Raw genomic sequence first — 112,675 nt, forward strand, 5'->3', positions numbered from 1 at the left:
AAGAAACGTCTTCAGTCTGTGTGTCCAACTGCAGTAGCCACTAGCCACATATAGCTATGGAGCCCTTGAAATATGGCTAGTGTGAGAAACTAAACTTTTATCTAATGTTGATCAATTTAAATTTGAATAACCACATGTGGCTAGTAGCTACCATATTGGACAGCACACCTCTGTTTGTTTGTTTTTATATTTTACTTACTTAACTTACTTACTTATGTCCTTCCTTATTTATTATGCCTACAGCACCTGGTCTTCCTAGGTGGTCTCCCATCCAAGTACTAACCAGGCCCAACCCTGCTTAGCTTCCGAGATCAGACAGGATCGGGCTTGTTCGAGGTGGCATGGCCGTAAACCACACCTCTCTTTGGACTTCCTCTTCAACCAGGTAAAACTGATCACTAATGGAAAAAGCACTCTCAGTTTTTCCTAGATGGGACCCCAGCTCTAAAGAAATGCTATAATTTATTTTTATTTTTTTTTTAAATGAGAGAATCTCTGTGGCTCTTTCCCTTCCGGCTAAGCATCGGGTCGTGCACACTCACAAAGCCTCCTGCAGAGAAAAGTCTGAAAGGACGTTTTCCTAGAAAAGCTTGCCCAAGAGCCCCGGCGACCGATGAGGTAGGTGTCTGTCGCTCTGTCCACCGCTCACCCAGATATAGACATTTGTCCATACTTTCTCTAGGGAGAAAATGTGTAAGTGTGAAGGACAAAGAGGAACTGAAAAGCATGTGGTCAGCAGTCTTCCCTGCCCATCCCGAGTCTGGGAGCAGAGGGTCGGGCCCCAGAAAACCACTCTGAGAAAAAGGGGACGACTTCCTCTCGCCAGCCCCTCGTTGAGCCGTTCTGGTGCTTATGGTTGTAAGTCATTCTGGCATTCAGAGTTGTAGTTCGGGTTTTCTTCTCATGATGAGAGGGTCCCACGTCAGCACAGCTTTTTATTCGATTTAGGTCGAGAAAAAACTTCCAGAAAAACACAAATGAAAAGCGAGACGCATCAGCTTCTAAAGAACGTCCATATTTATTTGACATAGCTTTACCATACACATCTCATGCCAACACACAGGAGGCATCCACAGACAAACGCACCAGCTTCTGTGTTCCGAAGTCACATGGCAATAAATAAGGATGGGCGGGTCTTTTTTTCCTCCCTCCCCCCCCACTCTCCAGGAAATGAGACGTCACTTCTTTTTAACTGTACAAAATTTACACTGCGAAGGGTGAGGGCGACAATCCAGAGCGTAGGGGATCCGGGGCTTCGAGGTCTGCACGCGAGTCGAGGGCAGGATCTGAGGCCCTGCAGCCCCGAACCTGCCTGCCTGGCTGGACGCAGTCCTCGAGGGGGTGAGTACACAGGAGTCTTGTCTCGAGGTGGGCAGCCGATGAGGGCGGGAGTGTCCTTCTCTGTCCACCTGTGCTCCGCCTCCCTAAGCAAAGGAACCCTTGGCGCGCCTCCCAGACCTGCGGCCGCGCCCCCTCACCAGAGCTAGCAGCGTGAAACTGTGCTTTCAGTGTGGGCCTACCAAGCGGAGTGTGGGTGGGATGATTTCGCTGCGCTCTCTCTTTTTGGCCCCAGTCACTGTCAGAGCAGTTGGAGCAACTGCTGCAAAAAGGGCCAGTGGACCAATCCAGGAGAGAGAGAGCCAGTGATGTGCTTTTCATCTAGCGTTCAGCGTGCCCAGAGCCCTTCGGCGGCAGGCAATAAAACAAAACTCATTTCCGCTTAATTGGATTTTTCTTCATCTCACCGTTTCCAATTTTTAAAGTGCAATGTTTAAAAATGAGCCTCCTCAGTCCTTCCAGACCCTGCTGGCTGAGGCGGCGCAGGCGTTACGCCCGTGGTTCTAACCAGGTGGTCAGCAGTGGCGTGTGGCAGCGTGAGTGAGCACGGCCCTTGCTCAGCGGAAGCCCCCGACCCACTCCGGTAAGCAGGCGGTTACCTCTACATAACCAGGTTGAGCTTCAGGGATGGCCGTGTCTTATGCTACAGGTGACTTATACTTCCTGCAAAGCGAACCTAATTATGAAGATCTAATGGCCCCCAGTTATCTTATTAGATCTCATGTTTAACGTTGGCCAAAAAAAAAAAAAAAAAAGACAGTGCCAAATGTTCATCTTATGTCTTAATTTTGTCCTCTTTCCCTGACATTAGTTTCCCTGTATTAGTCTGCAGGAATCATGTTATCAGTGTTAGTTGATTCTCACTTTACATTATATTCATAATTATCAGATGGGGCAAGAAAGAGAAAAGCACGGAGACACAAAGGAGTTTGCCTCAGGCTGCACAGCAAGTCCTCGAAAGCACCAGGACCAAGCATCCCAACAATGTGACTTACCCCGTGGGCCAGCTTAGCTCCTGCATTTGGTACTTCCTCTGTGGTTTTATTGCTTTTCGGGAAATAGAGATTCTTCCATAGCTCTGCGGGTCCCATTTTCGCTTACACCAGTTATCACTGGAAACTTGGGTGGTGTTGGTATTTTAATGATTAATTTGCTCCTGGATTCAGAAGCCTGCTACCCTCGGGTCTCTCAGCCAGGCACTGCAGAGAACACACTGCTAGTTAATTACTCTCTTAGAGCCAAAGCCAGGTTCGAATAATGTAAATGGCCCTAGAAGGTCTCGTTTCATTTGCGAAGTTCGTCCATGTCATTTTAGCAAGAGGGGTAACAGCTCCCACGTAGCACCTCACACCTCAGCGACAGACTACTGAGCAATAGAGCTGTGCCTGGAGGAGGATCGCGAGACACTGTTCTGGCTTCCCTACCTCTGAGCCACAAAAGAGCCAGGGAACAGTCTTGGCACATGGTGGCTCACTGGTGGTACACGGTGGCTCGCTGCCAACCCCACTTGCAAGGAGATCCACTTACGGTCTGAGACCTACTGTGGCTGTGCTTCTAAATGGGGCACCAGTGTTTGCTGCTGTCTGAGGTGGCGGCCCTGGGGACCTTAACTCGAAGCTTGCCTGGCCCTGTGGCCAGTGCTCTCACAAGTTTGTCCAGCTAGCCAACCCCACCAAAACCGAAGAAGCGTCCACCAACATCGACTGCACTGCTCACCGAGTTCTTCACGAGACCTGCGTCCTGTGAGTATGATGGAGGCGGGCCTCCCACCCTCCACCACTGCACAGGGAGTGAGCATGAGTAACTCGTAGACAAAAACAAAACCTGGCCAGCTGATCTTCAAAAGCAGTGCCGGACAGAGGGGGCGTGCCCCTCTAGAGCATCTGCTCTCCCCATGTTGCACTCACCAAAAATAGGAAGTGCCTCTGAGACCCCGTGAGATACGAGGCCAAGTACTCGGGCTGTGGCAGTGGTTGGGTGGGCGGGCTTTAACGGGTTCAATGGCCGGCGTCCTGTGAGCAGCCGGCTAAGAACAGTGTGTGTGAGACTCGGTTCTCCCAGAAGACTGCGGTGCTCGCCTCTCCTCCCCCTGGCTTCCTGCGCCGTGCCTCCACCCCCCACCACCACTGCTCACGTGGCTGGGAATGCCCACTAGCACAGACCTGTCTCGGCTCCACTCTCCATCATCCCTACTCCTGCCCGGAACCTCGAGAAGAGAGCCTGTGAGTGCAGACTCCCCACGCAAACGTCACGACCATTGCAGCACGTCCAAAAGTGAAGGTACACTACAACATCGATCAGAAAAAAAAGTTGCCTGAAGGCTCATCCCAGGAATTTACGAACTATATATTCTAAAGAAGCTTAACTGACCTTAGTTTAGTCCTGGGAAGGTGTTTATAGAAGATGCGGCAGCAGCCAAAGAGGAAGTGTTTATTTCTTCCTTGAGTCTGCCTACCGCACACCTAAATCTTTGTGGTCCTCAAAAGGTGACAAACACAGAAGAAAGGGTCCTCGGGGTCCTGGGCCTCAACACTTCACGTGAAAGAAAGGAAATGCCTTCTTACCCTTGCCTACTCTGATTTTGTTTAAGAAAATGGGAGGCCAGGAGAAGCAGGCCATCGTTTCCCAAAGGGGCTGGATAACTCCCACCTGGCCAAGTGCCGCTGTGCACATGGAGACCTTCAGGACGGACAGGTGAGTGGTGAGAAAGTCGGAGTTGCGGCACCATTCGTGATGGTATTTCCCACAGAAGGGCAGCCTGTCACGGGGTGGCAGCTCACACAGCAGGGGCTGGCCTTGCTGGGCAGTGTGGGCCGCCGCAAACCCGCAGGCAGAGAGTCTGCACCGCCACTGGCCGGAGCGCTTCTCCTCGCCGCGCAAGCCCAGGGCCGGAGCACACCACCAGCGGCCCAGAAACCCCGAGAGAAGCAGCCCAAGGACCACTGGAACCCTCTGCACAACTTTAGGGCTGCCCCCTAATGACTCCTCCCGACAAGATGCAGCCAGAGAGCATTGCTAGTACCTGGAAGAGAGAAGCCTCCTCCAGGCAAGGACGGCTAGCACGGCAGAGTCCGCTCTCGTTTCTAAAGGGCTGGCGAGGGTTGGCGGCAGGTGGGGGTGGACTCACGCACTCATCTAAGTGAAGTCGCTCGGAACAAACTCACGAGGTCACTTCACCCGTCGGGAGGGGGAGCTCTGGGAGCCTGGCATCTGCTGGTTTGGCTGAACGGACTGCACGTTTGGAATCCAAAGGGGTCGGCAAATGTTTTCGCTGATTGTCATTCTGTCCTCTCCATATCTGAGCTCTGATCATTTTGTAACCCACAGCCTGTCTAGCGGAATAAACGACACAAGCAAATTAAAAAGGCACATCATGCTCCAAGGGACCTCGTCGGGCTCTCGCTGTGATGGTCCAAGGCTACTCGGCTCCAGCCTCAGAGTCACCTGCAATGAAAACCACTGCTTGCCATCAGGGGCAGATTCGGTGATGTGGATGGGGCATCTCACAAACCCGGACTGACAGATATTCTCTGGCTTGTATTTCCGGGGAGGGAAGAAGTCATATTTTTCACAGCAGAAGCAAAAGGGGGCATACTTCAATGTCAAACTGTGGCCACCAAAGTTCCCACAGACCTTTAATACGTGACTTTTTTTTTTTTTATTTTTAAAATTAGGGTTCATTAAAGGTGGTCCAGAAATCACTTTTATTATGCTTAAGGGCTGTGGTACCTCGGCCTCAGGCATCTCAGTTTCTGGCGAGAGCACTGGTTCGGGAGGCATCTCACGAGACACACCAGCTGCGGCGGAGTTCCTAAAGGCCAAGGTGGCCTCACACAGTCGCCTCGTGCTCCCAAGCACCGAGCAGCCAAAGCCTGTAAGCAGGGCAGGGGGAAGCCAACAAGCCAGCACCCGAGCACTCCCTGGGAGAACAGCGCCCTAGCACGGTGACCTCCTAGGGACCAGCAGAGGACTTCCATTGAAAAATAACGGAAATTCACATTGGCGCACTTTTGATCCTAAAAAGGCAAGTCTCTTTTGATCCTTGAAGATATTCTCTCAAGCCAGAAGGGCAGGTAGGGTGGGGGAGGAGAGCTGTTTAAAAAGGAGGATGATCCATTTCGTCGAGCCAAGAGGCTGGGCTAGTCGGAAAGTCGGGGTAGCCTACACTGCTTCCTGTGGAGATGTCAGAGGTGGGCCCCCCGGCCATGGCTCTCAGCGTCTGGCTTACCCCCTGTGCTGCATGCGCAGCGATGCCCACGTTACTGTCCACCGTGTAATCCAGCCCACCGAGCAAAGGCGCGTGGGACGGCAGGGACGATATGGAAGATGGAGACTGGGGGAGTCCATAGGGGCTCCCGTCCCTCAAGTCCTGATAGGATTGTCCTGTCCCATCCATGGAGAAGCTCCCATTCATTAACTGTCCGCCTGTAACGTCCCCCACGTTGCCATAAATCCTATTGGTGTGGCCAAGTTCTGAGAGAATTTGATCCTCTGTGGACAAAAGAACGGAGATTTATTGTCAGCTGCCGGGATTCCCATGGTCCCCTGTTTTTCACGACCTAGGAACACACACAAGCCAGGGAAGACTCGCTGCCAAGTCAGCCTGCTACCCAGAGACGACCCATGTCAAGAGGGAAACACAGAAGAAACACCGCAGGACCCGGAAGGCTGGGCAGTGTTGGGCGAGCTTGTTGCTCCCCTGACCCTCATGCTAAGACACCCTGGTGACACTGAGGACCATGAATGCCTCCCTTCACAAATGGAAACTATGCGCTAACAAGATCGAATCAGAAAGCTTTGAAGCTGAGTAAAGTGCTTGAGCCAGTTGGTTGGGGAACTGGCAGACCCATATGGTAAGGGCAGCAGAGGACCACTCTTAACACACATACAAAATCCTTCTGGTCCACCTGGAAAAGAGATGCAACATCACGGGACTTGGTTTCTCCATCTAACAAGCTCTTCGCTGGGGACAGCGTTGACTTGATTAAGGCAAACGGACCTTCTCGTTTCTTAGAGAATTTCATTAAGGGGATGTAATGGAAGCTTTGCCACTTGGAAAAAGTCATCTCAAACAGAGGTAGGCAGTCCTAGTCTTAAGAAATAAAGGATTATATATTTACCCAAGAGACCAATGCTATGTCACCTGGGGACCCACCTGCACCCAACAGAAAGGAGCTACAAAACAAGACCTGGCAATCCAGTCATTCCAGATGTTGATTTCGGCAGCTCGAGTGAGATGGAGTGGCGTTCCCAACCCACCGAGAGGCCCAGAGCGTACGGCCCTTCCGAGCCTGCCCAGGGCCCCAGGACGGGGCTCAAGGCTGAGCTGCAGCCCTCTCAGGCGTCAGGGGCCCGGCAGCGGCTTGTTCCATCCTCTGCCCCACGAACTTTTTCTATTCCCACCTGGGCCTGTGCACCAGCCCCTGTCCAGCCACCGGCCCCCAGACTAGACGTCAACACCCACCCCTCCTGACAGCCTGCCCTTGGCCCGCCTTCATTCCACCCATGAAAGTGAAGTGGGGAGGGGAGCTCATGCCCTTTGAGACGAAGGCTCGGCTCCATTGTAAAAAATGGCCATAATTCGGCCTTCTGCCAGTGTCCATGACCCCGCAGGACCAGGGCCCTCTGTAGGAGCCACAGGCTCCCCATGGTTTGGAAAACTGTATCTTCCAAGTGTGAAAATATGCTGAGCTGTTCCCAAACACATCCAGAGTCGGTTGTGTTCATTGATCCCCGCAACACCGTGAGACGGGCAAGAACCTGGTTGCCCCCCATTTATAGATGGGGAAACTGAGGCTCAATCTGGCAGAGAGGCCACCAGAAACCTGATTTCTGAGCTGGGCTCAGCACCCTTCTCTGGCCCCCCACAGGAGGTCTTCCCCGTTTGAGGACTCAGCATAGAACAGTCGTGGCTGTCTGCAAACAAGCTAAGGGCCCAAAGCATGCAGGCATTTGCAGCTTTGCTGATGCACCAATTTGAATGTAGCGCATGCGGCAAAGGGACGGGATGAAGTGCGGTGGGGGATGGGATTCGGAAGTGAGGCCAGGCCCTGGCTCACATGCACTCACAGTATTGATTTCGCGGGGCAAAGGGCCTGTTGACATGTCCTGCCCACCACCCGGAGAGGAGAACGGATCGCTCTGGGGGGTCAGAGGAGGGAGGCCAGGGCCCCTCACAGGGGGAGAAAGGCCGAAGGGGGCGGGGCACGGGCTGAGACCCAGCTCCGTTCCCAGCTGTTCCCAGGTGCTCTGGCCGGGAGGGAGCCCCAGTCGGCAGGAAAGGAGGGCCCGGGGCGCCAGGGAACCCAGCCTCCGCCCCAGCAGCAGAGCGCTCTTGTTTTCTGCTCCTTGCCCCATCCTAAGGGCCACTACCGTGTGCCCCCAGCAAGCCTGTGCTCAGGAGGGGGTTGATCCCCCGGGGCGGCGAGGGATGCCGCTTCCCGGGGGCCCTCGGCAAGGCCGGCGCGCGCGCCCGCAGCCCCGCTCACCTCGGAAGCTGAGCTCGCTGTCGCTCACGCCGCAGTCCTCCGCCGAGCTCTCCTTCTCCTGCTTGCCGCCGCCGCGGCTCCTCTTCACGCTCTTGTAGAACTGCCCCCAGCGGTGCCGCCCCGCGTCCTTCTTCAGCCGCTTCTCCTTGGCGCGCCTGTTCTGAAACCAAACCTGCCGCACGAGCAGAAAGGACACATTGGGGGGTGGGGTGGGGTGCCCACCCCACCGTGAATCCGCAGCCCCCAGGATCCCCAGGACAGGTCGCTGGAGACCGGGATTGACGCCTCGGCGACCAGAGTGCGATGCACCTGTGCCTCAGAAACCGCTGTCCCCGGGGTCATGGCCCTGAGCCCGCGCCCCCGGGGGATCAATGACGCAGGGGATGAGGTGGCGATGTGTTCCCCACTCCCTCAGGCCCCTCATATAGATGGACACCCTCCATTCCTGCCCCTTGCCCTGGGCCCAGAAGGGGTGGCACTGTGCCCAGGATCCCAGATGGCAAAGGGGTCCCGGGGGTCAGGGTGGCCGGTGCCCCACCTGTACGACCCTCATGTCCAGGCCCGTCTCCGAGGAAAGCTGCTCCCTCACGTGCCGGGCGGGCTTGGGGGAGTTCTTGTAGGCGTTCTTTAACGTCTCCAGCTGCTTGGCGGTGATGGTGGTCCGGGGCCGCTTGGCTCCGGCCTCTGAGTCATCTGCAAAGAAAAACCCTTCTCACTGGGTTCGGCCCATCTGAAGCCGCCGGGGCTCATGCCCCTGCCTCCTTTCCTCGTGTGGTCTTACCCGCCATGGGCAGAGCCGTGGGGAGGAACGATGAACGTCAGAGTGGCCCGGTCCCAGGCCCCAGGGGGCCCGCTCCCACACCGCAAGGCTTCCCCGGTCACTGGAAAGTGAGGACGCCACCCTCCTTCCCTCGACCTTCTGCCTCTCCTGCCCCCTGGCAGCCCAGCCAACACAGGGGCTCTCCACAGACTGAAGTCACGTTTCCCCGAGTGACTAATGCTCTGGTTGGCGTCCTGGTGAGGCCTCCCCAGGGCTGCCGTGTGAAGGTGAATCAGCCAGACTGAAGCCTGGGTCTTGTCTGCCCCTCCCCCCAGGCAGGAGCCGCCATGTCCCAGGGTCCCACCCAGAGCCGCCTCCCCTTTGCCACCTGCTCCCCGGCCTTATAGCAGGGGTGGCCTGCGCATTCACCAGTCATCTACAAAATGTTCGTAAATTATGGGTCAGAACCCACTACCAGCTTGTGAAGTCCATTTAGTGGATCAGAAACTTTTGACGAAACAATATGAATGGGGTGGGGTGGGGTGGGGTGGGGTGGGGTAGGGTAGAATGGGATCGATGAGGACAACTACTGTTTCATGAAACTCGTTTCGCGTTCGCCGGATGAATATGCGTGTAAGTCGAAACACTGAATGACTTTCTTACTGTGGATCCTAGTCAAAATTTTTTGAAAAATTCCGGTCTGCAAAGGGTAAAGTCAGCATCTCTGTTTCTGGCTCTCTGGGCTCTTTGGGTTCCCTCCAGAGTGTGTCCTTGAAAATGTCTCTGCTATGTCCCCAACTTCCTCTCTTTTTTTTAAACTTCCTTTCCATTCAAGGAAACTCTCTCTTAGGAACAATAGCCAAAATTTATTAAGTGCCTACTATGTGCCTGCTGTTGACCTAAGCTCACAATCCTCAACAACAATTCTAAAAGGTTTTCCTTGGAGTCAGCCTGGGTTCTTGCTGAGTGAGTAAACGGCACATTAGGTCAACCCTCCGAAGCCCGGGGCAATGCACACGGCAGATAAGGAAGAGGCCCCAAGTCCTCTCATTTCCTTGGGCTGTTTTTTTTTTCTCTAGCAGAACTATGTCATCCTCAAACCCCTGTCCCCCATCCCCTCCCTGGAATCCAGAATCCAAGGAGGAAGGGGTCCAGAGCCGCTGTGGCAGACACGGCGGAAAACCTCCCAAGTTCTTTAAATTCTGTCTTCAGGAATCAGTCCTTCTGCCCGTATTTGTAGCAGTAACAGCATGACAGCATTAGGTGCAAATATGAAATAGTACACTTAAAAAATGCCTAGATAGTCTTTATATATAAAATTTGAGACAATGAAACCGCCCCCCCCCAAAAAAAATTTCTTTTTAATTCACCAAGAATCGCTTAACTACAAAATAGGTTGGCCTAGTGAATTAGAAATAGTTGTCACCAAAGCCAGGTGGCAGTGCCACTAGGATAGACCCCTGTCATCCTGGGCCGGTGGCCCATTGCTTCTGCACTGCTGTCCAACACCTGCACAGGACTTTCTGCTTGTCATTACGGGGACTATTATGCTGTTATTTTAACATTCACCGTTATCATAATTTAAATTTTTCTTTATATCCTATAACAATGTCATCCAAGTATTCATTAAGTAGCAGTGTCTGTGCTCGTGCTGAAAAATGTACCCCAAAAATCAATAACTTTGGTACGGAAGTTAAATGTGATAAAACGCTCTGAGGAAGGCCAAGCAAGACACGCTACCCTAGGCTGTTAATTTAGGAGAGAGCATTCTGCGAGGCAGCGGAGACAGTGCTGCGAAAATAAAAAGTCGCATTAAGGCGAAGATACGCGTCGCCACTTATGGATTTATGTGCTCCCCGGCTACATCCCCCTCCTACTTTTTACATTAACTCCCACGGGGAAATTCTTCTTAAAATATGTTCGGTTTTTGAGTTATGCTGGGTCTCCTAGCACTTGTCCCCAGCATAAAATGTAACCTCATAATATTGGAAATGCAAATATCCAGGGAGACGTAACAAATGAACAGAATCACTCACACTAAGGTACAAGTAGAGGCTGTTAGATCCTTTGTGTGGCACAAGGGAGGGAACCATAAGCCTGAAAGAGGGTTTAGATTAGCAAGGAAGAATTAAAAAGAGAGAACCAAATGTCCCACAGCAGACAAAGGTCCCCTGCGCTAATAAGCATCACCCAGGTTCCACAGGGTGGAGTGGCCCCTGCCTTGCTGACCACAGGAAACAGGAGCATCGGGAATACTGTGTACCCATCAGCTACTTGAAAGCCTAAAGCAGATGCCACCTCCCTGTTTGCATTTCTCTTCCGCGATGGTCTCACCCTCATTTAAGGTCCCATTCCTCGAGCATCATTTTATTTAAGCCTCGGAAACAGCCCTGAGTGGCAGGTGCTATTATTCCCCATAGAGAGCCGAGAAGCCAAGGCTCCACCAGTTACACAGCTTGCCAAGGGACCCCCGACTTAGCAAGTGACCGAGCAGAGTCGCCCACCAGGCCTGATGCTAAATCTTGTCATCGTCCTACGAGGTCTGCAAAGGTGCAAATAATCCTAGATAAAAGTGTTAGCTCCACTGCGTAACTCCTGCCTCCCGGCTCGTCTCGCCTTCTCCCGAACCTTCCACAGCAGCAGTGGACAACAGGCTTTGGGTGCTTGTGGGCTCTGACGATAAGCAGCAGCCACCAGCCCAGGGGGAGGTTGCGCATTCTTAGCATCTCCCGTGAAGGGCATCACAGTTCCAAAGGCAGCTTGGGATCTCGAAGTCCCTCCGCTTTGATGGCTTATCCCTGACAAGACTCCCTAATCTTTTGTGACATCATAATTGTCTCCAAAGCAAAGGCATCAAGTGAGTTTTAAGGAACCAGAGCAGATAAACACATTACGGCAAAGAGCCTGGAAATGGGCCTATGAAGGCCCCGGAAAGAGGAGGAGACCCAAGGCCTGTCCATGCTGGGGGTGGTGGCAAAACGGAGAGGCGCCCCTTCGAAGCCATTCTGGGCTCCTGCTGGCTCACCCAAAGGGCCCCTATGAATCACCTCTGCCTCCTCATCACCACGAACCCTTTATCTTAAACTGCATTCGTTAAGCAAAAAACTGATTTCTGCATGTATCTATGTATCGTATGGGTGTGAGTCCAGGAAAGAGCCAGAAGGAGATGCATGAAATTGTTGGATTGTTGCTTTTTCTTTTTCTTTCAAGCCTAGTGACGCCCTGCATTTATAAAAATTCTAGTCAAGGCCAAACAACCCTGATGTTTTGTGGGCTGTGCATCTGAGAGCCCCGGGTTGGGTTTGACCAAATGCCAGACTTGGAGCAGTGGCGGGCACCACCCCCCCCCCCCGCCGTGGACACAGCTGTGAGGGAATCACATGTGGCGTTCCTGAGGGGAGCATGGGGGTCTGAGCCCAGAAGGGCCCCGGGAGACTCAGGGCTGCCAGTGAACTTGGCACGAGAGGGCAGGAGCAGCCGCCGCCCTAGCTGCCCGCTGAAGGCAGGTTTCCCAGGTACGGCTGTGAAACGCTGGGGTCCGACCGACCTCAGGCTCAGCCTGGGCTTCTGCTGCAGACCTTGGCCCTCAGGTGGCTGGGGAAGGGCGGGGGTGGGTGGGAGTCATGGTTGCACTGGAGTCACCCTGCATGCGGACACTGGCTGAGCACTTGCTCCCACATCAGGGGCTTTGGGGACACCAGGAGTCATCACCCCTAAGCCCCCACACTCTAGAAGCCCAAGGGCTGAGAGGGGACAGAGAACACAACTGAAATCCGAGCTGACCTTTCCAAGAGTAAATAGGCCAGGGCTAGGGCTCTTGCCCACGATGCCTTCGAGGTGGGGAGCGGGCGCTAGGTAAACATGCACCGCCATACGCCATATGCAAGACTAAGGAGCAACCCCAAGTGTCCACTGGAGAGGGAGCGGCCTCCCAGCCCCGCCCCACGCAAGGAGCCACCAAGGAGCCAGGACAAGGCCTCTGGCCGCTCCCGAGCCCACCAACTGGTGTGGAAGATGGTGAGCTCTCCGTAGCCACACGAGACTAAAGCTTCAGGGATGCCAGCAAGTGCTGAAAGATGGGGGGGGGGGGCCATTGAGCTATTAACTCTCCCTGTGGCCATCTGGGGACGAACCTCAGGCAGGCGTGAACAGGGCTCTGAGAGACTCGGGCAGAAGGACAGCCCAGGCCGTGGGCACAGCCTGCAGGAGGGACACTGGGGTTACCGTTCTGCTTGGCCGTCTCGTAGTCCTCCTTGCACACCAGCCGCCCGTCCTCCATGAGGTAGAACTCGTCGCCCGTGGCCAGCTGCCGGCTGCAGATGACGCAGGCGAAGCAGTGCAGGTGGTAGACGAAGTCCTGCGCCTTGCGGACCACCTGGGTCGGGGGGATGCCCTGCTGGCAGGCCGTGCATTTCGTGCCGAAGCGCCTGCCGGGGCAGCAGGGAAGGGTTAGGGCGCGGGGGGCAGGTGCGGCTCCCCGCCACGTCCCATCGGCCCTGCCACCCCAGGGCCCCCCAGTTCCTACCATCTCGTCCCTCTGCCTCTAACTGGCCTCAATGCTTTGTGTCCGGGTTCTTTAACCACAAAACGAAGGGGCCGGATCGAAACTAGTTTCCAGTGCCTTTTCTGAGACTGACATGACACCCCAGGCTCCAAACTTCCCAGTGAACACCCATCGGTTCACCCGGGGCCTGAGGAGCATCCGAGTCCCCCGTGAACACGCAGTTGCACCCTCTGCCTCCTGGCTTCTCCAACGCTATGGCAAAGCCTAGGGGACCAGCCCACAGGGTGACCGCTTGAGCCCGTGAGCTGCTGTGCATAGAGCAGCCAGCAAAACCCCTCTCACGCACTCCCCACCGGAGGCGCCTGCGTGGCCGGGAGGCGGCACACGCCAGTGGCCACCCTGCGGCCCCGGACAAAGCACGCTTGGGCAGCAGGCTGGCACTCTCCTGAGGGCTCCTCCTGTGCCCCTCCTCCACCTGGCACGCACCGAGGCCCCCACGCCAGCCTCCATCCCCTTCCCGCACCCAGCCCCTGAGATGTGCCAGTCCGGCGGGCCTAGGAATCTGAATTTCCATGCCCCTGCACCGTTCACAGTGGCGAGTCTGCAGACCTGTTTGGAAAATGCCGCCTCAGCCCCCTCCCTGGCCTATACCCCCCTCGACCAGCGCGGAGGCAAGAGGAAGGCGCCCACGACCACCCTGGGCCAAGGTTACAGAGGAGGAGAAGGAGACACCTTGAAAGCATAGTCCGTGGGGCCATTTAAGCTCCTTTCCCCATCCCGGCCCTAGACACAGAGCCACACCGGCAGCCATGGAGGCCAGTGGGGGAATCTGGGGCCAGTGTAGACATGGGCGAGGAAGGGGGGAGCTCCGCCGCAGGTAAGCCTTCCCCACTTCGGGAGGGAGGCGGGAGGGGCCAGGGAGACAGGGGCAGAGTTTAAAACAGCAATCAACCTAATTATTCATGACATTTCACACAGCACAACTTTATCTTCCTCAGGATGAAAGACTTCGCCTAATGGATCTGGGGAAGGTTTGATTTTAATGGTCCTTTTAACTAATGCTTATAGGCAGCCTGATTTCCCCTGAAAGGACAGTACATATTTCATCCACATTAATACCAAATAAATTAATTATGGTCATGCTATCATGATGAATCCCAGATTAATGCAGAATGATGGGTCTCTTATGCACTAACGATACCTGCTGGGGGCTGCAGGGGCCTGGAACAGGCGTGGCCGGCTGTGGCTTCAGACGCTCTCTCCCCCAGGGACGTGGTGTCACAGAGAGAAGTGGGGGGTCTCTCAGTCTAGATGGGTAACCCCAAAAGAGCCAGGAGGATGGCCCTGATCTGAGCCGAGATCTGAGAAGGGTGTGGGGGTGTGAGGGGTTGAGGGGTTTGGCTTGGAAGGACCCCGGACTCCTGAACTCCTGCGGTGGCTCCTGGTTTTGTGGGGTGCAGGGAGCAGGCCTCTTTACAACAAGTGTTCTCAGCCTGAGGCACAGGACAGGCTTCGTAAACCACCCCCAAGGGGTTCAAAATTGTGTATCAGGATGGGGGCCTGGGCTTTCACTAGATTCTCAAAGGGATCCGGGACCCAGAAAAGTAGAGTTCACGTTTGTCGAATCAATAAATCAGTGAATAAAGAACCACGCTCTTGGAGGATGCGCACGGAGGATGCTGGAGAACGTGTGGGGATGGAGAACAAAGTATACCGTCAGTTCTGGAAGAGTCTGCACCTTCCGGAACACAGGTGGGAGCCGTGCTTCTTCGACAACTGCTGTCGAGCCACGTTGATGAATTTATCCTGTGTGAGTGTGTGTGAGTGTGTGTGTGCGCGACAAAGAGAAAGGAAGCTCGTATATGTGCTACGAGAGTGTGTTTTCAAAGTGTCTGTAGTTTTTGTATCTGGTCCAGACCAATTTCTAAAGCAGGTGTTCAAAACGAAACAATGCCTTCGTCACTCTTGCTGCAATGCCCACCCACCCCACCCCAATAACCTACCCCAAATCCAGGGTACCCAAACCCTTTGCTGCAAACGCTGGAGCAGAAGCAGCTCCCGAGAGGAACGGGAGTTTCCCAGAAAAGCAAGCCCTATCTTGTGACCAGCACTGGAGGCTGCAGTGGGAGGGGCTCAGGGGAGACCCCAGGAGCGTGCGGAGACCCCCGAGCAGCCTCTCCCGCAGAGAGGGCCACAGCCCTCACCACCACAGAACAGACCGTGGCTTTCAGTGCCCAGAAGCCCAGCTGACACCAGGGCCCCAGAGACATGAAAGATAACGGGGTATAAATTTAATCTACATACCGACAGTGATTCATGCACGAGGGTGGCAAGTGCACGAGAAAAATGAAAAATAAATGGACTTTTCCACCAGCGATTTTTAGCAATTGAAGCAATTTTCCTGATTGTGGGATTTATACCGATGGTAAGTGGGAGTTGTTCCTTATTCTCTCCCCTGGAGCACCGCCAGTGGGAAGCTCGCTGAGGGGACCGTGTGCTCCCCCTCGGCCCACAGGGCTCCCCCAGCGCCAGGGGCACCCCGCCTCCACTTCTCGTCAGAGCCCTTGGGCGCAGGACCAGGTGCTGTCCTGTAGAGGGGGTGGGGAGTTTATGTGATGAGGACACTTGGTTTCCAGATCTAGGACCAGCCAGAGCCACAGCCACAGCCTGGACAGGCTGTGCGACGTGGTCTGTGACGGGCACATGGCTGAAGTTCCCTCATGCACAGCGAGGTCTGGGAACTGGGCTGCTACGCAGAGAAGCAACACTGTAACCAACCCGGGCCAATCTGAAGGATGCCGGCGGTGGGGCCAGAGCTGGACGCCGACCGACCGAAGGAGAGGCTTCCTGGGGATCTGCCGGGTGGTGCCACTTCATCCTATCACTGCGTACCTACTGTGTGCAGGGCCCTGCCCAGTCGGGTGCAAATGGCCTAGCCTCGCTCAGCAGCAGGACGACCGCTCGGTCAGCCCTGCCCCCCCTCCGTAGACCAGCATCGCCGGCAGCTCTCCCACCCCTACCCAGCACCACCGAGCGGGTGAGGGCGGGGACGAATGCCCGCCTGCCCCTGAAAACGCAAGTCTGGAGCGGTCAGGGGAGGATCGACGCTCGACAGAACTGGAGCCCCTCCTGAAAGCTTCTCTAAGAAGAGCACTGAACCCCAGGTAGAAACGAGGCCCAGGGCTCCTGAAACACGCACTTTCCACCCCACTTTGCTGTCCTCGTCACACGTATTCCACAGATGTCTCCCGGGTGCCCAGCCTGTAAGGGGTTTACCTTCTAACAGATGAGGAACCGAGGCTCAGGCTGGGGCGGCGTTGGGCGCGGCTCACACGGACAGCGGGGGAGAGAACCAGGGTTTGCGTTTGCTGCTTCTGATAACACAGCAGGCGCACAGCGGGCGGCTGGCCAAGGTGCCTCGACCCTAGACTGCGACTTGGGCAGAGGGGCCCTGTCTCCCCCAAGTGTCCCCAGTTTCTCTGAGCCACTGAGCATCAGGCCCCAGCCTCGCCATGCTGGGATTGCCCTGGGCACCCCCACCCCCAGGGGGCTCCGCTCCTGGACTGACGCTGCCCGCCTGGACTTGCTGGCTGGGGAAATGCACCGGACATCCGGGGGCCGCCCTGGACCCGGGAACCGGGTGAGGCCTGTGTCCTTGGTCCTGCAGAAATGGGGCAACGAGCAGGCCCTGCGGGCACCGCACTTCTGGAAACAGGTGCACACAAGTCCCACAGCATGGACCTTCTGGTATATTCCTGGTTTAAGTGCCACCCTATAATCAAGCCAGGTTCCATATTCTGGTCACCGACACTAATAAAACCAGGTCCCACTTACCAAGCACCTACTGTGTGTCCCTGGATGCACATACTCTCACTTGATCCTCATGTCCGCCCTCAGGACACGCCCCCTACTTCCTTGTGGCAGCCACTGCCACCCCCACCACTCCCCCCTCTTCCTTGTAGCTCCCGACTGGCCACCGCTGTCACCATCATTCCCGGTGACATCCATATCCACCCGACAGTCCTTCCCGGCCTTGCTCTCTCAATTTTTCCACCTCTTCTCCTGAAGGTCATGACCTCCGCCGCGTCAGAGGCTCACTCCCATGGTCCACCCCAGACCGCGCTCTTCCCGCGAACTGCAGCACCTCTAGGAATGAGTTCCGAGCACCCCGAGGTCCGACCGCCACCTCCTGACCTCCCAGCCCACGCTCTGCGGCACCCTGACACCCACGATGCCGCCACCCGCCAGGACTAGACACCTTCTCACTGCCCCTCGCGCCCCTGGCGGCCCCGCTTCCCTCCTTCCCCAGGAAGGGTGCTGTGGTCCACCTCGCCAATCCCTCCCTCGCACAAACCCTCAACCCCCTGTCGCAGTCTCCGCCCTCTGCCTTGTCCACCCGGCACTGGAGCGGAGCTGGGGGACACACACGGCCTCGCCGACGGGGCTCACTTTAAATCCATGCTCTGGACCTTAAGAGGAGCCGGAAAACCACAGGACACTCCCCAGTCCGTTCACCCTCCCACCCTCCCAGATACCACCTCTCTCGAGACCCTCGTCCTCCGTCTCAGCTGGCGACCAGGCTGCCTATCTCCCCAGAAAAAGAGAACTCTCAGAAGAGACACGCCAAGCCCTCCCGCCGAGCACCGGCCCACGCCCGACTGCCCTCCGCGTCCTGCAGCTGGGCCATCTGCGCTCTCGTGCAGGGCCGGCCGCCCACCTGGGCTCAGAGTCTGTTCCTTCTTGCCTGATAGGATCGTTTTTCCAGCAACCGTCCCCTTTGCCTCCCACGCCATTAATTTTTCTCTCTACCAGATCCTGCCCGGCAGCGTGCAAGCGTGCTGTTTTTTCTGCCACTTCTAAAAAGCTCTCTTTTGACCCCACATCTCCCTCCCTCTACCACCCATTTCTCTCCTCCCTTCTGAGCAACAATCCTCAAAGGAGGGGCCTGTACGCAAGGTCTCCAATGCCCCTGCTCCCGCTCTTCTCTGGAATCCACTCCGATGGATAATTTCATGTGTTAACTTGACTCGGCCGTGGGACGCCCCGACATTTGGTTAAACGTTATCCCGAGCATGTCTGTGAGTGTGTTTCTGGATGAGATTAACATCTGAATCAGCAGTAAAGTGGACAGCCCGCCCCTAAGTGGGTGGGCCTTATCCAATCAGTTGAAGGCCTGAATAGAACAAAGAGGAGGGACCCCTCAAGAGTAAGAGGACGCTGCTCCCGCCCGACTGCCTTGAGCTGGCACAGTGGTCCTTCCCCACCTCTGTCCTCAAACTGAGACATTAGCTCTTCTTGGGTCTCAAGCCCAATGGCTTTTGGACTAGAACTTACTCTCAGCTGTCCTGCTTCTCCAGCTTGCTGACTGCAGTCCTTGAGGCGTCTCGGCCTCAAGGATCACACAAGCCAATTCTTACAATAAATCTCTACACACACACACACGTGCACACACACACACGCGCACACGCACGTCTCTCCCCACCTTGCAACAACACTGGCTGCTCCCCCCTCCCCGGAACACTGCGCTTGCTGGGCCTCAGGACCCAGTTCTCCTGTCTGCCCCCCCACACCCCCCGCTGGTCACTGCTCTGCCAACTCCCACGCCCCTTCCCAGTCTACTCCGCTCCCCTGGGGGCGTCCCCTCCATCTCCAGCCCAGGCCTCTCCCCTAACTCCCACCAGTGTCTGTCACTGCCTGCTCAGCATCTTCGCGTGAATGTCCAAAACCAAACTCCCGATCGTCCCCGGAGTCTGCTCCTCCCATGGCCTTCGCCACCTCAGAGAACGGTGATTCATTCTTCCGATGCTCAGGCCAAATCACCCCTCGCCCGCCCCGCCTCCTAACGGGTCTCCTGGCCTCAGCCCTCGCCCACACCTATTCTCCACGGGGACCCTGCGTCAGACCATCCCACTCCCCTGCTCAGAACCTTCCAGTGGCTCCCCCCCACCCCCGCAATCAGAATAAAGGTCAAAGGCTCTTTCTGCGCCATCCAGCCCCCCCCCCCCCCACCTTTCCAGCCTCCACTCGGCCCCTCTGCCTGCTCGCTCGCTCCAGCCCCGCTGGCTCCTCGGGCCCCCCTGAGCTGCTTCCTCCCTCGGGGCATCCTTCCTCGGATCCCTGGGTGGCTCACGTCCCCGGGGGGGTGTTCCTTGACCACCTCGCCCTCTCCCCCTCCGGAAGCACCCATCTCCAGAGGACATTCTGAGCATGACCTGCTCGTTTATCATTTTTCTCCCTCTCTAGAAGTCCAGCTCCACAGCAGCGGGGGCTGAATCCAGTGCCTAGAGCCGTGCCTGGCACAGGCTCTGTGTTCGAGGAAACATTTGGTGAATAAAAAACGAGGGGCCCACACCTGTGGCACGGGGCATCACAGGTTCCTCTACCTGTAGATGAGGAAACAAGTTCAGAGGGGGCTTCGCACATGCCAGAGGCCTCGCAGACGAAAATGGTGGAGCTCAGATTTGAACCCGATGTTCCCCCGTGATTCTTGGCCATTGGAAGGCAGGCAGCGGGGGCCGGGCCAGGCCCACGCCTGCGTCTGTGTTGGGGACCGCCACAGCACGCGGCACCGTCCCAAGGAAAACAAAATACTGCATAACTTAATTTTATGCTTTAATTGCTTGGCGGTGATTTACGGCAGGCCGTATATATTTCTCCCAGCTGACACTCTTCTACATGTATTTCTTTTATCTATCAGCACACTTGACAGGCACGTTGCCGATATTTACTGTTACTGTATGTACCAATATTTTTAGCATATATCAGTCCCACGGGCATGTCACGGGCACGTAAAGTTCTGCCCAAGATTGGTGAGCCTTCCGCAGACATGGGCTGGGCTCATATCTGGAAACGGCCGGACGCCAGAGAATGTTAGCGCCTTGGGGAGTGGGCACGAGGCACCCCCGTGCTCACACTCACACACACGTGCTCCCCAGCCCTGCCAGAACCGCCGCACGGTGCTCGGCATTCTATTGGGAGTTTTAATATAACGTTTTGGTTTTTAATTTTTCACGAGTGTTTGATATTATTTTGAGACAAACGCTCCAGGAAAAGCTTTAGAACCAGTGACCTAGTCCAACCCCGTCCTTTAACACAGGCGGAATCTGGGGCCCAGAGGGGAGTGGCGACTTGCCCAAGATCACACAGCCCAGTCCCTGGCGGAAAAGCAGCCCGAGTCCGGGCCTCCCTTCCCCTCAAACGCGCTCCCTCTCCTGCCCTGCCGCAGGTAGATCGGCTTCTCCGGAGGCGATGGGGCTGCAGAACTCGACCCTCTTCTACGGAGTCCAGCCCCCTCCCTCAGTTTTTGTAAGCACGCGTTAAGCATGTAGTACGCACGAGGCAATGTCAGGTGAGCAGTCTCACTTAAACCACACAAGCGCCCTTAGAGGGAGGCGTCGCTATTTCCTTAGCACCGATGGGGGCAGCCGGGAGCAGCAGGCGACCGGCCCAAGGCTCCTCTCTCTCCGCCCCACTCTGTCCTCCAGGCTCCTAATCTGCCCTCTTTATTCCAGACTGATTCTTCTCTGCCAAGATGTTAGCCCGGCTGTTACAAAATCGCCCTGAGCAGAACACCCCGCCCCCAGCCCCAGGGAGGTTTGCTTAATGCAGAAAAGCCTTCCCTGACTCCGGATTCTGGGCCCAGAATCCACAGTTTTAACCAGCTTTCCACGGATGCCACCAGTGTGGCTGCTCCATGGACGTCTCTTTGACAGACCCTGTGTGACGGATGCTCTTGGCCTTCCTGTGGCATCTGAAGATTCCTCGTGGTTTCCTGAGTTCCTCGAGACCGAAGGACTCATTCTCAGCAGCGGTGTGGCAGGCCCTGTGACCGGCAGCGGCCCCATCCGGCCGCCTCACGCCACAGGCCGCCGACCTGCCGTGCTGACCTATCATGCCCGCTACAGAGCCCAGCTCTGGTCTGTGGTTTCTCCTCAAGCGGGGCTTCCAGGGGCACAGACAGGTCCCCAGTAACCAGAGTGACGAGCCAGAGACTGGCCCTCACAGGACCCCTGCGGGACCTCAGCCAGAGAATCAGCAGGAAATGGGTTTGAGCCAGCTCGCCGGCCCTTGAGTGCTGAGCTTGGCGGTCTCAGGAGGCCATGGGGCGACGTGGCCAGAGACGGGCCTGGCAGGAAGGGCAGCCAGTTGGGACAGCTTCCAGTGGTGCAGCGGCACGGCGGGGTACAGAAGCTTCCCCCACAACTCCCGCCCCCACGTCAGCTAGATCCGTCTTGGCTCGGGGACCCCATTTCCACAACCCAGGTGCCAACTGACTGCCTGGCTGATTTGCAAATCCAGGTTCCACAGATGACAAGAGGCCTTTGCCCACGGCTCAGCGCTGGGAGGGCGGGCGGGCACGGCTGGACTGAGTGCTTGGGGCTGGCAGACAGATAATCCGTGGGCTCATCACCCCTGATATACAGCCTCAGGTCCCAGGGGGAGCCGCCCGGCTAAGTAATTGCTTCTGCCTTGATTACAGACCTTCGCAAATGACTGTGGGCCTGGTCCCACCAGTGCGTTTGAATCTTACAAATGTCCACACGCACGGCCGCTATCTGATCGTTACCTTAAAAGGTTTCATTTGCTTAGCGAGGGAATTAGACTATAAACTATTCAGAAATTATGGAAAGTCACACGTCAAAGAGACCCTCCCCCTGTGACTTCCTTAAGCCAGTGTGCGTGCATGTGTGTGTGTTTGTGTGTGTGTGTGTGAATTTGCATGTGTGCGTGGCCTCACAGGTGTGTAGTTATCAGAACTAACAAGTGGCTGAGCAGGAGCCCAGCTCCAGATTGGACCTACAACCAGCCCTGGACCTAAGGGGGCCTCTTCTGGGAACAGAGGGTGCCAGCGAGCTGGAGGCGGCCACACAGACACAGGCTCGTCCCCCCGGCCAGAGCGGGAAACCTGCTCTGGGAGGTGAGGGTGAGGGCCGCAGTCACTGCCACGGAGCTCTGGACCAGCCGGGGAGGGATGGCATCTCACCACCCTCACGCCACCCCCACACCGAGAGGTGGGCAGTGGTTCCAGTCACCTGACCTGCCACTGCCGCTGAACACGGCCCCGCCTGCCGCCCTGGACCGGCTGGCCTGGGACCCGTCTGGCACAAGGCCGTTTGCAGCCTCTGCCCCGGGTCCCTCCTCCTCTGCTTTTTCCCCTCCTGCTTAGATACACCCTCACGACCCATCAGCTACTCAAGATGGTAACTAAGCACTTCCTTCCTTCCTTCATCGTACTGAATCCTCATAGTAACTCAGAAAAGGAGATATTTTTAGTCTCGTCCCTTTTTAGAGATGGGAGAGTGAGGCTCAGCGAGGTCTCACGTCCCAAATCCACGCCGAGCCTGGATTCGCACACCCCGCCTCTGCCTCTATGAAGTCCACCCGCAGAGAGGTCGAGCCAGCATTTCCCCATGTTAGCCCATGGGCATGTGCCCAGCTGAGAGATGGAGGCCCAGGCCACCAGAGTGATAAGGCCACGGTCGCTAGCGAAGGCCTGACAGGAGACAGCGAAACCAGCCTGTGGCCGGGCCAAACGCACAGTGTGTGGGAGCTGAAACAGGCCGTGCTCAACGGTGGGGATAAATCGGCAGCTCCGGGCTCCCAAGGACGCCGTTCACCTGCCCTTGGCTGACAGCCCTGCTGACTGCTGACGGCTGGAGACTGACTGGCCGGGGGAGGGGTGGTTCCGCCTGGCTGGGCCAGCAGCCCACACAGCCGCCCACTGACAAGCGACACAGCGGCCCTCCATGCCGCCAGGTCCAGCAGTGCCCGTCTCTGCGCACCAGGCAGGGCGAGGGCCTCGGGGGCAGGAAGGTCGCCCCAGAGGAGCACGAAGTTTTAGACAGGAATGCCCTGGAGTGACAGTCACCCTCAGAATGCCTCCGACTCCTCTCCCGGACCCCTCTGGCAGGCGGGTGCAAGCACATACCCCTGGTGGCCAGGGGTGCAGTCTGAAGCCCCCCATAAGCCCGGACTGTTCTTTAAATACTATAGTTGTATGACTGTTGCCCTCTCTTTGATTCTACAGCTATGTTTGTTTTCAGATTTCATACTCATCAAGTAAATCCACATGGCGTCTTTACCCTGCGGTTTCTGCCCAGCAAACTGTGTGTGCCCTCCCCACTCTGCCAGGCTACCCCCACCTCCATCTGAGGGAGTCTAGGCCATTAAAAGTCATCTCGACAGGAAGGTCTCAAACATGGTAAGGGTGGGGAGGCCCAGCATTGAGGGAGGACTCTGAGAGCCTGGCCCTCCGGGGCTGTGGGTCAAGTGGCCGGAAACCCAGAGATGCTGATAAAGCACCTAGCATTGTGCTGGATGCGGCTTACAGACTATCCCCTTCCCACTTCACAGCAACTGTGTGGCTTAGAACAAATGCCTCTTAACAGATAAGGGAATAGGTTCAGAGAGGCCTAGTCATTTATTTGCTAACAAACAGCTAGTAGAAAGCAGGTCTGGAATTTAACAGAGCGCTGTTTGGGTTCCCCAAACCACTCTACTCATAAAATAACTCCCTTTTATAAAATGTTCCTGTGTGTCAGGTCTTTCAAAGCCGCCAGCACTAACATTCCTCTTTCCTAAAGAAGATCCTGGAGCTCAGAGATGTCAAGGGACTTGCCTAAGGGTGCCCAGCTGGTGCCGACAGAGCCGGCACTAGAACCAGTCCCTGCCGCTAAGAACTTGTCCTGTCTTCACAGTGCTGCAGGGTAAGGAAGCTGCTGGCCTCTCTCAGGACCCCATCAGGGACTAGGAGAAGACCCGGAAGCCCTACCCCAAGACCCCTGCCCTCTCCAGATCCCGGTCCTTTTGCAAGGAAATAGGGGACCCCTAACATGCTGGACAATCCAGAAAGGACTTGCTTAGCGAATGCAGTGCAAGGAGTCGGCTCCTCAGCTCACGATTCAAAGTGAGTAGCCACACGGCATCGGTCAACTCAGGGCCTCTCCTCTCGGGCCTCGGAGAAAAAAGTGCCTCTTATTTCCTTTGGAGAAAGGGAAGCCAAGAACTCGAGGAGCAGCAACAATAAACGACAGCAAAAATCAGCCAATGTTACTGAGCAAGACAGAGTTCAACAGTCCGGGAAGAAAAATGCAACAACCACAGGGTACAACCTCCCACAATACTTCTTTCTTCGTCTGTGCATACACCAACAACGCCCTCTGCTGCCAGTCACCAGTACTGCCGCGTCTCCCGGAGCTGAAGGCCGACCTCCGGCTTACCGCCTCCACCTTCCCTGACTTCTGACGTACCATACACCACCCGCTCCCCCCGGGGAGGGGCACTCTTCACATGACGGTCCTGATTCAAAAACCTTTACACAGAACACAGGATGTCCCCTGGAGTCGTGCGAAGCAGTGTCTCTGCCGTCATGATGGGCAAAGAGATTTAAAATGCTGACCCTGAAACTCTGAACCACGGTGATGATCTGTGAGGCCAACGAGCCCCGCCCTCTGCCTCAGAACAGGGCTGTGGGGCAGGTATCAGAAAAGGATAGTGCTTTTTCTTATTCTTTTTTCTCTTTAAGGAGCATAAAGAAGGGATTTCCCCTGGTCCTGACCAGACATCTCCCAAATCCCACAGCTGAATGCATTCTGAGGTCTAACAGTCGAATTCAAGTGCAAGGTGCCTGCCTTCACTCTCACGAGGTGGCCAGAGGTGACTCCTGCAGCCCAGTGAGAGACGAGAGAGGGGCCCGGGGTTCCAGGGACTGCCCCGCCCCCTCCCACCTGAACTGTGTGTGTGCCCCAATGTGCCATCTGAAAGAGGGTGCCTAGGGACGTATACTGAGCTGTCATAAGGAGCGGAGCACCCGGCTCTGTGAGCCCCAGGTGGGCAGCAGGTCCCAAGACCCCTGGGGGGTGGGAGGTGAAGCCACCTGATCCTGAATAACTTTCTCCCTCCCCGCCTTTACCTAGAACTGTGACTTGCTATACCAAACTATACCTGCAGCTGTACCTCCCTGTTGCAAACAGCCACAGTCCCAAGGAGCTGGGTCAGGCGGCTGACTGCCTATAAATCCCCATGCCCTCCCTGGGGCGGGGGCGTGGCTCAGAGCGGACCAATCTCATGCCTGATTGACCCTCCCCTCGCAGTGGGGAGAACCCCTTCAGCTTTAAATTTCTCGCCACAGGGCCCTCACATCCCCCAGTCAACGACCGGGTTTCAGCACTGGACCTGTGGTCAGCTCCCGTGCTTGACAAAAGACCCTGCCTCTGAGAATGGGTCATTTTATGCAGCAGGTCAGTCTCGAGAAACAAGAATAACTGTGGCTAGATAAGAGGCCTGGGAAAGGGACTCCGTGAAAGGGACAGCAGAAATCGGTCACCAAAGCACGTTGTCAATTCACTGTGTAACCTACTCTTGGTGGCATCAAACCCAACAATGGCCTGCGGACAAGGCTGCAGGGGACAGGAAAATGAATGACTAATTGGCTTTTCCTCAAGCTAACAGGAAGATCAAACAGGTGCATGAGGAATGAACAAAACCAGGCAGCTCCTGCTGAGTCATCAGGAGGGAGAAAGGACAGGGTGGCCATGCCACGGGGGGTGGGGGGCGGCGCTCCTACCCACTGAGGAGCTGGACTCATGGCCATAGGAAGATGAGGAGACTTTGAGAGAGTGGACATCATCCCCAGATGATGAAATCACCTGGGCCAGGGAGGTGGGGCAATGCAGAGGGTGTCTGGCCGAGGGGGCGTTCTGCTTGGGGTGGGGAGGGGGGGTCTGGGTGTGAGGAGGGCAGCAAGCGAGGACTGGGAAGGAGGCCGGGCACAGGGCAGAGGCTCCGATGGCTCAGTGCACCTGGAACATGGCGCAGGCAGAGGGCCCCTGCTGAAGGCCCTGAGCTGGGAGGTGGGATGCTGGCACCCGGGCTGGAGAGGGCGGGGGTCAGTCAGGAGGTTATTGCTGAGCAAGGCCCTGGAAGGTTCCAAATCAGGGCCGCGTCATGGGGCGGGCCTGGAGGCAGGGGATCAGGGCGCCAGCCTGGTCGGATTGACCACTGTTATCTCTGGGCAGGGACTGTGGCTCACAGACCAGCGCTAATCCCTCCCCAGCCCGCACTCTGAGCCCCTTCGGGTCTAGGGGGGGCCTTCTTTCCTTATCACTACTTCTCCCAAACCCAAACCTACCCCTGAGCTCCTGCTTCCTCCATTTCCCAAACCCAGAGCCAGCCGGTCAAGGTCCAAATGCCAGATGGGGCCCTAGAATGATTCTGAGGCTCAGAGGAGCTTTTCTGGTTCTGCAGCCCTGACCGGATCTGCCTGCACCCCACAGGCTGCCCCGACCTGCCAGGCTGGACCAGCCAGAGGTCTCACCCAGGGACGTCTCAGCACCTACCCCATCCTCAGATGAGCAAGACGGTGACGGAGCCTCCTGCCTCCCCGCTGGAGCTTACTGGGCCTTTCCGGATGTACAAGGACAAACTGGAGGATGCCGCCCTGACTGCAGAAGCAGAAACGGCTCACCCAACCTCTGCAGCCAGGCCCGGCCGCCCGTTTCCCCTGCCTTCCACGCGTGCATCCACACGCGCACACGCACACGGCCACAGAAGCACACGGGCACACGTACACACACACACACACACGCACACACAGAGGTGACAGCCCTGCGGATTTGCCCAAAGCGCGATGGTGACAGTGAATGCTGCCTTGTGAACACAAGCCATGGAGCAGCTCCAGTAGCTACCAAAACAATGTGCTTTAATGTGTTTTTTTGCACTAAAAAAAAAAAAATTAAGAATCCTCAGACATTCCAATGACTTATTTTTTGCAGTTAAACCTTTGGCAGGGCTTAGGCGAAACCGTGTTCTGTTTCCGGGATCGGCATTTCCCCCCGTTTCTCCTCCCTGTCTCCAGAATGCACGGCGGCTGAAGCAGGCACACTGCCTCCCCGGGGCTCGCTCACACGTGCAGGATGCGTCCAGGCCTCGGCCAGCCTCCCCGTGGTCCCAGCCTCCCCTACGCATACCCACGGGCCACCCGCACTGGCCTCCGTGTCGCCAACAGACAGCCTTCACCTCCTGTTCTTGGTCTGGCTGCGGTCAGCTAGTCCACGTCAGCTGAGACACCAGCCTAAAGTACCTCAGGTAATAGATTCTGGGAGAGAAGCCCCATACTAACCAACTACCGCAGAAAATAAATCATAGGCGGTCTCCTCACCCTGACTCAAGGCTCCAACAGGAGTTTTTTCTGATGGACCCGACATCAGAATGAAAAATTGAGGGCAGCCTCAAGAGCTAACACTCAGGTATCAGACACCGTCCTAAGTACTTCACACACACCAACTCATCCAGAGCCAGTAACGACTCCATTTTACAGGTAAGCAAACTGAGGCACAGAGAAAGTAAGTAACTTGCCCAAGAGCACACAGCTAATAAGTGGGTTTCAACCCAGGCAAGGTCTGGGCTCTTAACCATCCCATGAGACTGCCTCTCTGCCGTGTTTCCACTGAAAGCAATGACAGTAACGGAGCCTAGCTGGACCACTACCACCAGCAGCGACTCTTCCAAGCCCTGAGGCCCGTGAAGCAGCCACAGAGAATCGCCTAAAATCGAGACAGGCCCCTCCCTGCACCTGCTCTCACAGCTGTAAGAATGATACATGCAAGACAGAAGAGTGACTCCTTGTAGGAATTCAAGGGCACTCTGTCAGCCACCCTGGAGGACTCTGGCTCTTGCTCCCTGCTGGCCCCCCTTCCAGAGTTCACGATCCTGGTCCTCTGGCAACGATAGCGCTGGTGACCAAAAGGGGGACCCTCAGAGGAGCAGCCTCTCAGCTGGAGCATGCATCCAACCTCCCAGGATGGACCCACTGCCCTTCCCCACCCCGCCACACTGCAGGATGCCCCCCACCCCCACCCTGCACTCCACACGGAGAGGCAGAGACGCACCAGGGCAAAGAGAGGGAGTCTGCGCCCCAGTTCTGACTTACTTGAAGAAGTCCTCCTTGCAGTAGACGCTCCCGGCCCTGGAGAAGCACCTGTCAGCCAGCTGCATCTGGCAGTCTGCACACTTGAGGCAGGAGCTGTGCCAGTGTCTGTCCAGGACCTTCAGGATGAACTTGTCCAGGATGTGCTGGTTGCAGCCAGCGCACTGAGGGATCTCTGTGGGGAGAGCGGAGAGGGGCAGTGTGAGCCTTCCGCACAGCACTGCTCACCAGACCAGGCCCTGCGTGGCCGCGCTCCCATTCGGCCAGGCTGGCAGAATACGGGGCTGCCGCATACAGTCGTGCAGCCTGCACACTGCACAAAGGTGCCTGGTCAAGGCGGCAGATCGGGGCTGAGATCCAAGCTGCACTTCGCTGGCCTGGCTTTGGGTGGCTTTGGCCCAGAGGAGTCACCTGTTTCGCAGAGCATCAGCTAACCTCATCCGTGCCAGCTGCAAGTCCACAGCCAACAGGCCAGGAAGACCCAACGACATCCTCCTCTTTTCCATGACACTTTCGCTCCTGGGTGGAATCTGAGCTAAAACATCGGCCTCCAAGTGAGCCCTGCCTAGACACAGACTGAGAGGCCATCTGGCCTAATAAGCAAATGAGCCACGCGGGGGGCAGGTGACCGAGGCCCAGGTCTGAGGGTGGTCCTGGAGGGAGAAGCTCAGTGTTCTGAGAGAATCTCCTGAGAGTATTTTGATGAACGGCAGTAGAGGCCATGGATTGGCTCCGTCGGCTTCCCCTCCTAACGCGCCTGCCCCGGCTGCCGACAGACAAACCGGAAACTGCTTTTCAGACTCCCTTGCAGCTCGAGTTCCAAATGGGATTTGGAACCTGCCAATCAGATGTACCTCACAGAGACCTGAATTCAGAATTGAGTTAAATAAAGGGACAACCAAGCGTCAGGGTTCCCTTGTGCAGTGTGGAGCATGCAGAGCCCTGAGGGTCCGTGGTTGCAATGTCCTGAGGCAGTGAAATTCTGGGAGCTGGGTCTTTCTCCCAGGAGACTGGCTCTGAGCTGGCTGCACTGAGTTGAAAGCCACCTAATACCTGGTAACTGACCACTCTCCGTTTAAATAGTGAAAGTGGATTCTGTTGTCTACAGCTGAACCCTAACCACCGCCCCACCCTGTTCTTCCTGCCTTGGCGACTTCCTACCCAAGGTCTGTTCTACTGCCATCCTGTCTTTACCAAGGGCTTGCTTGGGGGCTGATAGTATTTTGAGTCACTGAAGTAGCTTTGAACTCTACAAAATGGTCAGGCTTCCGTGGTTGGATAAGCAAATAGTGCTAACGTCCCTACCCATTTCCCCTGCATTCCCCTTCCCCCAAAAAAGGGACGGTAACAAATTGAGAACAAAAACATAAAAGTGCAAGCATTTGGCCTCCGGCGATACTCCCCTGATGTAGCTCGGCATGCAGCATTACAACCCCGGGATTTCTCCCCTCTATTATAAATAGAAGTTTTGCTAATTGTTTGTTCACACGCCGTCTTTCTCATTAGAAGGTGGAGTCCTCAAGAAGCAAGACCAGAGTTTCTTTCTCAGCTTTGTATCCTCACTGCCTAGCACAGTGCCTGGCATGCGAGATTACACCACGGATGTTCATCACAGAATAAATAATCGATCAAATCCTAAGAAGCTCACCTTGAAACAGTTCTTCACCAGTTTCTCCTGCTCACTCTAAAATGCCCACAAAAATAGTAAAACCAAATCTCTCGTGAGTCACACGTGTTTCTTGATCCATATCATGTTTGTTGGTTGTGATATAATTTAAGAGCATTAACATAAGGGAATGAGCCTCGCAGCACTGGGGGAGGGGAGCTGAACACGTCTAAACCTATGTAGAGAGGAAGTTTTCTCAAGTATTAAGTCATTTGTAGCTAAAATTTATAGGCAGGTTGTTACACAGTCACGAAATCGTTATCACTAGCCCTGTACACACAAGTGCCGGTCTTGGCCCTAATTAAATCCTAACCCCAGCTTGGTCCCTCATGGCCTCAACAGCCTCCAACATTTGCCCGAAAGTTAAACATATTAGATGCTTTGCTCTTTGACCCCATTCTCAGACCGAAACGTCCCACGAAAGCTACTAAGAGTCACACGTAGGTAGATACCTACAGACTGAACACTTGCTGCCTGTCCCAGTTCATAAGGGATTTTTTTTTTTTAATTTCAATAGATTTCCTCCTTGACAAAGCAATTGTTGGACCAGTCAGTCCTTACCGAGGAGTTCTGATGTGCCCAGCGAGGTGCTAAGCGCATGATGGCTACAGGACTTCCCCCCGACCCCACCCCACCCCACCCCACCCCATCAGAGGGGTAGGGAGGACTCATGGATTCTGGAGCCGGACTGCCTGGGTTTGAATCCTGGCTCTGCTTTTGCCCTTGAACAAATCGCTTTGCCTGTGAAAGGGGGGTGGTGACGAAAGCACCTCACTGCGCTGTGAAGAGTAAGCGACTCGCTGAGGACAGAGTCGTTTGCTGTTACGAGGGGATAACGGGGATAACCACAATAACCAGGTGTGGGATGTGGCGCTGCCCTGGCCGAGGGAAAGAGACAATTAGGGAGGAGGTTGGAGGGCTTGAGCTCATTTGAACCCTCATGGGAATCCTGCATAGCTGTGTGGCCCTCACCTGGGGCCTCAGAGAGAGGGCTTGGGGGCTGCCTGGCTGCCTCCAGGTAGGCGCCCATTCCACGGCACCCTGCCTCTCTCTAGGGAATGAGGGACAGCATCGCTGGAGCCTCCCAGGAGTGTTTGGTGAGCAGAGGGCCTTGGGGGCTGAGAGGGCTGGATAAGGGAGTGACAGGTGGATAACCGGGAGCTCCTGCTGTGTGACAACTCCGGCCTGGGGACGTAGAGAGGAGGGACAACTTGGATAAAGAGGGTCCCAAAGGGCAAGAGGATGGTGTTTCTGCCACAGGCCTTTGCGTTCGCAGCCGGAGGAGGCATCAGGAAGATTCCTCTGGTGTAGTTTTGCAAGGGAGGGGAGGGACGACCTAACCAAGAAGCGCCCCCATTTCGGGAAGTGGTTTGCCGACAGCCAAACCTATGAGTACCAGCCACATGTACTAGGTGGTTGGCCCCTGGAGAACAGGCCCGCGGAGAGGGAGTGGGGCGGGGGTGGCTTCGTGTAAACACACGGCTGGCTGGCTAGGTTCTGGGGAGCCAGAGACCTGACCAGCAAAGGTAAATTCACCCATGGAGAATCAGACAAAGAACTGGACCCAGAACCGTCCTTGGGGCGCTGGGTGAGCCCAGCAGAGCGCGGGCCGGCTCCCTCCCTGCGCCTCGCGGTCCCAGGCCAGAGGCCGCAGATTCCCACCTAATTGTTGTTTGGCCTTGCCTAAGAGGAAAGATGCAGCTATAATTCTTCTCCCATCCGCAAATGCACAGGGATGAGGGCGAGGATGGATGCCCATAAAATTTATTTCAAGCAAGGTATCTAGCGGGAGCCTTAATATGATGAGTATTCAAGAGAGAATACATTAAGGCTAATGTATGCAAGGGAGGTGAGCAGGCAGGTTTAGGGGCTTGCGAGCCCAGACATCATGTTTAGGAACAACACTAAATGCAGACAAACAAACCATTTCAGCTGCCAGATTGCAGTGGAGGCTTCCCACTGGGTAAAGTTAGGCTGCCCAAACTTGGGGTTCTCAGAGGGAGGACTTGTGACCAAACTAGGGTACTTAGGTTTGGCAAAAATGTAAGGGACATACTAAGGGTGCTTTTTAAATTAAAAATTAAAAGCTTTCCCACTGTAAACTTAGAGAGGGGTGGGGGAGGAGAGCCAGGAGAGAGAGAGAGATGATCTTTAAAAACAAAGATCATGTAGAAATAGTTTAAGAGATACATAATATACCAATAATAATAATAAAACCAGGTTTCAGGAGCCCATTATGAACTGTGCAAGATCCTGAATGCATATTACCTCAATAATCCACACACAACTAGGTGAGGAGGGTATAATTATCCCCATTTTACAGATGAGGAAACTGAGCCTCAGAGACGTTAAGCAAAGCACCCAAGGTCCCACGATGGGGGAATCAGGATTTGAACCAAGCCCATGTCTAAGGTGGGCTGACCTTACATGAGAACTGAAAGAGTCTGAGACATCACTGCACCTGGCTGACTCTACCCTGTCATTGTATGGAGGACAGATGGAGGTAAAGAGATAGTCTCAAAGCTGCTCTGTGGACAAGGGGGTATATGAACCACTGGCCTCTTGTGCTCCCTAATAATGGGCAAATGGAAATGTTCGAGGCTCAGATTTAGGTCCTTTGGACAGAATAGAATATGTCGTATGGGACAGACCCCCAATGCCCTAGGGAGGGCTGGAAGCAGGAGCCCATGTCCTACAGACCCCCTCTACCTGGATGCAAGGTGCCAGCTTATTGATGGCTCCTGTCAAGTTCAGATTCATCCCTGCATGTGAGGAGGTACAGACCTGTGAGCTCAGATCCCACACTTCAGGTAACAGCACTCTATGAGATTATTTAGATTATTGTGACATGTAAACTATCTAGAAAACTTTCAAAGAGCAACACAAGCCTGTTTTCTTAAAAAAAAAAAAACTTGCAATAATGATTATTATTTACTTATTTATTTATTTTACAATTTGGAGAGACTGAACAGGGCCGAGATTATGTAAGTCTCCTATGGGGAATAAAGTCGTAACCAAAGTTTCTAAAGAGGATTTCCAAATGCCTAGTAAACTCAACTTATTTCATGCAGTATTTGATATCACGAAATTCCACTTTAAAAACTGGAATTTAAGCAGACCCTTAGAGTCACTAAAACAGAATTTGATCTATAAACTCAGTTCCTGATATGAGGAGTCATTTCATTTTAAATGAAATTTTCTATCTCATCTGCACGCAAGCGTTCTGTGGCGAGGCTCCCTACTGGGGCTCTGCAGAAGGTGAATTCAGGCATGAGAAGATGTCCCAGCTGAAGTCACAGACCTACCCTCACAGGGAGAGCAGACACCCGTACACACACGCAGACACGCAGACACACATATTCACACATACTTACAGTTTACACCGACACACGTCACAGACACACTCACATGTACACACTGGCACGCATCGAGAAACACACAGTCTCAAAGATCACCCTGAGACATGTACATACACAAAGATACCCGTAGTTACACACACAAACACACACACACACACACACACACATTCAGATGTACTCAGACACAAACTTAACACACATACATACACATACTCGTATGTAAACACACACATACACCACAGATATTTACACACAGTCCCACGTACACACAAACTCATGCACACACACATCCTCATATACAAGCATCATCATTCTGGGGGAAAAAAAAGCCACCTCTGAAGTCGAGCTCTGTCTGTGGATAGGAAGCCAGCACCGAAGGGAGCTGTCCAACCCTGAGCAGTGGGGAAAGCGGGCAGTGAGCGAAGTAAAAAGCTGGAGGAAGTAGAAACGTTTTGTTCAAATACTTTTTAGAAAAACTACCAGGGGAATTGGAAAGTTTTCAGTTCTGTGTAGAGTTTAGATCTTCACATCTTTAGGTCTACCAAATTGTTTACGATAAATCCCAAATCAGGCAGTCTGCTAGACCTGGGTTCGGATCCAGATTCTCCTGCATATGTGATCCTGGACAAACCGCTTAACCTCTCTAAGCCTGTTTTCTTCTCTGTAAAATGCAGATAATAACACCGGCATCTCAGGTTGCTGTGCAATCACATCAAATAATGAATATAAGACACTGAGACCCCTAACCCAAGCTCCCTTCTCCACTTTCATGGCCAGGCACCAACGAGATGGACTTATATACTTAAACTGTATCACAATTATTTCCTGCTGCATTATCTCCCAATATGGTGTTTCCCTCTCCCTCAATGCCCTTCCCCCACCCACATTCCCCAACCAAGACACTCAAATTTCCCCTCCATCCCCTCAGTTCTAAAGCACCTAGAAGATGCACACCCCTTTCTAATCATCATAAGCCCAGAATGTAAATAGGAGATCATGCAACATTACAAAGGCTGAGGGAGGTTGGGGGAGCAAAGAAATCTGGCAGATTCTTTCCCCGCTAGAAGGACAAACCTGCCAGCCCTTGGTCTCCTCCCGACCTGTGAATGGTGAGAACAGGGCCTGACTTCACTTTACTTTCACAGTAATGTACTCAGGTAAGAGTAACTTGAGTTCAAATTATCATTTGAGGCTTCTGTCATTTTGGAAGGGAAACAACAAAATGCCCAGGGGAAAAGTAACTATTTCTTATTTGATAAGAAATGGCTAAAAACCCCTTTCCTGTAGCTGAAATCTACTTCTTCATCAAAGCAGCTTATGAAACCCACACCATGACACTGAGCCTCAAGACCTCTAAAGGACTGTGGTAGGGGCACAGAGGGCTTGTTTTTCAGAGTGGCCCATCAGAAAATGGATTCCATTTTAATCCCCACATGGCTCCAGGAGTGAAGTTTCAGAAAGCTGGTAAGTAAAGAGATCAGAAGGTCTGACGTGGTCTGTGGTAGACCAGATTGCCCACACCCCTCTGGCGATACATGATAAATTGTGTGTGTTTTTATTCCCTGCTCACGTTTCTTCATTTCCAAGAAACCGCTCTCAAGGACCCAGGGGCCACCATGAGACATTTCAGAGACAGTTTGTTTGTTTGTTTGATCGATTTTAATTCTTTGAAAAATGGTGTTTTCTATCTCTTTGGTCACAGAAAATCAACAGGTGAGAAAAAAATTTTTTTTCACCAGAGATGAAACTAGAACCAAAATACCTGACAAGGACTTCTAAAACGTCTTTGAGAAAGTGCACCTTGCCAGGGAATCAGAATTTCAGATATTTACAATGGAATCATAATGCTGATCAATACTTTAATATTTGTAAAACTAAGGGGGCTTTTTTTTTGTACTGATAATACAAAAAAATGTATTGAATAATGTTCACTTAACCCTACTGTGATATCAGAGTAATATTTTGTAAAATTTGGATTTTGAAACAACACTTGAGGAAGTTCTGCGAGCATTGCTCTTTAACTGCCTTTTGGGTGAATAGAATCCCTCTTTTGTTTCACAAATAATTTGACTTGACAGCCTAATGCCCAGGACAAGGTCTCCCTTGTTTTTTCAGGACAGGGAGCCCAGGTCCACTGAGAGATGCTTCCTGTTTGCAGCCCTACCACAATACTTAGTCAGCTCAGCCATCATCCTGGGACACCCAGGAGCACTCCCACCGCTTAGGGCGGCTCCAGCTGCAGAAACAAACGGGGACCCTGGTCTTTAAGTCTGCCAGCACTCTAAACTTTCTTTGTCAAGTACTTGCAAATCTTCAAGCTCATTGACTCTCTGCAGAGACCCTGTGAAAAGCCAGCCTCTACATTGAAAAGGGCTTCCCTGTAGGTACACAGTGGGGGGCCAAACTGGGGCTAGAACCTTCTTTTTTGGGGGACAGGTTCTGGGGCTGACAGAATACCAAGGCTCCCAACAGTGTTCCCAAAATCCTGGTGGCTTTCACCCCAAATCCTTTTGCTGGTGACTTTGTTCTAGGAGTAAGTAGTTATTTGAGCTCTGTCTTCAAAAAAAACAAACAAAAAAAAAAAAAAAAAACATTTGGATAATGTATATTTCCAAAAATATATAATTTTATGTATTTGTTAAGTTTCTTTACTGACTACAAACTGAAAGGAGAAGCTAAATGAGGCTTTAAGGAAACACGTATACAATTAAAATATCATGCAAATGTTTTTCTTGGAATTCTCCATTCTTTCCCCAATTATAAGGGAGAAAAAACAGCAGCCAATAGCAGACATCACTGTTCCCTTACCTAAGTTTCCCTGAGTACGGAAGAAAGAAGATGATTTTAAAAAGGTAGACTGGTGAAGTACTTTCGATGGGGGCTTCCAGATTTAGTCCTGGAATAATAATTCTAAGGTGTATCAACATAACACCACAAGACATACCAAGTATGGCACCTTGCCTGCCTAAACTCATACCTAAGTTCTGGAATGTCCAAACCTGAGAATTATAACAGAGGTATAGTAAAATTAAAATTCAATTAATTGCAAGTTCTACTACTGGGTATATATTTCAAAAATAAAACTTTGCAATTCAAAATCACCACCATCACCATTGACAATAAAATCTTGTCGTCTGGTCACAACTCCCCTTTTCAAATCACCTGATAATTGTAACCCAGGACTGATTCGCCTGCGCAGTCTACATACAGGGGAAACCTGACACAGGATACAGTTTCACATGACAAATCATGACTAAATGTGTGTTTTGTTCTCTCCTGACCCTTTATTTGCCATTCCCCTATTAAAGACAATGCATTTTCTTGAACAATTAATTGCTTCCTTTTTAATAGTTTCCTTTATTCTAAACCAATGCATCTTGAAGAGACCATAACATAATTTTCCAAAATGTTTTATAAATTTCCTTTTCTGAGATTTTTGTAACCTAGTAAGAATGATCTCATAAACAACACAGCTGAAGCACAACGTTCCAATATTAATTCTTTAAATCTTAAGGAGAAAAGGTGCATCGACATTGTGGTATTTCCGTGATCACTATAACATCATTAAACATAGAGATCTTAGCCAGCCACAAAAATATTGGAAAAAGTCTTTAAAAAAAAAATCCTAGCATTACATTTAAGGTAAGTCATACTCTCTATTATCATTGTATTCACTTTATACTTTACAATATATCAATCTATACATGTCTTCTCTAATTTCTAGTTTTTCTAGTTTTGTCTTAACAAATGACTAACAAGCAGGAAAAAAAAGTCAGAAAATTCCTCTTGCATCAGAAATGACCACCCCTAACACTGTCTTTTCCAGAATCCTTCTCACCACAGGTCTTATTTGTTTCATTTTGTAGTTTGGGGTCCCTTTGAAGATCTCTTTTGCTCTTTTTCTGCTTAAACAGCTCAAAAATAGTAACCTTTTCAATAAGAGATCAAATTCAAAAGTATCCTGAAAAGAGATTTAATGTTACCATTTTAAGGTTGAATTTGGATAACATTTTAATAGAAGGAATATTGTAGTAAATAAAATACACAATGTAAATGTGATTGGCAGGTGTAGGATTATCTCCTAGATTATATATTGACACAGAATTTGTAATCTTCAGTAGGATATCGAATATTCTCAATAATTGCAAATAAAACAGAAAATCACATCAAACAGAGCCATGACGATCTATGGAAATGTTGTAGACACGTCCCTATTTCCACTCCATCAACACGTTTAATCATTGCTAAATCTCCACAATGTATTTTTCTGATGTCTCATTCTGTAGCAATATTCCATACGTTTGGCAAACTCCCCCTCATAGGAAGAAACTTTCAATTAATTTGGCTGCAAGTTTTGCCTCTATTAAGCTATTCCCAGAACCAATCCTTTCACCTCGTAACATTATAATTAAAGCAAATTATACTTTAAAGGCATTTGGGGGTGAGATACCGCAGTTAAACATCTGTGACTAGGCTGAGACTGACCAAGGGAAGGGAGTAGGGCAAGCTAAAAAAAAAGAAATCCACCAAAATAACAACAGGAATTAGGACTTGCCTCCCAAGACAATTTTCCAGTCCGCCACTAATACAGTTAACCCAAAGTACATTTTCTGAGGGTGAATCAATTTCAATTTCGCCAATTAAACCCAACCTGCCCATCTACCCCCAACAGCAGTGCCTCAAAATGGTTGATTTGTGCTCCATTTTGATCAGGGCATCTATAAAATGTTTTTTAGGTGATTTCTTCCTACAACAAACAATAGCTCAGCTCCAAGGTGCTTCTGTCCTGAACCCAGAAACTGCCCTTCCCTCCCAGGCCTCTTAGAAAGAGGGCGAGCGATAGACCTTATTCATCCTTCAGTCTGCTGGATGCTAAACATCCAACAAAACCCCTTTGCAGTGAATTCACACTCAAATCCAAGTTTTTCCCTACGAAGATCTCTCATAGGGAGGAGGGAAGGGGGGCAGAAAGGAAAAAGAGAAAGCAGACAGACATTCAAGCCAGGATGGGATTTTACTAAAAGCAGTAGACCCTGTGTGCTCAGATCTGTGTTACGGCATTGTTCACACTCATTCCAGGGAGGGCAGAAAATCATTACGCAAGTAAATCCCACCCCCAGCCGGCTACAGAGTAGTGCTAACTGCTGCCTCAATCCACCTGCGGCCAGGGTTCCCAGGTGGGGAAGATTACCCCTGCCTCCTTTCATCAGTAAACTGGTTCCAAGCCTCTACGCATTCCAAAGTTCCCCAGCGCTGCCTCTGATAAATTTCCTTAATTAAAAGAAATGACACAGGTCCTCCATCCAACTCCATCAGCCTTCCCCCATCCACAAGTCTTCAATTTGGAGGAGGAGACTAGTTTCCAGGCCAGCGAAATCCACCAAATATCCACCATTCCCGACTCAAACAAGAGGCTCAAGGGAGTTTTCTTAACAATGTGACAGAAAGAAAGGTTCGTAGTCCCTGTTAACTAATTTTCCGTCCCTGGAGGACTCCAGGTGCGACGCTCCCGCCCCTTGCTCCGCTGTGGCCTTCCCAGCACCGTGTCTCTCTGGGTTCCATCTGCTAATGCGGTGCTAAGTAATCACTAATTGACTGTAGCAGAGTGGGGGGGGGGCACTAAAATCCGGGGCAAAGGGGAAGTTGGGACAATAGAAATATTTAGGACTCGAGGCTGTCTACACCTGGTCAGCGGGGTCATCAGGTCACTATTCAAAACACAAGACGACCCTGTGGGCCGTGTTTTGTCTATTCAAAGGAAAGAAACCGCTTTGCGGGTTCCCCGCCTCCCTCCGCCCCCACCTCACCTCCGGGAGAGCTCGGTTTTTAAGAGGTCGACCCTGGAATTTGCAGTCGTTGAGGCGGTCTTCAAGACGTCTCGAGGACTCGCGCTGCTCTAATCCCCAGAGCGTTCAGGCCACATTCTTGCCTTAACCCCGCTCGGGCAGGTGCACCTAGCCTCGGTCTCCCTGCAACTTCCTGCGGCTCGCGGTTTTATCCCGCGCAGGCTTTGCTCGTAACTCCTCTCCTTCCTGACTGGTTCCACCTTGCAGATCCCTTTAAAAAGACATTCGCCCTTACTACTAAAAAATAATAATGATAATAATAATAAGAGTAATAATAATTTCAAAAGTCCTGTTCTAGATGAAGCCAGCCTCTGAGCCCTGGGGCGAAGCCGGCGCTGGGTCCCAGGCCGGTCGCGGCCCCCTCTGCACCGTGGGTGCAAACGGCGACGCGCGCCGTTTCGCCTTCCCCGGGTGCGCAGGGTCACCTACTCCCTGTCCAGGTCGAATTTAATTGACATCATCAGCTGCCCAGGTCGAGACCTCGTCTCTCCCGAGCCCGCCAGCGCTCTTCGAGGTCCGCGAAGCGTGGGGAGCACGGCGGGAAGCCGAGGCTCGGGCGCGGGCCGGCTCCAGGATCCGTGCGGGAGAGGCGCTTTCGACAGGAGTTAAAAAGTCACGGGAAGGCGCGGACCGCCGGCGTTGGGGGTTAGTTTTGTCTTTTAGTGCGAAATGGGTATGGGTTCAGCCCGGCCTGCCCTCTCTCGCGCGCTCCCGCCCGCCGCTCCAAAGCTGTGGGACACGCGTCCCAGTCTTGGTCACCCAGGAGAAGCCCGGAAAAGTAGCGGGCAAGGTGGATGGAGCGAAAGGGCCGAGGCGCAGGGACGCGGAAGGCGGCGCGCGGCGGTCCCAGGCGCGGTCCCTCTCTTGCCCCCTTCGCAGCTGCGACCTCTACTCCGGGCTGCGAGACCCCGCGCCCGCAAAGCCGACTCTCCCCGACGGCCCCCTGTCCTCACCTGCCTCCCCTGGCGAGCTCTCCAAAATCCAGGTCACGCGTGGCCAGAGCGATGGGGACAGGGCGCCGCGCGCAGGTGCGTAACGAACGCTCGGAGAAGGAATTCAGGGTCGGTCCCCGGCCTGGGTGGCCGGCGCTCGCCCGCGGCGCGGAGGAACTCTGCCCTGGTCGCGGCGAGGTCACCCAGGTCGCGCTCAGCCCGCCGGGCTACGGTTTTCCGCCGGCCAGGCCCGTGGCCAAGCGAGGAACAACACCTTGCGCCAGGTGCTGCTGCTTCTTCTCAGCCCCGGCTTTGCGCCTTCCCTGCGCACTGCGGGCCGCTCAGGTGCAGACCTCCGGCCCGCACCCGCCCCACCTGCGCGCTCCTGGTCCGGGTGAAATCGTTCATGCGGCTTCCCCCGCGGGCTTCCCTCCGCCCGCACCACCTCTCTGATCGAGACAGAGAGGAGCCGAGGAGGCCGGAGCCTGCCCGCCGCGGTCACCGGGTCTCTGCGAATCCCCTCTGGGTGGTGGCAGCTCTGGCGCGAGCCCCTCGCGGTGAGAGAATCCGGATCCGTAACCCGCGAGGCCCGAATCCGCCGGGGGCTGCTGTTTGAATTTCTGTATCGGAATCTTGTAGAATATCTAAATAGATCATTTTTCCTGCCCCCCCCCCACCCCCGCCCTCTTGGCACCACGAGAAATGGAAAGAGCGCGTCTCCGGAGTTTGCGAGAACTCCTGGCCGGGAAATGAGGCCGTTTCGCCCCTTTGGAAATGGCCTGCAAGAGGATGACGACGTTCGGGACGAGGCGCGGGGGTGTACACACCGCAGGAGTCCCGGGTAGGGTCGTGGGGCGGCCCGGAGACGTCCTTCGCCCAGGTCCTACCAAATACAAAATCGGGTACCCTTTCCACACAGTTTCGGGGTTCGCAAGAGCTGCAAAAAATTGATGTTTCGGAGACGAAGTAGGGACAGGAAAGGCCCCGGGCCCCGCTTCCTATGTCCCGCCCCAGCGTGGACCGTCCGTCGCGTCCGCGTTGGCCCGCTCTCCGGCCGGCAGTCCCGGCCGCAGCTGTCGGCTGCCCTAAGTGGGCAAGGGACGGACAGAACGCCCACCTCCATACAGGTCCCGCGCTGCTCGAGTCGTCTTGACTGGCAAGAGGGGCCAGCGGATGCTGGGGAGACTGTTGAATTCGGGAAGAGAGAGGTTCGGAGACGTGCGAGAGGCGCTCGCCGCTCCCGACGCTGCCCGGGTCCGGCCCGGTGAGGCGGACCTTGGTGCTTCTAACGCCCCGAGGGAGGCAGAGGGGACGTGGAACAGAGGCAGGGTGTGCCAGGAACGAGGGGGACCCGCGCCCCTAAATCCTGAGCCACGTAGCCGCGACCCGCGGTTTAGGATGAGGTCCTTTTGCGAACCTATCCACATGGCTATATAAAGAAAACACCGAACCTTCGGTTTGTGCTGGACGGGCCCCGAGGGTGCTGACTGCTGCAAACAGAGAGCTCCTGCCACCCAGAGCAGGGAGCCAGGGTTCCGAGTCCCTTAGGACACCCTGACCTGAGGTCGGCCCTGCTGGGGATCGAGGAGGCTGGGCCTCTACTTCCCCATTCCAGGCTGCTCCCAATGGCTCCCGCCCGGTTCTTTCTGAGCTCCTTGGCCCCGGGCAGACCCCCCTCAAACTGACGAAGACCACTGAGCTGTCCCCAGAAGTCCCAGCCAGCCGTATGTGTGCCCAAGGGGGCCTCCCCGTGACTGTCAAAGCACCCGGGCCACCTCTGCGAGGGGAGGTAGGAGGAAGGCAATGGCCCAACAATGAATCCACCCAGGACTGAGTAGAGGCGGGGGACACAGTGTAAGGAAGAGGACCTCCAAGAGAGAGAAATTATTAATTCTATTTCTTGGCAACGTTTCCCTAAAGGGCATGTACCTCACCCATCCCCAAATAAGCAAAAGAATATTCTGGAGCCCAGAGCACCAAAGGCCCTGAGGTTGGGGATCCCTAGGCGTGTGTGTCTCAGGTGCTCCATTGGTGGTGGCTCAGGGTGAAGAATGGGGACGTGTGTGTGTGTGTGGGGGGGGGTGCCACCCAAACCTTCCGGCTGTGGAGCTGGTGGGGGGATCCCTGCTGGAGAGCCTTTCTGTGGTCTCCTCCACCCTCAGTTTTAAATTCCCACAGGCCTAGGATTATCCTTTTTCCTCCCAAGGCCCAAGAATATGTCACCTCCCACCTGCACAAGCAGTTCTTAGGCCGCTGGGCCCCACGTCCCAGGGAAGAGGATGGTTGTGTGTGTGTGTGTGTGAGGGGACCCCGTCCCACCTAAGCCCAGTCCCAGCACCAACAGCTCAATAGCCAGCAGCTAGCTGTGCGGCCCAGGATGGGTATAATCCACACACATCCCAAAAGAAACAAGAAAAAAAGAGAGAGAGAGAGAGAGAGAAAGCTGCATCTCCAAGTCTTCAGGGATTGAGCCCCTCAATTTTGGCCAGCGCCTCCTCCAACCCAGGCCACAGAACCACTCCCCACACACCCTGGGAGGAGAGTCCCCCTCTCTACCTTATGAAGTTTTCCACAGTTCCAACCCAGGCTCTGTGCCCTGGCCCACTATAGCTCCGAAAGTAAATTCTAGGCATTTTAGGAAACCGAGTTCCCGATGGAGAAATCAAAGTTGTCTCTGAGTAAGAAAAGCAAAAAAGGGAGACTATCTGGGAGAGGTGTCTCGCACCCCAATCTGAGAAAGGCTGTTGGAGCATAGCCCACGTCCCTCATTGCCGACCTCACAGGCCACCTATGGACCACAACTATTAAAGCACAGACGTCCTGGGTACCAAGGACAGGAGTCACACACACACATACACACACACTCCCCTCACTGCAGAGCTTAAGGACTTGGAGCACCTTAGATAGGGTCTGCGTTTATGCAGGGACGGAGAACCCACTCCCCCCCTGCCTGGGGTGGGGACATAAGAGGCGGCAATGAACACCCAACGCCTTCTACGAACACACCTGAGTCGGCAGTAAACTCCCCCAAGGCACCGGCGCAGAGGTGGAGCTGTTTGTCAACAGTTGACAGAATGAGGCACAACAGGTAACTAACTGTAGGATATAGTCACAGGACAACCTAAATTGTTTTGGGCGAAGCGATCTTCTTCCAGTCTCTTCTCAAAAAACTTTACGGAACACACGGTCATCAGCTTGCCCTTTGAGGTTTGGCCAGGACATAAACCCTGCCATAGAGACCCTGGGCACAGGAGGGCGCGCTGCTGCGCCTTGGTTCGTAGGGAAGTAGCACCCTTGGATGACTCGGTCCTTACTTAAAATACAGCTCGAGGATTTACCGCTCCACTAAATAAGTCTCGGCGGAAGCACAGCCCGTTGGCAAGCAGAGGCTGGAAATCGTTCGTTTATCCACCGCCCAGAGCCGGGTCCGCAGAGCCCGCCAGCCTGAGCCACAGGACTCACGCTGCGCCCACCGCACGCGCGGAGCTCCAGGACCTGCTTTGGCTTTCGCACAGATTGCCCACCGCAGACTCTCGGTTCGGGAGTTGGGGGACAGAGCCGGATTCCCTTCGAGAAAATCCCTGCGCGCGCACACCTATACACACACACAGACCTGAGATAAACATACCCCCACCCCCACCCCTGCGCATTTCGGGCATGGAAAAGAAAACGGGAGGGCGAGCAAAGCACCTACACACCGTGATCTCTCCCCTTCCGAGTCCGAGACATCCTGAGAGCCTGCCCGCACGTGCGCAAAGGCTGTACCCCCAGTTCACAACTTCGTCCCGGCGCTTCTTCCTCCCCTGCATTTCTCGGCTAACTGGAATATGGAGAGTGGAATTCCCCACTAGGAGCAGGCAGTCCCCGGCGGCGCAGGCGGCCGGCAGCAGCGTCCAGGGACGCACCAGGCGCGCGCGCCCCGTGCGCGGGGACCGAGCGTGTGGCCTGGGCTTCCGCGCTGCCAGCCCCGGGGGGTGGGGGACGCGCTCTGCAACTTCCCGCCAGCCAGGGGGAAGTTGCTCTAGCCGTATTGGGAGGTTTGACTGCAGCCCGTGGGTAGGGGGAGTATGATTTGGGGAGACCACCCCGTCCCTCAGGCCTGGCCTGCAGCTCGTTCCCCTGGTGTTCCCAAACAGCACTCTCCCCAACGGTCCTGGAAAAGCCATGGGCTGGAGATGCTGGGTCCGGTATTCTTGCCTCGCCTCCAGCGTGATCCGGAAGGCTTTCACCTTCGGCCCCGAAAGCCAAGAGCCAAGGCCTTTAAACGCACTCTGGCTGGTGCCCCTGCCCCGTGACCGCCTCTGGGCCCCGGCCGCTGGCCCCTCGCCCCGCCCGGTCCCTCCGGTCCAGGCTACGCGCAGCGCCCGGCCCGCCCCGCACTGGCCAAGGATGCTGGCTGTCTTGTTATCAAATTAAATCAGCGAGAAAGGGGGTTGTCTTACGTTGCATCGGCACACCAAGCATCTCCGGGAGCCCCTTGGCAGCCCCCTCCGCGGGGACAGCCGCGCTCTGCATCATCCTGGAGCGAGAGCCAGCGAGTCGCAGTCTACGGAGATCTCGCTCGCTCGCTCAAGCTGGATTCAGAAAATTGAAAATAATAAGAAGAAACCCAACCAGGCCGCCGAAGTCACGGTGGAAGCTGGACCCTCCGCCTCTCGGGGAGGATTCCACAGGCTGGCTGGCCCCCTCCCCCCGCCAGTCCTCAGCCTGTTTCAAATCCCTTTGATCTCGCTCTCCCGGGTTGGTGCACATCCCGGGTTGAGACGCTGTTGCTGCAGCCCTGGCTTTTTTCCCCTCCTCCCTACCCCGCCCGCTTCTCTCCCCCTCCCCCTCCACCCTTCGCGCGCCGGACGCCCGGGAGGCCGCGGTCACCCAGGCATTTTGATTCATTCACACTGCAGGAACGGCCGTGACGTCGCTTCCCGCAGGGAGGCCCGCCCTTCAGCCAATCCCCCTACTCAGCAGCGGGCGGCGGACCCCGGCCGGAGTAGGGGTCCTGGAGCCCCAAGTGCGCCGGGTGTGCGGGGGAGGGCGGGGCCGCATGCAGGGGGAGGGGCTTCGCGGGTTGTCCCCCACCCCAGCTCCCCGCGATGCGGCCGGAGCCCCTGTATAAATGCCGCGGCGGCCCGGACGCTGCAGCAGGTGGCCCCAGACCGCTGCACCCAGGGCTCGTTCCGAGGGTCCTCGGGGGGTTCTGGCCCCGGCCCGCGGCTCGCGTCCTCCCCGCCCCTCTATTCGGACCAAGGAGCAGGGAAGGGCGGGGCAGACCCCCCCGGAGGCCGGGGCTGCGGGGCTCTGTGGTCCCCTCGCGCAGCGCGCTCTCGGTCCCGGGCTTCTCTCCGCCGGACCGAGCGCGCTCCGTAACCAGACGATTCCATCCTCCTCTTCTCCTCTGGCCAATTCCTTTCCCGCCGCGCTCCCCAGCCCTGGCTCTCTCTCCCCCGCGTCTGGCTGAGGCCGGGCCAGGGACAGCCGGTCCTCGGCTCGGAACGCGCGAATCACGCAGCGCGCGGCGGCCGGGCGAGGCGGCCAGGGACTGTGCGCGGAGCTGGCGGGGCGCGGGCCCACATGCGCGCCCCCGAACGCTCCGGCCTGCTGCGGGGGTCCGCTCTGTCCTCCCTCCTCACCCCGTCGGGGCCCTGCGTCCTTTGGCTGCTGGGCCTCGCGGGCTGCTCCGCCCAGGTCCGCTCAGCTGGGTCCTGCTCTGGATCCCCAGGGACCGCTCTGCCTCGCCTGCTGCAACCGCGGGCTCTTTGAACGACTTTCGACCTCATGCGTGGAGGGCGGCAGCGTGCAAGCGGACACCCGGGACTAACCAGCGAAGGGGCATGTGTTGCTTAACGTAATTACAAGACACGCATAAATACTTAAATTCTCAATGCAAGTTCCTAGAGGAAATAAAACAGAAGGCCCCCTGCTGGGATACGTCTCCGCGGATGCTCTCAGATGCTCAATCAGCTAGATACTCGACGTCGCCTGACTGCCGGCGCGGGAAACCCGAGCCTCCTGCCCAAGGACCCAGCGGCTCTCTGGATCCCAGCCCTCACATACCCCACTCCTAAGTTTTGTTAGAGGTGCAGACAGACGTGATCTCCCCGCCTAGTGGGGTCCAGCTTGGATGAGAGCGGGGATCTTGTGCCCTCCCTAGCCTTCCAGCGTGTCCACTGCTTTTTCTGCTGGCGTTGTCCCCAAAGACGGGACGCCTGGATTGGGGAGGGACGAGCATGAGGTTAGAATTTGTCTGCGCTTAGAATTTGTCTACGATGAAGTCACAATGACTTCTATGTGCACTGGCACTGGACTGGCATTATCTCTTCCCTGTTTACTTTCGAGGTGACTCCGGTGCACAAGGGAAAAAAGCAAAGAACACTGTGACATTTTCGGTGTTTACCAAAATGCTTTCTACAAAAAATATAACTAGTAAACAAACACGAGGAAATGCCAGGCTGTTAGCAATCAAAGACACACAAAACAAAACATCACAGTACATACCTCTTATTGCCTTTTCAATGACCGACTTAGGGGAGGGCACCGTGGAATTCGGCGCTGGTGAAAGCGCTTGGAAACGGGTACTCTCACAAACACCGTTGGGGTGCTTATAAACTCTGCAGTCCGTTTGGAAAGCAACTTAGCAATACGTGCTAAATCCATAAAATTTTCATACCCTTTAGCTCATGTAATTCCACTTGGGAGTGACTATTCCACGGAAATAATAAAATTTGAATAAAGTTTCATTCATGAAGATACTATTATAGCATTAGGTTTTGTAGGAAAATAACCTAAATACCCAACAAAAGAAAACTGGTTTAGTGAAGTATATTAAATTTGTTTCATAATATGTTAAATAATAATTGAAACTAATTATGAAATCTAGCAACCTGAGAATGCTGTTGAACTACTAAATTAAAAAAAAAACAGGATGCAATATTGTATGATTATAAGTATGTGAAAATATCAGTCAAAGATAAAAGCAATGATAACACCCAATGTTGGCGAGGGTGTGAGGAAATTAGAAAACAATTTCCTGGTAGGAATGCAAAAAGGAACAATGTTTTCTGAGGGCATTTTGGCAATGTGTTTTAGAGCCTAAAAATTTGAACTATCGATACAGAAATTTATCTACAGAAAATAATCAAGAATATTTGTAAGGATATAGTTGCAAAGATGTTTATAACATTTTAAAAGAGAATAACCTACATATCCAATAATAGGGGATTATTAAATAAATTAGAATAAAAAATGGGATGTTCTATAGTCCTCTAAAAATACAACAGAAGGATGTTTAATAATGTAGAAAAGTGAGATTTATTAGGAAGGGGAAATAAAGAAATGTGAGGCAGAAAGTATAAACCTTAAGATAATTTTTAAAAATAAGCATAGATAGGAAAAATGAGGTAAAATATAAAAGAAGTAATCTATGGACATTTTTATTTTCTTATTTTTGCTCTTTACAATTTTCTCAATGAGCACAATGTCTTAACAGAGCATAAAAGAACTAATAAAAATTATTTTCAGAGACTTATGGACATGGACTATAGACTAGTGGTTACCAGAGGACAGCAGGTGGGGGAGAAGGGGGCAGATAGAGGGTTAAAAGGGGTCAAATATAGGGAGGTAGGAGGAGGGTGAAGTGGGTAAAGGGGATCAAATATATGGTAGCTGAAGGAAACTGGACTTTGGGTGGTAAACACACAATAGAATATACAGATGTCAAATTATAATGTACAACCTGAAAACTACATAATTGTATTAACCAATGTTACCCCGATAAACTTAATTTAAAAAATTGTTTTCAATAACATTGGGGGAAAAACTCGAAGATACCAAAATGCTATTCAAAAGTATGTTGGGGGAAAAGTATATTGGGGAGACGTATTATGGAATTTTTTTTCTTTTTATCTCTTTTCCAGATATTCTGTAAAGTGGTTATATTTTTTCAGTCATATTATTAAAACATAAAATATTTATGAAATGTAGACGCATATATGGTAATTACTTTTATAATTTAAAATTATATTTTAAAAATTCGCTCTGCAGCTCCTGCTCCTTTGGTAGGAACCTGCCCAGGTCCTGCCCTCTTCCCACTGCATGTCACGGGGCTGCCACTGGGGGAGAAGCACCGTTGTGGTGGGGACTCGCCTGTGCCCAGCGCTAATGCAGCGGCCCTGACAGCAGGAGCCCTGGGAGGGCTACTAACCCCCAGTTCTAAAACTTGTGGGCAGCAGCTCGGCCAGCAGATGTCCTCTGCACATTCCAAGACTTTTCTAGAAACATTGGTCTCCTGGTATGAGCTGGGTCCCATTCCCCAGGTCTTCCACTAACAGCTACATCTGCCAAAACATTTCACTCCCCTCCTGGGGCCTCAGCTTTCCTACCTAAACAATCTTAAATAGATTGTTTAGTGCCTACTGCTGCTGCTAACAACAACAACAACAACAACAACAACAACAACAACAACAACAACATAGTATACGGTGGTACTAAAAACAACCAACACTTATAGAAAGTTTAAAACCGTGCCAGGCCCCAAGGTAAGTGCTTCTATCTGCGTAGTTTTACCTGTTCCTCACAACAATTCAGTAAGTGGTATTATTATACTTACTTAGCGGATGAAAAAACTGAGGCTAACAGAAGCTAAGCTAGTTTCTAGCCCCAGACTGAGAATGGGGGAACGGCTGAATCCTGCAGGAAGCCTCTCAGGGGGATATGTTTGGACTTAAAGCTCTGAGCTGACTCAGCAACCTTTTCTCCCTGGAGGCTGCCCAGGGCTGGCAGGTGACCTCCCAGGAGCAGCAGTACTCAGAACTGCCCGCACATCTGTGCCTTTGGCTATGACTTGTTTGGAGGGTGGGCACCAGAAGACAGGCCAGTGGTGATGTTTTCCCCAGGTCTAAGTTCTGTCAGGGCCGTCGGTCCATAGTCAATAAGAGTATTCAGTACTTTCTGGACGTTTACACATTTCTTTTCTGGGAACCAAACTCAACATGTCAGAGTAGGTCCCATTTTGAGGGAAGAATCTCCAGAAACTCAATTTAGGAAAATGATTATAGCTTGCATTTGCCTAGCACTTTGCATTTTTCAGAGTTCCTCCACATGTTTCATCTCATTTGATCTTCATAATCATGCCTGAGTTGGGGAATGATTGTGGGGAAATGGAAAGGTTAAGTGGTTTGCCTAAGGTCACATTGCTCATAAGTTGTAGAGCCAACTGGAGATTACATCCAGCCTTTGACTCCAGTTCTGGTGCTCTTCCTGCTCCACACATCGGACTCGTGTGTCTTCTAAACCTTAGTTTTGGGAGCGTCACAGAGTGGGCGAGTTCACCCTCAGACGCCAGGAATCCTGAACCCTTCCCTAGCCTCTCTCTCCAGTGAGGCGCACACTCACCACCCCTGCTCCCCATCGCCCCACCTCCAATCATCTCCTCCTTGTCCTCATTCCTCTCAAACCCTCTCTTATCATTTGCATTTTGAAACTGTTTCCTTAATTATTCTCCTGCTGTTGGAAACCTGCTCTCCCGTCTCCGTGGCATCCTTTGATTTATCTCTGTCTGGATAACAGCTCCCCGAATCTCCTTGGGGAATTCAATTTTCATTCATTTTTCTGCTGGGCTAGATTGATATAGACCCTCTGCCCCGGTCCATATTACTCATCCCAGCAGAGAGAGCAGGGGAGACCAACCTTCAGCACAGCCCCTGGGGAGCCACTGTCTTGTTCAGGGAGCCACAAGGAGTTCTCCAATAAAAGGACAGGGGCCTTTGCTCTTCTCCATCTGTCCACCCAGTCCTTCCAGTCATTTGTCACAGGCCCCTTTCGTGAGCCCACCACTTCGTCATTTGTCTCCTTCTCTTCCCAGGACCTTCCAGGCCCCTCTCCCCACTACGATGCGGATCAGAAGGCAGTTGTTGCTCGTCTTAAACCTGCCCTGCGTCCTTGACACGGGAATTTTAGGGACACGGAAAAGAGATGGTCCTGTATCTGGGTATCGAACTCTCCACAAAAGATTGAGTCAGTAAGTGGCTGAGAAACAGAAGGAGAAAGGGACCTGAGATCCTCAGAGGAAGAGAGGAAAGTAGCCATAGCTGATCCTTATATTGCCAGCATCGCTCTAAGCACTCCGTGTGTATTAACTCATTTAATTCTCACAAGTCCTTTGAGGCAGGTACTAGTATTATTCCCATTTTACAGATGAGGAAACAAAGGCACAGAGAGGTCAAGCGATGTGCCCAAGAACGCACAGGTAGAGCCAGGATCTGGTCACAGGTAGTCTGGCTCTATCTCTGCCTGCACCTCCAGCATCATCCAATAACTATTATTTGGAGGTTCCCAAGCATAGCCAGGCAGTGGGTCCACACGGAGTATGTTACCCAGCAAGGCTGAGTCCTCTGCCATCCACCTGTGCATGGGGTATGAAGATACCCCATGGCTGGCGTGCATGAGGAATTGGGGATGACCAGGGAATTTGTCTTGTTGTAATCTCAGGGTTTATTCTATTTCCCATCAAAAACCTGGAGTGCCTTAGAGCACTCCTTAATTCATGCATTCCTTGAGCATCTGTTGTATGCCAGCTCCTTCCTAGGCCCTGGAAGACAATGAAGTGGACTGCCAAGTGCAGACAGTCCATAGCTTACTTTGCTCCAGGACTCCCAGTGTTCCTATGAAATCGTCTCAGCAAAATCCCCCAGGTGCATCTGCAAATTTCCCCAGGTGAGCCAGTTTGAGTTCTGGGCTCACAGTACCTGCATTCGAATCTCACGTGGCTACATCTAACTGGGGTAACCTGTGGCAGGTTCCGTACTCTGCCTTCCCTCTGGCTCAATGGGATAACAATAGTACGGCCCCTCCGCATAGGTGGTCAACAGAAGCACCTGGAAGCTCATCATCACACTCTCTAATAGTTTGCCTGCTTTCCTTTTTCTTTCATATTTATGGAGGAAACCAGGGAACAAGAAACTCTCTCGAATGTTTTCCAGAGAAGGCTAGAACTAGAACTTGGGAGCTCTTCTCTCCTAAAAATGTTCATTGATAAAGAGAGAAACCCATGATTATGGGGCTTTTTTTTTTTTTTTTGGCTTTAGTTGAGTGGAGGAGACCTGCTCTTAACACACAGTCACAGGCTGAGGCTGAGGCACCAAAATTGCGCCTTGGGTGAAATTTTAGCTGTCTCGTGGAAAGCTCTCATTCCATCATGGAAACACGCTCCTTTAGTACCAAGCCAAGGGGACAGGAAGGTACAGTTGGCTGGTGGCTTGGAGAAGGTTTCCTTGAAACACGCCTCCTAATGCAATGAGTCAGGCCATCAACGCACAAACCCCAACACCTGGGGCAAGTTACCTAATCTCACCCACTTCACTTTTCTCATCTTTAAAATGGGGATAACCACCCCCCGTACCTTATAGGGAGCTTGTTGGTTCAGAGGTAATGCATAGAACCCCCCAGAGCCTGGTGTTCGACACACAGTAGGCACTCAAATGTCACTGTGGCGGTTGTTCAATAACGGCGACCCCCGCAGAACTCAGCCGGCTCTGCCCTTTCTGCCCACGTCCCCCAACAGTCTTCCTTTCACACTTGATCCTGTACCTTTTCTTCAGAAGCTATTCTGCCCACACAGTCTGTAATTACGCTCTTTGTTTTTGTTTGTCTTGAAAGTCGACTTAATATTCCAGTTTATGTAAAGAAAGAATTCAGACTCCAGGCTGCCCAGCTGACTGACACCCTTCCTTCCCTTCCGAATTTCCCCTCTTCAATCTCCAAGGCTCAAAGGCATCCTGAATCCAAGAAATGATCCCAGTAACCGACATTTTCATAGTGCTTTACAGTGCGTTAAGCGCCTTCACATATACCTCTACTCACCCACTTCACGAGGTAGGTATGACAACCACGATACAGATGAGGAAACCGAAGGCAGGAAGGCAGGCTGTCTGCACTCTCTAGCAGCTCCGTCCCAGAGCCTCCTCGGAGGAGACTGCACACGGGGAGGAGCGCGGAGGCAAAGTCCAGCTGGCCCCATTTAAAGACAGCTGCAGGTATCAAGGCTGATCTATGAAAAACCCATCATCCTTTTGGTGAAAGATTTTTACTAAAGGAGCTTAACTCAGCAGTTCCCTCTCAGGAACTGACTGACTTACAAACAAACAAACGAAAACGTGGGTGTCTTAACTACATGATGAGGTGACAGGAGAAGGGCCTCGCCCAGGGGGCTGGCGTGAGAAGTGGGGAGGGGGTCAGACTCCCGACTGCAGAGCCAGAAGGACCTCGGTGTCGATGCCGGCCGGACTGGGGCCCACTCTGAGCCTCCATTTACCGACTTGTATCGTGGGGAGAGTCACAGCACCTGCCTGCAACGGTGGCCACTTTTGATGGCCAAGGAGGAAACACTGAGAGCTTTAGGGGGCAAAGGGTTTCCCCAAGACCTCCCCGAGGAAGCCTTCTGTGGAAGACAAATCTTGGGTTTTGTGGCTGAGAAGTTAAATCTGAGGCTCTGTTTGCTTGTGTTAATGGGAGGGGTGGGGGTGTAACACTCAGACCATTCTCCTGAGAAGGGGCTGTTGGGGACCATCCGAGATCCACCATGAAAAGCTCCTGAGGCAAACGCTCCGTGACTGTTGGCTCTGTGCCCCGCCCCTGCACACGGTGCTCCCCGACTTACTGGGCTGCATCACCTGGGCATTTGGTTTAAAGACAGATTCTGATTCAGCAGTTCTGGGGCCTGAGAGGCCGCATTTTTAGCAAGGTGCCAGGGATCCCTATGCTGCTGGCCTGCGGGCCACCCGGTGTGTGGGAATGCCCTGGGCCTTCACTGTCTGGTACACTAGCCGTGAGTCACAGGCGACCATGGACTCCCGACACGCGGTTGCTCAGAAACAAGGTATGCAAAAATGTAAATTGCGTATTGGATGATAGAGACTTAATACATAGAATGTAAAACATCTCATTAAGATTTTTAAAACACATATTACATGTCGAAACGATACTACTTTGGACATATTGGCTTAAAGAAAATCTATGATAAATTTCACTTCTTTCTTCCATTAGCGTGGCTACCAAAAAAATTTTAAATTACCCGAGTGGCTGGCATTATATTCCTTCAGACGATGCTGTTTTCGGTGTCCTGACTTGTGTGTACTGAGCGCACACATACACCCATGCGCCCAGCAGTCCCTTCTCCTGCTAGCACCCAGCACAGTTTCTGGCACCAAGTGAGGGACTCATGAGTGTTTGCTGGGGTGAATTAGGGGGGAGGATGTAGCCCCACGAGAAATGGCCCACACAGTAATGAAGGGACCTCAGCTGCACCAGAGAGCCCGCAGAGTCAGAGCAGGTGGCCGTGCCTGAAGAATGACCGCCTCCCCATTGCAGTTGACCCTGACCTGCTACCCATCCATTCTCCGTCCTCGGCCCCGCCCCCTGCTCTTTTTAAGGCTTTGATGGCGAAGAAAAAGGAATTCTAGTGCCCTCTGCGCAGGGCTGGCCGGATGAACAGCACGGCCACAGGCCCTGAGTCCAGGGACCACTCTGTGCCCCTCGGCCTTCCTGCCCTCCCTGAAAGCCACCTCGACTAACTTTAAGGGTGCCATCCCTTTCCGCTGCCCGCTTCCCTAGGGTTCTCTTTGTGGTGCTTACCCCCTCTCCGCTGAGGGTGGTCGTGGTGGGCGGAGGAAGTCTGTGACCTCGGGTACAGGCCAGGCGAGGACCTGCACTGACCTCCCTGAGCCGCTGTCACAGCCCGAGGGGGGGTCTCAGAGGACAAGATGGAAGGCAGCTCAGGAGCTCCCCCACTTCCACCCTGAAAGGAGCAGGGAAGAAGAGAGAACAACTAAGAGCCCCAGTTCCCACCCCTGATATCCCCAATGACCAGAGGCAGATTTCAGGGTACCTCGGTCTGGGATCTGGGAATACGGGCTTCTGGAGGGAAATCCAGCCCCTGGAGAGGCTCTGATGGGCCAGGACGGTCCCTCGCTCCCAGCGTGCTCGGGAGCTGGGCTCTGCCCCACGCCAGAGGGCTCCGAGCTGATTCTGCCCCCTCCGCCCAGCGTGTGTCCACCTGGGCCCATACCCTCCCACACTGACATCTCCCATACCCTCCTCCTGACTGTTTGCACGCTGAGCCTCTGATGAGCAGGACAAAGAGGATTCTAGAAGCACGTGAACTTACCAGAGGTCAGGGGAAGAACGCCTTCATGGTCCAGATTTGGTGGCTGGGAATCGCCGAGTCCAGGCAGCTCCGGAGGAAAGTCAGAGGGTGTCTGGAAGGGGAGCCGGGCACCCCATTTAGGGCAGGAGCTGGGGAAGGGGCGTAGCTAGGGGGGCGGGAGCTGTTCCAAGGGAAGAGGACCGGACAGAGCCCAGCGGAGGCCGCTCTCCTCTTGTCTCTGAGAGAAGGTTCTCTGCTCCACTTTGGAAGCTGGGGAAATGAGGGTCTGCCTGGGGGAGGGTAGCAGAGGGGCTGGAGACCGCCTCAGAGAAAATTAAATTGCACTTGAGGGCAAATTCTATTAGGGAATAGAGCCTGTCTCTCAACAGCCTGCGTCCATTTAGGTGATTAGCTCAGCCCAGCACCTCCACCCCAGAGCCTGGCACGCTCTGTCCCTCTGCTGGGGGAGTCAGACTTGTGGCCTCTGGGGGCCCAGCTGCCCCTGTTCCCCTCTCTTGCCCTCCAGCTCACCTTGGAAAGACCCTTATCTGACCACTGACAGTCCCCGGGCTCTTTGAAAGTGACCAAGAGGGCATGAGCGCCCCACTGTTCACAGAGACGGATTCACCTTGCTTAAGTCTGGGCCAGGGACGAGGGAGGTCGGAGGTCAGATACGGCAGAGACCCATGGGCACCTGGGTAGTCGGTTGGCTGGAAAACAGGAAGGATCTGGAGAGGTGGAGAAGGGAGAGGAAAGAAGCTGACATGGCGAGCGAAGGGACAAAAATAAAAGAGAGGAGATGGACAGGAGGCAGGGTTTGAATTAGCAGAATCTGGAAGCAGGGAGGAGGCGCAAAAAAAATACACGATCCTGGCATGTGAGCGACGTCGAATGTGATGATACATTAATGTAATGTAACATCTGTACAACGGGCAGAATAGTGATAACATGCGCCTTATGGGTCTATTGTGCTCCGGAAATGAACACACTTCAGAGTTTCGCAAACGTTGGGGGCCATTATGAGCTCCGGGTTGTATATTTATTATACGTTCACGCTGTATCCGGGCTTTGGCAGAAGGGTCGAGACCTGAGGCCTTTGAAGGCCCACTTACCGACCCCCTACATCCTGGCACCAGTGGCACCCACGGGCCCTGATTCTCTCCGCCGGAACTTCCTCTGAACACCGCTGGGCACCTGCCCCATGAGGAGATGGTCCCCCCTCTCCCTTATGTTGACCGGCGGAAGAGTTTGCCTGATCTCCCTCAGTTTCTGGTGATTTCCTTAACAAAACTTTATTAGGCACCTGAAACGTATCCCGAAGACAGCAGAGCACAGTTGCCAGGACAGGGAGAAGCATAAGCACATGCAACACATCGTGGTGCACAAAGCGCAACGTGAATGGTTCCAGGGTAATTGACCCTCCTCTCCCCGGCTCTTCTCGGGCTCACCAAGGGCCCTGGGGACGCAGAATATCAGGCCCTAGTGCGCCCGCCCTTTGAAGCAAGGGCTGAGCGGTGCGTTTGTATGGCTGGTGTGGTGGCCCTCGCTCACACAGCAAGGGGTTGGTGTTCGGTGCACAGCCAGAGAGGGAGGAGCCGGCGGAGGGAAACTCAAAGTGCGTGGTGTACTGGACGGGGATGCTCCCAGTTTCGAGGCTGCGTGCAAATTAGCCGCACTGTTTGTTGTGGCTGAAGGAGGAAGCCCAGGCCCCCTCTGCCACGCTCCCCCACGAGGCTGCTCCTGCCAGGTGGCGGGCTCCAGCGAGCCTCTGTCCCACCCCCGGCCCCTGCCCAGTGGTCAGCGTGCAGGTTTAGCACCGAAGGTGCTTCGTGAGTGAGTGCTGGGAGCTGGCTGGTGTTGCAGACGGCCCGGCATCCCCCTGGTGGAGGCTGCGCACACGTCTCCCAGGGTCCAGGCCTCCTGGCCTCAGCCGTACCAACCCGCGTTGGCAAGGCCCCGCCCCCCGGGAACACTCTGCCCCACCTGCCCCCTTGCTAACAAGGGCCAGGGCCCTCCTCAGGGTTCCAGCTGTCTTCACGACAGGACCCTCCCTGGTAACACGTGGTCCTTCTCTTGACCGGACTTGAGTTCCGCCTTTTCGGTCCAGCCAACACGTCGTGGGGACCTCTGGGGCAGCTCTGAGATGGTTCTAGAACAATCAAGGCTGGTCGAGTCTCCTTAGCGTCACTCTCTCCAGAGGCATCTTATTTACAGGAGGCTTTGGCACCAGAGACCTTGGACAAGCGGCTTAACCACGGGAAAATGCAGAGCAGCACCTGCCTCTCGGGTCACGCGTGAAATCAGTGCGCTCGGCGCCCGGCCCCCGAGAGACGCTCCGTATTTCTAGTGAGCGTTGGTGTGATGTCCTTGTCCCTTTCTTTGTTCCTCTCTGCTGACAGTAAAGTGGCTGGCCTGTTCACCATTATGTTTCCAGCCCCAAGGACAGAGCCCAGCGCATGACGGTGTCTTAGTAAACATTCGTCGCATGAACGGATGAAGCAGTGAGGGCGTTTAGGGGGACCCCGTGCAGTGCGGCAGCACCTCCTCCCCGGGCAGCGGAGCCGCTGCTCCTGCAGCGGCCGTCGGTGGCCCTGTCAGGCCCTGTTAGGCTGTCGGGCCTGTTATTGGTGTGGTCGCTGGCTGGATACTCGCGGTTATGGCTGTCAGGGCCCCGCTTCCCTCTCGCCCCTAATGGTCCCTGGCTTTTTATGTACTTCCTGCTCTCCCGCAGCACTCTGCGGACTTTATTACACAGGCCACGTGGTCCCTGTGATGAGAGCTGAAGAGGCAGGGGAAAGCATGGGATCATGACCCAGACCCCAGGCACAGGAAGAGCCACGCCGGCCTCCTGCCTCAGCCGCTGTGGCCGCAGTGAGACGGGATCCCTGCCTGTGAGCTACCCCAGGCCTGGGGTGAGGCTTCCGCCTCCCACACCTCTGATCTCACAGGCCCCAGAGCCTTAGACTGGAAGCTTCTGAGAGGACACCTGTCCCCGCCCCAGTTCCTCCAGATGTCCGTCTGTGCGCCCCCACACGGCAGGCGCCCAGCCTCCGTGTGACCACAGCGGCTCCTCGAGAAGGGTCTACCAATGTGCAAATCTTATGGTGCTTCTGAGAACCTAAAATACTTTCTGGAATCTCTCCTCTCCCTGGGATGCTGAGTGCACCCGGGGCAGAGAGAGCCGAGTCGGCTGGGACAGAGGAGTCCATTCCTAGCAAAGGTAGACTGTGTTTTCCTTACGGTGAGCATGGAGGCCATGCGTTCATTCAGCGGCCACTGAGCGGGCAGCCAGCGTGACAAACGGAGCAATGCGGGGATGGACAGGACGCAGCCTTCCCAGAGTGCACGGCCTGGTGCGGGAGGCGGAGCGGTCAGCACGCATCTTCTGCAATGTGACGGGAGCGTCGAGACAGGGAAAGAATGGCGCTTACAATGGCCTACGGAGGGGAGGAAGAGCCTGAGCGCATGGGGGGTGGGGCCTGAGGAGGGTCAGGGAAGGCTTCTCGGAGGAGGTGACATTTGAACCCAGGCAGGAGTGTGGTGGGGAAGGATTTGGGGTGGGGAGAAGAGCACGCACGAAGTGAGAAAGCCTGAGACCTGGGGGACCCACGAGTCCTGCTTACAAGTTACTGGCGGAGGAGAACCTGCACCTCAGGCCCGGGGCCCTCACACCGGGGATATTGTGCAGAACACTACCTGAGGTTGTGCCCTCTCCCGCTGAGACACCCCAACCCCAGCCCCTACTGCCTGCAGGATGGAGGCCAGACTTCCAGGCAGTTCCTTCAGGCCCCACCCCGCCCGCTCACTCTTCGTGCTTTGGCTCGCCTCTCTCCTCCCCCCACACACACTGATTTCCTGGTGAACCCCTGCTCTTCTTGCAAGACCCTCAGCTTTCCCTCCTGAAGAGGAGGCGGTGGCTACTCAGGGCCCCACGACGCCTCAGCCATTCTGTGGGGCATCTACTACCAGGATGACTTGTAATGGACCTCCTCACGGGCGGGTCTCCCCTCCTAGACACCACGCCCCTGAGGACAGGGCACTGCATAAATGTTAGCAGTGGATGTTGCTGGCCCTCAGGGGAAGTCCACCCAGAGCTTTTCTCCGGAAGGGGACCAAGTGTCAGGGGACCGGCGCTTCCACAGGAGACTGCTCCACAGCCTGTGACCGTGTGATCGTGTCCTGCTCCAGCACATACCCGCCACCCCCAAAACATGCACGCGACACGGGTTCAGTCTTTTCACTCACAGACGCAGGGCAGCGGTGACGGGAAGTGTTGCTCGGGCCACGGGCTAGACAGAGGAAGGCATTCTCCCGGGAAGAAACAGGACTTGCCCACTCTCTCCCGGAGCTGACAGCTTCCTTTCGGCTGGTAATCCACCATGAAGGCCGCATTTCACACTCGTCGCTCCGAAACAGGCCCGCAGGGAATTGCTCCTGGAGGGTGCAAATTGGAACACGTCAAGGTAATTTGTCCATTTTACCACACACACTTCAGGGCTGGTGCACGTGACCTGACTGACCCGTGGCCGGCTGTGAACGAAACTGGTCTCCGAGATCACGTTCTGGGCCCCTCCCGCTGGGCTGGGGGAGGGCTCGGGCAGCTGACCCGCTGACCGGCACACCTGCCTGCTGGCCTGGCATGGTCATTTGCCTGCGGTGCCTTCCAAGTTATTGGCCTCGGAGCCCTGACCCTCCCTGATTGGGGCGAGTCTCCTCCTGGGTCTGCTCAGCAGGACGGCAGCTGGGTCCGCACTCGATGACGATGGGGGCAGTTTTAGCCATTGCAGGTATCTGCTCCCCCCGTAACGAGCCAGTGTCCCCATCCATTTATCACGCCACCTTTATCAGATCGCCATACGTTCCATTTCCGTATAGTCGTGGGTCTTCCTTTGAACTTTTCATTAGGATCCATTAGTCCATTTATTTGTTCCTAGGGCAAAATCACACTTAAAAGTCTCTCAGAAGGCAAGCCCCCATGCTGCTCTTCCCCTCCCCCCCAAGTGACTTCGCAATCTATGGGAGGGTCTTTGAAGTTACAGCACTAAGTGAAAAAACCCTGGTGCCGAATGGTGTTTAGAGTATGTATTTTTCCTTGTATTTGCATGGAACGGGAAACTAGTGGGACTATCGGCCTCCGGGGAGGGGACCTGAGTGGCTGCGGGACAGAGCAGGGAGGAAGACCTCTCACTCTGTCCTTTTGAATCTTTTGAATACTTAAGCCTGTGTTGCCTGTTGAAAACAGTAACTAAAATTTCAAATTGTTTAGAAGAACAAAGTCTGCAGAAGGACTTTGAGATGAATAAAGGACTTTGAAAGCACAGTGGTTTTGACTTTGAGGAACGGCCCTTCCATGGAGTGATACCCTGTTCCCTCAGGATGCCAGGCCACCTCCAATGTGCAGTAGCCAGTGCCTCATGCCGGGGCTCATGCCAGTCCCAGAGGCCAGTAGTGTTGGCTGCCCGGATGTCCTTTGCTGCTTGGGTCTCTAAAGCCCAACATCCTAATCCCTCGCCCATGGCAATTAGTAGAGAAGGCTGATGGTATTAATAACATAGAGTGAATTCCTGCTATGTGCTGGGTGCTGATGGCCATACCTTTCACCCTGTTACCTCCTTTACAGATGGAAAAACTCAGGCTCCGAGAAGCACCTGCCAAGGTTACATGGAGCAACGGTGAGATTTGAATGCAGGTCTGCTTGACCCTAAAATATCCTTTTTCCACAACGATAGCTTCTTCCTAATTTGTTATTCATTCTTCCTGACACCTTTAAGGATTTTTGATGTTTACAGCGCTCACTGTATGCAGCACTGAAAGGGGCATTAAAAAAAGGAATGGCATTCTTGGAGAGATGCTGATCCTAGAATGTACCCCCCATTTATTCAAAAAATATCTACTGACAGCCTGAGGTGTGCCAGGCCCCATGGTAAGTCCTGGCGCTGCAGTGGGAGAGGGGAACGCTGTCCCTGTCCTCGTGAAGCTGAGGAGCTGGGGAGAAGACAAGAGCCAGGTGACCGCACTGCTGTGTGCTCAAGTTGCACATTCATGAGAAATAAATCAACTGTCGTTTCAAACGCTGCAGTAAATAACAAACATTTCATTTCCCCTCACGCTAGCTAGTGCTTTTTTGTTTGTTTGTTAATTTCGTTTTTTTTTTTTGCCAGTAAGACAGATAAAAGTGGCATCTTTCATTTCATACTTTGGCCCATTATTTTCAACAGAGCTTTAGTAATTTTCTTATCTACGAGAGAAATTTAAAATCCTTTAATCTTTTTTTCATTTTCCTTGTTATTTTTTTTTTCTTTTCAAAAGAAATGTTTATTGCAAAAATTCAAACACACACTTACGTATTTAAATCAGAGCCAGAACGAGGGTGAGGTCACAGAGAGGCACCTGAGCACCGAATTAAATGAGGCGCTCACTTCAGGTGCCAACCTGCCCTGGTGGGACTGAGGTTAAACATCTCCTTGAACTTGGCACTCTACGTACCCAGCTCCCTTGCCTGGCGCTGGGTCCGGCCCCGATTCAAGTCCACCCCAACCTCACTTTGTATATATAACCACTGCTCATAGTTTGGTGTCTATTCTTCCAGACTTTTTCTAGACAAACATTAATATGTACGTACAGCTGACCCTTGAACAGCGTGAGTTGCAACTATGTGGGTCCACTTACCTGTGGGCTTTTATTTCAATAAATACTGTAAATGTGTTTTCTCTTCCATATGATTTTCTTAATGCCATTTTCTTTTCTCTAGTTTAGTGTGAAAATAAGTATGTAATACATATGACATAAAATATGTGTTAATCGACTTATTTATGTTATCACCGAGGTTTCCAGTCAACAGGAGGCTATTAGTAGTTAGTTCTTGGGGAGTTGAAAGTTATACACAGGTTTTTAATTGTGTGAGGGTTTGGCATCCCTAAATCCAAGTGTTGTTCAAGGGTCAACTGTATAACAATGTTATAAATTATTTTGTTTATATACATTAATAAGCACATTGAATAATGTACCCTTAAAAATTTACATTAAATTACATGTTAAAACTATATTATTAAATATATAGAGTAATAAATAGTAATATTTATGTTTATAGAAATGTATCCCTGGACATCTTATATCAATACTTGCAAATCGATCTTATTTTAAGATTATATATTTTATAATAATCATATCCCTTTGTCATATTTAGGGCATATATTTTTCCAGTTTTTTAATGCGTAGTTTGATTTTATTTTTAACTTGATGTTGTCAAGTAGATGAAACTCTGTTATATTTAAATTGTTCTTAGGCTTAGCAGTTATATTTTCCTATGCCTTATTTTTTATATCACTGGGATTTGCTCTGGTATATGGTGTGAAAGTGGGATCCTAGCTGAATTTTCCATAAATAATCAATACTCTCAACATCATTTGCTAAACCATCCCCACCTCTTCAAAGCAGAATTCTGACCCTATCTAGATTCAAGCTAGGCAAGGTTATGGTCTCTCCAGCCACAAGCGACAATGTGTGGTGACAGAGGCTCCCAGGAAGACGCTGGTGAGAGGCAAGTCACGCCGTCACTGTGGAGGAGAAGGAGGCTGAAGGGGAGCACGGAGGCCCACTTCGCTCCGGAGGAGCCCGCAGCCCAGGGAGGGGCCTTGGCTCTCTCGGTACAGACAGCGAGCCTTGCTTAAGAAGTACCTGGAAGCTCACCACTGAACAGATGCTCCTTGAGTCATCCCGCAAGGCCAGTGCCCCCATGGACGGTCCCCCTCAGCTTCATCTTCTTGTGTTGAATGTGTCAAGGCCAGGCCAGGCCAGACACCCGCGAAAAGCCAGGGCCGGTACTGCTGTGGGGTACAGGTGCAGGAGGGGGCAAGCCAGGCATAAAGGGACCAGGGTAAAAATCAAATTGTTCTACTCAGAGTTTGGTTTAGTCCTTAAAACTGGGTGTGTGTTTGGGGTCGGGCGGCAGAATCCCATCAGCTTGCCCAGGCAGCAGGGTTTGTCCTCTTGAGGGGAAGGGGCATGGGGGAAGCTCAGGAAGGGGTGTGTGGGCTTTCCCTGGGACCTGGAGGCTCCGAGAGGTGATCGTGGGGAGAATTAGGTCATGCTTGGGGCACAGGAGGCCTGTGGGGTGCTCTTCCCTCGGAGCGGAGGCTGAGCGAGGCTTCCCTTACATAGTGAGTCCATTGGGACAGAAATTACACAGGTTGTGATTTCCTTCAGTCAGAGTCCTTTCTGGAAGGACCTGAAGGGACGCCCCCTCACTAAGCTGACAATAAGGCAGCTGGAATAACAATAAAAGAGGTGAGGTCACCTGAGTCACCTTGGAGCCCTGTCTGAGGCTTTCCTCTTACAGAGAGGAAACTGAGAGCCAACAGGTGAGAAGTTCACCCACGTGTTACAGCCACCTGGTTAGTGGGTGGCCAGGGGAATGAACCAGGTCTCATCCTCCTCCTTCGATTGCTAGGGACTCTCCTCCAGTGCCAAGGCTCTGCGGGTCGCCAGAAGCCCGCTCCTCGCCCCACACCCAGAGGATGGGGCGGACCTGGGCTCCGCCCCCCTTGCCAAGGCCGCTGGGGAGCAGCCAGGCCAAAGGTCTCTCTGGCCTGTGGTCCCTTGACCGCTGCCTGTGTGACCCCGCAACGCTCCCACGCAGGGCTGGTTGTCCCGTGGGTCTCAGAGAGGCTGCCCAGTCCCCACCTGCTGTCCTTGAGAACCCTTACCGCGATCTCCGTTTTGTCTCATTTTTTTCTCTAGAGCAGAAGCTCCATAACAACAGGGACCCTGTCTCTCTTCTCGATTTATCCCAAGCTTCTAGACCAGTGCCGTGTTCAAAAAAAATCATCCTTTAAAGTAGTTTTTAATGTTTTTTTTTTTCTTTTGCTTAGAATTTCTTGTATTCTCTATTTTTCTTTGCTGGACTGGGCAAGTGCTTTTTCCTCTGCCTGAGGCCCCTTCCCTCCTTATTTATGAACGTTGTTACCATTGGGGACTTTCCCCAGCTCAGCGCCCTCCTCTAGGAAAGCATCCTTCCCCTGCTCAGGAGGTACCACCCCCGGGCAGAGGCGAGATTTTCTGTGGGGCCCCAGAACAAGGAGTCTTTGCTGTGCGGGGCTCCCCTGAGGCCCCTCACCTGTGTGGCAGCTCTCCCCAGGGGCAGAGAACCTAGAGCGGAGGTGGCAGGCAATGTTCACGTCACAGAAGCCCCTGCTCCCTGCCTGGCAGACCGGGTGGGGGAGGGGACCAGCTGGTGGGCGAAGCAGGTTTATCGATGATGATGCCGCTGAGCGCCCTGGGGAAATCAAGGTGAAAGGCAGCAGTCCTGCTGAGGAGGAGGCCCGGCCCTTGTTTATCAATCAGCGGGGCTGGGACAGGGCGAAAAGATGCCGAGGCTGCAGGGAGGAAGGAGACGGAAGGAGACTCCCCGTGCGCTCAGCCCCGACCCGGCTGGGTGGGTCTCAAGCGAGGCCCTGCCTCCTGCCGCTGCGGGCAGATGCTGTGGAGCTGGGGCTGCCCCCAGCGCGTCCAGCCCGGCCCTCATTCTCAATACCCGAGCTCCGTAAGGACGGTCACTGGAGCGCTGAGGGCTGGCGGATAGAAACCCTCTGCATTTGGCATTGTGTCAGGCACCAGGTTGTGGGGAGCAGGGGTCCTTGAGTGGTCTTGGCCCAGCGGGAGCCTTTCGCCCTCCTGCGGGCCAGGGTGCCACTGCCAACAGTGTGCTGGCCTGTCTGCCCCTTGGCCTCCCAGCCAGTGGCCGGCAGAGCAGGGGAAGATGAGCAGATAGGGACTCTCAGACAAGAGGCCTGCAGAGGCTCCAGGCTGGGACCCACCACAGGAACCAGGCAGCTAAAGAGGTAACATAGGGCTGACATAAGCAGGGGAGGGCGAGTTGACCCCTGCCTGTCCCCCCACCCCCGCCCCAGCTGCCCTAGCAGGGGGGGAGTATGTTTGGCACCCTACCTGCTCCATGCAGAGCCAGGCCATCTGAGCAGAGTGATGTCCAAGAGAAAACCCCAAATCGGATTGAGGCTCCTGCTCCCCCTTAATGAGGTTCATTATCAGCTGCTCTGATCCTTGTAAAACCCAGCAGGCCGGATTAGGGGCAGGCCCTCTAATCTGGCTGACTCCTCCCTGCTGAGCAGCCAGGCAGGAGAGGCCCCTGCTCACAAACAAGCCCTCTCCTTCCAAGGGAGCTGGAGAAGGATGCCTGGCGGAGGAGGAGGGCCGGGCAGGTGCCAGGTGCGGAGCAGGAGGCGGGGCAGAGGCCTGCACCGGTGCACGTGGAGACCGACTGACGTGGAGACTGACTGACCGGGCCTGGGTCCAGAGCGCTCTGTGCGAAGTCGGGGAGCGCCCCATCCGAGAGACGGGGGCTGTGACCAGGGTGCCTGTCCCCTGCCGGCCAGGAGCTATGAGAGCCAGGAGAACTCACATCTGCCTGGATCCCAGGTGAGGCAGAATTTTGCACATTCTGTCCAGACCTGAATACTAGGTCTCCAAGTGGAAGGACACACGGGTACTTGCCTAAACAAAAATAATTTATTCCACAGCCCTCCCAAGCAGTGACGGTGAAAATCAAGCATGTGCACAGTGTCCCCCACCCTCTGACCCTTTCACCCCTAGGTAACAGGAGATGGACCTTCGAGAGAGAGATGACGTTCCCCTCCCTACAGCACCCTCTACCTTCAAAGACCAGCATCTACTTTGGAGGCTAAAATCAAAAGACAAAGACCCAGCTCCAGGAGGGGTGAACCCGAAAAGGAAGAGCCGCAGAACATTTGAAGCAACCATTATTTTTCCCCGAGGCTTCACTCTGCATCTCACAGGTAAGCCCAGAGCAAGGCACTAGAGATCCCAGCATCCCTCCTAAATCCCACACTAGCCCCTCATCCGGTCCTGCTAAGCCAGACACTCACCCCCAGCCCAGTGACCATCACCTACCCAGCCGGGCACGACCACATCAACTCCAGCCTGTGAGCTTCCTGCAGCAGAGGTCTGGGAAGGCACTGGCCAGAGGCTGTCCTCCCATCAACCTCCACTGGGAGGCCAACATGACTTCTAGAAGCTTCCGGAAGACCCGACCTTCAGCAGGAAGTCTGAGGGGCTGGAGGGTGGGCGGGCCATGGAGGCCCAGAGGCAGCCCTTCCTTCTGGTGAGAAGGCCTCTTCCTATGCAGAGGGAGCAGGGTGGACGGAGCCCTGGAATGCAGTGAGGAGCCCCTCTCCTGCCCGCAGCCCAGGGACCCTCCTTAGAAGCCTTGGACACGATGGCTCACTGGCCCCAATTTATGGCCGAGACTAAGCAGGAGACATTGAAGCTTCAGCAAAAATGAGGCAGGACTTCAAATAAGCTGCAAAAGAGGAATTTGGCGCTGAGAGGGCAGGGGCTGAGCCAGCGCCCTCACTGCCCAAGGCTGCCCTGCCCCTGCCTCAGAGGAGCCTGCGCCCTGAGCCTGTCTCCGCGTCTGTGGGGCCCTCATTCCCAGAAGGCCTAACTGGTCTTCCTGGACTTCCCTGGGCAAGGAGGAAGGGGGAAGAACGGGGTGGGGGGCTCGAGGAGCCCCTTGAGTAGCAGCTCCCACTCCTGCTGCCCTCCCAAGTCGGACGGTTCAGGCTGCGGGGTGGCTGGCGTGGCCCTTCAGGGTCCGCATCCTGGCCCGGATGCAGGTGTACACAGCCAGCAGGCCCATGAAGGACAGGGAGTAGAGCATCACACAGAGGCTGATGTCCAGGTGGGAGAAGTCCCCTTCCAGCACCTGCAGCCACTGGCCTCGGCTTCGCACGGCCCCGGCCTCTGGCTCCCTCTCAGGGACACTGGCCAGCTGCTTGGAGCTGCGGCCTACTCGTCTCAGCTCGGAAAGGCCTCCGGGGAGGTCCTTCTCAGCCGAGAAGTCAGCCAGCAGTAAGGCTCCGGTGTCTCGCTTGGCCAAAGGTCGCTGCCCTTCTGGCTGCTCCAGCTTATCCCTCTGAGGCTCCACTAAGTGCTCGGAAGGTCCCTGATCCGACCCAGCTCCGGTCACACCGAGGCCAGCCTGTATCTCCTGAGGGCCACTTGCCCCGAGTCTCTCCACTGGAACATCGAGGGTGAAAGTCCCAGGGGGCTCTGTCCCTCGGCCCACCATGATCTCAGCATTCTCGGGGACCACAGTAGAATTTCCAGTCGCCAGCTCCATCTGTGGGGAGACTGCCATCCTTTGTGCGACCCTCCGAGGGCCGGGCTCGGCTAAGGGAAAGTCCAGGACGACGTTGTTCTGAGAGAAGTGGGTCTTGAAGAACTTGAGGGTGTTTCCCAGGTCCCACACAGGCGTCCCCCGGAGTTCATTGTGGCAGGAAGAACAGAGTTCACGGGGAGGCCACTGCACCTTGGGGAACTGGGGGTCCTCGCTGGGGGCACCTGGGGAGAGAAGCACACGGAGCGGCTGTGACCCCCAGAAGCCCGGACCTCATTCTCCTTCCATCCGGAGCGCCAGCGCCCTTGTCTGCAGACGGTGCGCGCCCTGCCCTGCGACAGGACGAGGGGAGACACAGCAGGAGCCCGCTCAGGCCTCGGCCCAGCCGGAGCCCCGCAACGGTGCCTCTCTGGCTGAGGGGCAGTCCTACCCGACGCCCACGCCGGCACCCCGATTTTGCAGGGGTGAACAGCTCCCTTTCAGAGCCGTCCCCCACTAACCCTCGTCTGCCTTTGTCAACCTCGCTGCCGGTGTGTACCCTGGACCAGACCCGGGGAAGGGCGAGCAGACTCGGAAGGATCTGTCTCGCAGTCTTTGGTCCGTCCGCCTGCTAATATTTATCTTCTGAAAGTTTCCAAGTCTTACACGGCAGAGGTATATTCCTTTCATAACTAAAGGAAAATGATGCCTTTTGAAACAAAGAGTTCGTGGCTCTTCGCAATTCCACAGGCAGCTCCTCTGCAGGCCTCTGGGGCAGGTCGCGGTCAGCGGAGTTTCCTCCCCGGGCGGGCGCCAGGGCTGGGTGTGGGGAGGCCTGGGGGCTGGGCGGGGAAGAGGACACTGAGAAGAGGCGGGACGCTGCCCCCCGGCAGAGCGGCACCGTGGGCTGAGCCCAGGGTCGCAGGCGAATGTGGATCAGTCCATCTGTCTTGCCAGAGGCACCTCCCCTAGTGGGTTTAATAGGAAAAGACGCTGCTGGCCGGAACGAAGCAGAGGCAAGTGGAGCGGAAGCCAGAACGGTCATTTTGGGGAGGGGGCGACAAGTAGATTCCAAGGGTCCGGTGAGAAGAGAGTGAGCGGGCCTCGCAAAGCGAGCACTGGGTCTGTACTCGGCCATGACCGTGATGGCTTTGGTTTGAAAGGGCCCCACAGCGGGGGGCGGGCACTGCCGTCCTTTAGGACCCTCAGAGAGAGGCCGTGGCTCCTGGCCCAGCGGCAGCAGCTGGGCCCACAGGGAAGCTGGGAGCCTGCCGAGGTCACAGGCTGAAGGGTCATTTAGAGCATTTGGTGGCAGGGGCGGGGCGGGGAGGGAGTGGCGGGAGGAGGGACAGGCGTGTGTCTTCTTTTCAAAGTCCACCAAGAGGCCCCAGGAGACCCGGACCAAGTGCAGCCGCCTGCATCACCACCTGCTCCGTTCGGCTCCCTTAAACTCGCCTGCCGGGGCCTCGTCTCCCACCTCGCGCTCCTGGGGGGTCTCCTCTGTCCCCACGGACACGCCCGGGCTCCCGTCCACAGATGGCTCCCTCCCCGCCCGCCGGCTCTAGCCGCCCCTGCTTTTGCCCGTTGGCCCCATCAGACTCCGGTGCCCGGGGGGACAGAGACACTGTCGAGGAAGGACACCCAGAAGAGAAGCCTCCCGCCTCCTGTGGGATCCGTCCCTGGTGCTCCTCGAAGGACCTGGTCTTTCTTTTCTGGCTATTTTATCGTTAGACCCCTACCCGGGGGGTGGAAAAGCCCAGCTCTCTCCTCCCTATTGGTTCGAGTAAGAGGCCAATAGCCAGGAGGCCGAACGAGGGAGGCAGGAAAGACCCCCGCGGGCCAGGAGGAGGGGCCCCGGTGCAGGGGAGAGCGCGCGAGGGCCGAGGCCTTAGCGCGTCCAGGCCTCGGTTTCTTCTTCGGGGAGACGGGTCTAATGGCACTGGCGGACGTCGGCGGGGCTGGAAGAGCATGTGGCAGTGCTCTGTGCACCGTGCAGCGCTGTGACCCACGGGGTGCTACCTGGGGGACAACCGGTGTCCCGCCTCCCGCCTCCGGTCCGAGACGCCAAAGCTCCCGCCCCATCCTCCCCCTGGAGCCGGCTCCAGCCTTGGGGGCGGCCCTTCTTACCTGCGAGGCGCGCGTTGACCTTGTTGTGGCTGGACCAGAGCCACAGAACAGCGCTGTCCGGGCTGCCCACCCGGTGCATGGAGGCGGCGGCCATCTGCTCGAAGTGGCCAGCGCAGTCTCGGCAGCCGAAGAAGAAGCGGACGTAGCCCCGGATGGCCTGGAGGACTTCCTGGGCCTTGGCTACGGGGGAGAGGAGAGGCCGTTCATGGGGGCCCCCGCGGTCACCTCTGCACAGGGACTCCGTACCCCAGCCCAGCCGATGAGAGGCCCGGGTCTCCCCGTCCTTCTCTCCACCTTCCAGGGGTCACTTGACAGTTGACTCCATCTCCTCCCAAACTCCTAAACCCCAGTTTCCCTTCCCTGCCACTCATCCAGGCTCCTGTCACTTACTGACACTCAGGATAAAGTCCAAACTTGCTGGCAGGGCGCTCGGGCTCCCTGAACCGCGGCTGAGGAGGAAGGCGGGGGCAGCGTGCCCCCCACCCGGCCCCCACGGCCCTCTGGCCTCGCACCCACTTTAGGCTTCCCGATGGGGCTTGCCCCGCCGCGTCTCCTCCCGCAGGCCTGATCAGGAGTCCATCCTGCTCTGCCCTGCACACCCCCTCATCTGTTTTCACCACCCCCAAATCCCCTCCCACTGCCCCGCCAACCCCCCGCCACTCTGCCGGACACAGGCTCCTCACAGGCTCCTCCCTGACGGTATGCTCCGCGCGGCATTGCTCGGGGCTGGAGGCCGGAGGAGGACCTAGTGCTGTTGCCGCCCTCGCCGTCTTTCCTGCTGCAAACCCCGGCCCCTTACGAGCCAGTCTCCTCACCTCACCCCTCCACCCGCCAGGACACCAGCACCCTGCGCTCTGCCCCAGACCGGCCTGCGTCTTGCCTCGCACCTCCTCGGCCCCCCTCAACTGCAGCCCCTGCATCCAGCCCTGTGGCCCGCCCGTCCCTGCCTCCTCCGCCTGCCCCGTGCTCTGGACCTCACCCCTTCTCGCTTCCTCCCATTAATATTTTCTCTTATTACATCATCAATTTCTCCCTCGACATGGGATGGTTCCACCTGGTAAAAACAACTACGATCGTGAAATCCCTTCTCTGACCCCAGTTACACCCCGGTGACTTTCCCAGTATCTCCAGTTTCTTCTCTCTTCAGCTCAATCCAACCAGGCCTTGCTCGCCACTAACCCACACACGCAGCTCCTGCCAGACGGGTGCCCGCTCGGCTGACCACGGCCCCCTTCTCGGAACGCTACGTGGGGGGCGCTCCTGAAATCACCATGGCTGCTCCCTTGTGGGCCCTGCTCCCTTCACAGAGGTCCAGATGCTGCAGAGCCCAGAGCTCAGGCCTCAGCTCTTCTCTGGCCACACACTAATGGGCCCATCCAGTCTCCAGGTGTTACGTGCCATGCATGTGCTAATGACCTCGAGATGAGTGTCTCTGCCCCGGACCTCCCCCCACAGCTCCAGACCCCATAGTCTGCCTCTCCCGTCAGAGGTCGGTCTAACGGGTGCACACCATTAAGCCCACCTTCCTGTGCACTCTTCATCTAACCCACCACCGAGTCCCGTCAGCCCTGCCTTCAAACACCCCACGTCTCCCGCGTGCGCACCTCCAGCTCTGGCCTGGGCCCCACGGGCCCTGCGTGGCTGCCCTGCTCCCCACCCCCAGGCTCGACCCTGCCGCACACACGCCAGGCCTGCTCTCCGCACTTGCTAGTCCTTCACCTGTGTGATGGGCTGAACTGTGTCCTGTGAAATCCGTGTGTCAAAGTCCTAACCCCCAGGACCTCAGAATGTGACTGTATTTAGACACAGTCTTTAGAGAGGTGACTCAGTTAAAACGAGGTCATCAGGGCACGTCCTAATCCAATCTGACTGGTGTCCCTGGGAGAGGAGGGAATCTGGACACAGTGAAGACCGTGTGAAGGAGGAGATGGTCATCTACAAGCCAAGGAGAGGCCTCAGCAGACGCCGACCCCGACGACACCCTCATCCTGGGCTTACGGCCCTTATGGCCCCCAGAACTTCGAGAAAACACATTTTTCGTTAAGCTGCCTGGAGCACAGCACTGGCCAGGGCGGCCCTGGGAAACCGGTTCGGCCCGGAAGGCCCTGTCCCCAGATGTGCCGCAGCTGCTTCCCCTCTCCGCTCAGGTCCTGGGAGAAGCTGCCCCTGGCCTCTCCCCTGAGCACGGCCCCTCCCCAGGGTCTTGCACCCACTTCACTGGCTTCCTCACCCCATTCGTCACCATAACTGAACCCACCTACTTGTGTGTTTACTGTCCCCTCGAGGCAGGGACTTTTCATCTCCTATGGCTGTACCCCACCCCTAGCGCAGGGCCTGGCATTTGGGAGACGCCTCACAGACGCGGACACAGGGACCCTCTGCCTCTGCGGGCCTGCCCTCTGTGGGGGTGGGGCGCCCTGCCTTCCCAGCTCAACCCCTGTCCTGCCAATGACCCTCAGCTGTAAGTAATAATAATAATAATGATAATAATGATGATAATGATAATAATAAATGGAGCTACTTGAAAATGGAGTCGGAGTCCAGAGGAACTGTCTTGTACATCTTATGCCTCACAACTATGGAATAACAAAATAGGGCAAAATAACCTTTGGACTGGGCCTAAAGCAGCAGAACTGTTTGCAAAGATGACAGAAAAGCAAAGATTATGACTCCTGGGCGGATGGCTACCAGAATGAAAATCAGCATCACTCTGCGAGCTTGTCTACACCACCGAAAACGCCCTCCTTCTTCTGATGTAACTGCTTCGCATAAACACCCTCTGCCTTTGTCTCCTAATCCGAACATTGTTTGGGGTTCTGCCTCAATTGGCGCTTTCCAAATAGCTGTCCTCTTTTCTTTTTTTAAAAAATCTCAAATAAATGCGCTCCACCTCCCACCTCGGCCTTTTATTTTTAGGTCCACGTGACTCCCCTCCTCGAGCCCTTCCCGACAGACAACGTGGAGCACACCCTTGGCGCCCACCCCCAGCCCCTCTCGCCCGGCGCAGTGAAGGGCAGCTCTGCCCACCTGTCGCACCGTCTGCCAAGTGCGGGGACTGCGTCTTCTCCACCTTCGCAGCCCCCAGGCTGAGCCAGGGCCCGACAAAACCCTGGTCCCTCAAGTAAACGTGGGTGGAACCGGATGCCCAGCCTTTTGGGCATTCAGCGGAGGCGGAGGCAGTAAGTGCCCTGAGGCAGCTGCATGGTCTTGGGAGGGGGCAGGGCAGGAGGCGCAAGGTGGTTCCCCGGCTTCCCCGAGAAAATGATTTCTCAGCAGGAAACGGTAAGACTGTTCAAAGTACGTGTATTAGCCATGTAAACTGTGAAACAGACACAGTTCTGTTCGTCATAGGAGTATAAAAAAAATGGAACCACCTGTTTTTCATGAAGACCGTGGCTCTGAAAAAGCCAAGGAAAAGACTCGTGCCCCCCAGTTTGTGGGGCGCCACCTTGGGGTGGGGTGCAGGACTGGGTGGCGTCTCCAGATCCTCCCTCTCAGGAGAATGCTGGTCGTGCGTGACCAGCTTCTACCACAGAGTTCCCTGGAGAGGACCTGCAGCAGGGAGCCGGCAGGGGCAAGGCGGGGCGGGCTGAGTGAGGCCCCAGCCAGGCTGTGCAGCTCCAGACTCACCTTCCTCCTGTGAGTGGTCGACATTTTTCCGAGCTGCCTGCACGGTCAGGAAGTGGAACAGGACCCACAGGGAGCAGGGAAAGCCCCGAAAATGTGGCTCACTCCCCTGGCAGCCGACCCAGTGCACCTTCTTGGCAATCACAGAGCCCTAAGGGACACAGATGAGCGTGAGTGCATTCGGGGGAAGAAGAAGAACGGGAGGCTGGCAGGAAGCTCGGAGGTGTGCACTCGGCCCTCGGACAAATGAGGTCCCCTCCCAGGCGATCGCCTTCCTCGGGCCACCCCTGCCTAAGAGCACCGGATCCGTCCTCATTCCAGCCTCAGCTTCCGCATCTGTAAAATGAGGGGCTGTCATGGGAGGCGCCTGGATTGACACTCGCTTCTGTGTGGCTTCGGGCCCACAGTGCGCACCTCTGCGGACAGCGGCGAGGGCCAGAGTTGGGAAAGGTGCCCGGGGCGGAGCGGGCCGCAGAGGCCACGCTGAGCGGCACCGCATGCTCGGAGGCGACAGAGGGTGGTAAAGACTGTCACAGCCGGGGTGTCATGGTGGGTTTTAAACTCCAGCCCAACCACTCGCTGGCTTAGGTGAGTTGCTTGACCTCGGTTTTTTCACCTGCTCAATGAGGATCATATCTACCGTCCGCTAACGTGGGAGGAATGAAACGAGATGTGTATGGGGCGAGTTCGGGAACAGCAATTTATTAATTATTCACGGGAGGACCCAATCTTAAGGCAAACTGGTGAAGGAGGTCAGAGGTCAGGGTTACCCCCCCCACACACTCCCCCGGCCTCCCGAGGGAGGTCTCCGGTCGCTCCCCGGACTCACCTCCTTCCTGTTTTCCAGAGCGGTTTGAAAGAGGCCGTAGGGGAGCTTCTTCCTCTGCTGCCTCCTGAGCCAGTCGTTCATGGAGTGCAGGAAGTTCTGGACTGAGGGCTGGCCGGGGAAGTACTAAGGGGAGGAACAAGTTCAGGTGGAAAAGTGAGACACGAATCCCCCAGAGAGCCGCAGTCCCGGGCAGGGGCGGGTAGGGGGCTGAGGCAGGCAAGCATTCTGCCAAGACACAAATGTGGGCTCCCCACCACCCCAGGTCTGGGGCAGCTGGCGAGGCGAGGGGCAGGGGTAGGGAGAGAGGACGGGTGCTACGTGGGGCCGGGTCCCGGAGGCCTCTGTCTAGGCCATGGGCTCCTGTGCTGGCCCCTGACCACAGGTTGCCGTGGGGACGAAGACTGAGCACCTGGCTACTTCCCAGCGCGGCTGGGAACCCTGGGCCCTGCGGACCTCAGGTGAGCTTCTGACAGCAGCTAACTGACCGGCTGGGCTAGGCTGGCACACGGCCCTTCATTGGTATTCCACGGGCTGCCAGGGGCACAAGGCAGCCCAGGGGCTTATCGCCAAGATCCCAATCTTGATAGTGACTCCCGGCAGTCTCTGAGGAACACAGAAAGCTACTCTGACACTAAGTCAGCTCCGATCTGATTAGCATCAGCACTTTAAAACCCCAGGGACTCCAGGGAGGGGGATGGATAGAGAAGGAGCGTGTGTGTGTGCACGCGCGTGTGTGCGCACAAAGTGGGGGCTGAGGCAGGCGAGAGAGTGGGGCAGCCGCGGAGCGGGTCGAGAGGATGATGCTGAGGACCTTGCAGAGGAACGAGGGCAAAGACAACTGCCCGGGAAGGGCTCCGGAGACGGAACGACCCCTGAACAGAAATTCCCGCCAGCGCCCCAGCCCTCTGCGAGCGCCGCGGTCCACTCTCATCAAGCCTCCTGGTCCCCCGGAGCGAGAAGGGGCGGGAAAGAGGCCGGGCTGTGGCGTGCTCCCTCCTGGCCGGCCCACGCAGGCCGCCGGGCCCTCAGCGCAGATTTACAGCTTCAAGGCGGCATTTGTCACTGCCGTCACCCGGACTCGGAACCTCGGCCTCCTCAGGCCAGGGCGTCAGAGGAAGGGCACGTGAAGGGGCTCTGGGCTGCAGGGCGTCAGCCTCTCTGCTCAGCAGGAAAGGCTGGTGACCACGCGCCACCCAGTGGCCAGTCCCGCAGCCACTCGCCTGGCGGAGCGAGACAGCAGCGTGCGCCCCAGCTCAGGCAGTGGGGTGCAGGCAGGGGCGCGGGGGCACCCTCGGGACCTGCGCCGTGCCTCCCGACTGGGCACGCCCGGGGCTGACTGTTCCCCAGGGCCGAGAGGCCGAGTGAGCACGCCACCCTTCAGGCCCCATGCACATAGTGGGTCAGAGCATGGGTGAGATGAGACCTGGGAACGAGTCTCAGCTCAGCCACCCACTGGCTGGAGGGCCTGGGACAAGGCAAGGTGCTCACCCCCCTGGGCCGTCATTTTTCCTCCGCGTGACCAGATACTGCTTACACCCACCCCCACGGAGTTTGTTAGGAGAAATAACAAACAAGCCAATACACAGAGAGCGCTGTGCAGAGTCTGGCACCCTGTCAGAGCTCGAGAAACAGCAGCTGCTACTACCACTGCTCAGGAAGAAGCGGCCCAAGCAAGGGCAGGGCCAAGATACCCTGCAGCCTCCAGGGGCCGTGAGGCACGGCTGGAGCAGGCCCTGCAAGCTCGTGCCCGCGGCCCTCTGCTCCTAGTCCTCAGTACGCCTGGCTTCCCTCTGTCCCAAGGCCAGCCCTGTCCTCCCTGAGGGCCCCGGCTCCTGGCATAAAGGGCTCCTTCACCCCAAACTCACTTCCAGCACCTGAAGGCAGTGCTGCTGAAGCCCCTGCCAGACTCGGGCATTGCCTGGGTCTCATTCCTCCCCTCACCCTGACTGCAAACAGTCCCCCTGGGGCCCAGACGAAACGCAGCTTTGAGTCCAGCTGAGAGATGCGAGTGGCTCACGGGAAACAGCTTCCCCAGGAAAATTCCTTCGCATGGACTGGGCTGGGCGGCGGGGTGTCCCGTCTCCTGAGGGATGCCTGGAACGCCCTCTGGGCGTCAGGTATGTGTCGGGCAGGGGGGCAGCACACAGAACCGTCACGGACCTTCCCCCTGGTTCTCTGGGCCAGCTGCCCCAGGTCTCTGAGACTGGGAGACCAAGCAGCTCACGGGGCCTGAGGAAAGGCCTCTATGATCAGGATGGGCTGAAGGACAGCGGCTCGGTCCGGCGGGACCTCTGGGAGGCGCGAGGGCTGTCGCCTTAGATGGTAACAGCATTCCGGACACCTTACAGGGAGCTCTAGTGTAGTCACGTTTGCATTCACACGCTCGCGCGCGCACACACACACACATGACCAAGCCAAGTAGCCTAGGCTGGCGAGGGCAGGCGGGGGGACCAGGCTAGCAGGCAGCCTCTGCGGGAGAGCTGCAGGTCACCCTCAGAGGCAGTCCCTGCTGCCTGCAGACCCAGCTGCCCCCAGAAGCTCAGGCCTGGCACCCAGGGCTGTGGGTGACTGAGTCAGCAGTGAGGCTCTGAAGGGGACCGGGGCCTGGACCTGACTCAGCAGTCCTCGGCGGCCAGAGCCCCGGGGTGTAAGTAGGGCAGCGCTGGCAGAAGATCTGGAACCAGAGGGAAGGACGCAGGCAGGCAGCGGGAGGCAGGCGCAGGAGGAGGCGGCCCACATCTCCCCTTCGGAGATGAGGAAGGAGCGTGGCCGAGAAAGGGGCACAGGCTCTGATGCCTCGGCGCAAACCTCCCTCGCACCACCTCCTACCTGGGAGGCTAGGAGGCCTGAGGCGAGTCCCTTGAGCATCCTGAGCCTCCTAAATGGGGCTAGTACCCGCCTCCTTGCAGCCAGGTTGGGAGGATTAAATGCCTGACACACATCAGGTCCTCAGTATGCAGCAGCTACACTTCACGGAGTAGCCACATGGGCAGGAAACCACAGCTGAATAAGGAAGACCCGCCTGGGCGTCAGGCACGGGGGTCAGACTCTGCTCGGTGCTGGGAGGGAAGACGGGGGACTCAGAAAAGGCTTCTTCCCTTCACGGTGGCGTCCATGGGCATGAGAGGCCACCATCCAGGCTCACTCCAAGGTGGAGGACCCCGGCAGGCAGGGCCAGTCACTGAATCAGCTGGGGACATCCCCAGGGCAGCGGCCCCAGGCACGCCGTGTCTGGACCCTGGCCATGTGGCACTGGGGAGGGGCACGGCTGAGGGTTCGGGGCAGCAGCCCATGGTGGACTGGGACAGCTGTGCGGCCAGATGTCCGGCCAGGCCAGGAGCTCCCGAGGGAGGGGCCGGGCTGACCCCTCCCGGCTGGGACGCCCACTGACCCTCTGGAGCGGCACGGACAGATGAGGGGGGCCGGGGACGGCTCACCTGGGCTAGCACCGCCATAAACCGTTTCAGGGCCGCCAGGCGCTGCCCCTCCAGGACAGAAAACTTGCCCACTTCGACCCGCAGGATGTAGTGCAGTGCAGATTCCAGGTCGGCCATGTAGATCTTGGAGCTGGGGACCCAGACGGAGGCAGAGAAAGGGGCGTTAAGCACGGGCGGCCCGGGGAGGCGCGGCCAGGGCTCAGTGGGGAGAAGAGGACACTCACTGCTGACTGTCCCGGAGCCCCGCAAGCTGCCAGGAGCCAGCTGTGCGGCCTCGGTGTATTATTTAACTTCCCCGAGCCTCAGCTCCTCATCTGCTAGGACGGGGATGATAATAAAATGCTCACAGGTAGGTGACTGAGAGGATTAAACACAAGCACAAATGTAGGCCCCTCAGCAGCTCCTGGCAGAGAGCAGGGTTCCCCGCTCTGCAGGCCCAGGGCCAGCCTGTGACTCACTCAACGTGCTTTAATCAGGACACTGGGGGAAGGCTGAGCTTCATTCTCTGTTCTGAACAAAGACCCCCAGGGACAGACAAACAGACCAATAGGTGTATCCACGTGACATGGCTCTGGGAACCTGGGCCCTTTCTGAAAGACCGAGGGTTTGGCTGCCTACCCCGCTGGGCATGGCGGGGCCGGGCAAGAGGGTAAGTGGTGAGTGATTTATTCGGGGGCTGATGTCCTCACAGCTACCAGACCTCAGGTGTCGAGCGAGGCTCCGCCTCACATCTCCTGGGCTGACCCAGCTCCCGCGGAAGGGCTGCAGGCCCCACGCTGGCTGCTCTACCCCGTGCCTGAACGCTCACCTGGGGTCTAGACTCAGGGCTCTCGAGGGCTGGCTGCTTCTCTAGCCGCCTCCTGAGACCAGGGTTCTGGCCTCCGCTCCACAGGGAGCTGGGCCACCTCAGGCTACCTCTCGAGGCCTCAGGGACATTCCTCTGTAAAGAGAAGTGATGACTCCTGCCCCGCCACCCTCCTAAGGTTGTAGGGGGCCAATGAGGTCAGCTAAAGAGGTGGGCACTGTGACCGCCTGGCCAAGTCCTCTCTCTGCTCCACTGCGGTATGCCTGGGCCTCAGTTTACCTCTCCATTCTGGTGTTCTCCATGAAGGAGTGGCCTCAGGACCAAGAGAGACAATGCACGGAAGGCACCCAGCACACGGTCTGGCACAGCGTCAGCTATTATAATAGTCCGTGTGATTTGAATAATCAAAATGACCATTTTAGTTTCCCTTCCCATTTTAGTTTCCCTGGGATCTATGAAAAATCTCTCCAGGAGCACTTAAAGTTCCCCACGTTGGGATGCAAATTCCTTCTGAAGACCAGACGACCTTTCCCCCAATTTTCTCGGAGCAGCCCCTGGTGGAGGCAGCCTTCTCCATGCAGCTCCGAGCTCCCTGGTCAGCGATTTCCACTTGGTATGAGGCAGGGTGTGGCCTTGTCTCCCCGCCCCAAAAAGCAGGAATTCTACCACAAGAGCCTCGGAGCCTCAGAGAGAAGAGTAGCTTTCTCATGTTTACAAAAGTGTATATAAAGGTACAGGCTCCCTCAAAGAGGAGTGAGCTCCCCGACAGCAGAGGCATCCAAGTGAGGCCAGGTACCTTCCTAGAGGGGATGCTATGAAGGGACTGTAAGCCCCGTGTGGGCAGGGACTCCACCCGCCCTGTACAGTGTGCCTAGAACACAGCAGGCACTCGAAACCATTTGCTGAAGAAATCATCGCTTGCGTGGGACGCTGGTTTGGAGGCCACAGATTCTTCTTGTTTTTGAAGAGTTAAGCCTAAGGAATGTGGGCCTTGGGAAGTATTCCTCCATCATGAAGGACAAAGTGAATGCTTTTCGCAGCCCCGCCCCCATCAGCAGACACTGGGGAGGCCGCCAGCAGACTGCCACGCATCCAGGACTCTCCCGGACCCCCCAGAGGCCAAGGCCAGCCCTCAGCGCGTCTGGGCTCCGGGTGGCACGCGCTCAGCCCCTCAGCCGGCCAAGGCGCGGAGTGCGGTCTGAAGGGGGTGTCTGCGAGCAGAGCAGAGCGGAGGCCACGGTGGGGAAGGGAGGAGAACCCGACGGGGCCTTACCGATCTGCAACTTTCCACACGGTGGGAGCGACTGTGTTCGCGGTGGTTTGTGCGGCCGTGGTCTGGGCGGCCTCCCGGGTGCCATCGGAGAACCTCTGCAGGTAAGCCGTGTAGAAGGACCGGGACTCCATGAGCCTGTGAGGGCGGAGAGCCACGCGGGGGGGCCGTGAGCACCGAAACACAGAACCCCCGTTAACTAAGCGGGGGCGGCAGGGGCCTCACCTGACAGGGCTCGCCGCTCTTATCCTCCGCGAGGTCAAGATCGGGGCACCTGGCCTCACTTCAACCTTTCCACTCCCTGCTCAAAGCCTCCGCGACACCAGTGTGATGTCAGAATCCCGGCTGGAAGAGCAGCTGACCTGCCCTGGGCCAGAGCACCTCTGGGGACAGTGCGAGTTCCGCCCAGGGACGGGATGGCTGGGTCTCACTACTCTCCCCAGAGACCAAGGGTGCAAGGTGACGGCTGACCTCAAGGAAGCTGCCCGCTCACGAGCTTGCTCTGAGGTACCAGAGGTGACATTGCTCCCCAAGGAAATCATGTATCAAGGAGTTGATATATGATTTTTAAAAAAATAGCAACAACAAAAAAACCCCATTAAATTCTCCAGTCCTTTGACGATCCTTTCGGAGTCTTCCCCTCTCCTGAGAGAGAGGAGTCCTCGAGGGAGCGACGCGTCTCCTGGTCAGGGGCCCGGGGAGGGAGGGACGTGAGGACCCGCAGCGGCACGATGGGGCCCCCGGGGAGCTGGCGCCGGGAAGCATGGCTTTCTCCTCCGCTGTCCTGGCCAGATGTTCAGCGAGGAACAGATGGCTCGGAAGCGGCGTCGTCACAAACAATTTTCCCCTCCACCAACTCCAAGCGAGGCAACAAAGCCGCCTCCGCGGCCAGCGCTGGCGCTCCCCGGGCCCGTGCAGAGTGAGTCCCCCCTGTCCCCCTGCAGCCATCGGGCTTCTCTCCCCCCGCAGAACCCTGACGAAGCCTGGCCCAGCTCTGCCCGGCGACCTGCCCGGGGAGGCAAGTGGCCGCCCTGCCCAGCCTCAGCCCAGCACGGGACGGCACGGCGGGCCTGAGGGGCAGCTCGCTGGGCACCGCGGGCAAGCCCGGACGCCCCTGGCCCTCGCGCCCCTGCCTGCAGGGCCAGGCTGACATCCATCATCTCTCTGCCCAGAGAGGGCACCGAGGCGCCATCTGGCACCATTTAACCGGCCATTCAGCAGCGGGAGCCTGACAGTGGGGCTGCGGATGGCCTGATTGTTTTTTCTTGGCGTTTTGGAACTGGCTATTGTCTGTCTCCTAATGAACTTTTCTGCAATTAGAAAACCAAAGGGAGGGAGGGTCAGGCATCTCTGGGTGCGTGCCAGGCCTGCGGCCTGCCAACAAGTCTGTCTGTGAACAGAGGCGGCCGGGGACCGGGGCCAGGGCTGCGGCGGGGCGGGCGCAGAAATGCCAGGCGCTGGGCGAGCCGGGCACCCGAGGCGGGACTCCTGAGCTGGGGGCAGCACCCCGGCCCGGTCTCCTGGCCTCCGGCGGTACAGACGCTGTCCCGCACCTGCAGAGGGTGCTGCTTGCCTGCCCAGGGACTCCTCGGGGGACTCACAGGGGTAAAGGGCTTGGCAGCCGCGGTGAAAGGCCGGTGGCCTCTCTCGGCAGGAAGAAAAGCCGAGCGCAGGCAGGGGGCAGCGGGGCAGAGGCACCACACTTACACGGGGACCCGGGAGACGGAGCCGTTCCGAAAGAGCAGGTAGCACGACGGGAAGCTGCTGACACCAAACTTGCTCACCACGTCCGCCTCTGTGCTCAGGACCCTGCGCACGGCGATGCCTCGATGCTGGGACAAGTCCAGAGTCACCTGCAGAGACAGCAGACATCTGGGGGCCGAGCCACCGGGCAGAGGGAGCCCTGACAGGACACCTGGGTGGCAGCTGTGCTCCGACCACGCCCGACCTCTCAAAGCACAGACTATCGTGATGAGCGAGGGTCTCGAGTCACCAACCGAGTCTCCCCCACAGGTAACAAGGGGCAAACACCGCCTTAGAGCCGAGGCCTCGGAACTGGGCCCACCACACGCCTCGCATCTTCCAGGGCAGTTTAAATTTAACACGATTTTCGTTCCAATGAAAGCAATTTGTAAAAGGTACAATAAAATGTGGCCTCGTTTTTATTCTTATATTTATAAGGCTTTCTAGCTACATTCCAACGCAGAAAAACACACTAAGCCAGACATGACTTTATTTTTAGAAAGCACTAGGAAGGGGAAAAAGATATTAGTGAACATTTACTGAGTATACATTGTGTGCTGTAGACAGATTGCTTCGTTAATCTTCAAAATGCCACTACGAAGCAGGAACTATCTTCAGCAGACTGGGTGAGGAGGGGCAGAGCAGTAGGGCTGCCCGGGTTTGGACCCAGGCCCACCGGCCTAAACCTCGCCCTGACCCGTCTTCCTTACTTGCAAAGTTATAACAATAACATTAACAACCTAAGAAGACCGAATGGGTTAATTTTTTTAAAGGCTTAGAACAATGACTTGCAGAGAGTAGGTATGTAAGTGTTCATTTATAAAGCAAAACTTCTGTCGTAGATGAAGAAACGGAGGCTTAGAAGTGAAACTGTGTGTCCAGGTCACCCAGGTGGCAAGCGCCTGAGGTGGGCTGTACAAATCCCAGTTCTGTCCGGCTGCAGAGCCTGAGCTCTCGGCCACCGTGCCCTCCTGGCCCTCAGACTAACCGTCCCTGCGCACCTGTGCGTGGACACAGCCCACGGGAGTCCCCGCTCTTGGTCACTCAGGTACTTGGGGCGGAGGCAGGTGGGGAGGGGGAAGATCTAATTCCAATGAACTTCTATGGGACAGGCATGACCCCAAGCCTGGACTGGGGCCCCGGAAGGGAAAGGCACGCCTTCGGCAGAGCTCCCCGCCCCCTCCCTGCCCGTCCGTGCTCCGTCTCAGAGCTGAGAGGCCTGGAGACGGTGCGAGTCCGGTGTTGGTCTGCAGCTCTCAGCTCTCGAATGCGCTTGATGAGTTTCAGGAGGAAAACCACTCAGAGCCAACAGCGCTGTTTGATTTTACCCCTGCTCTCCTGCCTCGTCTGCCCCCCTGCACTGCCTGGAACGTCTCCCGGGCACTAGCTCGTCCCTCTTCTGCATCCAGGAGAGGCCCACACGTGGTCTGGAGAAGTCCATGCATGAGCCAGGGGCGGAACAGTCAGCTCTCTGCACTAGGCCAGGGGAATGGATCTCGATAAAGCACCCACTCTGCGCCAGCTACTAATCCAGGCCCCTTGCCTAAATCACCTCCTTTGACTTTCTCGATGATACTCTGAAGAAAGGCCATTATCACTACTTTATAGACAGGGAAATGAAGCTCAGAGAAGTCGAGGAACTTGATCAGGGCGTATCACCTAAGTGATAGAGTGGAAATTCAAACCAGCATGGTTCCGTTAGCCTCACCTGGTAAGGGACCCTACTTCCTCAGGAGGGACTGGATGATCTCTGATGTCCTCTCCCTCCCATTTCTTGTTTATCCCCATTCCAAGGGGTTGGAGTGGGGGGCAGTGTGGGCTCTGGAGGCAGACAGACCTGGTTCAAAGCCCTGCTCTACGAAGCCACCAGCTGTGTGAGCTTAGACATGTCATGTGATCATCTTCATTAATATTGAAGATTAGCATCTATGCACGTTGGCAATCTAATCTAACGCTCAACAAATAGCAGATGCGACAATATTTGGTTTCGATGATGTGGGTAAAAACAGACGCAGGACATGTTTTATAAAACAGTCAGTAGCGGCATGTTAACTCTGTATGACGACAGATGGTAACTAGACTCGTGGTAGTGATCATTTCACAATGTATACACATGTCGACTCACTGTTGTATACCTGGAATTAATATGGTCTGTCAATTATACTTCATTAAAAAAAAAAAATATGTGAAGATTTTTAAATGGAAAGGTCCAGCTCCTACACTTCCCGATTCTCCCAGCAGGGGTCAGGTCAGTGCACGTGGCTGAGACCCTGGCATTCTGGGAGCAGCCCTGCGCCTGAGCTCACCGGGTTTTCTCTCGAGGGCGACCCGGCAGGTGCAGAGACCCCGAGGGCAGCTCACCTCTCTGCCCACGTAGGAGCCTTCCTTTTCAAAGATCAGGGCCAGGTACTCGTCATTGTTTCTTGCAAAGAACCCATCGATCTCCTCCAGCCTGTAAGAGACAATGCTGGCAGTCACTCTCTCCAGCTGGTGACAATGAAGCAGAATTGTGGGTGACGCGGTACTGCGAGTGTGTCCACGCCAGCCTCCTGTGTTTCCGCACGAGGCTTCGTGGAAGTCACCCCCGCCTGCCACCTGAGAGGGGGAGGAAACCAAACCCTCAGCCTCGAAGGACGATTCCCGCTTAGCTAACCGTGGTTCTTCATCTCACGCACCCGGCTGATTTGCTTGTCCGCTCCATTTAAGAGTGAGGAGTGAGCGGGACTGGGAGGGGACCCTTTGAGACCGGCTGTCTCTATGTTCTGGGTGAGGCCCAGGCTTAGGGAACGTGGACTCGATTGGTCCCGAAGAGCCTGGCAGTTGGCACCCGCCACATACAGGCCTGGGTCTGTGGCAAGTCACTCCCGACTGGGAGATTAAGCATAAAAAAGGAATTAAAGAATCAGAAAGTCATGGGTGCGGGAGACCTTAGATACTATCTGATTCAACCTCCTTATTTCAAGGTGAGAAAACTGAGGCCCAGAGCATAGGTGGCAAATTTTATTATTCCCCCAAATCGGGGAATTAAGCTACCAACTGTTTTTATATCTCAAAATTTCAACAGGAAACAGCTACATAATACAAAAATGATTTCGTTTCCTTTTTCTAACTCAAAGCAAAACATCATGACACGCACTTAGGAGGCCAGCAGGTGAGATGGCATCGGGGGACTACGACTTCCTTTTGTCCCCATCCTGATGGCCTAGTTCCCTCTGCTGGGTCCAGGGCCGGGGCAGTGATCACGTCTCAGCAGAAGGCACACAGCGCTGGAGTCCAGCCCAGGGACAGCGCAAGGCACATGCTAAAGGCGGTGGCCAGAGCGTACCACCGTCAGTGCGTGAAAAGAGACGTGCGCGCCGGCCCCGACCTCTCCGGCATGTCCGTTTGCGCTATCACGAGGCTGGGCTCTAGCACTGGCCCCCCGAGGGGAACACACGGATTGAAAACTACACTTAGAAATCCAACTCGCAATGACTCTTACCATTCTTTCTAATTCTCCATCCTCCAGCGGGCCTCCCCGAGCCCCCGGACCGGCCACGTGGTCATGGTGTGGCTTGGGGTTCCACACCGGATCCAGGAAACACCATGCCGACGTGGGCCCTGCTCCTTACTTCATCCCTTCCTTAATGACCATGTCTCTGCCTCTCGTTTTCTTACATCCCTCAAGGTGCATTTTTAGCACCTCTTTTTCCTAGAAAAGAAGCAACCCTGGAAGCCTGCCCGGGAGGAGGAGACACTGGCCACCGTGCCCGACTCGGCAGCACAGAGAGCAGAATCACATCCCCACCCCCTAGCCACAGCCATTGCTCAGGAAAACGGGCACCCTCATTTTACAGAGACAGGGCTTAGCTCTTCTCAGCCCCCCACCCCCTTTTCCTCTAAATGGTTCTCGATCTCCCTTTTTCCTCCCCATGCTCACTCCCCCGCCCCCCGCGGTCCTTCCGGGGTTAGATCATGTGAAATTCTGCTGCACCCCCAAACGTTCCTGGGGACAGGAGTGAGAAGCGGCAGCAGGCATGGCCCGGAGAACGCCTGCCCCTTTCCCTTCCCACCTGGAGGGTCAGGTCCTTGCACCTGTCCGTCAGCCCCAGGAAGTCCGGGCTCCCAGGAAGCCCTCCGGCCCGCGGAGATGGCCGCTCCAGAGGCACCAGGAAGAACCAGCCTGGGTCCTCTTCCCTGCTGTCCCCACCACCTTCTTGCTTCCAAGCCTGTGATTCTGGCCACCCTGCCCCACGCCTGCCCCGATCCCCAGTACCTGGCGGGCTCCAGTGGGGGACAGGCAGGGGGCCACGTGACACTGTGGGTCTCCAGAGCGTTAATGAGCCTCTCCCTCAGCGTCTGCACGTCAGCGCCAGCCACTGTGAATGCAGACAGACGGGGGGACGTGAGGAGAGCAGAGAAGGAATCCGGCATCCCCTTCGGCTTCACCCACAGACGGAAAACGCCCAGGACGGCTAGTTCTGAGAGAAACGGAGCATGGCCAGCCCTCTGCACTGGAGGGGTGGAGTGGCGGCTGCTCATGGCCCTGAGCTATGTCCGGGGGACAGGAAAGAGTCCCTCAGACCTGGGCCTGTGAGGCTGCTCCCCAGAGGCCGTCTGGCCTGCCCCGCTGGACGCCAAGCCCACTCCGACGTGAAGGGCTCGTCCAGGACCACGGCAACCATCCCCGCTCCCGGGACCCCGGCCAGGCCAAAATGGAAGGGCTTGTCAGCCTGGTCTTCCTGAAGGCCTCGGCTTTCAGTTGGGGAGGTCACCACTGGACCCTGCGGGGCTTTCGCCTCACGGAAACCCGGGTAAAAGAGGGAGGCAGGGAGACAGCGACTCTGACGACGCCAGCGCCAACAGGACACCCACCTGGCACTGTCGTTCCCAAGCCGGTCTTGGTAAAGGCCTTGAAGAACTGGAAGCAAACACACGAGCGAGAGTCAGTGGCGGGCGGAGCCCAGAGCACAGCACGGGCGCCGGACCCAGCTGCTCAAACGAGGGGACTTGGGGCCCAGCGCTTCACCTGCGTGAGCCTTTGTGTCTTCACGTGTAAGATCAGGCCAGGGGGGTTTGGCTCTCGGAGCTGGACACTGATTCCTTTCCCCACTGTCCTCGGGTCTGATCCCTAATCCCACAGCTCCGAGGCACCCAGAGAAGCCCGCACACCTCACTAGAGCCGGACTTCCTACAAAGCACCAGAACCCAGCACGCAGAGACTGGGGAATTTTCACTGCGTGAATAAGCATGGAGACCACTGCTGTTTTCCTTACGGACCCGTCTGAAAATATCAAGTGAAGTCACTTTGTACACCCCGGGGAGATGTTAGCCGCCCTCGGCGGCGGTCTGTCCTTGTTCCTGATCTTGGAGAAGGGGCCTGGAGGCTGCTGTCCCTGTCCACTGAGAACGGCCAGCCTGGCTCAGCCGAGACTCCGGGCCGGGACGGGCTCTGGTTTGGTCCTACTGAAATGTGGTCCTGAGCCTCCGAAAACGCAGGTCTTGTGACAGATGGTCCAGTTTCTTTTCCCATTTACATGACACTCCAGGCCCAGTCTGTCACTCCCTGGGCTTCTAAGTGGAGAGAGAGCTGCCAGGACTCAGGAAGGGACAGAGCTCAGCTGCCCTGACAGACGGCCACCCGGCTGCCCGGGGAAGAGCCTGCAGGCTGGGAAGTGGCCTCTTCCTGAGGTCCCTAACCTCGCGGCCACTTGTATCCACCTTTGGCCTCTGCCTCCGGCAGCATTTGGCCTTATCCCAGGCCAGTAGCGGAGTACGGGCCTTGGGGTCTGCAGGACCGGGGTGCGTGGCCCGGCTCTGCCATCCCTTGGCTGTGTGACCTCGGGCAGTCATTAACTTCTCTGAACCTTCTCATCTTCAACACACTTGGAATGAATAAAATCGCGTCCGCCTGACACTTGCAAAACAATCACAAACGTCCCGGACTGTGTGACACGAGACCAAGCAGATAAAGCACGTGGAGGCATTCATGGACCGACGCTGTTTCTCGGAAATGAACTTTAACAATACACCTATGAGGGGTTTGGTGCACTCACAAATAACAGCCCGGAGGCTGATCGTTACAGCGGCAGTCGCCCTCGGAGATGGCGCCCCGCTTCTGTGGACAGGAAACACCTCGACTCGTTTCCACTGGCATGAGACACGCCTGAAACTATGTGACCTTCCCATGGCTACAGCTGTCATTTTCAGTTACTGAAAAGTAACGCGGTAACTCTTCTTCATCAACCTGCAGGTTGGCCAGGTACTTATTAAGAGAAGCAGGCATTTCCTCCATCAAAAGGCAGCCCCAATTATCATGCTGTGCCCCTGAAGCTTATATACTATTATGTACCAAGGTTACCTCAATAAAAAAAAAAAAGAGAGACAAAAAAGGCCGCCTCCCCAGACCCCAGCTGCAGGCAGCGTGGACTCGGGCGGGAGCCTCGGCCAGCGAGAGTGAACGTGCCACCGCCCTCCGACCCGCCCTCCTGACTGGGAGGGAGGGCAGGCCCACAGCTCGTCCGTCCCTGCCGGCCCCGCAGTGCCCGGCCCAGGGTCTAGGTCACGGAAGTACTCAAAAGACATCTGCTCGGTTATGCTGAGAATCTCTGCCCTTTGATCATCTTGGAAGCTCATGTAAAAATCACAGTAAAATCGAGTCAAGGTACATTTTTGTCCTCTCGTTAAAATGCACCCTCATTAAGTCGGCTGTGGGAGGCGCGTTCCCCACCCAAGGGACACCACCACGAGGCCTTGGGAATGGGCAGTGAGTTTGCTCCTCTCCAGGCGCAGTCAGCACCCGGTCCCTTTTGTCACTTTACACAGGGGCTTCTGCCCTCCCCAAGTCCGGAACCCCTGCAAGACCTCCACATCTCCCCAAAGGCGGGAGACCAGCGGGCATCGGGCAGGTCTTCACGGACCTAACCAGGAGCAGCCTTCCTGGGGCCAAGTGGGGCTGAGCAGAAGGCACACCCCCAGCGGTCACCTATGGCACTGGATCCAACCTTTTAAAACAAGATTTAAGAAAAATGACCCAGTCGCCAAACACCTTGTGGTGAGCCCGTGGGGACCCACAGGCTGAACCATTCTGACGTGTGGACCATCTGCAGGGACGGCTGGGAGGGAGCAGGTGACTCAGTCCCCCCGCCCCCACTTCCAGGGAGGTGCTAGAGACGTCCTTCTGAGCCCTGTCCCCCTCCCTGACATCTCTCTCTCTAGCAAGAGCCACATGAAGTAACAGCCCGACTCTGTACCCCACAGGGTGTCAGCCTCCCAGCCTTGAATTCGAGGGCTCGCCACTAACTGGGCTCCCTCCTTCTGGGCCCGGCCTCCACCCTGCACTTGACCCTCTGCTCCAGCCAGACGAGTCCTCCCAGCACACCACAGCCCTTCCCACACGGGGCCTCTGCTCCCACCTCCCCCCTGCCCACATTCCTCTCTCCTTCACCAGCAGGCAGAAGCCCCCTCCCACAGGAAGTCCTCTCTGCTGCACGAGTCCAGCAAATCCCCCAGCATTCACTGCCTGTCGACTCACTGGGGAGCTCTGAGTGTCCTTACGGACAGGGCCTTCTTGCCTGGCCTCTCACGCTTCTGGCCAGGTCGTGCTTGTCGGGCTTCTCCCACAATGGTAAGAGCTGTGCACCCAGCAAACGCTCACTCGACAGCCGCTGACGGATGGACTGCCTCAAGCGCAGTGCCCAGAGGGGCGACCGCGAGCCCCAGGGCCAGCGGGAAGACAACTAACATTCAGTGACCCAGCAACACCACACCGTGTCCTGGCATTTTCACACGGAAGACCGCACGTCACACCTGGCAGCAATCCTATTGGGCAGATATTATGACTCCGCTTTTACAGACAGGGAAACTGAGGCCTGTGGCTGGGGCACTGCTAAGAGACTTTCCAGGTCACACACGGTAAGCGCGGGGCCAGGATTTGAACCCATGTCATTCATCTCCTCAGCATCCTGCCCCCTTCCCCCGAATGCTGCTGTTTCCTGTAATCCTGACCCCAGCCAGGCCTCTGGCCACAAAGGATCCTGGTCCGTTTCCCACTGAGGGGCAGCCCTGTGGCCCATGGCAAAGCCCTTCCCCCAGAAGTCCCAGCCTCTACGTGCCCGAGCACCACCCAGAGCCTGCTGCGCCCTGTTTCCTCCCGGCTGGGCTCCCGTTCCCATCTGATGAGGACCTGACACAGCTCGCTCGCCCTGCAGAGCCGGGCGTTTGCTAAACAGGCTGGGCTGGTGGAGGCTCACTGTTTCCTCATGGCGACAAAGGGCAGGAGGCAGAGGAAAGGGACAATGACATGTGCCGCTGGGGGTGGCCAGGCTCTTGTGTGGGCCTGTCCCCATCACACCTGCAACGCTCTCTCTTCCTCCTGTTCAACACGCGACCTTCTCTTAATGCTCTCACAGCCTTTACGGGGAGGAGCGGGGACAGACTCCAGGCCCCAGGTGGCAGCAGACAGGCGGCGGGCCCTCTCTGGCAGTCCGGCCGGTTTCCAGGGTCTGCTGCGCTTTCTAGGGCGCCCGGCCACACTGCCCACGGGCACGCCTGGCTCTCCACAGGCTGGAATCTCTGCACACCTGGAACCTGAGTAGTGTTCTCCAAACACCAGAAGCAGCCTAGTACTAAGTCATTAAATCAGTTTAGTGACTCACAGCCAATATTCTTCTTAAATGAATAGAACACAAAATATCAGCGTGTGCTGCACTTAGGAAGAATATTGTTTTAAAGAACTTTCGTTTTAGGGATAAGGGGTACAAACCAGCTTCTGGATCTCAATGTAGATGTGCACGCCTTACTGTAGGTCACACAAATAGGGTTTGGAAGCCTGAGTCGGGCCTCAGAGCAGAGACCTGAAAGGAGCTTGAACCACAAGCGCCCTGGACGAGAGTCCCCAGGACAGGCCACCGAGTGCTCTCCCTGCCGAAACTGGACTGCAGGCTCCTCGCGGGAGGCAGGAGGTCACAGCACTAATCTCTGGGGCTCTTAAGAAATAGACAGATGATGATTGGCCTGGCCCAAGCAGGTGCTGCCCACACAGAGACAGGGGAAGGTCAAGCCGAGCTCAGGGCCCTCCCAGGCCCTCCCACAGCCAGCTGGGCGCTCCAGGAGGTGATTAATCACTGGAGGCACTCGGGCTGCGTGTGCTGCGTGACCCAGGCAGGCACTGAGGAGCTTCTGTGTCCCAGCTGCCTGGGCCGCCTCCTTCACGCCCACGGAGCCCCAGCCTCTCCCCAGGCAGAAACAGAAAGCCCCAGGTGCCAGGCCCCACGGAAGCCTGCGGCATGTCCTGGCCGGCCACGTACCAAGACCAGTTCCTTTCCCAGAAGCCAGCAGTGGCCAGAGCCCTGTGCTGAGTGCCCAGTGGGAGAAATGTCAGCAAACCGGGACAGCTGTGGCCACACTGGGTTTCCCACTCAGGGATCCTCCCCGCGGCTCAGCACAGGAACAAGCGCCCACCCCCTCCCTGTAGAGTGAGTCTAAATACTTCCAGTTACATGTTCTGGGGCTGAGGATAGGGCAGCGGCCTTGCCAGGGAGGTCTTTTTACCTGAAAGCGATGACTGATAAGCAGCCTCTCTGAGGCTCTTAAGAGACGGGCAGATGATCGGCCTTGGCCAGCCAGGGGCTGCCACCGCTAAAGGACGTGGCGGGAGGGGCTGGCTCACCGCACTGTCCTCCAGCCGGCCTGGCATCCGCTGACCCCGAGGCCAGGGTCCGGGATCTCACCCCAGGTAGAGAGGGGAGCACAGAAGGGCACACTGAACCCAGCAGGGCCGCCTTGGGCATGAGGAACGGAAAGGTCGCGTGGAGTCAGAGCTGGACGCGGCTGGGGCCTGGCTTTCGGGGCGAACCCTCCTGGAGTAATTAGACTGATGGCTCTGCCTGGGACCTGAAGCCCCCGAGCTGAGAGATGTTTTGCTCCGGAGACCATGCTTGGCCTTTTAGTTTTCAAGGCATTTCCTGACCATTCTTGGCGGCCACGGAGGAAACTACTTTTCTAGATGCCATTCTGGTGGGAGGGAGCTAGTTATCTGGAGCTGGAGTTAGGCGATGCCAGTTTGAGTGCTCAGCCTGTGCCCGGGGGGCATGCTACGCAGAGCCGTGCAGCCTGGCCGCCCTGGGCTTCCCCGGCCTCCTCCGTGGGAGCCTGGAAGTTGTCCGGAGGTTACCTCAGGCCTGGATAAGCCACGGGTGGGCAAGCTGGCAGGCGAGGCCTTTGCTGCTTCCAGCCGGGCTGGGGCGAAGGAGCCCTCCTTGCTGGGTGTGCCGCCTCTCCAGACGTGACCGGGATCCCCGCCACCTGAGGCAGTGTGGCATTCCGACCATGGGGTGAGGCCAGCCTGACAGGTCGCTTCCGGGCTTACTTGGGTCCCAGGCACTTGATTGATGAGGATAAGACTTGCCAATGTCTCTGGGGTCTTTTTCTAGGGGACCGTTGGGCCCCTGAGTCTGATCCTGCTGTGGGCAGGTCAGAGCCTGAACCCTGGTTTTACAAGGTTTAGATCTGACCGCTAAGGCTAGGCCGTGGGGAGGGAGAGGAATTGGGAAGAGGCACCTGGGGGCTGGGAGCCGTCACCAGCCCGGGTGACCATCTCTTCACAGCTGAAATCTGCCCATCGGGACAAACGCCCACACAGCCCCCTTCCCTCATGAAGGGGAGAACTCCCAGACGGAAGGAACCTCTTTCTTCCCTGCCTCCCAGTTCGCGTCCCTTTCTGCCTCTGTAACAGGTGTCTCACCGAGCAAAGGGACAGTGCTCCAGGGGCTGGGACCCAGGAGCATGAGAGGAGCCCGCAGAGCTGGGCAGACGCCAGGGGACGCCGCAGCTGCCACCCGGCCCCCAGGCCCGCCCGCCCCTCCCGCCACACACCCTCACGGTCGGGAAGCCGAGGATGTTGAAGTCTCTGCAGACTGCACTGTTGGTCTCGTCGGCGCAGTCCAGGGCAGCGAGGTTCAGCGCCGGCCTCCAGTCTGAAAGGACAGGAAAACTGGGGTGAGGAAGAGGGGCAGGCCCCAGGCTGCAAGTCCTCCCTGTAACTTATTGGCAAACAAAACAATGGCACCTTCTGGGCCGCAGCCCAGGGTCTGGGAGATGGGAAACAAATTCATGCACCAGGCGGGCCTCCGGAGCTCGGATTCAAGGTCAAGGTGCCCCTGAACCTCCCCCAGAGTTCCACGTTACTATGAGGCTGCGTCATCTCAGAAGGCGCGGTATACGCCGTGAAACCGCAGGACTGGTGAGGTGGCGACAGACTGGGGCCACGTGGCACAGCGCACAGGAGGAGGCTGCACGCACGGGAGGAGGCTGCACGCACGGGAGGAGGCTGCACGCACGGGAGGAGGCTGCATGCACGGGAGCCCGGCCTGGCAGCAAAGGGGGAAACTGAGCGGACCCTTGACGGTCAGTCGAGTTGACGGCGCACCGCGTGAGCAGCTCACGGAGCGGAGAAGCGGCAGGCCTCGCGGGGCTGTGACAGAGGCCAGACGCCCAGGGAGGTCACCGGCTGCGAGGCAGGCAGGGCCAGCGTGAGCGCGCGCCCAGAGGGTCTGCGCTGACGCCCACGGCTCCCGGGAGCTGCTGGCTTTTCCGGGCGCATGAGTGAAGGAGGAGGCCTGCCTGGCGGCACGCTTGCTCCACACCACACCCTGTACCTCCCGCCCGGAGCACAGGATGGGGATTTACACAGGTAGCCCACCCGGCAGCCATTCGGTACAGAATACTAACATCTGAATAACATCCCTGAGAATCGTGGCTTTGCCAGGACCTCTTTCCTCACCCCAAACCTGCTCCTTATGATGTCTGAAAAACCATCATTTCAGAAGGCGTCAGAGCTCCCCAAATCATTTTATGCCCGAGGAAGGAGTGGTACCCTCGCTTCCGCAAGACAGATGCAGGAAGAGGCCAGACACCTGCCGGGCAACCCCGAACCATCCCTCAAAGGAAAGGCTCAGAGCAACTAAGCTGGTCCTTCCGCAGTGAAGGACCTGAGACTGTGAGGCAGGCCTGAGGCAGCACCCCCCCCCCCGGCCCCTCCCCACCCCCTTTCTTTCTTGCTGGCAATCCACTCTTGGCACTGAAGCTTCTGGAATCCTGGCCGGAAGGAAGGAGTGGGGTGAAGAGGGGGAGAAGAGGGATAGGAAGTGGGCGGAAGTGTTGAGCAGAGACACGTGGGTCACGTGCTAACATGCCATCTCCCCAACTTCCCCAACCCCCGTCTCACCGAATGCCTTTTGGGGAGCTCTCTGGGCTCCCCTGGCACACGACGGCAGCAGTTTGAGTTTATTCAAATACCTGCAGGCTGGCGTGCATCACTTGGCTTTCAATTTCACTTGCAAAGCAGCCTGCGCGAACTGCGGTTGTGCCCAGGGTCTGCCCCGTGCCAGGCTCAGGACGGTGGCCCTCCGGCCCTCCTGCACACTCTGCTCTACCCTGTCACCCGCAACACCGGCGTGGGCACCGCTTGGTAGGGGCAGAGTCGGGCAGTTCGCCCACACGGATCCACTAATGCCAACCAGACCCCAATCCTGCCCACCCTCCCTCCTAAGTCTCCCCGCCCCCCCCATCCTAGGCTCCTTACGCACCTCACTTCTAACCTGCCCTCCACACCTAGTGAGCCTCCCTCACAGAACCCCCAGCCACCAAGTGACCCTCTCTATCTGCGGATGTGAGTATGTCGTTCTCTACTCAATATTCTCTGGTGGCTGCCACTGCCTTGAGAAGAAAACCTACAGCCATGAGGCCATTCTCGATCTGGCCCCTGCCCGCCCACCTGGCCCCCTCTGCTGCAAGGAGGCTGAGGCTCTTCTCCTTCCCTCAAAGCACCGTGCTTGCTCTCTCACGTCTCCAGCCCTCTCCCACGGCCACCCTTCGCTTCCCACTAAGCCCCAACTTGTCAGGAGCAACTCAGTTTGAACGTGATTTTTCCACCCGGGAAAAGCTGCCTTATGAGCTCACGGCTCAGAGCTCTGCCTGTGTTTCTACTGACAGTTACGAGCCTGTCCATCCCCGAATGCCTGTTCATTTTTGCAGCCTCACTGCCTGGCTTCCCCATCATCCAGCACACAGCAGGTGCTCAGTGAGCGACTACCGAATCATACCGTCGACCTAGGCCAGGCGCTGGCCCTCAGCAGCACCTACTCTCAGGCTCAGTGTATCCTCGGGTCCAGGGAGGGGGCGAGGCTGAGGCCAGTCGCCTGTGGACGCAGGAGAGAAGCCCTGCCCAGGCACAGGGTTTTGCCCTGGATCGCAGGGAAGAGCACCCAGGCCTCTTTCCTGTGGCTCCTCCTCCAACCGAGCCAGGCCCAGGGGAGGGCAGGAAGCACAGGTCGCCCCCTGCGGCCATCTGACACCCGCTAAGCTTGGCTCCTTCTGCTCTGTATCCCCGGCTCTGGTCACTCTGTTCAAGGAGACGACAGGAGAGGCCCAGCTGCTCTCAGGAGTCAGTAAGTCATCCTTCCTCCAGTGGTGGCCCCTGGCAAGGTGACCGAGGACCACAGGCGTCAACTGCTTGTCTCCTCTCCGAGAGCACAGGCCACCACCCCTCGGGCCAGAGTCAGTGCCTGCTGCCCCCGGGGAACACAGACTCTGAGGGACAGAAGAGAAAGCCAGTGTTCAGTGAGCACCGTGGCACACTCCGGGCGACCACTGGAGGTGGGTGTCATTCCCCACAAACAAAGACAGGGCCTGAGAGGCCTCCAAGATGTCCTAGGGCTCCCAGGCTCACCTCGCCGGTCAGGACGCTACCTCGATATTTTATATTTGCTGCAGTCACAACCCTCCGCATGAGGGAGCAGATGGTAGACACGGCTTCATCTTCCAGCTCCACACCATTCTCTGTATCACAGACCCAGATCTCGCTCAGCGAGGACGAACTCCACAGCCAGAATGTTGACTGTGTGATCTAGTGTGGTGCTCGCAACTACCACCCCAGAAGGAAAGCCCGGGACTCATCTCGAGATGAGCTCTCCTCCCCTGTTGAACAGAGACCAAGGCGCACGACCAGGCGGTGGTGACTCCGAGATCGGAACCCAGAGCCTGGGCCTCTCCGCTGGCCTCAAGCGGGCCCAGGACAGAACAGAGAGTCGCTCTGTTGCCTTCCCGACCAGGGACCTCGGGGAGGGTGGGGTGTTAGAAGTGAGGACACGAGGAAAGGTGACATCTGGGAGTGCCTGGCCCCTGGCCCGTTCACTCCTCCTCTCTATTTATGCCGGGTTCCCTGCACCTCCAAGAAACGGAACCAGGGCCTCTTCACATCTGCCACGAGCCCAGCGGGAGGGAGAGGCTGGGGCCAGTCAGGTGCTGGGAGAGTCCTGGCTTAGGAATGCTTCTCAGGAATATCAATGTCAATACCTTAATGAGACATAATGACATGAAGATCTGGTTTGCACGAACCACTGCGGGCCTGACTACTCATCACTCTAGCAGCAGGACAGAAACGGAGAGGACCCTTATCTGGGCACTCCACCCCCGAGGCAAAGTGCGGGGCTGTCAGAACCGGTGAGGGAGGCTTTCTGAAGTGTCAGGTGACTTAAATAACGGAACTTGCGGCCCGACAGCGAAAGGGTCAGCAGTATCAGTCCAGCCAGGCTCTTGGTGAGAAAAACATTTCCTGGTGTGATTACTGCCCTGGCAAAGGAATTTCTCCACTCACAACAGAGCAAACGAGCAAATGGAGACGGGAAGGGTGGGGAGGCGAGTGTCCAGCACAGCGGTGGACTTGGGGGTGGTGGCTGAGGGGACACCCTGTGGCGAGGGGGTGAGAGGCTACTCTGGGGTCCCAAGCAGTGCCCCTGCCCCTCTCAGAAGTCCAAGAAGGGGCAGCGGGCCCAGAGGCACAGACTCGCTCAGAGCTGTAACCCGCTGGAGCACCATGAGCTCCCCACGTCTCGCTCTGGGCTTCAGCTTCCTCATGGTCAAACGAGGGCCGGGATGGATGGCCTCTCATGTCCTCTCCAGCTCTGACACCTGTGGCAGGTGCTAGACGCCACACTTGGCAAGAAAAATGGCCACAAGACCTCTGGGTATAGAGCAAGTCTGGGCCTCTATTCAGACAGAGGCCATACCCTTCCAACCTAGCAAGTGCCAGCCAGGTAGAAGGGTCAGAACTAGGGTCCCCCCAGAGTCTCCGGGAACTGTCCTGACACAGAGCTTCAAACCTTGTCACCTTCCTCCACGTTGTAGGCTTACGGGCACTGAGGTCATGGGATGAACAAAATACCTCCCCTACCCCGCACACCTGGCTGACACGCTAGGTCTGAGTCAAAAAGAGCCACAGCACCAGCAGAGGGCTCGGTCACTCATGTGCCTTTCTGAGTCCTGTGAGGCTCATGCCATTGGCCTTCGTGAGTGTTCTGTGGGCTCCTACCCCGTGCCAGGCTCAGCACCAGGCGTCGCAGGGGCAGGAGGAGGAAAGGCGGTCTAGGGCTTGGAGGAGAAAGGGAGGCGAACCAACCCAGCTGCCTGTCGCTCGGACACCCAAGACTTGCAAACCTCAGCTCCCTGGCTCCGCACAGGTCGTCTTCCCACCTGCCGAACGCTTCCGTCCACCTCTCCACCGGCCCAGAGAGCCAGAAAGAGCTGGTTTCAGAACCTCCTCTAGAATCTGTATAACCTTGGGCAAGGTACTTGTCTGTTAAAACAAAGAGAGAGACAATATCTACTGCTCAGATTATTTTCGCCCAAAGATTATATATAACAGCGTCCTATAAGGGCCTTCGCAAAGCGCCTGCCATAGGGCGAGTATATAATAACTGTTCGAAGGCCTCTGGTGACCAAACGGCCCCCTGGGACTTTCCCTTTCCCCAAACTCCTACAAGAAATGACTGAGCCACTCCTCTGGCTCTTTTCAAACACAGCTTCTTCCTGTTGCCAGTTTTCCTGCTGCGCGCAGCTCACTTCCCCCAACTGCAATGTAAACAATGCTTTGCACACAGAGGTCACTCAACAAATATTTACTGATTGATTAGCCGGTGAAGAGTAATGAAGGTCTAAAATGAACACAATCGATCTCCCCAACATACCGGAGGGGCAGCAAGGGCTGCTCTAGAATAGAAAGAGATGAGATTTGTCCTTAGAAACGAGGGCTCTGCTCCACGACAACCACTGCCCCACAGAACCTAGCCCACAGGTCACTGAAGAAATGAGCCCTAGCCGGTCAGAGTAAATGCCTGAGGCCAGCTGGGCAGGGTTGCAAGATTCTTTCCCCCCATGACCTTCCTCACTCTTGCTGCTCCTGACCAAGCTACTTCTACCATCGGCAGGGAGCGGTGGCCAAGGGGCCACACTCCAATGAGCCGCTCTTTGCTGGCCCACAACCAAACTTTCTCAAGGAACCTCAGAACGGAGATGACAGGAGAGCAAGGTGGCTTCTCAGCAGGGCCTCACCGGAACACGTCCCCTCGGGCTGGTGTGGAATCATTCTTCATCACTGCAGGCCGACACCACACTCGGCCAGTGCCCTCCAAGGACGTGGTCCTGCTCAGGGGGCTGAACCCCCCGCACTGTTCTCGGGAGACTTCCGCTTTCCACCCACATCTCTCACCTCCCATTTTCCTTTCTGAGGTTGAGTATTTTGTTTTTTGTTTGTTTGTTTGTTTGTTTGTTTGTTTTTAGGGAAAGACTGACACTCCGTGCACTGGGAAAGAGATCCCTTTTGGAAGTGGCAGCAGCCCTGATCCAGGAGTAGGCTGGGTCAGTATCTGGCTGTGCAATTCACTGGAAAACTCCGGGCTGCAAGAGGCCAAACACATGAGTCAGCTGGGAGCTAAGCTTCCCTCCAGCGCTCTCAAGCTATCGGCATCTCCTCGGTGAGGTCCACCTGTGGCCACTAAAGACCTCTTACAGCCTCGAAGTACTACTGATCAATCACAGATTTTTACGATGTTCAGACCCACAATGTCCCCTGAATACCTGATATCCCCTTATATGTTCCAATTCCACATTCAACATCTTCCTCCCTCCTGCCCTGATCAGGTGTGTTGATGTCACCGTACTAGTGTGAAGAGCTGCTGAGAAATGGCACACTCAGCTGCTGGGACCAGAGAGGCATGCAGACAAATGTCTGCATGTAAACTGGAGACAAAACGGCTTATCGGTTTTGTTTAAAAATGACTTTCCAGAACCATATGGCTAACAGATGGGTGTATCTTTCCATCTAGCCACCTGGGTGGGTAACCCTGGTACAAGCTACTCAAGGAAGAGGTAGCCTGAGTTTCAAAACCAACATCCTCAAATGTTCTGTTCTACCACACACAGCGAGTTTATCAAGAACATCAGCGGCACAGCAGGGGAACGATCGCAGTTCTCCCCTCTCCAGAGAGAGATCTATTTCCTAACACACCCACCGTCCTCCTTCAGTGACCGGTTCAGATCAGGAACCCCGCCAGGGGCCACACACACAATCAGAGACAGCAATTCGGAAGCCAATCACTAAGCCACCCCTGCCCCCTAAACACCCACCACCTGGGCTAGGCAGATGTGCACCACCACAGGGGTCTTTAAATTGTGGAAACTCGGAGATAACGTATGTCAAGTAACTTATGCAGGAGGGTGTCTGACATGCAGTAAGCACTCAGTAAATGTTAATTACCATTGTGACCGTATTTCCTCAGCTCTAAGTCTTAAGTGTTCAAGCATTTTAACATTTCTGGGATAAGAATACATCTTTCCATCACTACATTTAGTAGTCTTATCCTTCTACCCCTAAGGCTGTTAGTACATGAATGGTGTCAAGGCAATATGGTTAGAGTGGCCGGGCCAGTGAATGGGAATGTGGAGCAGGGGCCGGACACACAGCAGGAGGCTGCCTTCAGTCAGGCCTCAGTCAGGCCTCGGGGTCCACCCGGGTTAAAACAGAAGGGCCTGAGAGGGTGCACGGAAGGGGGGAAGAGAGAGGGATGGGGCCCGACGCTAAGGAGCTGGAGGCAGCAGGTGGGGAGAGGCCCAGAACTAGGAAAAACTCTGCCTCGAAGATAAAGCTGGGAACAGAACTCAATGTACAAGCTGGGTCAACTAGCCGCGGGGGTGGGGGGTGGCAGAATGAATGTTAATTCCTGTTCTCCCCAGCACTGATCCCACAGCAGCTGGGAGACCTGGCAGGAAGGCGACACACGTCCCTGGGCCAGAGGAAGGGAACTGCCACAAGGCTGGACTGGAGCGAAGGTGTCAGCCGAGAAAGAACAAAGGCGACCCCGCCGCGGGGATGGAGGCAGTGAGCCGGCAGAGGACCCACAGGGAAAGCAGGGCGGGTCTGGGGGGCCAGGCCGCGGGAAGGGGAGAGGAGCGCGGGACCAGGGCCAAGGGGAATAAGACAGGGAGGGGCGCGAGCGAAAATGGAGTTGAGGGATGTGGAACCGGGGGAAGTGGGAGGGGCGGAGAGGAAGAGGTGGGCGGAGGTGATGGGCCGGGGGAAGCGGGGCGCTCGGGAGGGGCGCCCCGCGGGGCATGTGGGTGGGGAGGGGGGCAGGCCTTCGCGCCGGCCCGCGGCTTCTCACCTTTGACGTCGTCGGCCAGCGCCTTCCACGTCGGGGCGAACGCAATGCAGTGTCCGCACCAGGAGGCGAAGAACTCCACGGCCCAGGCGCTGCGGGAGTCCAGCACGGCGCCCCGCACCGTGTCCGCCTGCAGCAGCGTCAGCGCGTCGGACGGCGAGTAGAGCGCCGAGCGCGGCGCCGCGCCCGCGCCGGGCACCGCGGGCAGCAGCAGCAGCGGCAGCAGCAGCGGCAGCGGCAGCGCCGGCGGCGGCCCCGAGCGGCGGCCGCACCACCCCATCGTCCGCGGCTGCGCGCACCACTGCGCGCAAGTTTCGGACGTGTTAGTGAGCGCTGGGGCCGCGGCACCTCCTGCCTCCGTCCGGGAGGAGGAGCCACGTGGCACCGCCCACCCGGGGCGCCGCCCACCGCGCCTGGCCCTGGCCCCCGCCCCCGCCCCGGCCCTGCCCACCGCGGCCCGGCTCCGCCCGTTGCCCCGCCCCGCCCCGCCGGACGGCGGGTAGGCGGGGGACCCGGCGCGGGCGTCTGCGCGCGGGATGCTGAGCCCCAGGCCTCAGAGCCGCGCTAGCCGGCTCCCCGCCTCCGACCTGAGGAGGCGGGGAGCGCAGCCCAAGCCCTGGAGCCCCCACCCCCAAATGAAAGCAGTGGGGGCCTCCGCAGGGCAGAGATCCGGACCCACGTTCCTGTCGCTGCTGGGGACTTGGGAAGGTCATTGGGCTTCTCATAGGTCTGTTTCCAAAGGAAAAAGAGTCCGTTAGAATACACTGGGCCTATTACACTGCTCCAGGAAAGTTTGGCGGATCCCGCCAAGCAGTAAGACGTCGCGAAGTAGAAGCGGATGGGAGAGATGAGGGACGGGTGGTAGGACAGGTCTGAGTCTTTGACCCCAAGACCCCAAGGGATCAGCTGTGCCCACACTCCCTGAGGCCCGTGACCTTTTACAGGAAACAAGATTTGAGGGCTTCCTAATCAAGGATGAGAAGCTCCTCCCCACCTTAGTCTGGGCTGGACTGGCAGGCCAAGGCATCCGCACACAGGTCTGGCTGCCCTCATAGGCTGTCAGGACAAGTCCTCCAACTGGGGCTCCCAGCAGCCCAGGGCTATTCGCAGCTCTACATACTCACTCAGATGTCCCTCTCACAAGTCACCTGATAACTAATCTTGTGTTCATGGGTACCAAGGTGTCAATGGTTAATTTTCCCTGGTCACCTGTAGCTCCAATGCTGGATGAGTTATTTTAAGGGGAGAAGGTGCATCTCAGAGGATTGTCACATGATCTTTTTCCTTCGTGTTTGCTGGGTTAGCCTACTTTTCCTGTACCCCATTTGAGACCAGATTCATTATTCATTCAACGTTAGCCCATGGTTTCTTTGTACCAGGCGCTGTTCTAGGTACTGAGAATAAGGCCATAAATGAAGCCAAGACTCTACAGTCACGGAACTTACCTTCTCAGTAGGGATAGGGATAGAGAAATGATAGTCAAGTAGATGTAGGTCTGATGGTTACAAATGCTATGAAGAAATATACAATAGAGTAAGGATCAAGTATCAGAGGAAGGGCTATTTTTTCTTTTTTTAGACAGGGTGGTATGGGATGGGCTCACCCCTAATATTTGCAGGGCTAGCGTCACATATTATATGTCTACATATTTAAAGTTTATATACCAAGTTAAAGTGTTATGTAAAACTCCTATCTTTTCACCTTGACAAGGGTATCTTCATCATAATCTGGAAGGCCGCACTTAAGTTTAGAATTCTTGGACTCGTCCCTCAATGCGCATTGGGATGGGGTGGCTTGGGTGGTAACTGGTCCCTGACCCTCAACCGTCCTACTACTCTGTGCTCCAGCTCTGTCCCACACATCCCTGTCCTCATTCCTGAGGCCCATCCACACCTCCTGCAAATAGCCACTCTTTGGATCCTCAAGAGGGTAGGTAGGCTTCGGGAAAAGCTGAGGCAGTCTCCGGAAGCTGGTGCTATTGGGGCAGTGAGTCCTAGGGACGCAGGTGCTGTCACGTGATCTAAGAAGGAGTGAGGAGCAGGAGCTTTGGGTGGGCGCATCCCCGCATCCCCTTGGCCCACGGGTTTCTTGCTCCGTGGAAAAGGGCATGTCTGGAGTGGGGGGATTCTCTTGTCCAGTCTCGAGGCAGTTCTAATGAAGTAACACTTGAGCCAAAGACCCAAATGAAGCATGGGAGGAAGGCTGGTGGCAGTCAGGATTAGGGCCTTCCAGGGAGAGATCTGGGGGTTGGCTTTCGCTGTCTTCGTGTATCTGTATTCTCTGTGCCCAATGTCTCGAACTGCATAAAGACATGATACGGTGACCAGTCGGAGTGTTCCTACCTCCCCACTCCCCCGGCCAACTCCAGACACTGGCTGCTCCTCCCTGCTGCCCCACGTCCCTCATTCCTGCTCGCCACAGGGACCGAGCCTGGCCCAGGGGCAGCAGCATAAATGGCTCCCTAGTAACCTTGAATTTTAGGGATTAGAAGTACTCCAGAGGCTGGATCAGGTGCCAGTAAAAGTCAAGTGCCTTCAGATGTCCCCACTGTTAAACAGCCATGGTCGTTAGCTGCCCCAGGGGCCTGAGGGTTAAGGAGGCAATGTGTGCTGAACGCACAGACCTGGGAGGATACTCCAGAGGAGGACATGAAGATTCGCCTGCTCACATATCTGTTTCAGAGCATTAGAAATGGGAAAGGATACAAACTGAACAAAATAGAGAATGTTTCTTGGCAATGGGGCCAAAGAAATTAAGACCAAGATCTGTAAAATCTGGGGGCATCGATGTCTCTGAAAGAGGATTTTCAACTTTTTAAAGTCTTGGAAGCCTTTGTTCCAACAGAATCTTGACAGGAAGCTGAAGCAGATAAAAGCAAGCTGAAGAGTGTGGCTTAGAGCAATACCCAGTCTCTGTGCCCTTTGGGGCTTCTTGGGAACCCCAGGGCTCCCCAGGCCACCATCTGAAAAACACTGGTTTAGACTTGAGGGTAGAAAACATAAGAATCACAACTTGCCCTGCTGGCCCTTCCAGAAGGAACTCTATCAGGAATGGGGGACGGAGGGGGAACGGGTGCTGGGGAAAGTATTGAAAGCGAGGGACTTAGGAATTCCTGCTTCCCCTCCCGCGGACAAGCTATAGGAAAGTGAGCCGAGAGGATCAAAGAACAATAATAGTATTGGCTGATACTTTGCACCTGCTGTTCTAAGCGCTTACAGATATTACTCATTGAATCCTCACACCAGCCCTATGAGGCTGATGGTATCATTATCCCATTTTTATAGGTGACGAGACTGAGGTAGAAGGAGCCCTGTAGACTTTCCCGCTTGTGACTCACGCATGTGGTATGCATGAATAAAAGAGGGAACTGAGGAGCTGTCCACCAAAAACAAGACAGATGGCCAGAGGAATGCAGCTTAGGCACAAATACAGATAATTACCATGAACGACAGAACAGTGTTTGGTAAAACATGTCATCAGTAGCATTAGATGACTTGCCACTTATTCATTTGCACTGAGGACCAGAGAGGTGTGTAGCTGGAAGGCAAGTGCCCAGCAACAGAGAAGGGACCTTTGCTTCGACCCTTTAAGGCCCTTTAAAACTCGCCTCTCGGTCTCCCTGAGGCACCTTTCCGTAGCTGAGGTGGCTGAGAATACCAGTTCTGAGGGTCGGAAGAGAGAGGTAGGCAGAGTCTGCATCTGTTAGGCACAGCGGGAAAGAGAAGGCCTGGTCAAAGGGCCCAGGGTGGGGGAGGGTTTACTGGAAGGACTGTTTACCACAGTGTGTGTGGTAAGGAGAGCTGATAAGAGGTGTGAGGCCTGACAACGGCCGCAGCCCAGCTGGAAGCCCTTCGAGCACTCCTCCATTGGAGGAGACGAGGGGAGGGAACTCTGTGACACCAGTGGCAGCTGGAGTCCAGGAGAGAGGCCACCCCGCTGGAGCTGCCACCACAAAACGTGGCCACTGCCGGGAACTCCACGGGGAGCAGGGCGGCAGCAGGAACGCCTCGCTGTCACCTCTGTCTCCTCCCCACCTCTGATGTCCTGCCAGTGCCTCCCCTTGGCCAAACCCATCAAAGCCAGACAGAGCGGGAGGGGGGCCTTGATTACAGTCCCTACGAGTTGGCTTCCAAGACAAAAGGCAGCGTAGCGGAGGCTGGCGCGTGGAGAGCACTGTCCCCGGCCCAGGCTCCCTGACCAGGCCCTTCGAGGCCTTAGAAGTCAGAAGGGACAAGGGACGCCCGTGAAAGGGACATTTGGGGCAGAACCCTACGTTCACGTAGAGGCCCCCTAGTTCCCGGGTTGAGAGTGGGAGACGCGTGTGCAGGGACTGTGGGTGTGTGAGAACTCCGCATGCGAAGGGAGTAGATACCCCCCCATCCCTTTACCCCCACCTGCACCCCCATCACACACACACAAGGACAAGCTGATGATTTAAAGTGAAATGACTTTGGCCCGTGCTGTCTCCTTTGGTAAAAGGATTAAAATGATGGGGCTGAGAAACTGAGGCTCAGGCAGGCTAAGAAAGTTGCTCCGGTGACATGCCTGGTAAGTAGCAGAAGCCGAGAGCCCGACCTGGGCCCAGCGGGGCCTCACGGTCGGGGTGCCAGGGGGAGAAGAGGGAGCCAGCAAAGGCCACGTCCCTCCGGAGCGATGCCGCTCCCCTTCCTGTAATCACGTGGCTTTCCGCGCTCCAAGGCAAACCGTTTCATATCTTTTTCTCTCTCCTTGAACCTCCAACACCTTCGTACCCTCACACGAGACCTCGCTCCAGTCATTTTGATGACAAAGCAGAAGGCATCAGACGGGAACCCCTTTTCCTCCTACCACCAAACTACACCCCCGCCCCCCCCCACCTGTGCTCATCGCGCGCCTTCCGGCTCCTCCCTCCTATCCACGCGACCCTTCCACCTGCGCTCTGGGCCAGGCCTCTCTCGCCACTCCGGGACTTTGCTCCTGATCCCCTCCACCCCTGCAAAGCCAGAAAACATCCTTAAAAATTTATATTAAATCAGAAATCTATTCCTGTTAATGCATTCATTAGTCTTTCACTACTAAATACTGAAAACTGAAATTATTTTCGTGGAAGCTTCGCCCCGGCAATGTTAAGTTCACAGCAGGCTGACAGCACTTGCGCTCTGGGCCAGGCCTCTCTCGCCACTCCAGGACTTTGCTCCAGACCCCCTCCGCCCCTGCACCCGTTCCCCCTCCATACCCCATCCCTCTCTACTGGATCGATGCCTTCCTTCATCAGACAAACACGCTCTCTGGCGCCCACTAAAACCGACCAAACTCCTGGATGAAAGTCCACCCTTCCCCAGATAGGGCGCAATTTCCTTCCCCTTCTCTTCACAGCCAAGCTTGACGACAGAGGAGTCTGTCTTCACTGCTTCCACTTGCTCGCCCTGCCCTTCGGTCCTCAACCCACTCCGGTCTGGCTCTGACCTCACCGCTCCTCTGACACCTCTGCCAAGGTTAACAAGCTCCAGGGTGCCCCGCCCAGTGCCCACACCTGCCCGCCTCTTACTCACCTGCACATGGCCTCTGACGCAGCCGACGGCCCCCTCTTTCTTGAAACACTTTCTTCTCTTGGCTTTTAGTTTAAACCACGTGAATCCGTTTTCTAGTGCTGCAGTAACAAACGATCACAAACTTAGCGTCTTAAAACATCGCAAACTCGTTATTTTACAGTCCTATAGGTTGGACGTTCAACGCAGGTCTCACTGGCTAAAGTCAGGTGTCAGCACTGCTGTGTTCCCTTCTCGAAGTTTTAGGGGAGAATTTGTTCCCTTGATCGTTCAGGTTGTGGGCAGAATTCAGTCCTTGCGGTCGTAGGACTGAGGCCCTTCGTCTTTGCTAAGTGTCAGCAGAGGGTCCTTCCCAGCTTCCGGAGGCCCCCGTGTTCCTTGGCTCCTCCCCATGCAAAGGCGGCAATGGTGGGTCAAGTCTCTCTTGTGTTTCAAATCTCTACCGCCTCTTCCATCATCACGCCTCTCTGGCCCTTTCTTCTACATCCCTTTTCCATTTTTAAAGACTCCAGTGGTAAAATTGGGTCCACCGAGATAATCCAGGATAATCTCTCTCTCTTCAGACCTTACCCCTAGTTGCGTCTGCAGAGTCCCCTTTGCTACTCTAGGTAAGGTGCTCCCGGACTGCGTGGATGAGGGTGTGTGCTTTTGGGGTCCACTGTCAGGCCTGCCGCACCGCTCTCCCTGCCCTCCTTCCCCCACCAGCACCTCCTTTTCAGTCTGCTTTCCTGACTCCCCCTCATCCCACAACCTCTCAGTGTTAGAAACCCGTAGCCCCAGCCCCCCACCCTCCTCATCTACACTTTCCCCATAAGCAATCCCGTCCACTCCTGGGATGCTCTATCTGCAAAACGATGCTCCTAAATTTCTATTTCCAGCCCCGAATTCACTCTTGAGTTCAAGATCCGTCCATCTGACTCGGCATTCCCCCTTGCATATGTGACTGCCAGTCAACGAGCCAATCACTGGCTTGCTCTGCACTCACTTCTCCCCACCCTCCCCACCACCAGCCTGATGCAGCCCCCCCATTCACCCGGACCACTGAAGTCGCCCCCCAGTTGATGTCCAGCCTTCAATCTTACCCCTAACCCGTTCTCCACCCCACAGCCAGAGCGAGCTTTAAAAATACAGCCAGGCCAAGTCACGTGTCTCCTGAAAGGTCATCCAAAGTCTTCTCAAAGTCACAGTGAAACCCGTTGCCAAAAACCTGACTCCCCAAAGCGTGGTGCACCGACCAGCGGCATCGCCTAACCTGGGAGAGCGTTAGGAATGCAGAATCTCGGGGCCCCACCCCGGACCTTCAGGGTCTGAATCAGTACCTTAACAAGATCCCCGGTGGTGTGTAGGCATATTGGATTTTGAGACATGTGTGATCTGGTCCCTAGTTTTCTGACTTCCGTTTCCTGTCACTCGTCCCCTTTGCTAATTACCTTTAAGCCACATAGGTTTTCCGTTTCCCACATTATGTCATAGACGCCACCACCTCTGGGCCTTTGCACTTGCTCATTTTCTTCCTTAAAAGACATTTTTCCTGATTCTTTACACAGCCAGTCACTCCTCATTATGCAAATCTCCGTTTAATGCCACCTCCCGAGAGGCCTTTTGTGACCATCCTATGGGAAGTCGTTCTCCACGTCCCCCACCTCCCCTTACTAGTAATTAATTCTCGATTTATCCTATCTGATTTCTTTCGCCCCCCTTTTCCCTATCTGTAATGATCACATTTATGTATTTGCTTTCTTGTTAAATATCTTCCTTGTCTCCCCCTCCCCCAAGAAGGTAAGATGAATGAAGGCAGGGATGCTGGTCTGTCCCGTGCCCTCCAGTTACCTGGGGCCTAGAAAAGCCACCCACCCCCCAAAGTGTTTATTCGAATGAATTAGCAGCAACCGCTCCACCCCTCCCCCTCTCCCACCCCCTCGCTTCCCAGCCTCCTACGTTTCTATCACCACCATGGCCCGAGGACAGGTCTGGCTGCCAGGGAAAGCTCTTACTCATCACCAGTAAAGAAATTTCTTTCTACACATGATGTATTATTGAATTGTACACTCGAAACCTATGTAATTTTATTAACCAATGTCACCCCAATAAATTTAATTTAATAAATTAGCTCCCCCCACCAGGATTCAATCTGGTAACAACTTTGAAGATGCCTGACTAAGTCTGAATAATAATTGCACTTAATTGACAGCACTTACATAACACTATTATTTGCCAAGCACTGTTCTGAGCACTTTATCCATACCGAATAAGCTCACTAATTCCTCGGTCATTTTTTAATTGAAATAGTCTTCACTTTACAAACAAGGCACAGAGAAGTCAATTAATGTGCTCGACGTTTCACAATAAAGACGCAGCAGCAACAATTTCCTTAGACCAAGATTGCAGGGGCCTCTTGCCTCAGAAGGCTCTGCTCTGGAGGGAGCCCTCGCCCCAGGACACAGACCCCTGGGGCTCAGGGTAAAGCCCACAGGCTGGGAGCAGGACTTCTGCCCTGGGGTCACCGGAGGAGGCATGGGCAGTGCTTGAATGTGCAGGCCCCGTGTCCACACACAAAGGGTACGACAGAGCAGGGCCCGAGAAGAGAAGGGGTGGGCCATGGGCCAGGCCTGCTTTCCCTGCCCCTCCTCACTCAAACACAGAGCTCGGAGTCCAAGAATTCTAAGTCCAAACCTGGCCTCCCAGGTCATCATGATGGTTCATATGCCAAGGTAGAAGGGGAGAACATGTTTTTAACAGTTTGTTAGCTCAATCGATAGCTTTAAAACACTTTAAATATTTAGACATAGAATCTGTGGCCTCCATCTGTCCTTCTGCCCAGGCCCCACCGACGCTGGGGGTGGGCTGGCTCGGGACTGACTTCCCATGCTGCAACTGGGCAGCCCCTGCACTCTGAGTCATGTGCCTTCCCGGAGGTCCGGACCCTCTGCTCCCGGGGAGGCCCTGCACGCTGGCTGTCCTGTCCTGTCCTCCAGTCGCTCTTCAAATGTCGTTCCTACTGCTCCCGGCAGGCCCTGTGAAGCTCTCGCTGGTGCCGCGTGGGGCTGAGAGCTGAGGGGGGCCTGCTCTGGCTGCTGTCCTGGTGCCCGCGTGCCTCGGGTTCAGATCCCAGCTCTACCACTTGTTTGTTGTGTGACCTTGGGCAAATGGGGTAACCTTTTAGACGAGTCTGGGTTCTACCTTGAGGGATTAAGTGGAAAAGTCTACACACTCCATAAGGTTGCTCAGAGTCCCAGGGATGATGCTTGTGGCTCAGCTGTCTCTGGGCAGCTGCCCAAGGCCAACCCCAAAGCACAGAGCTGCCAGGAGCCAAAATAAAGAGCAACAGGGGCCCCTAAAAGTAAGTCCTGGGGCCCGGGGCACAGCTGAGCTGGAAGAGCTGCGGGCGGGTTTTCTTTGCAGTGTCTGGAGCAGTGGGACTCGGTGTGCTTTTGGGAGCCCACGCAGTCTGGAAAGGTGGCGGGTCAAGCCTCGGCTTTCAGAATTCTCGTTTCCTTTTGAAATCCTTCCGTCTGTGAGTTGTGCCAGTCCGCGGCCTTCCCCTTTGCTAATAATGATTGCATCACACACAAATTCACAGACATGTAAATCGCTTTAGGTTAGGTAATTTTTAGTGGCTAAATATAGACCATCAGTTGACAAGAGTTTAATGTTCTTACAGGAAACGAAGGCTGCCTTTCACCTCGTTATGAAACCCACCCCGAGGAAGACGTTCCCGTGGGGAGGGCTGAGGAGAGCACCTGGGATTTCTGAATAACAGGATGTCGAGGCTGACATTCTTTCTCTTCCCTATGTGGGGTCCAACCAAATTCGTAGGAATTGAATCCACGTGGTCCTGACAGGGCCCAGCAGGCCGCTGTCTGAAGGTCAAAGCGCTGGCTTCAGACCTAACCCGTTCCCTGTCCCCCCGCACCGACGACTGGAAATCAGGCTTCAGAGGCCTGTTTTCTGAAGAAGACAAGCCCCAGGTTCAGGATCTGAGGCCTAACGACGGTGCGCGTCTGTGGAGCTCTCGATCGGTTATCTACATTCAAGTCTAGCTCCGCCAGCTCCTCGCTGAATGATGGTGGGCACATCAGTGGCCTTCCCTACGCCTGAATCACCTTATCTGTCCACTAACAGTATCTATGTCATAGGCTAATTTTCGGATTAAGTGAAATAATGTACGTTAATACATGTAAACACTCAGAGGCTAAACACCTAGAATGGTGATTAACAAGAGTAAATACTCAGTCATGTTGCTTCTCATTATTATGAATTATTATCACTATTATTAACCTCAAGGAAACCAGGCCAGAGGCCTGGGAAATGGTGCCACCACATTACATTTTTAGATGGTTCGACTTCTTCATCAGAAGCCAGCAGATTCCCCTGTCTCCTGATCTGGGCCTCTCGAAATGATGAAATAGTACAGAGACTTCTTAAGATGGCGTTTAATGCATATTTTTTGGCAAGCTAACAAGATAATGATCTCAAAGGCCACCAGCAGGAATTATCAATATTGCACCTCCCCAGGAATTCTTGAGTGAAGGCTTTTCTGCCCCTTTTCTCTAAGTGAAGAAACATAACCTCGAAACTCAGTTACGAATTTATAGTTTTAATTCTTTTTTGCTCATCTGATCATTCGAATTAATTTTCTCAAAATAGTAGAAATAACACTGACAGACCAGTTAGGGGAGTTATGTAGATGATTATTGTTTTTAAAAATATTTTGACTACTTGAAACGGGTCGTCACACATGCCTCTTTGTGTTGCGAAAACTCAGAATCCTGGAATGTGTTTGGAACTAAGAGTGGTTTTGAGTTTCCGGACACCCCTTCTTAAGGTGGAAAGACAAGATACATAAAATGTGTTTTGTCTTTTTTAAAACAAAAGCACGAGAAAATATGATCTGTACTTGCGAAGGATGCCAGTATCGTGACACCAAGATACATTTATTTATTAGGCAATAGAGTCATAGAGCCAAGAGGAACTTTGGCCTTTGGGGTGTACATCTATGCAGGGTGCCACACTGAGGCTGCTGGTTAGCACGACATGACGATTCCTTATCCTGTCCTATCCTATCCGCCTGCCATCAAATGCACGTCTTTAATCTTTTTTTAACATGCAAAAGTGCTAAAACATTTTCAATTATGTTGAATGCACCACTTTAAATTAGGCATGACAATAGCACTCTTTAATTAATCTGAGTCTAATTCTTACTTGAAGTGAAAAATACCTAGGCAGACCATAGTATTGGACTGGTTTTGAAGTTACAAGAGGAAGAGGCGTATAATTCTATCTAAAAGTGCAATAATAATTTTTATTATCAAGGTAATATTTGAAATAGCAAAAAAAATTTAAAAACTTTTAACACACACACACACACACACACACACACACACACATGCACACCGAGTAGTCTTCTGCTCTATTCCTCTCTTCCCCATCACCCAGAGGCACCCCCACTGATAATCATTTCATTTTAGCATCTTTACCTCTACATTCAGAAAAATATGCTATTGCTCAAGTCCTTAGTTTTATACTTTCGCTGCTGACTTCCTGTATTCCTCTGGGTTCTCCAGAGAAAAAGAACCAATGGCATGGGCATGTGTGCGGGGAGAGAGAGAGAGGGAGGGAGAGAGAGAAAGAGAGAGAAAGAGAGGTAGAGAGAGAGAGAGAGAGAGAGACAGAGAGAGAGAGAGAGGGGGGTAGAGAGACAGAGAGACAGAGAGAGAGAAGGAGAGGGGAGGGGAGGGGAGGGGAGGGGAAAGACGGGGGGCGGGGGGGGGTGTCGAAGGGGTTGAAGAAACTGGCTTGTGTGACCCCCCCACCCCCCCGCCAGGGGCTGGTGAGTGCAGATTGGCAGAGCTGGCATGGGGCGGGGGCCGGGCCGAGCTGCAGTCTGAGTCCACCAACGTGTGGAGGTGGAGACCCTTCCCTGAGGGAAGCCAGTCTTTTTACCCCTCTTAACACCTTCATCTGATCCCATGAGGCCTATCACATTAAGAAGGGCGATGCACTATATTGAAACCCTACCGATTTAAACGTTAATCTCATCTAAAGAAACGCCCTCCTAAAGACATCTAGACTGGTGTCTGATCAAGCGTCTGGGGCCTGTGGCCTCGCCTCACTGACGCATAAAGTTAACCGACGGCGCAGAGTTAGCTCTGCCGGGCTGCCCTTCTCCTCCCGCGTCCCTCTCAGCACACTGGTACCGCATTATTCAATGTTTTCATTATTGTCACCACGGATATTATTCATAGCTGGGCCAAGAAGTGCACCGTAATTGTTCCTTACTCATACGACGCTTTGTTTTTCCTCGTTTTTCATTACTCACTCTTCTCCGAACCTATTGCGAAGTCTTTCCTCGCCCTCCGACAGCTTCTCATCAGAAGTTTCGTATTGTTGACAACGTCAGGTTAGTGACTCCTCTCTCTCGCCCCGTCCCCTCCACCTGGAGGCCTTCTTTTCGGAGCTCTCCGTCCCCCTGCTCTAGTCGGGACGGATGGCTCTCTAGGTGCGCAGGACAGCTGTCACCTTGGGAACTCCCTTCACGGTCTTCCTCGGTAGACCCCGCTTCTGGATCTCAAGCCTTTATCCTTCACAGTTATGCCCTGAAAGGATGCTCGAGAAGTCAGGACTTCGCATTTCCAAAAATGTCAATATTCTGCCTTCACACTTGGTTCATTGTTTGGCAAGGTATAGACTTTAGGGTGAAAATAATTTTCATCCAATTTTTGAAAATTCTGCTGGATTTTCTGAAGTCCTTCAAAGTTTCTGTTCAGGAGAATACTGGCATTTTTATTTCTAGTCCTTTATATGCAATCTTTTATTTTTCTCTTCAGAAACTTTTTGAATCGTTTCCTTACCCGGATGTGGGGTCCTGGTATTTCACAATGACATGCTTTTTGTGTGTGTTGGGGGTGGGGGAAGGGGGTTATTTATTGTTCTGGGCACTCATAAACCATTTCAAATTGGAAACGCACGCATTGAAGTTCTGGAGTTTTTTTGCTTGTATAATTTCCTGCTGTTTTCTCTGTTCCTGTTAGACGTCAACTTAATGAGATGTTAGATCTCCCGGATTGGTTCTCTAATTTTATCTTCTCCTCTCCTATTTTTGTCTACCTTATTGTTTTACTTTCTAGAAGATTTCCTCAATTTTATCTAAGTTTCTGTTACATTTTAAATTACACTGCTATACTTGTAATTTTCAAGCGTTCTCTCTTGTTCTCTGTCTCGTTACTCTTTTGAAGCATCCTGTTCCTATTTTACGGATGAAATATTACTTCAGCTACGTGAGGATTTTCATTTTAATTTTTGTTTCTTGTGATGTTTTCTTCTGCGCCACACATGGTTGTTTTGCTGGAATTTCTTTTGTTTTTTTCTTCTTGGTTTGGTCTATTTCATACCGGTGGCATCCTCTAATGTCCCGAGGTGCTTGGCTACTTGTTCCCATCTGGGCGATGTGCTAAAAGTGTGGCGAGTAACTCAGAGTGCATGGTGTGGCTTTTGACTGGTCAGCTTCCCTGGAAGGAGATGAGGCAGCAAGCCACCTTTTTCTCTGGAGAAATCGCCAAACATAAGTGACATGGGTCTTTCCTCCAAGGCCATTCTGTTTATCCAGAGGAGGGCCTTATTTTCAGTCTCTTGCCTCATTTTTGAGCTTCGTTGTGCCTCGAGTTCTGAAGTCCAGTGCCTCTCTGGTGCAGTTTCTCCAGAGAGTAAATGATCTCCTAGAGGCACTGGAGAGGGGACCGGCAGCGACCCGGATCGCCCAGGGCAGGGCGGGTACCAGGGGATGCTCACTCATGCTTCCTAGCTTCAGTCAATTTGTTTTCGTCCCATGCTGGGAAAGGCCGCCATGAGCAGCTCCTGACCTGCACGGCCACATCGGAACGGGTCTGGGGCCTGGGACACTTCCTCACTCACCAAGAGACAGAGTCCTCGCGACGGGTGCCATCGCTGGGCTCGTGACCTCACGCAGGGACGCCTTTCCCTGCTTCAGACTCGCCGCGGCCCCTTCGTTCCCCTTGAGTGCAGTGTCGCTGGCCCTCGGGCCCGCCCCCAGCATTCTGTATTTCAGACCCCACCGGAAGGGGTTTGGGTCCTTCCACTGCAGCACAAAGCAGGGTGCCCGCCTGCCAGTCATGCCACCCCGCATCTGCAGAGTGGACCCACGGCCACGGGGATCAGCGCATGACAAGGGGCGGGATCTTGTGTGCCCTCTCCTCTCCTTTCCTGCTCTAAGTACATACTGCCAGGGACGGGACCAAGGCCTCTGAGTCCCCACCAGAGGACGAGTGGCCCCGTAACCCTGTCAGGGTGAAAAACGAAGGTGGGGATTCAGACTTTTATGGGGCTGTTAGGCACTGGTTCCTACATGACAATAATCACCGGTCCTCACTGGGTAGGGGTAAACTAATGACACGGAGGGGTTTGGGGGTCAACCTGGCGACTCGTAGCAGATGGGTTCACATGAGCTTCTGTGTGGGGCCCGTTAAGCCACCTCAGGTGCCAGCGATCGTGGTTCCCATAACTGAGTGTTAATAAACATCTTGGCCACTTGTGACACAGAGCATTGCTGCCATCTAAGGGAGAAACGCCCCTCACAACAAAGAACTCGAGCCATGACAGTGGGAGATCCACTCCTGCCTGCCACGTAAGTTACCCAAACCCCAAGAGAAAATTTGACAAAAGCAGTGCCGCAGAGCAGGTAGGAACAATGTATTAGTTCAGAGCTTGCTATAGGCAAGAAGGTCGCACGCCAC

General features: G+C 55.3%; 2 protein-coding genes and 1 non-coding gene across 12 annotated transcripts; all 3 read right to left on the reverse strand.

Annotated features, from left to right (window-relative positions):
• Nucleotides 1-234: 234 nt before the first annotated feature.
• Nucleotides 235-353, reverse strand: LOC118613067. The gene has a single exon (XR_004955337.1). It is a non-coding gene; the product is annotated as a 5S ribosomal RNA (ribosomal RNA).
• Nucleotides 354-633: 280 nt separating this feature from the next.
• Nucleotides 634-58,771, reverse strand: LHX4 (LIM homeobox 4). 10 transcript variants are annotated; one of them, XR_004955148.1, is made up of 9 exons: nt 58,474-58,771; nt 58,199-58,387; nt 53,975-54,065; nt 28,020-28,191; nt 12,811-13,013; nt 8,365-8,519; nt 7,827-7,998; nt 2,334-5,829; nt 634-1,424 (listed from the first exon to the last, which is right to left on the reverse strand). XR_004955148.1 is itself a non-coding variant. In XM_036234552.1 (8 exons), the coding sequence occupies exons 2-8, from the start codon at nt 58,343-58,345 to the stop codon at nt 5,435-5,437; spliced, it is 1,335 nt and encodes a 444-aa protein (XP_036090445.1). In that variant the 5' UTR covers nt 58,346-58,387; nt 58,474-58,771; the 3' UTR covers nt 2,048-5,434. The 10 variants fall into 10 exon arrangements, 3 of the variants coding, with proteins under 3 accessions (XP_036090445.1, XP_036090446.1, XP_036090447.1); XR_004955143.1 differs by having other exon boundaries at nt 634-2,001; XR_004955147.1 differs by lacking the exon at nt 634-1,424 and having other exon boundaries at nt 2,048-4,670; nt 5,068-5,829.
• A 5,684-nt stretch (nt 58,772-64,455) lies between these two features.
• QSOX1 (quiescin sulfhydryl oxidase 1) lies at nt 64,456-98,751 on the reverse strand. Its single transcript, XM_016141138.2, has 12 exons — nt 98,401-98,751; nt 90,779-90,879; nt 84,779-84,824; nt 84,180-84,282; nt 82,286-82,376; nt 79,889-80,034; nt 78,185-78,319; nt 76,107-76,236; nt 72,670-72,792; nt 71,844-71,991; nt 68,214-68,393; nt 64,456-66,331 (listed from the first exon to the last, which is right to left on the reverse strand). Exons 1-12 carry the CDS (start codon nt 98,675-98,677, stop codon nt 65,547-65,549), a joined length of 2,265 nt encoding a protein of 754 aa, XP_015996624.2. The 5' UTR covers nt 98,678-98,751; the 3' UTR covers nt 64,456-65,546.
• Nucleotides 98,752-112,675: the final 13,924 nt, after the last annotated feature.

Source organism: Rousettus aegyptiacus, unplaced genomic scaffold (assembly GCF_014176215.1).
Source record: "Rousettus aegyptiacus isolate mRouAeg1 unplaced genomic scaffold, mRouAeg1.p scaffold_m13_p_17, whole genome shotgun sequence".
In the NCBI taxonomy this organism is placed as follows: domain Eukaryota; kingdom Metazoa; phylum Chordata; class Mammalia; order Chiroptera; family Pteropodidae; genus Rousettus; species Rousettus aegyptiacus.

Excerpts from the sequence above, each read along its gene's own strand:
- LHX4 (XM_036234552.1), bottom strand. The coding sequence starts at position 58,345 with ATGCGGCCTTCATGGTGGATTACCAGCCGAAAGGAAGCTGTCAGCTCC. Across the intron at positions 13,014-28,019 it reads TGCAAGGAGGACTTCTTCAA|GCGCTTCGGCACGAAATGCA; the intron begins GTAAGTCAGAAC and ends CTGCCCCGGCAG. Across the intron at positions 7,999-8,364 it reads TGGACATGAGGGTCGTACAG|GTTTGGTTTCAGAACAGGCG; the intron begins GTGGGGCACCGG and ends CTCGTGCGGCAG.
- QSOX1 (XM_016141138.2), bottom strand. The coding sequence starts at position 98,677 with ATGGGGTGGTGCGGCCGCCGCTCGGGGCCGCCGCCGGCGCTGCCGCTG. Across the intron at positions 84,283-84,778 it reads CTTGGGAACGACAGTGCCAG|TGGCTGGCGCTGACGTGCAG; the intron begins GTGGGTGTCCTG and ends CTGCATTCACAG. Across the intron at positions 71,992-72,669 it reads CTCTGGAAAACAGGAAGGAG|GGCTCTGTGATTGCCAAGAA; the intron begins GTGAGTCCGGGG and ends TGTGTCCCTTAG.